The following is a 121,896-nucleotide window of genomic DNA, read 5'->3' as shown; positions in this document are numbered from 1 at the left end:
AGAGACAGACAGAAAGAAAGACAGCGGGAAGGAGACAGACAGAAAGAAAGGAAGAAAGAGACAGGGGCAGGGAGAGACACAGACAGACAGACATATTCTAGCACCTGTTAATGTAACGGGCTTAAACACAAGTTATATTTTCATTTATTTTATTTGCCAGTATTGCTTAAAGGAGTTAATTTAGACCTTGGCCTACTAGCCTCCTTCAGTGGGCATTGTCTTCCCAATGGTCTCTCCTAGTGCTTGTCCGTGACACCAGAACTCATAGACTTGACCAGCATGGATGTGAGAAAAGGTACACGGGAGTTAAAAAATTGTTAGTATCTGCCGGGATCCCTCATGTCCTGGCCTACCACTACACCATCAAATGGGGAAGAGGATACAGAGCAGGAAGGTGGGATGTGCAGTGAATGGCAGGGAGGGGGGACAGGGTGCAGAGCCTGGCAAGTAGGGAGATTGGGTTCAGAGACTGGCAGGGAGGGGGGCTGGCTGCATAGCCTGGTAGGGCAAGGAGGGAAGGGGACTGGGTTTAGAGCTTTGCAGGGCATGGAGGGAAGGGGGCTGGGTGCAGAACTAGGTGTTTTCCTCATTCGGGGGGGGGGGGGAAATGAGGGTCTCGACTTATATTCGGATTGACATATATTTGAGTATATGCAGTACTTATATATTCTCATTTCCCCAAACCACAGAAAGTTTTGCAGGTTTCACGTCCTGAAAAATCATCATTAATTCTCAGCACTGCCTTTCGTTCTGGCGACAGCTCCTCGCACCTTCACAAAAGTGATGGTTGTAGCAGTTCATCTGCACAAGATGGAACTGCAAGTGCATCCCTAGCTGGATGACTGGCTGATCAGGGCCCCCTCATCCGAAGGTTGACACACAGTGGATCAGGTGATCCGAGTCCTGGAAGGTCTAGGGTGGAATATGAATTACAGAAAGAGCCATTTGATGCCAACTCAATCCCTGGAGTACCTGGAAGTCTTGTTCGACATGGCTGCTGGCCATGTCTGTCTTCCTGAGGCACACAGTCCTTGGTTCAATGGCAGTCCCAATAGATGTGGTTCCCTGGGTGAGGGTCCACCTGCGTCCTCTCCAGCATGCAGTGCTCTCGAGCTGGTCTCCACAGATGGATGCTTTACAGAAGTTTCTACCTTGGACCTTGGAAGCTTGAGCCAGCATAGATAGGTGGCTCCACTCTCAGTCCCTATCTAAGGGTATGCCTTTTTGGATAGTTTCCTGATTGGTTGTAATGACAGATGCCAGTCTCCGTGGCTGGGATGCTCATTGCAACCGTCGATTGATTCAAGGGCATTGGTCGTTCTGTCAGAGGAATTGATCAATCAACAGGTTGGAGCTGCATGCCATTCAGCTAGCCCTGGTGAAATTGAAAAAATCTCTGGAAGTTCAAGCGGTCAGAGTCTTCTCCAACAATGCTACAGTGGTGGCACGTCAGTCACCAGGGTGGAACCAAGAGTGCACCTCTGTGTTATGTTTGGAGGCCACATGGTCTTCAACTGCAAGCACATGTTATGGGAGTGGATAATGTTCAAGCCAATTTCCTCAGCAGACAGATCCTGGATCCAGGTCAGTGGACTCTGTCAAAGACAGCTTTTAAAGCCATTGTTCAGCGCTGTGGTCAACCATGATTTTACCTCATGGCAACGGTGGAGAACAAGAAGATGGATAGGTTCTTCAGTCGGCAATATGAGCCTAGAAGCGAGGGTCTAAACGCTCTAGTCTAGATGTGGCTTCAGGGCCTACTCTTGTATGTCTTTCCTTCCTGGCCCATGATAGGCTGAGTTCTTCAATGGATTTCAAGTCATCAAGGAAAGGTTATTCTGGTGGCCATGTAGACCATGGTCTGCAGATCTGATGCTTCTTTGCTAGGTCATAGCCTCCAGATGCTTGTGCATCCAGATCTCCTTTCACAAGGTCCAGTCTGCATGGAGGATCCAGATCACTGTGCTCTTAAGGCATGGCTCTTGAGTGTGAAGCAATAAGAGTATAAAGGGTATTCAGAGGTGGTCTTTGCCACCCTTCTCAAGTCTAAGAAGTCGACTAGTCTCTGCCTATTCTAAAGCGTGGAAGGCTTTCCAGCATTGATGTTCTTAGGAGCTTGTGGAACCATTTTCGACTCCAATCTCTATGATGTTAGCTTTCATTCAAGCTGACCTTGACAAAGGACTTACAGTACTGTGGTTTTCCTTCAGATTCAAGTTGCAGGGCTGTCTTGTTTCAGGACCCGAGATTGCAGATCAACTCATCCAGACAATGCCAGATTTCTGAAGGGTGCTCTCCGCATCAGGCCACCAGTCAAGCCTCCGTTCCCTTCCTGGGATCTTAACGTGGTAATGCGGTGTCTTACCAAAGCTCTGTTCGAGCCACTTAAACAAGCGTCTCTATTGGATTTCACAATAAAGGCTGTTTTTCTGGTAGTTGTGACATTGGTGAGACAAGAATCAGAGCTCCAGGCCCTCTCGTATAGAGAGCCTTTCTTGAAAATCTTGGACACTGAGTTTTTCTACACACTGTTTGTTCCTTTCTGCCGAAGGTCGTTTTGGCATTCCATGTCAACTAGGAGGTCCGCTTACCTCCTTTCCAGTCCATCGATTCTAAGAAACAGGACTGGATTTTGAAGATGTATCTAGATGTCACCAACAAGTTTCGGCTCTCTGACCTTCTGTTTGTGCTGACTCATTTGGCTAAGCGAGGCACTCCAGCCTTCGAGGCCATGATTTCCAGATGGATCCAAATGGCCATTTTGTCAGCTTACCTTACCTGTGGGAAACAGTCTCCTGTGTCTGTCAAGGTGCATTCGACCAGAAGTGTAGCTTTGTTGTGGAACGAAGCTAGAGCAGTCTTCCCTAAGGAGATTTGTAGGGCGGTGACTTGGGCCACTCTGCAGATATTTGCCAAATATAGAGTGGATGTTGCAGCAAGGGAGGACACTGCCTTTGAGTCCTCAGTTTTACGGGCTGGCACAGTCAGCCCACCTTAGATTTCTGGGACTGCTTTTGTATGTCTCGCTTATCCAGAATGGCACATACAAGAGATTTTGTTCTTACCTCTCTTTACCAGTAGATAGTGTAGGAATGCCAGAAAGGAAACACACACACGCAGTCTTAAAGTCGAGAGGAGGCGCTGCCAGGGGCTAGCTCTGAGTCCCTTTTTATTATGCTTCTAAGCTAATGACGATACTACAACAAGGCAAAATAGTCAAAGATTCCAGAAAGGGGTCGCTGAGAGGGATTGTAATACCCTACCACTCTAAACAACAAAATATTTTGTAAATGTAAGGAGCACTCAGTGTGAACGAGCAGCCACGGGAGACAAGCTCCAATGCTTCACAAAACAGGCAGAGGTCACAAACCCCCACCCGCACACCATCACTGGGCCCCCGATGTGTGCAATAATTAAATAAAGTGAAAACACTCACAACTCAAACTGTAATCACACATAAATTAGGATGAAAACCTCTGAGCGGCCCCTAACAGAACCAATCCAGCCAGCTCCCCAGCAAAACTTAGAACCAATAATGAAAACCAAACTTAACTGAATGTGATAAACATCTGAAGCACAAAAATCAAACGCAACAGAACACCAGGTTCAACCAGCCTGGTTTCGGAGACAAGCCCTTCTTCAGGAACCCATACTGGAAGCTGTGAAGATCTGAGTCAGCTGGAAAGGGGCGGAGCAACCGGAGGAGAGCGCATGCCAGCTAAAAAGCAGACCGAAGCTAACGTCACACACGCATACACCAATCACACAAAGACACATCATACATACATAAACCACCCCCACTTTAGCAAAAACCAGAAGAAACCGCGAAAATTCAAGATTCAAACAAACACCAGGCTAAATAATGGTGTGCCATTCCACACCCTCATTTAGTCCCAAAGGGTGAACTGCCTCCAAATGGAAGATCCAGAATTGCTCCCTTAAATTCAAATGAGCCTGCTTGTCGCCCCTAAAATCACCAGGCAGCTGTTCAAGAACAAACCAATGTAAATCTGCAAACTGGTGACCAAGTTCAACACAATGGGGAACCAGCGGAGCAGAAAGAGTAGTAGTATGAATCCTGCTCTTGTGTTCGCGTAATCTGGTTCTGATCTTCCTATTGATGCGACCAATGTAGATGAGGGTACAGGAACATACGATGACATAAATGACATGAAGTGTGGTCCCTGAGCTGATAGGTCCGATGGGTGTGAGGATGTCCTCCGGTTGCTCCGCCCCTTTCCAGCTGACTCGGATCTTCACAGCTTCCAGTATGGTAAGAACATGGTCTCTTTTAAACCCTACCTTCTGTTTTCTGTCCAATAACCAGTTCCTAATCCACAACAAAACATTGCCTCCTATCCCATGACTCTAATTTTCTCAGAAGCCTCTCATGTAGGAACCGCTGCCTGTGGCCTCTGAAGAGAGCGAGTGCAGCTGAATATCAATGCAGGACAAGAAGCCAGAGGAAGGTACACTTTCCTGGGAGCCCCAGATGAACTACTTCCATCCCTGTGAGTCTGAAGGGGATCTCCATCAATCCTATTCCTATAGAGCTCTCGATTCCATACCACTTGCACCAAGGCTCCATCACCAACGTGAATAGGAATGGGAAGAGTGAGCAGCCTTGCCACATACCCCTCCCCAAGGGAAAGCTGGATGAGTATGCCCCATTAATTTTATACATGCTTCAAAGGAGCTATAAAGTTCAAGCAGGCAGTGACAGAATCCAGGTCCTATTCCCATTTTCTGGAGCACTTTAAGCATAAAAGGCCCTGTCAAAGGCTTTCTCTGTATAACTCTAAGCTCTTTCCTGCTGGGAACAAATTCCATTTGTTCAAAATGTACTAATGGGACAGAATTTTTGCCATAAAGTTAAGGTCCATATTTATTAGTGATATTAGTCAGTATGAACTAGTGCTGCCCGATTCAGGAAAATAATTTGGATTCGATTCGATTTTCCTGCCCAAGTGGGTGTTTTGTTTTGTTTTTCAAACATCCTGGTGGGTTTATTTTATAGCCTTTTCACCCCTTTTATAGCATCTTCACCCCTTTTGCCTTCTCCTAACCACACTGGCGCTGTGGTGTAAACAAAATAAACAAACAAGACTTTTCCTTTCTCTGTTAAATCCTAGCTCACGTTTGCGGTCTAACACCAGCTCTGGCAGGATACACATCTAAAATCTGACATATTGTAATCACGAAACAGAAAATCAAATTATTTTTTCTACCTTTTGGTGTCTGGTCATTATTCAAATATTGTTGGTCCCAGGCTCTGGTTGTCTTCTGATAACTTGCTTACCAGGGTCTCCTTCTTTCTTTCTCCATGCTAACCATCCATCTTCTATCTCAGTCCTCCCCTTCTGTTTCTCTTCCCTCCCCCGGAGGTCTGGCATCTTTTTTTTTTTTAATCTCCATCCACAGATCCACCTTTTCTCAACTACCCTTTCATCCAGTATCTCTCCCTCCTTCCTCACCACCCCAGGGTCCACCATATCTCCCTTTCTTTTCCCAACTACCCTCCTCTCCAGTATCTCTATCTCCCCCTCCACACCATCCCTGGGGTCCAACTTCTCTCCCTTTCTGTTCCATCCCTCCCTAAATCCCATTGTCTACAATCTCTCTCCCTCTCCTCTGTTTTTAGACCCATTATTTCTTCCTCCCCAAAGTCCGGCTTATGCATGTCTCTTTGAACCCCCTCTTCCTTCCCTCCGTATACTTCTACACCAGGGCCCCCCCCCTTGAAGTTCTGTCCTCCCCAAAGGCCTGCACCCCCCTTGAAGGCCTGCCTGTTCCCCTGAAAGCGTGTGCCACCATCCCTGAAGGCTTGTCCCCCCTTGAAGACCTGCATCCCCCCTGAAGGCCTGTACCACCACCCCTAAAGGCTTGTCCCCGCTGAAGGCTGGCACCTTACCCCTGAAGTCCTGCATGAAGGCCTGCCCCTCCCCCCCGAAGAACTGCGTAACCCCTTACCCCCCGAAGGCCTGCGTGTTCACCCTGACCTCCTGCACATCCATTTACTTAATTTCAGCAGCCTGCAGAGAGGATCACCGGTGCTAGCGATCTTTGAAACTAAATAGGTCTTCAGAGCTGTCTTCCCTCTGCCATGGTCCCGCCCCTCTGACATCAGAGGCAGGATCGCAGCAGAGGAGACTGCTCCGAATGCCTATGGCAGCTTGCAAAGATCGCTAGCACTGGCGATCTTCTCTGCAGGCTGCTATTAGGTAAATGGATGCGCGGGAGGCCAGGGGGAAGTTGGATACCAGCGGGAGGCCAGGGGAGAAGCTGGACACCAGCACTTCCTGACTGACCCTCGCCCTCTAAAGCAGGAGCGTCAGCAGCCAACCAGCAAGAGGCAGTGCTGCTGCTTGTGCTTTAGGGGGCAAGGAGGGAGGATCAGTCACCGAATTGGGAGCCCGATTTTTTTATTTTTATTTTTTTAAATCGATTTGAATCGATTCACCTGAAGTGAATCGGTGAATCGATTAGAATCGTGAATCTGGCAGCACTAGTACGAACCACAGCAGGCTTCATCCTTACCGGGTTTACATAATAAAGTAATCCCTGCTGTGTTCATTACCTTGGGAACAAACCCTTCATCCCTAAAGAAATTAAATACGCTTGGTCATAAGTAGAGCCAGCTGGACTGCAAATACTTTGGAACATAACAACATAAGAATTGCCAAACTGGGACAGACCGAAGGTCCATCAAGCCCACCTTCCTGTTTCCAACAATGACGAACCCTGATCATGAATACCTGGCAAGATCCCAAGCAGTAAAAACAGATTTTAGGCTGTATATCTAGGAATAAGCAGTGGAATTCCCAAGCATTATCCTCTCGCACTGAGGATGGCTCCAGGGGCTTCTCAGGAGGGAAGGCTTATGACCAAGTGCTGAGATACTTGATTATGTGTGAGAGGATGAGATCAATCCAGGCTGTACGTCTTCTCCAAAGGGAGAAGATTCACAGCCTGCAGAGTAAAGACACAAAGAATGTGATAGCTACTCAGTATCAGATTTATTTATCAAAAGATGGCAATGTAACAAGGGGCGCTCTCGAGCAGCACCAAAGATGGCGGCTTAGAGCTTTTACTCCACTCCATAACAGACATTTTTTCTTATAGGGGATGGAGCTTTGCCCACCATCTTATGGTTCCCGTGAAGGCACTCGCAATGTTATGGTTTGTTTGTACAGTTAATTGTTTTATTCATGAGCTCGACTTATTCTGTCCTGCAGATATTACATGATACTGGTTGATATTGGCGTAAATAACTTCAATTTACTACAGTATCTCAGTTTTTATTATCTCCAATGGCTAATACTATTGTTTCTTTAAATATTTAGGGGCAGATTCTATAAACGGCATCTCGATTGTAGGCGGCAGTAGGTGTCCTACACTGTCTAACCAGCCAATCAGAACGCACGTTTAAAAAAACCCCAAACAACCCAAAACAGGCACCTATACTGTAGGCGTTTGTCACGGTTAAGGGAGACGCATCGGGACAGTTAAGCTCGCCCAAGGCTGTGTGTGGCCGTGGATTCACCTGGAAGTGGCCTTGGGCGAGTTTAACCAGCTCTAGGTGTCTCCTTAGGGCTGCGACAGACGTCTTAAATGTAGGTCAGTAAAATGCTGGCCTATATTTCAAATAGATGTGGCCGCAGAGCTGATCGCGGCAAGGAAATTCCCCCCTACCACGATTAGCTGAGTGGCTGCAGCATGGAACCCCCCCCAATGCATCTTAAGTAGTCTGTGTGGTGGGCTAGTGAACCATAGAGAGGAGGACCCAGGCCCATAAGCCACTCTTAACTACTACATTCATGGTGGAAAATGTGAGCCCCCAAAACCCTAATCTACTGCCACATAGGTGCCACCTGCAACCATAAGGAAAATTGGGAATGTGGGTATAGTGAATTTTTTTTTTGGGGGGGTGTTGGGGGACTCACCATAACTTATAAGGGAGTTCTGGTGAGATGTTTATGTGGCACCCTTTTTGTGAAGTTCACAGCAGTGCCCTGTGAGGTGCCCCTCTGCTCTGTTGCCATGTCTGGGTGGCCAGTCCATCACAATGCTGGCCCTTCCCACGTCCAAAAGGTCTTGTTCTGGGCGTTTGGGACTTGGACAAATTATTGGTCGAGAATGTGGTATATAGACATAGTGGTGGTCTGGACGATCAAACGCCTGGATGAACAGATAGCTGATTTTCGGGGAAAATAAATTTTAGACATACTTTTCTAGAATGTACATTTTCCTGCTGCCGACTTTGGGTGACTAACACCCTACATCCAAATCGGACTGACGTATCTTTTGATTATGCCCTTCCACCTGTATTCTTGTGAGGTTTAGGTTGAATTTTCCTTCCAACTGAGCTACCCACATCCTGAGTTCTAGAAATTGCTATTGCCTCAAAATAAATACCTGTATATAATGTGTAAAGTGCTTTTATTCTAATCACAGAAGTTCCATCTACAGTACTCTCCCGATATTTGTGGGGGTTCCGTTTCAGGAACTCCCGCGAATCTTGAAAAACCGCGAATACGGTTTTTCGTGGGGGAGACTGGAGAGGGCAGCGGGAGAGAGCAGCTGAAGCACCGGCTTGTGAAGGAAATCACTCGCTGTATGCTCCGACCGCCTCTTCCTGTACTAAAGTTGGGCCTTACCAATCAGGAGCTGCGTGTCGCAGGGGAGCACTGTATTTTCCTTTTACTACTTGGATGTCTCACCGTCATCTCAAACTGAATATGGCTAAAACTGAATTTCTTATCTTTCTGCCTAAACTCACCTCCCCCCTCCCACCGATCTCTGTTTCTGTGGATAACACTATCCTCCTCTCTGTCTTGTCGGCTCGCAACCTTGGGGTGATCTTTGACTCTTTTCTTTCCTTCTCTGCTCAGATCCAACAAACCGCCAAATCCTGTTGCTTCCTCCTCTATAACATTACCAAAATCCATCCTCTTCTATCTGAACACACTACCAAAACTCTCATCACTTCGCGCTTAGACTACCGCTACGTACTTCTCTTAGGCCTCCTGCACGCCTGTCTCTCGCTTTTTCAATCCGTTCAAAATGCTGCTGCGCGACTGATATTCCATGAGAGCTGCTATTCCCACATTACCTCTCTCTTCAAGTCGCTTCATTGGCTCCCTGTCCATTTCTGAATACAGTGTAAACTCCTCTTGCTGACTTACAAATGCATTCGCTCTGAAGCCCCCCACTATCCCTCCTCGATTATCACCTCCTATGCTCCCCCCATGATCTCTGCTCATCGGGCAAGCCCCTCTTATCTTTACCCTTCTCTTCCACAACTCCAGACTCCGTCCCTTCTTTCTTGCGGCGCCGTATGCCCCGAACCGATCAATACGTCATGCTCCATCCCTGGCAGTGTTCAAATCCAAGTTAAAGGTCCACTTTTTTGAAACTTTTCAACTCTTAAGTCCCACTCACTGCTGTCAGATACCTATACCCACTATAATCTCCCCCAACCCTGAAATATCCTGTCTAAATTAGATTGTAAGCTCTTCTGAGCAGGGACTGTGTACACCTTACAGTGCTTTAGTAGTAGCTTGTGACTCTGGACAAGTCACTTAACCCTCCAGTGCCCACACTTTGAAATGCCAAGAAGGCAGTATATATAAGTCAAGATTCCCTTCTTCTGTATTATGTGTCCGCTTAAGGTCTCGACTGTGCAGGATCCCAAGTTGGCAGCTGCCGCAGTGTTTGTTGGGGGGAATCTCCTCCCTCAGTTTCCTCTTTGCAGGATTAGAAAGGTCTTGGGGAGAAGCCGAGAAGCCTGGTGACGTCATAAGGGGGGAAGGCGGAGCTTCACGCCGAAGGCTCTGCTTCTTGTAGTGCTGATTGGTCAGAATGGTCCCTGGGGCGGGAAGAGGAGTGGAAGGGTCCGCCCCCTAGCACACATAAGGGAGAAAGGACTATCTCGCTCAGCTCTGACCAAACTCCGCCCCCTTTGTGATGTCATCAGTATGTGGCCGGAAGTAAGCTGAGTCGTCCATCTTTTCTGCTCTTCTCTCTCCTCCAGTCCCTGATGTCCAAAGCCGAGAGGGAAATGGTTACAGGAGCTTCTGCTCAGGTAGAAGATCCCCCACCCCCACTTTTCCTTCTCTCTCTTTCCCTGGCAATGGGGCTCAGCCTCCTCTTAGCTGCAGGGGGAGGGGCAAGATTGGGGGAGGGGGAAATGACACAACCACACTCAAAGGGGGTCCATACAGGGACTTAGTTTGTTCCTGGGCCAATGGGGGATTAAGTGACTTGCTCAGGGTCACCAGGTCTACAATAATGCCTGATGGTGATACAGAAGGTGCTGAATGTGTTTCTGTTTTGTGTTTCAGATGCAGGTGGCGTTTCAGGACATCGCTATCTCTTTCTCCCAGGAGGAGTGGGAATATTTAGATGAAGGGCAGAAGGAGCTTTACAGGGAGGTGATGAAGGAGAATTATGAGACTCTGATCTCCCTAGGTAAGGACTGCTTTATCTGCATTTAAAATATTTAACTAATATGAGACATCTTTCTGTACTTCCTTTGCTCCATAAACTTCCAAGTATGATCAGGATCTCTCTGTGCTAATCTCTATCTTAAACTGACAGTGTGAGGGCCCATAAGACTATCTTGTGTGTCCTATAAGTTTTTTTCCCCTTTGAAATAAGAGACAGGTTATTCTCTGTTTCTTGAAGAAGAGCTAAAATGCAGGGTCAGAGTAGCCCAAATGGTCAGAACCTGGGTGGAGAAGATTATCTTGTACCTGGAATCGGTCTTTGAGACCAGAGAAAAGTAAGGTGCTGTGGTCATCGATCTCTGCTCAGCTTATAGCATTGTCTGACACTGTGAACTGCTCCAAAAGCTGCAGAATTGTCTCTGGGATCACCTTGTGATAAGAGTACACTTCGCCCTCCGTATTCGCTGTGAAAGGGGATTAACAGAACCGCAAATACAGAAAAACCATGAATAACTTTTTCAGATGTTATTCGCTGTTTTCTATTAAAAACCATCGTGTATATATTGAAACCGCGAATAACATAGTGGGAGACCTGGCCTGTTCTTGAAAGAGAGGCAAAACACGGTGAAAAAAGTGATGGGAATCAGAAATTTTCTCTGTAAATGCTTGGAATCAGCGATTTCTCTATGCAAGCTGAGGTAATTTGGGGGGAGGAGCCATCAAGCTAAAAACCGTGAATAATCGAAACCACGAATGCTGAAACCGTGAATATGGAGAGAGAAGTGTAATAGAAGAAATCCTCACCAACTTATATCGCAAATTGTGTGCTGCGGCATACTAGTGTCCCTCTTGAGATTTCAGATGTGCCACGGCACACTGGTGAGGAGGAGAGGCACCAGCACTGGCCAACTGCCTACAGGGCGTGTCTCTCGTGGCCAGAGGCACGACCTATAGGCAATTAGCTGGTGCCTGCACCTCTCCTTCTCTCCAGCCCTCTTCCCTAATGGCACCCCCCAGTGGCAGGCATCTCAGGGCCTTCATGCTTGCATGGACATCGACGTGATGACATCATGCATGTGCGTGACATCACGGCAACATTCACACACTTCGGATGTCTCGTGCCACATCTACTACATTTATTGTGCCATGGCTCAAGAAAGTTTGCAGGACACTGTATTAGAGGGCAGAATATTGGGTCAGGCCCTTAAGAAGTTGTCTCATGTTCCCTCACCAGGATCAGTGTTTGGTTTCCTCCTCTTTTCAACCTTTATCTTGCTCCTCTTCTACACATCTTGGAATGGAGCTTCTGTATTCTGATAAAATGGCTCCTGCATAACAGCAGCTCTTTGGAGAATTTACAATATTCTGTAGAGAGAAACGTTGAGACGATTATCTGGTCACCTGTGATAGGACTAAAATATAATATGGGCCTAGAGAGCAGCAGAATTAACAGCAGCATGGCATACTCTGAACAGCCAAAATGATGGAGTCATCCAGTTTTGAATATCAGAACATAAGACTAGCCTTACTGGGTCAGACCAATGGTCCATCAAGCCCAGTAGTCCGTTCTCGGTGGCCAATCCAGGTCACTAGTACCTGGCCAGAATCCCAAAGAGTAACAAAAGATTCCGGAATCCCAAAGAGTAACAAGATTCTAGAACCCCAAAGAGTATCAAGATTCCATGCAGAATCTCAAAGAATAGCAAGATTCCGGAATCCCAGAGAGTAACAGGATTCTAGAACCCCAAAGAGTAGCAACATTCCATGTTACCGATCCAGAGTAAGGAGTGGCTTCCCCATGTCTTTCTCAATAATAGACTATGGACTTTTCCTACAGGAACTTGTCCAAACCTTTCTTAAAACCACCTAGTCTGCGTATTCACAGCATCCAGTGTTTCCTCCTCTCCCAGAGAAATCCCATGTGTCTGTCTGATTTATTCTGTCTGTTTTCTTGTATACCATTAAGAACTTTGGATAGTGCGGTATAGAAATAATTAAATAAATTGAACCCTCCCCTGGAATTGGCTGGTGTTGAACCAGGTCTTCCTTCTGTGAGGAGTAGTGGATTTGGCCTAAAACTCCAAATATGACTCTTAATTAGCACTCTAAGTTCTCTGAGGAAAAGGACCACCTTGAGCACAGCCGAGGTTCAGGAGACTTTACAAAGGCATCTTCTGCTTTCACTGTAGGCAAACAGATAACTTGACTACAAAGCATATTTCATAGAAAGAGAATCAATTTCCACCACTGTCGCTCAGACTGGCATTGGCAAGAAGCAAACCAGATTCCTTTCTAACCCCAGAATCAAGAATAAATATAAGTGAATCACAGCTTTCTGCATTCTTTTGGAGATAGCTCTTATGGAGGTGAGTAGGCAGGAGCTGCTCATGTCTCAGTTAAGCTCTCTACCTGCTTATACATTTTTAACATTTGTAAAGCAAGTTTTTCACTGGCATCTAAAAATCACATACAAAGGGGCCATTTGAAGCTCTAATGGCATGTCACGCTGTTTCTGCTGTACACTGACTTGAGTGAATCTCTTCATAAAGGCAGTTAATTTGTCCCAATAAATAAATAAGTACAATCCATCATAGCTGATTTTTCTTTGAATAAAAGGGAAGTATAACTGAGTTTTCATGTTTATTCCTGGAAACAGGCTTTGTGAGGATAAGTCCTGATCTGTTATCGTGGATTAAACAAGACGGAGAGTCAAATATCCAGGACCCCCAGGAGTCAGGAGAGAGAGAAGTTAGACATTCATACACGGGTGAGTAACAAATACTCTACAGAATGATTTGGGCTATTTTAATAATAACTACTCTACAGTATAAGGAGGTCTTAGAGTACAGCAGAGTAAAACCAATCGGATCATGTAAGCCCGTATTACAAAAAACTACACTGACTGCCGATGGAAGCAAGGGTCATTTTCAAGTTTGCCTGCCTCTGCTTCAAACCATAACTGGTTCATCCCCACCTGTCGCACCATTTTTAATTTCCAGGCACCACTTGCACACGTAGTGCCTATCTGTTTGCTTTCCCATCCTTGAAGGGCTGTATCTACAAGAGATTCCTTGATAGATCATTATCATTCCAAGCAGGCAAATGGAATAAATGTTTAACCACCTTCATTTCAAATGCACCCTCCTACCAAACCTTCTGGAAATCAATTAAAACCTCTCTTTTTGATAAATTACTCTGACTCTTTGAAATGCTTCCGGATAAATCCTGACTACTCTTGGCATGCTAATGTAATTTGAAAGTCTTTTTTTGTAACATCGCTGTCTGTATACAGTCTCTTCCTCTGTAAACTGCTCTGAATTGCTTGTGGGATTGCGGTATACAAAAATAAAGTAGTTATTACAGATAATAATTATTACAGATAATAGTTATTACAGATAATAAAGTAATTATTACAGATAATTAATAATAAGTCCTCCCAAGTGGATAATAACATTTGATGGAGTCCAGCATTGGAAAAAGTTTACAAAGCTACAGAAGTTTGCAGAACTTTTGTGAGCTGCAGGCCTTGAATATCTATTTCTTCCCATTCTGTATCTTCACAGTTGAGCATCTGAGTCCTGTCTCCTGCTTAACAGAGAAAGCAGTTCCTAGGGAAGGTGAGTGGGGCTTGAGAGAAATTATATCCTGCTGAACAGGCAGAATACATGTTCCAGTGCAATAGGTGATTCTAGACCAGGGGTAGACAATTCCGGTCCTTGAGAGCCCTAGCCAGGTCAGGTTTTCAGGATATCCACAATGAATATGTATGAGATGGATTTGCATGCACTGCCTCCTTGAGATGCAAACCTATCTCATGCATATTTATCGTGGATATCCTGAAAACCTGACCTGGCTCCGTCTCTCAAGGACCGAAATTGCCTACCCCTGGTCTAGACCAGTGTTTCTCAACTCGGTCCTGGAGTGCCCCTTTGCCAGTCAGGTTTTCAGGATATCCATAATGAATATGCATGAAAGAAATTTGCATATAATGGAGGCAGTATATGCAAATCAAGTTTATGGATATCCTGAAACCCTGACTGGCAAAGGGGTACGCCAAGACCGAGTTGAGAAACACTGGCTGTGTGCCATATGCAGAAGGAATCCACTCCGGATTTTTTCTGTGACTCGACTCTACTTCACTGTGCTCTCTAGCTCCACCTCTAGTTTTTCCCTTCTGCACGCGTGCCTGCAGGAGTGCGCTTGTTTTGCTCTCTCCTTTTATTATTTAATTTGGTGGGGGGTTTTTCGTCCCTTTTTTGGGATTTCTACTGCTGCTAAGTTGGGAATCCCTAGTTATCCCAGGACAAGCAGGCAGATATTCCCACACATGGGTGACGTCACCGACGGAGCCCCGCAGCGGACAGCCTCGAAAGCAAACTTGCTTGAAGATCTCAATCTTTCGAGGACTGCACTGCACATGCGCGCGCTCCTTCCCGCCCGAACTAGGGGGCGCATCTCCTGAGAGGATCCTCAGTTCGTTATTTTCCGCGGAGACAAGAAGACGCATTTTTCTTCGGCTCTGCAGCGATATTGCCTTCTCTTCACCGCGGCTGTTTCTTTTTTTCAGAAAAGTTCGGTCGCTGTGCTCTTATTCTTTATTTCTCCTTTAAAAAAATATATATATATTTTCTTTTTTAGTTCGCTAGTCCGGCCGGTGAGCCTTGGGCCTAGGCCCAATTGCTCCTTCCATTCGACACAGACTTTATTTTTTCTATGTCCCGGCCTCTCACTGGGTTTAAACATTGTCGCCAGTGCAATCGTGTGATTTCGGTCACCGATCCTCACTGTCGCTGCTTACAGTGCTTGGGTTCGACCCATTCACCCGAAGATTGTCATCGTTGCTTCACTCTTACTCCACGAGCCTTTCGACGTCGGTGCGCCCAGTTCCACCAACTTTTTGGAGACATGGAGCAACCCTCGGATACGACCTCGAACTCGGCGGCTGCCCCGGTCTCGAAGGCTTCAAGTCTGACATCGACGACCTCCACGGTCTCGAAGGCCTCGACCTTGGCTCCGGCTGGAGCTTCGGTCTCGAAGGCCTCGACCTTGCCATTGACTTCGGTGCCCTCGAAGACAGTGACCTCGGTGAAGTCTTCAGTAGGGGGTAAGTCTCCTGGTTCTCTTTCAGGTGCCGTACCCAAGAAGCCACCAGAGTCCTCTTCACGCCCGTCTTCCAAGCGTACCTCCAAGATAAGGGAATACTCACCTTTGAGGTCGCCCTCTTCGGAGCGTACTGCTGCACCTACGAGATCAGAACCTTCTGTCTCGGTGCCGATGCTGGAGAACATGCTAAAATCTATTCTGACCACTCAGATTTCCTCATTATTGGCTCAATTGGTCCCGTCCTCGACCTTGCCTCGGGTGGATCAGCCTGTCACCCAACCAGAGCTTCCAGTGCCTCGAGGCCGATCCCAGACACGGAAGAGGATACCTTCCACTGATTCTTCACCGGAATCGCCTCCTCAGAAGCATCGGTCGAAGCATTCGAAGCATCTTGCTTCCAAGCTTCGACGGGAGTCCTCTACCTTGGATACAGAGACTTCTCTGCCTCATTCTTCGAAGTCGAAGCACGAATCTCGACACCACCGAGCATCGACCCGAAGTCCTTCTCGGTCGAAGACTCCACCGTCGAAGTCAACTCGTCGAGACACTTCTCCTCAGACTTTGACTCATTCGGTACCACGTACCCCTGATACTTCTCCATCCAGGAACCTCAAGAGAAAACATTCTCTCATTCCACCACATAGTACAGCTTCTTCTGTTACCCTGCGTCTTGAGTCCGAACCACTCTCACCATATTCTAGAGAGGCTTCTCCTTCCTACTCAGCACTTCCTAAATCTCGCAGTTTGTCTCCTGAGGAAGCATCTGATTCCAAATCCATTTCATTTGCAAAGTTTGTATTTGATATGGGACAAGCTCTCAAACTGGATCTCCATTCAGATTCTAAGTATACTCCTGAATATTTAGCAGATATGGAGCTTCCTCATCCACCTAAAGAGTCCCTAAGATTACCCATGACTCCTGTTCTCAAACAAACTTTCATTCGTAACATGGAGACTCCTTATTCCATCACTGCCATTTCATCTAAATTGGAATCCTGTTATCGAACGGTTCCCTGTAAGGGGTTTGAGAAATCACAACTTTCTCATCAATCCTTGGTAGTAGAATCATCTTTAAAGAAAGCTCATCCTTCCAAAATCTACGCTTCAGTTCCTCCAGGCAGAGAAGGTTGTACCATGGATAAGTTTGGTCGCCGTCTATACCAGAACTCCATGATGGCGAATAGAGTTCTTAATTACAACTACATTTTTACATCTTATTTCAACCATTTTCTAAAAATATTGCCATCTTTTTACCCGGATATTTCCACAACTCATCTTTCAGAATTCAAACTCATCTTCAAGACTCTTGCTCAGTTACGACTCTTCATGTTACAAGCCTCTTATGATGCATTTGAATTATCTTCTCGAGTCTCTGCCTTTGCTGTAGCCATGCGTCGTTTGGCATGGCTCCGCATTGTAGACATGGATCCCAATCTTCAGGATCGGTTAGCGAATCTACCTTGTCAGGGGAACGAATTATTCGATGACTCTATTGAAGCAGCTACTAAGCGTCTCTCAGAACATGAACGCTCTTTTGCTTCTCTCATTCAAACAAAACCAAAATCACCAACTAGAGGATTCAAACAGACTCCACGTCGTTATCCTCAGAAAACGACTCCTGCTTTTTCCAGGCTTCCACCTCGTCGTCCTCCACAGCAACAGCGTCAGCAAAAGTCTCAGACTCCCGCTGCCACCAAACCGGCTCAGTCTTTTTGACAATCTCAGCCTGAGCATTCAAATTTCTCTGTTTCCCAACTCTCCCCTTCCCATAGGGGGTCGTCTTTCCACTTTTTGTCACCAGTGGGAGCTCATCACATCAGATCTCTGGTTGCTTACCATCCTACGAGAGGGATACTCTCTTCGGTTCCTTCAGGTACCGCCAGATCGCCATCCAAGAGAGTGTCCTTCCAATCAGTGGCATCTTCCCCTTCTTCTTCAAGAAGCTCGGGCTCTTCTTCGTCTGCGAGCTGTAGAGGAGATTCCTCTTGCTCAACGGAACTTGGGATTCTACTCCTGCTATTTCCTAGTTCCCAAGAAGACGGGGGACTTGCGACCTATCCTGGATCTCAGAGCTCTCAACAAGTACCTAGTCAAAGAGAAATTTCGAATGCTCACTCTGCCGATTTTATATTCCTTAATGGATCAAGGGGATTGGATGTGTTCCCTCGATCTCAAAGAGGCGTATACTCATATCCCTATTCATCCAGCGTTTCGCAAATACCTCAGATTTCAAGTAGGAAACCTTCATCTGCAGTACCGGGTTCTCCCTTTCGGGTTGGCTTCTTCTCCCAGAATATTCACAAAATGTCTGGTGGTGGTAGCTGCAGCTCTTCGCAACCAGGGTCTCCAAGTATTTCCATACCTCGACGACTGGCTCATCAAAGCTCCCTCTTTTTCAGGGGTTATTGCAGCGACCCAACAGACTATTCTTTTTCTTCAAAGTCTGGGATTTCACATAAACTTTCCAAAATCTCAGTTGACTCCATCTCAGTCTCTCCAGTTCATAGGAGCAACTCTGGACACTATCAATATGAGAGCCTACCTTCCACAACCACGTCAGGCTGCACTTCTTCTGCTTTCTCATCAATTCTTCCACCTTCCATCTGCTCCGGCACGGAAAATGATGGTTCTGCTCGGTCACATGGCTTCTACAGTTCATGTGATTCCTTTTGCCAGACTTCACCTTCGTATTCCTCAATGGACATTGGCATCACAATGGCAGCAAATCGTGGATCCACCATCTCAACTGATTTCCATAACTCCTTCATTGCGGAAGTCTCTTCGTTGGTGGATGTTCTCTTTGAATCTTTCCAGAGGCTTGCTGTTCCACCATCTTCCTCATCAGAAAGTCCTCACAACCAACTCGTCAACGTACACTTGGGGGGCTCATGTGGACGGTCTCCATACTCAGGGTCTATGGACTTCAACAGACCGTCAATGTCATATCAATCTGTTGGAACTCAGAGCGATATTCTATGCTCTCAAAGCCTTTCAACATCTCCTTCACGACATGGTGATTCTTGTACGTACAGACAACCAAGTAGCCATGTATTATGTCAACAAACAGGGAGGGACAGGATCTCACTCCCTCTGTCAAGAAGCTGTGAAATTGTGGCATTGGGCAATCCTTCACAACATCTACCTCAGAGCTGTTTACATTCAGGGTCAACACAATTATTTGGCGGACAAATTGAGTCGACTTCTACAGCCTCATGAATGGACACTCAATTCTCCTACTCTTCGTCAAATATTTGCCCGTTGGGGAACTCCACAGATAGATCTGTTTGCGTCACCTCTCAACTTCAAACTGCCTCAGTTTTGCTCCCGCATTTACACTCCTCAACGTCTCGAAGCGGATGCGTTTCTACTGGACTGTAGGGATCAGTTCCTTTATGCCTTTCCTCCGTTTCCTCTGATTCTCAGGACTCTAGTCAAACTGAAGTCAGAACATGCCACCATGATTCTGATAGCTCCTCGGTGGCCCAGACAACCTTGGTTCTCCCTTCTACTTCAACTCAGCATCAGGGAGCCTCTCCTTCTACCAGTATTTCCTTCTCTACTCACGCAGAGTCACGGATCCTTGCTTCATCCCAATCTGCAGTCTCTACACTTAACAGCTTGGTACCTTTCTTCATAACAGACTTTCCTCAATTTTCTCAGTCTGTTCAAGATATCTTACTTGCTTCCAGAAAGCCATCAACTAGACAATGTTATGGCCAAAAATGGACTAGATTTTCTACTTGGTGTTCTACGTCAATTGCAACCGATATCTTCTTCCTTAGCATCCGTTCTGGACTACTTGCTTCACTTGTCACATTCTGGACTTCAAACTACATCTATTCGAGTCCATCTTAGTGCTATAGCTGCTTTTCATCAGCCTCTAGATGGAAAACCTCTTTCTGCACATCCTATGGTTTCTCGCTTCATGAAAGGACTTCTTAATCTCCATCCATCGCTTAAACCACCGCCAGTGGTTTGGGATCTCAATGTTGTTTTGGCTCAACTGATGAAACCTCCTTTTGAACCGCTTGACAAAGCTCACCTCAAATATCTCACTTGGAAAGTTGTGTCCCTGATCGCCCTCACATCTGCTCGACGAGTCAGTGAGTTACAAGCTTTGGTTGCAAATCCACCTTTCACAGTTTTTCATCATGACAAGGTGGTCCTCCGTACTCATCCTAAATTCTTACCTAAAGTTGTTTCAGAATTTCACATCAATCAGTCTATTGTTCTACCTGTATTTTTTCCAAAGCCTCATTCTCATCCTGGAGAAGCTGCTCTTCATACCTTGGACTGTAAACATGCCTTGGCTTTCTACCTCCAACGCACTCAACTTCATAGATCATCTCCTCAACTTTTCATCTCCTTTGATCCGAACAGGTTGGGACGTCCTATCTCGAAGCGCACCATCTCCAACTGGATGGCTGCTTGCATTTCTTTCTGCTATGCTCAGGCTGGTCTTCCTCTGCAAGGTCGAGTGATGGGCCACAAAGTTAGAGCTATGGCGGCATCTGTAGCTTTCCTCCAATCAGCTCCTATTGAGGAAATCTGCAAGGCTGCCACTTGGTCCTCGGTTCATACTTTCACCTCTCATTACTGTCTGGATACTTTATCCAGGAGGGATGGCCGCTTTGGCCAATCTGTTTTGCAAAATCTTTTTTCATAAATTGCCAACTTCCCTCCATCCCTTTTTACTTAGCTTGGAGGTCACCCATGTGTGGGAATATGCTGCCTGCTTGTCCTGGGATAAAGCACAGTTACTTACCATAACAGTTGTTATCCAGGGACAGCAGGCAGATATTCGCACAACCCTCCCACCTCCCCTGGTTGGCTTCTTGGCTAGGTATCTGAACTGAGGATCCTCTTAGGAGATGCGCCCCCTAGTTCGGGTGGGAAGGCACGCGCGCATGCGCGGTGCAGTCCTCGAAAGATCGAGATCTTCAAGCAAGTTTGCTTTCGAGGCTGTCCGCTGCGGGGCTCCGTCGGTGACGTCACCCATGTGTGGGAATATCTGCCTGCTGTCCCTGGATAACAACTGTTACGGTAAGTAACTGTGCTTTACAGGGACTCTGCTTTTCAGCTATTATCGTGTGGAGGGACCCAGGGTTCAGCATCATCTCCTCTGTTATTTAACCTATTCCTAAGCCTTCTGGCTCTTCTCACCCAAGAACACGGGATTTCAGCGTACTTCCCCAAAGAGATTCTATCTTATTGTTCCTTTCTGGCGTGTTCTCTCTGGTAGATTCAATTCCCTCTTTTATGTATAGGGCAATACCCCCACCTATTGTCCTCGTTCCGTGATGATTTTGCCCCAGTGGCTTTATGTATTGCAGACTCTAACTTTGCTCATTAAACATAAACATCTCTCTGTACATCGTTCCCTTACCGGGTTCCTCTGTGGGGGGTAAGTGTCCTTGTATTCCTTTACATGTGTTAATGTTTCCAAGAGACCAGGGGGGCCAGGCCTATTACCCGTAGGTAGATTTAACTAAGCTTGCCAGCTGGAGCACTCTTTCTGCGTCCAGCTTGGCTTACGTGGAAGAGGTTATGTATCTTTCTGCATATCCCATCCCGAGTGACAACATGCCTACCAATAATGGGAAATGGGGAGTCTCTCCCGGGACTTTGTCAGGAGACTTTTAGTTGGTGGGCCCAGAAGGGTCTCCTTTACCTTTTATCATGTGGTTCAAGAAGATGGCACCATAGAATCCTTTCAAACTCTCAAAAGAGACTTTTCAACTCTTGGAAACGGACTGGTACTCTTATTTTCAATTACATCACTTTGTCGCGTCCCTCCCTCGGGAGGGTTTGCGGATGGAACTGCATGAGATGCTCTCGGAGGCTTTATGTTTAACTGCACAGATTCCTATACCACTCCGCTTCCATTAACATTTATCTTTTGGAGGCTGCCGGGGGAGTTGGATTATACAACGTATGCAGCTAAATGGATTCGGGATTTACAAGTTACCGTTACAGCAGATCAGTTGAAAAAGAGTTTGAGACTGGGTACCACCTTGCTTACGTCTGCTGTGGAGCGGGAATGTTATTATAAATTTGCGCTGTGCACTCATTTTGCTCCTAACAGGGCATTTGATACCTGCCGATACCTGTCCAAAATGTTTGGCACCTCATGCTACGTTGGGACACATGTTCTGGACCTGTCCTTCAATATTGGCATTTTGGAGCCAGCTCATTCCGTGGATCGGACGCCTGTGGAATTGTACTTGGAAACTACAATCTACCTTCCTTCTTTAACATTTCCTATGACTCCAGTACGCTCAGGATGTACTGCCTTTGCACACAGGGCTTTATTTGTGGGTATTAAAGCCATCTTGCAATGCTGGTTGACACCTTTAGCTCCTACCTTTGCTCACTGGAGGATTTTGATGATTCAACTGGCTGGCATGGATCGTCAGGCTATTGGGCCTTTGGACTCCGGACAGGGCAATTTATATTTGTCCTTTTGTACTACTTTGACGCACATGGCACGTAGCCAGTTATTGAATTAAGAGTTCTTCTCCTGTTTGGTTGACAGCTGCTGTTCCAGGGTGGGTGGGTGGGTGGGATGGGATTGATGATTGTACTGATTTGTTGGTTTGTTTTATTGTTTGCTTTATGTTTAAATTCAATAAAAATGATTAAACATAAAAACGGACCCCTTTGTGCGCAGAATTTGAATTTTTTTACACAAAATTTTGAAATATTTTACGCAGAATTCTGCCAGGAGTAATCAGTAGTTCAGAGGTATTTTGGGGCATTATGGCCTATGTCAAGTCTTCATTATATGAGTTGGTTCATGGTCTTGTCTTGATTATTAAAGCTCCTTCTTTGTTGAGCTATCCAAATATAATATTAACTTCATCCAAGACATTGAAAATACAGCTATTAAGATTTTTGTAGTGACTGGGAGACTTTGCCATGCTTCTCCACTCCTGAAGGAAGCCAATTGGTTACTATATTTTTATCAAGCCAAATTTAAAATGTTGGCTCTGACACACAGAACCTTTTACTGAGGTTTCTTAGGTAACTTATTGATCCCATTGGACTTGCTTTTAAAACGAAAAGTTAATGTATTTTTAGATCTTAGGCAGCTCTAGAATTTTCTGTGAGAGAGGGAACATGCGATCAGAGGTGGCTCTAGTTGTGGGTGGGGGAGTTCCTATTTTGATGTCTTTGTGGGCTGTATTTGCTGCTGCTATACCTTTTTTTAAATTTAATATTCTTTTTATTGAAACCAATGAGAAGTACAAACATCCGTACAAGAACAATAATTTTGCAATAATGGACCATGCCCACCATGGTCCCAAGCAGTCAACCCCTGTATTACAACACCTCCTCTCGGTCCCCTACACCCTCCCTTCCCAACCCTCTGCCCTCCCTGTCCCGAAACAGAAAAAAAGTATAGTAACCCATAGACTAAACTCAGAAACCCTAAAACTCCTCCATCTATCCCCCCTTGAAACAATTTACACTTATGCTGATGACATCCTTGTCCTCCTCGAGACCGATTTGAACCTCACCAACCTGTCTAAGAACATATCCTCTTGAATAATGAATCTAAAATCCTGGGCCCACACTGTGCAAATGAAACTGAACGAGTCCAAAACAAGACTTCTTTGGCTTGGCCCAAAACTAGACCAACTACCCACCTCCATCCCACTACCCTCTGGCTCCACTATGCAGCTTGAGTTCTCGAGCAATGTTTTGAGCGTCATCATTGATTCCACATTGTCCTTCAACAACCACCTCCAATCCTTGGTAAAAAAAATGCTTTTTCAGCCTTCACATGCTGAGGAAAGTTAGATCCTGCTTCCATCAAAAACATTTTACCCTCCTTGTCCAATCCATCATCCTTTCCAGATTGGACTATTGCAACTCTATCTACTTAAGCCTAACTAAGAAAAACCTTCATAGACTTCAGCGGATTCAGAATGCCGCAGCCAAGCTCATCTTCGCTAAAAGTAAATTTGACCATGTCTCTCCGCTCCTGTCCAAGCTTCACTGGCTTTCGATAATCGCCAGGGTCCACTTTAAATGCGCCTGTTTAGCTTTCAAAATCCTACATGGTATCCTCCCTCCCTTTATCCCTCTTTCTTGGAATTCCTCAAACCCTAATACCACCAGATCCTCCCACAAATTAAAACTATCCTTCCCTTCGCTAAAAGGCATTTCCCACACAGGAAAGCTAGGGACCTCCCTCCCCTTCAAAATCACTGAGCTCTGGAACAACCTTACCTCCCCTCTTTGGAACTTGAGCTCTCTCCAAGTTTTCCGCAAATATCTGAAAACCTGGCTTTTCTCAAAAATGTAAGCCTCTCTCCAACTTTGGTATCCCAAGTCCTCAAAAAACTCTTCATATCTGGCATCCCAAATCCTCTAAATATTTTTCATACTTCGACCTCTAACCCTTTATTGTAGCTCCTTCCTTTTTCATCTCCTGTAAACCGTGCCGAGCTCTACGAACGTGGAGAAGATGCGGTATACAAACCTAAGGATTAGATTAGATTAGATTAGAAACAAGTTATTGAAGACCTGACTGCGACCTCTTGGAGCCAGAATATTCAGATAGGGAGTCAACACTTGAAGGAAAGCCTTTCGCCTTCTCTGGGACCCAGAAGCCGCTCTCCTCCTGTCTCAGCAAGGCATGGAGCTTGTTTCTCCAACGCCACACAAAAGGAGGCAGCTCAGACAACCAATGATTCAACATACATTTCTTCCCCACGATGTAACACTTGCTCAAAAACAATTTTTCCAGAGCTGGAGTATGTAAAAGAGAGAAATGGCAGAATAACATTAGGCTCAGAGATAGAAATGGCCGCATTTAAGGTTTTTCCCAAGAAGCAAGCTGCATCTCTCCAAAACCTTGAATAGTTGAACACGTCCACAGACTATGCACATAACAGTTCACTGCAGAATGAATTTATTTTAATATATATTTATTTATAATTTTTCACAATAATTTCAAGCATAATACACTTGTACAGAAAGGTAGATTGAGCAAAACATATTCAAATTAATACATCAAACTGAAAGGAAACTCAAACTATATGCTGAATCTGTCTAAAGTTCTCAACTAAAGATCCAAGATTATACATCGGAGTGATTTCAAGGAAAGCAAAAGCTATCAGAAATTAACAATTCTCTAGATTTACAGCTTAACTGTTGAGTGAGGGAAACTTTCAAATACAATGTCAGTCAGTATTAAACTTCTCTCTCAAGGCGTTTAAGGGATATGAAACTAGATAACTGTGAGGGTTCAAGGAAAACATTCTTTAAGGACTGATATCTAATCACACACTTGCAGGGAAATCTCAAATATAAAACACCACCCAACTCGGTCACTGCTGGTCTTAAAATCAAGAACTGGCCGCTCCTTTTTTGTGTCTCTCTCGAGACATCTGGAAACATCTGGATTTTATGTCCCCAGAATTCTTTAGATCTATTTTTGAAGAACATTTCTTAAAATCCATTCCTTATCTGATTGCAAGGCAACCATGAGCAAAAGTGTTGCTGGAGAAGCCATAGATGCATCGGATGTCTCCAATAAATTAGACACACCAATAAATGGCTATGGTATCTTAACTTTTATATCAGTCCAAATAATGAAGTAGTATACCAACAAGCAAGGAGGACTAGATATTCAAAACCTCTTAAAAAATTCTCCAATAACTGTATGTGGAAGCCTCAGTCCCACCACTCCACCGCTTTATCGTTTGCAAGTGCGGGGAGAATTACGTGGTAGCCTTCATCATTGGCTATTCCGCATTCATAAATATTTAAAGCATAAATAATTTTAAATATGTTTCAATATACGTTTAAAGTGCTATGTGTCATTCTCTTCTTATTTGCTTATTTATAATACTATGTACTTCTCTGCGTCCTCCAACCTGGGAGCCAGACCCGACATGTTTCGCGTTATTACGCTTTATCAAGGGTCTCCCTACATGTTAAAAAAGAAGGAAGCCGTTAAGTTATTATTCATATATTGCTCCCCCCCTATCTACACTTACTAAAATAGTCAACCAAAATAACAATAAGCAACCTTACCGAGGTAGTCGCTGTCATCCGACTCCAAATACAAAACTTATGCAAGCAAGATGGCGGCGGCACACATCCTCGGCGTTTAAATACTCATCTACTTCCTGTCATCAAAGGTTACCTCCCCCTGTTTCCCATTGGTGTAACCTTTCAACCTATCAATGAAGCCCATTCCAACTCATTGTTCAGCCCTCTTGGCGTCACCGTATCTAACATAAAGATGTGTCTCTGTTCCCTCTCATTGAGTCTCTTATGATCTTTCCCACCATCCCTCCCAACTACTCTTTCAATGACCTGCCACTTTATCTCTTCTATCCTATGATTCCGTGCTATCCAATGCTCTACCAAGGGGGCTTGGGCAATCCTATTCAAGATCCTCGATTTGTGTTCTGTTAGTCTAACCCTTACTAGCCTGCTTGTCCGTCCAATATAGACTAACCCGCAGGGACACATTATCATGTAAACCACATCTGTAGAATTACAATCTGTATCTTCTTTAGACTCCAAGGTAATATCCCTCCCTGGAAACTTTGGCACTTCCCACACTTCCTGTGTTGGCCCCTTATCACCTTCCTCCATTTCCCATATTTTTGAAAGTCACATCGTTGGCCTAAAGTAGTGCCTCTCGAGTAAGCTATCCTAGGAAAATCCTGTAAGGACCTATGGGTTTGCGCTATATACCAGTGCTGCTTCAGAATCCTAACTACTGTATTTACTACTTTAGAAAATGGAAGAACGCATGGGGGAGGCTCTGTGACCGAGGGTATCCGGAGAAAGCTCTAAGGCAGGCATATAAGAGGGCTAGATTTGCCCAACGGGAGCTTCTATTGCAGGAGAGAAATGATCCTCAGGGTGAAGATAAGGAATTTCTAACCTGCGTTCTTCCATTTTCTAAAGTAGTAAATACAGTAGTTAGGATTCTGAAGCAGCACTGGTATATAACGCAAACCCATAGGATAGCTTTCTCGAGAGGCACTACTTTAGGCCAACGATGTGACTTTCTAAAATATGGGAAATGGAGGAAGGCGATAAGGGGCCAACACAGGAAGTGTGGGAAGTGCCAAAGGTTCCAGGGAGGGATATTACCTTGGAGTCTAAAGAAGATACAGATTGTAATTCTACAGATGTGGTTTACATGATAATGTGTCCCTGCGGGTTAGTCTATATTGGATGGACAAGCAGGCTAGTAAGGGTTACAGGGGGAGGTAACCTTTGGTGACAGGAAGTAGATGAGTATTTAAACGCCGAGGATGTGTGCCGCCGCCATCTTGCTTGCATAAGTTTTGTATTTGGAGTCGGATGACAGCGACTACCTCGGTAAGGTTGCTTATTGTTATTTTGGTTGACTATTTTAGTAAGTCTAGATAGGGGGGAGCAATATATGAATAATAACTTAACGGCCTCCTTCTTTTTTAACATGTAGGGAGACCCTTGGTAAAGCGTAATAACGCGAAACATGTCGGTTCTGGCTCCCAGGTTGGCGGACGCAGAGATAAGTACATAGTATTATCCCAGGACAAGCAGGCAGCATATTCTTAACGCATGGGTGACGTCACTGACAGAGCCCCGGTACGGACCTTTTTAACTAGAAAGTTCTAGTTGGCCGCACCGCGCATGCGCGAGTGCCTTCCCGCCCGACGGAGGAGTGTGTGGTCCCCAGTTTCTTCGTTTCCGCGGAGCGAAGAAGACACATGTGCTTTCAACGGCTGTTGAAAACTCTCTTTTGCCTTCCCGCTCGCGCTTTTTTTGATCCTTTTTCGATTTTTCCCTTTCGGGTTTGTCTTTTCTACATTGTAAAAAAAAAAAAATTCTCAATTTTTTCCTCTGTTTTTTCAACCGGCCCCGGCGGGGCCTGTTGCCATCATACAAGCCTCCGGGTTTGATTTTGCGGAGGCCGTGTTTCCCTTCATGCCCCCCAACCGGGCTTCAAGAAGTGCCAGCGGTGTGCACGCCCGATCTCTCTAACTGACCCACACAATTGGTGCCTGCAGTGTTTGGGTCCAGAGCATCGGACTGACACCTGTACCCGCTGTGCTACTCTTAAGAAACGCACGCTTAAAAACCGACAAATCCAGCAGAGTCTTCTTTTCGGCACCGGTTCTGCAATGGATTCTGCCCCGATGTTGACGGCGCCGCAAATATCGGCACTGACTACCTCGACGACGCCTGGTCCTTCTTCGGGATCGATGGCACCAGGTAAGCCGGCTAAGAAGCCTTCCACTTCCCTTGAGCGCCCCCCTGCCACAGCGGCGACGCCGGTCCTTCCGACGTCACGCCGATCCCGTAAACGCTCCGCCCCGATCTCGGTGAGTGCCTCGTCATCGGCCTCCTCATCGCCGGGGCGTGGAGCGGCACCTATGGTACCGAAAAAGACAATAACGGTACCGGTGCCTCCACTGGAGGACCGCATCACGGCCATCCTCCAAGACAAGTTGCAGGAGCAGCTGCAGCAGCAACTCCAACAGCTTTTACCGACCCTGTTGGCACCGCTTCTTATGGTACCGGACCGGCCCGAGCCTCGCACCATCCCGCCGGTGTCCACCCCTTCGGTACTGCTTAACACCTCCATGCCAATTTTATCTGCTCAACCTGAGCTACAGCCTCGCACCGAGGAAGACCCTTCCCGGGACCGGGATCGACTCCGGACTTCCCGGGACCCTGAACGGCACCGTTCCTCCCGGGACACAGATCGGCACCGATCTTCCTCTCCCGGTACCGTATCCATGCGCTCTGGAAAATCTCTTTCTAAGACCCGCCACACGGAACCTGCCATCAGAGACCCCGACTTATGGGAACAATCTCCGCCCGGTACCGAGGAGGATGCCTCTTCCATGGATGAGGAACCCTCAATGGCAGATACCACCTCAAAGCCTGAACAATCCTCCTTTACGAAATTCCTTCGGGAGATGTCGGCGGCCCTTTCCATACCATTAGAGTCCGACTCGAAAAAGTCCCAAGCCTTTTTAGATGCTTTGGACTTTGAACAACCTCCCAAGGAATTTCTTAAATTACCCGTCCATGATATCTTACGGGAAACTTTTTATAAAAATTGGGAGAACCCCCTCACTATCCCGGGTGCCCCTCGGAAACTGGACAGTTTATACAGAGTAATCCCTATCCCGGGGTTTGATAAACCTCAATTACCCCATGAGAGTCTCCTCGTGGAGTCGACACTAAAGAAAACGCAAGGCTCCAGTGTTTATGCCTCCACCCCTCCTGGCAGAGAGGGTAAGACAATGGATAAATTTGGCAAACGCCTCTATCAAAATGCCATGCTGGCTAACAGGGCGAATAATTATACCTTCCACTTCTCTTTTTATATGAAGCACCTGGTCCAACAATTATCCGCCCTGCTAAAATTTGTTCCTGAGCGTAAGATCCCGCTTTTCCAGCAACAGATTTCCAGCCTCCTTCAACTGCGAAAATTCATGGTGCGCTCTATTTATGATTCGTTCGAACTCACATCTCGAGCATCTGCACTGGCTGTTGCCATGCGGCGTCTGGCCTGGCTGAGGGTGTCTGACCTTGACATTAACCACCAAGACCGCCTCGCTAATGCGCCCTGCCTTGGTGATGAACTTTTTGGAGAGTCTCTGGACTCCACAACCCAGAAACTCTCGGCCCATGAGACCAGATGGGACACGCTCATAAAACCTAAAAAGAAGACTCCACCTGCCCGACCTTACAGGCCACAGTCCTCTTACCAGCGCAGGTTCTCGGCCAGACCTCTCAATCCTCCTCAGCAGCAATCTCGCCGCCCTCGCCAGCAACAGCACACCCAGGCCCGTCCTCAATCTCACCAGCCTGCCAAACCTTTTCCACAGTCTAAACCTGCTCAGCCCTTTTGACTCCTTTCTCCAGGGCATAGCCAGTCTCCAACCTTCGGCGCCTCTTCCTCAACCTATCGGAGGCTGCCTCACCATTTTTCTCCATCGCTGGGAGGTCATCACATCAGACCAGTGGGTACTCAACATCATTCGCCATGGATACTCACTCAATTTCCAGACTCTTCCATCCAACAATCCTCCCGTAGAGTCTGCTTCTCACTCCTCCCAAACTCCACTCCTCCTAAGGGAGGTCCAATCCCTCTTCCTTCTCAATGCCATCGAAGAAGTTCCCCCAGACCAACGGGGTCAGGGATTCTACTCCCGCTACTTCCTGGTACCCAAGAAGACAGGAGACCTTTGTCCCATCCTCGATCTCAGGGACCTCAACAAGTGTTTGGTCAAGGAAAAGTTCAGAATGCTCTCCCTTGCCACGCTTTACCCTCTTCTATCTCAACACGACTGGCTATGTTCCCTAGACTTCAAGGAGGCCTACACACACATTCCAATCCATCAGACTTCATGTTGCTACCTCCGATTTCAGATACAGCATCGCCACTATCAGTACAAAGTGCTGCCCTTTGGCCTCACATCATCGCCCAGGGTGTTCACCAAGTGCCTTATTGTGGTAGCGGCCTTCCTCAGGTCTCACAACCTACAGGTGTTCCCCTACTTGGACGATTGGTTGGTGAAAGCAACTACATCTCCACTTGTGCTGCAAGCCACTCATCAAACCATCTCTTTCCTCCATCTCTTGGGGTTCGAGATCAATTACCCCAAGTCGCATCTGCTTCCCACGCAGCGACTTCAGTTCATCGGAGCAGTTCTCGACACCAATCTGATGAGGGCGTTCCTCCCCTCCGACCGGCACCGGACCCTGCTCCACCTCTGTCGTCAGGTGCTCCTTCATCAATTCATCCCTGCTCGACAGATGATGGTCCTCCTGGGCTACATGGCATCGACGGTCCATGTACTTCCCCTGGCACGACTCCACCTCAGGACTCCTCAGTGGACTCTGGCCAACCAATGGTCACAGACCACAGATCCTCTTTCGCATCCCATCTCTGTGACATCGTCTCTTCAGCTCTCTCTTCAATGGTGGTTGAACTCCTCCAATCTTTCCAGGGGTCTCCTTTTTCATCCACCCCCTCACTCCATGATCATTACCACGGATGCCTCCCCTTATGCATGGGGAGCTCACCTGGGAGATCTTCGCACCCAGGGACTCTGGACCCCTCAGGAGCGTCGACATCACATCAATTTCCTGGAACTCCGAGCCATGTTCAATGCTCTCAAGGCCTTCCAGCACCTTCTCTACCCTCAGGTTCTTCTCCTGTGCACAGACAATCAAGTCGCCATGTACTACATAAACAAGCAAGGCGGCACCGGATCTCGCCTCCTGTGTCAAGAGGCTCTCAGCATCTGGACCTGGGCCACGGCCCGCAGTCTCTTCCTCAAGGCTGTCTATATCCAGGGCGAACAGAACTCCCTGGCCGACACTCTTAGCCGCATCCTTCAACCTCACGAGTGGACTCTGCATCCCCCCACGCTCCACTCCATCTTTGCTCGCTGGGGCACTCCACAAGTGGACCTCTTTGCAGCTCCTCACAACCATCAGCTGCCCCAGTTCTGTTCCAGACTCTTCTCTCCTCATCGTCTGGCCCCGGATGCGTTCCTGCTCGACTGGACGGATCGGTTCCTCTATGCCTTTCCTCCTCTGCCTCTGATGTTACGGACGTTATTCAAGCTCCGCAAGGACAGGGCCACCATGATTCTCATCGCTCCGCGGTGGCCTCGTCAACACTGGTTTTCCCTCCTGCTGCAGCTCAGCTCCAGGGAGCCCATTCCTCTTCCTGTGTTTCCTACTCTACTTACACAGCAGCATCAGTCTCTACTACATCCCAATCTGTCTTCGCTCCACCTGACAGCTTGGTTTCTCTCGGGCTGACCTCTCCAGAGAATCTGTCTCAGCCTGTCCGTCGCATTTTGGATGCCTCCAGGAAACCGGCCACCCTCCAATGTTACCATCAGAAGTGGACCAGGTTCTCCTCTTGGTGTCTGCTGCATCATCACGATCCCACCTCATTGGCGGTGGAAACTGTACTGGACTATTTGCTCTCTCTGTCCGACGCTGGCCTCAAGTCTACCTCAATCAGAGTCCACCTCAGTGCCATCACTGCGTTCCATGAGCCTATCCTCGGAAAACCTCTCACGGCTCATCCACTGGTTTCCCGGTTCATGAGAAGCCTCTTCAATGTCAAACCACCTCTGAAGCCTCCTCCTGTTGTCTGGGACCTGAATGTGGTTTTATCAGCCCTCATGAAACCTCCATTTGAGCCTCTTGCCACAACTTCGCTCAAACTTCTAACATGGAAGGTGCTTTTCCTCATTGCCATCACCTCTGCCAGGAGGGTTAGTGAGCTGCATGCACTGGTCGCCGATCCACCGTTCACTGTTTTTCATCATGACAAGGTGGTTCTGCGTACCCATCCTAAATTCCTTCCAAAGGTGGTCTCGGCTTTTCACCTCAACCAGTCCATTGTGTTGCCTGTCTTTTTCCCTAAACCCCATTCTCATCCTGGGGAACAGGCATTGCACACGCTGGATTGTAAGCGTGCCCTTGCATACTACCTTGACCGTACCAGGGCTCACCGCTCGTCCCCTCAGCTCTTTCTGACCTTCGATCCTAACCGTCTAGGTCGTCCTGTCTCTAAACGGACGCTTTCCAACTGGCTTGCTGCCTGTATTGTGTTCTGTTATGCTCGGGCCGGTCTCTCACTGGAAGGTGCTGTCACGGCCCACAGGGTCAGAGCTATGGCTGCTTCTGTGGCTTTCCTCCGTTCCACGCCCATCGAGGAAATCTGCAAGGCTGCCACTTGGTCCTCAGTTCACACGTTCACTACTCACTACTGTCTGGATGCCTTCTCCAGACAGGATGGACACTTCGGCCAATCTGTGTTGCAAAATTTATTTTCCTAATGGCCAACCATCCCTCCTCCCTTTCTGTTAGCTTGGAGGTCACCCATGCGTTAAGAATATGCTGCCTGCTTGTCCTGGGATAAAGCACAGTTACTTACCGTAACAGGTGTTATCCAGGGACAGCAGGCAGATATTCTTACGTCCCACCCACCTCCCCGGGTTGGCTTCTTAGCTGGCTTACCTTAACTGGGGACCACGCACTCTTCCGTCGGGCGGGAAGGCACTCGCGCATGCGCGGTGCGGCCAACTAGAACTTTCTAGTTAAAAAGGTCCGTACCGGGGCTCCGTCAGTGACGTCACCCATGCGTTAAGAATATCTGCCTGCTGTCCCTGGATAACACCTGTTACGATAAGTAACTGTGCTTTATAAATAAGCAAATAAGAAGAGAATGACACATAGCACTTTAAACGTATATTGAAACATATTTAAAATTATTTATGCTTTAAATATTTATGAATGCGGAATAGCCAATGATGAAGGCTACCACGTAATTCTCCCCGCAGGTGCAAACGATAAAGCGGAGGAGTGGTGGGACTGAGGCTTCCAAATACAGTTATTGGAGAATTTTTTAAGAAGTTTTGAATATCTAGTCCTTGCTTGTTGGTATACTACTCCAATAAATTAGAGACATCTAGTGGGATCTCTCGTAGATTTTCATTCCCAGAGTTTTGCTGTTGGTCAATTCTCTGTGGTAAATAGTAAACTCTTACAAGGGGAGGCATGGATTGTTCTGGTATATCCAAAATTTCTCTAAAATACCTTTTAATCATCTCTGTTGGAGTGACTACGGGTATCTTAGGAAAGTTTAAAATGCGTAAATTGTTAGCTCTGCCCAAATTTTCCAAAGCTTCCACCTTTTTCCTCAAAAAAATGTTATCCGTTATCAGGGCTTCTTGAATTTTTTTCCCTGAGGTCACTTCTGTGGATAATTTTTGTAAGTCATTTTAAATTTCATAGTATCTTGTTTTAAATTTGAGAGTTCTTTTTCTTGTTCATTTAGTCTCTCTCCTTGTTTGTTGATTTGTGGAGCAATTGAATTCCCAGGTTTTACTACCAGGTCCCATAGTGCTTCCAGAGTAACTTCTGGAGGTTTAGTAACCATTGGAAAAAGTACAAGTGGTGAAGGGGAACTCTCAGCTCCCAGACATACCTATTGGCTGCCTCGGTCCGCCTCCACTGGAAGTCCTTCCTCAGGCATTCTCTCCGGAGGAAACAACTTCTCCAGTAGTCTCCAGCAAGCTCTCAGAAGCCTTGTCTGGCTCAAACACTGCCTCTCCAGACGTGTTGAGCACACACGGAAAGCTCGCTCTCTGAGGCTGCGGGGGCAGGATTCTGACATCGGGACTCAAGATAGAAACATAGAAAGATGACGGCAGATAAGGGCTACAGCCCATCAAGTCTGCCCATACCATTGACCCCCTTTTAAGTCTACTGGCCCCCTTAACTCTACTGACCTGCCTTAAGTCTATATCCTAGCGACCCTATTTATTGGTATGACTCCCGCAGAGATCCCACATAGGTATCCCATTTGTTCTTGAAGTCTGGGATACTGCGGGCCTCGATCACCTGTACTGGAAGCTTGTTCCAATGCTCTATCACTCGTTCCGTGAAGAAGTACTTCCTGACGTCTCCACGAAACTTTCCTCCCCTGAGTTTGAGCGGATGTCCTCTTGTGTTCGAGGGTCCTTTGAGAAGAAAGATATCATCTTCCACCTCGACCCGTCCCGTGATGTACTTAAATGTCTCAATCATGTCTCCCCTCTCCCTATGCTCCTCGAGAGTATAGAGCTGCAATTTGTTGCAGCCCAGGGATTTCCACCGTTGCATCACTCCTCGCTGGTGTCTCCTGCAAGCGGGTTTCCGGCTGTCCCGTTTCCCTCTGAAGTCACTGTAAAAGTTCATCGATAGTGCCGATTGAGGGACTAACAGAGCATTGGGAGGCGCTTCTTCCCCTCCACTTCGGCATAGTTGCAGGAAATATCACAGGTACAATTCACAGCATCTGTCTCAGCAATAAGGCGTGGCGTCCCATCTTGGATCTCCCCTGCAATGTCTCTGCAGAATGACATTTTATACAAAGCTGTCGACACTTCCCATGTAATAGGCTTGGTTTTGAAGGACATAAGCCAGCAACATAGTACGATAATGACACTCTTGCAATTCTGTCCTACTCTCCACAGCTGGTATATACCCTGTTTCTTTAATTATTATTTTTCTCTTTGGGTTTATTGCTAATTAGAAAACTAATTTCATAACCTAATTTAAAAAAAAAGAGAGAGTGAGGTGTGAAGACTTATTGCAGAATTTTCTTAACAGAAATTCCATGTAGTTGTGTGAGCCCAGAAAACTTTGTTTCTCGATCGTTAGTAGCGCTCCATAGTTTACTAATGCACGATTGCTGTCTTTTCTTTCTATCCAGCAGATACTGAGGCAATGCAGGAGACGAAGAGGGAGGAGAATCAAGAAAAATGGCTTCTAGAAATTGAACCCATCCCAAGACAATTGGGAAATGTCAGTGAGAATATTACTCTGAGGAATGAGAGTCGAAACGCAAGAAATTATCAACAGGAATCTGAGAAGAAGCAGAGAGACCCTGCAAGAGACTCCTTCGATGCAGTCACTGAGTGTGTGAATAGTGACAGGGAACTCACAAACATCCCTGAGGTCCAGAGACATCTGAGAGAAGAGAGACCCTTACAAAATAAAAACAGCAACCAAATGGCTTTTAAACTCCACCAGGGAGAGAGGAAAGGGAAGAAATCCATTCTACGTGACACCTGTGGAAAAAGCCTTGGTAAGATATATCATTTATTATTGCCCAAGAGAAATCACCCCAGGGTGAGACCCTTTTTGTGTTGTCAGTGTAGAAAATGTTTCAAACGAAAGGTGAACCTGAAATATAGCAGAGAACGCATGCTGAAGTGAAACCTTTTACATGTAGTGACTATATCAAAGCATTAATTCCTTAGTGTCGACAGCAGACAATTCCAGAGACTAGTGAGATAGCACACATCTACCAGCAGGTGGAGATAGAGAACTGACTCACAGGTGTATATCTTGGATGGAGTCCCTCTTGCCAGTCAGTATGCTATATCTTCAGCAGGTTGGATGGTTGCTGTTCCGATGGTTCCTGGATCTCTGACTCCTGTGTGCAATTCATTGAACTTTTTATATAAAGCTTTAAAACTTATACACTTGGCTTTAGCTTAGCTTCCCGAGGTTCAAAAAAGAATTAAGAAATAGCTAAAATTTTAAAGCTTTATATAAAAAGTTCAATGAATTGCACAAGATATAGAGTATAGAGCACAAGCATTTAAAAAAAAACTAAGGTCTGATGATGAATAAAAGCCAGAAAAGAGAAAAAGCCTTCAAATAATTTGGCTGGTGGTTGGCTGGAACTGAAGACCATAGAGGTAGTACAGTAACTCATTACAGAAAAAAAGATTGGTTTAAAAAAAAGATTGCTAAAAAATTAGGCACTTTGAAGTTCATTGAATGCCGTTGTGTATATTACATGGACAGCGTCATAAACAGCATTGGGCTATTTTAACATATCTATTTGGAAATAAGGCACACTGTTGTGAAAAAAAGGGGCCCTATTTCTGATGGTGCTTCAGTGGGTCACACGTGTGCAGTGTTTGCAAAGGGGATATACTATTACTGCCATCGCCGACAAACTGAACACATTTTTTGCGGCTGTATTTACCGAAGAGGATATATCTAACATACCAGAAACCAACAGGCTATACACAGGAAATGAAGATGGAAACTGACAGGGTCGGCGGTCAGTCTAGAAAAGGTATGCAGGCAGATTGATAGGCTTAAAAACGATAAATCCCCGGGACCGGACGGCATCCACCCGAGGGTAATCAAGAAACTGAAAGGGGTTATAGCTGAACTGTCGATCAAATTAGGAAGGATTCCGGAAGACTGGAAAGTAGCAAATGTTATGCTGATCTTCAAGAAAGGTTCGAGGGGAGATCTGGGAAACTACAGACCAGTGAGTCTGACCTCAGTACCGGGACAGATGGTAGAGGCACTGATAAAGGACTACACCATTGATCACCTTGACGGACACAAACTGATGAGGACCAGCCAGCATGGCTTCAGCAAAGGAAGATCTTGCTTGACAAACTTACTGCACTTCTTCGAGGGAGTAAACAGGCAGATAGACAAGGGTGACCCAGTCATTATATATCTAGATTTTCAGAAGGCGTTCGACAAGGTCCTGCATGAACGTCTACTTCGAAAAATTACGAACCATGGAATCGAGGGTGATATATTCACGTGGATTAAAAACTGATTGGCGGATAGGAAACAGAGAGTGGGGGTAAATGGACAATACTCGGACTGGAGAAGAGTCACGAGTGGAGTGCCGCAGGGTTCGGTGCTTGGACCTGTGCTCTTCAACCTACAACGAGACATAAACACACTTGAGGAATGAGCCGCGAAATGGCAAATGAGGTTCAACGTGGATAAGTGCAAGGTGATGCATGTCGGTAACAAAAATCCTATGCACAAATACAGGATGTCCGGTGTTGTATTCAGAGAGAGCCCCTAGGAAAGGGACTTGGGATGCTTGTAGACAAGTCAATGAAGCTGTCCGCACAATGCTCAGCAGCGGCGAAAAGGGCAAACAGAATGCTAGGAATGATCAAGAAGGGGATCACAAACGGATCTGAGAAGGTTATCATGCCGCTGTACCAGGCAGGTAACCTGGTGCGCTGCTATGCTGCGAGAGAACGGAAGAGGAGGCAGCAGCGTCAGCCGGCAGTTCTGGAAGGAAGTGGTGGGAACCAGGCAGCCAGCCAGCCAGCCTTGGGGCACGGTGGGGAGGAGGAAGTGGGCCAGGGCCTGCCTGGAGGGTGAGGAGGAAGAGATTGGGGCCTGCCTGCTGCCTGCCTGGAGGGTAGATAGGGAGGCGGGAGAGGCTGGGGCCTACCCGCCCTCCCTGACAAATTAAAAATAGGGAGGCAGGAGGGAGAGGCCTGGGCTTTCCTGCTGTCTTCCTGGGGTGGGTGCCTGGGAGGGGGGGGAGGTCTGCCTACCTACCTGCCTGCCCTGTCCCGTCCCTACCTGTCTGCCCTGTCCCTACCTGCCTGCCAGTCACTAGGCTTTCCCTGTCCTGGCCTTCCTCTAGACCACTAGAGGGGGAACAGGGTAAAGAGCCTGGCAAGGAGGGGGGACAGGGTACAGAACTTGGCATGAAGTGTGGGATTGGGTGCAGAGCCTGGCAGGGAGAATTTGGTTCAGAATGTTTTTTTTCTTGTTTTCCTCCTCTAAATTTAGGGTGAGTCTTATGGTCAGGTGCATCTAATGGAGCGAAAAATACGGTACTTTCATAAGTCTACAGCTAAGGGAGAACTACCCTTATGGGCGGAACGAGGTTTCCTTGTGAGCTTGGAATAAAGAGCAAAACGTTTACTTGAAAGATTTTGAGATAGATTGAGTTGTTTAGAAAAAGTCTTTTTTAGCTTTATTTAATTCCATCACATAAAAGTTATATTGCAGTGCCAGGGTCGTTCATATTTACAGATCTGTGATTTAAGCATCTGAAGGTCTTGATGATACCAAGGATTAGCTCACCCAAGAGGTGGAAACATATTTAAGGGGGTGCTATCCCATCCAGAAAATTAGTTAAGGAAGTGTTTCGAGTAGAAGCTTGGTCCTCTGATGAAAGAAGAGAAAATATTTTTCTGGGAAAGGGATCATCTATCATAGGCAAAATCGATAGGTAAATATCCACGAGAACCAGAAAGTGATCAGACCAGGGTATTGAGAAGGATAAGTGAAACTTTGATCATTTATGGGAGATCACTGAATCAAAGGTGTAACCTGCCTGATGAGTTGAAAAAGTCAGATAAGAATGTGAGGAAGTTTGAACTCTTAAGATGTGATGCTGGATCCACATGAATACTAAAGTCACCTACGTAGATTAATAAGAGATGGGAAACTAGTGATCGTATCTGCAATGGCTTGGTGAACCTTATCCCATTCAGATGCACAGAGAGGAGGGTAATAAACTAATTATAGGTGGCTGAGTGAGAAGAAAATTCCAGTAGTAAAGCTTTTGAATAAGGTACAGAGTTAACAGATAGCTCATTTGCCTGAGACTTGGGTGAAATTACAATTGCAAGTCCCCAAACCTGAGAGGCAGCATTGTATTAACAGACTCAGCACCTCCTCTCTCGGACGCAGTCAAGTCTCCGTGAGGCATAAGACATCTAAATGTTGGAGCTCTTAGTAGATCTTTAATAAGGTCCGCTTAGAAGTCATGGTCTGAGATTGGGTGTTGTAGAGGAGTACAAGGAAAACAACAGCAACACAGGGAATGTAAAGACAGCAGGCAAAATCCCAATCCCTCCTGAGAGTTCACCCCAAGGAGCAAAGCCTGATTCAGTTTTAGAATCACTCTTTGGCGAGTAGAGATGACATGTTTGGGTCACATGACTTGCACTCAGGGAAAGTCTGTTCAGCAGCATTCAGGACTGAAAAAGAGGAGCAGAGCAGCAATCACTAGTAAATGGTCCATCATACAAGCAGCAGTAGCAGCGCTGACCATCCCAGCACGATCCAGGCAGTGGTGGAGTCAGGTCAGACCCTGAAATTATGCGAATGTACAGTGGGGACATTCAATGCCAGTACAAACATAGCTAACTACACAAGTAAGACCACATAAATACCAGTCCTATGTCCAGTTAGCTATGTGGGAACTGCACTGAATACCAGCTGTAACCACACAGCTTCCAGCCATCACCCATGAACCAGATTTTTAATGCCGGTGGCCAGATATGTTATCAGCTTTATAGAAAATGCTCAGTGCCCCCAGCTGAATATTGACACATAACAATAACAATTCACCAATTGATACAAGAAGGAATAAAACTAATCTAATCTAATCCTTAGGTTTGTATACCGCATCATCTCCACGTTCGTAGAAACAGTAGGAGAAATAGGAAGGAACTACAACAGAGGGTTAGAGGTAGAAGTGTGAAGAAAATTTAGAGGACTTGGGATGCCAAGATATAAGAGTTTCCTTGATTCCTAAGTTGGAGGGAGACTTACTTTTTTTGAGAAAGCCAGGTTTTCAGATGTTTAAAACTAATTACTTATAAAATCTTTACATAACAATGCACAAAATAATTCAAATGGGAGAGAAACATTCTACCACTTTATATTATGATAAAACCTTTTTATCATCAAACAGGTTTAAAATGTCTTCAGAGAATCCATGAAAGTGAGAGACAATTTACATATGCAGAATGTGGCAAAGGTTTTAATCGGCAATTGGATTTAAAAATGCACAAGAGGATTCATACTGGAGAGAAACCATATACCTCTCCAGAATGTTGCAAAAGTTTTATTCACCAATCTGATTTAAAAATGCACAAGAGGATTTATACTGGAGAGAAACCATATACCTGTTCAGAATGTGGCAAAAGTTTTAATCAGCAATCAGATTTAAAAAAGCACAAGAGGATTCATACTGGAGAGAAACCATATACATGTTCAGAATGTGGTAAAAGCTTTAATCGCAATTCAACTTTAAAAATGCACAAGAGGATTCACACTGGAGAGAAATCATACACCTGTTCACAATGTGGCAAAAGTTTTAATCACCCATCAGATTTAAAAAAGCACAAGAGGATTCATACTGGAGAGAAACCATATACATGTTCAGAATGTGGTAAAAGCTTTAATCGCAATTCAACTTTAAAAATGCACAAGAGGATTCATACTGGAGAGAAATCATACACCTGTTCACAATGTGGCAAAAGTTTTAATCAGCCATCAGATTTAAAAAAGCACAAGAGGATTCATACTGGAGAGAAACCATATACTTGTTCAGAATGTGGTAAAAGTTTTAATCGTTATTCAACTTTAAAAATCCACGACAGGAGTCATACTGGAGAGAAACTATATATATGTCCAGATTGTGGCAAAAGTTTTACTTGCCCATCAAATTTAAAAGTGCACAAGAGGATTCATACTGGAGAGAAGCCATATACCTGTTCAGAATGTGGTAAAAGCTTTAATGTGCATTCAACTTTAAAAATGCACAAGAAGATTCATACTGGAGAGAAACCATATACCTGTCAAGAATGTGGTAAAAGTTTTACTCACCCACCAAATTTAAAAATGCACAAGAGGATTCATACTGAAGAGAAACCATATACCTGTCTAGAATGTGGCAAAAGTTTTAATTACCCATCAAATTTAAAAGTGCACAAAAGTATTCATACTGGAGAGAAACCATATTCCTGTCCAGAATGTGGCAAAAGTTTTATTCGCCAATCAGATTTTAAAAAGCATGAGAGGATTCATACTGGAGAGAAACCTTATACCTGTCCAGAATGTGGCAAAAGTTTTAATCAGCAATCAAATTTAAAAATACACAAGAGGATTCATAGTGGAGAGAAACCATATACCTGTCCAGAATGTGGTAAAAGCTTTAATCAGCATTCAACTTTAAAAAAGCACAAGAGGATTCATTCTGGAATAAAACCATATACTAACTAGAATGTGATAAAAGCCTAAATGGAAATCACATTTGAAAAGATACAAGAAGGTTCATACAGATGATACAGAAAAAAAAGTGTATATGAACATCTAGGAGTGGTGGAAGGAACAACTATTAAGCAGACATTCCTGAGAGAAAATATTGGTAAAAAAAATATTATAGAAATAATTTTATTGAGGATGACAACAGAATAACCAGTAAACCAAAGAAACGTATGCTGATAACAGTATGAAACACACTCAGTGAAAAAGCCTTCAAAGTCTGATGACCGACATCCCCATGCTGAACATGACGGACCCTGCAGCAGAGCCAACCCTTAATGTACTCCACAAAAAGAAGAGTCATATAAATCATTCCTATTCAACCTAATCAACCCCTATTCCCCCACCCCACCCACACTCCATCAGTGTACAGCTACCCTTCTCCCACCAATCCACCCCTGTGGCAATTTGTGCATTATTCTATAACAACAATGCTCCACCAACCTAATACCTATTTCTCCCATCATGTCTCCACAGCCTCTCAGGCTCAGGCTACTAACCTAGGGGTCCCAGGTCTCGAAGAACTGGATACGGCCCTTCCTGGAACCCTTTGCATCCAAAGCCTCCCTCCAGCGCCAGTAGGACGGGGACTCCATGGAGGTCCAAATCTTCAGGATACTGCTCCGGGCCAGTAAGCTCAGTTTGCTACACAAATGTCTCCTACCTCCCAGCAGACCTGATTATACCCTAGGGAGGTCCAGCACTAGTTTGGGCATACCAGCAATATTAAGTCCCAATGTATGTCCGATATAACCTATGATCTCCGCAAATATCCTTGCATGTGTGTACATCACCAAAACATATGCACCAAAGTTCCAGCAGCCTTCCCATATTTAATACACTCTTTGCTATCAATCCCCCCCATACACACACACTATAGAATAACTGCTGTTGGGTGCAGTATGCCCTTGAGAGCACCCTAAAATCACACTCCCGAAGGGACGCTGCTTTCGTTAGCTTGAGAATGTCCTTTATTTGTGCCTGCATATCCCAGGTGTCCTGCAATTGTAGTTCCCTCGCCCACACTTTGCAATAAAAGTCCCACTGTTTGGCAGGAGGCAGAGTTGCTATTTCCTTATATATATTAGAGATCGAATTCTGCTGTCCCAGTCCCACCCTGAAAAACTCCCAGAGGAGAGTCCCCCCCCCCACGTGTGCACTTAAAGGAATCGGATCTAATGATGCCCAGAAATGTTTTAGCTTGCAGTAGGCGAATGTGTTCCCCCCATTGCACTCCTGCTTTGCCTTACACGCTGTCTGGGTCAACTAAATCTCCCGCCTCAGTCAGACCACGTTCCAATTTAGTCATCCCCTCTCTCTCCCAGCGCTCAAACACCCTGTTCTTGTTCCCAGGAGGGAATAGCGAGTGTACTCTCAATGGTATTAAGTCAGTGACATTTGGATGCCCCACCATCTCCACGACACCTCAGCTGATTGCAACACTAGACGATCTTTAAATCTCTGGGGCATCTGTAAAAGGGAGAAATAACTGTCTGGGGCATAATATAGACAGGAGTGTACTGCTCTGTTTGTGCAAGCCAATTACATAAGCGTTTCAACAGACATGCATAATTATATTGCTGCATATTAGGCAGTCCCAACTCCCCATCAATTAAGACAGTCTCAATTTAGCTTTTTATACGCCCAACAAAATTGTGCCAACATTCAATTCAGTGTGGCCATATCTCTCTGAAGGAGCTTAAGGGGAAGTATCTGCGGCAGATATAACCATTTTGGCATTATGAACATCTGATCCAGATTCACACAGCCAATTGGCGAGAGCGCCCGCCAGTGCTCTAACATTTGTCCAGTCTCCCGCAGCGGCCGGATCACGTTCATTACATAAGGCCATCACATCTATAGTCATCTGTACTCCCAAGTATCTAAAGGAGGCCGATGCCCATCGTAAAGGGAAGTCCGCCCCTTCCCCATCTGTCTCTGCATTCCACATCTGAGGGAAGTACCTCTAATTTAGACAAGTTGAGTCATAACCCCAGCTATTCCCTGAATTCCTTCACCACTTCCAAAAGCGCAGGCAATGAGTGCTCTGCTCTGAAAGGTGTGCCAAGAGGTCATTCAAGTAGGCCGACAGCTTAAACTGTCGCTTCCCCACCGGTATACCCGCAATCTTCGGCATCAACTCCACATCTCTAATAAACGGGTCCGTTAGCGCAAACAAAAGAGGTGACGGGGGGGGGAGGGCACCCCTGCCTTGTTCCCCTAAGATCGAAAACGGCTGTAACTCCCGACCGTTGGTAATAACGTTTGCTCTTGGAGATGCATAGAGGGCTCACAGTCCCGATAGGAGCCTCCCACCGAACCCATTCTCCTCCAATGGGAATACGTGGTGCCATGGTTATAGTACCAAGAAAATTGACCCTGGTCCCTCCACAGAGAGTAATATTGAAGAAACAAAGAAATCGTGGACAGTCGATGTCCAAGATGAAGGCTTTATTCAAACAAATAATCCACATTTTTATGTGGATTATTTATTATGCTATTATGCTGTTTATTATGCTGTTTATTATGCTATTATGTTATGAAATCACCATAACATAATAGCATAGTAAACAGTGAAAAAAGTGCATTCAAACACGGCTACCACTCTGGAAACCCCCCCAGCCAACTCCCAAAGCTGAAAGGAATATTTGGAAAAAGAGTACTTAGCTCAATGAAAGTTGTAATCCAGGCGTCCAAGGTAAAACAACGAACGCCACAAGAAGCCAGGTTCAACCAGCCTGGTTTCGGGAGCAAGTCCCTTCCTCAGGAACCTGTAATTCAAAAAGTCAATCAAATAATCCAAGTCAGCTGGGCGGAGGGAGGAGCAATAGTTAGAGCAGGGATAGGGAACTCCAGTCCTCGAGAGCCGTATTCCAGTCGGGTTTTCAGGATTTCTCCAATGAATATGCATTGAAAGCAGTGCATGCAAATAGATCTCATGCATATTCATTGGGGAAATCCTGAAAACCCGACTGGAATATGGCTCTCAAGGACCGGAGCTCCTTACCCCTGAGTTAGAGCTACAGCCTCAGAATCCTGCACTGCTCCTTGTGACCCTGGGCAAGTCATTAATCCCCATTGCCCCAGCTACATTAGATAGAGTGGGAACCCACCAGGACAGTTAGAGGAAAAATGCTTGAGTACCTGAATAATTGTAATCCGCATAGAATTGTAGGATATGCAGAATAGAAATGATTTAAAAAATAAAATAAATGTCCCACCGAACCCGGTCAAAGGCTTTATCCCAGGACAAGCAGGCAGCCTATTCTCACATGTGGGTGACGTCATCCACGGAGCCCGGATGCGGACAGCCTCGCAAGCAGACTTGCTTGAAGACACTCAGAAGATTTGAATCTGTCGCACCGCGCATGAGTGAGTGCCATCCCACCTAGCACAGGGCGTGTCTCCTCAGTTCTCAGTTTTCCACGGAGCCAAGAAGTCCATCTTTGACACTCTGCACTGAACTTAGTTTGCTTTGTGCCTTCTCTCAACCGCGGCTCGTGTTTTATTTATTACACTGTCGTTGTGGTTTTTTTCGGTCATTGTTAAAAAAAAAAAAAAAGTTAAACTTTTTCGTCGAGTGACGGTGGCCCTGTTGCGTGCCCTCAGCCTGCGGGCTTTGACTTTGCGGTGGCTATTTTTTTCTTCTATGTCCCGGCTGGTCACGGGCTTTAAGAAGTGTAGCCAGTGCCAGCATGCGTTATCCCTCACTGACCCCCACCATTGGTGCCTTCAGTGTTTGGGCCCTGACCACTGCCCGGAGTCGTGCGTTCGCTGTGCTACCCTTCAACCTCGAGCCCTCAAACGTCGTCGAGTTCAAGTGGAGAAGATTTTCGGTATGGAAAGCCCTACTACAGCTTCGACCTCTGATTCAGTCAAACCTGCTATAGGGTGTCCTCCTGCCACCTCGACCTCGACTCTCATCAGAGCTTCCTCATTTGGAATGTCCTCGACCTCGAGTAAATCTGCCAAGTCTTCTCCTGAGCTTCCCTCAGGTCAGATACCTCAGCAGACAGTTCCAGCGGTGGTCATGAAGCTACCTAAGCAACATTCCTCCAAGTTGAAGCATTCTTCCTCTTCATCCTCAGAGCCTTTAGCCTCAGGAAGTGGTCCAGTTTCATACTCGGATCTACAATTGCACGCTACCATCCAGACCATTTTAGAGCGGGAATTTGTTCAGTTATTGACCAAATATAGTCCTGCCTCCGACTGCTTCCTGCAGTCCAGCCTGGGCGCTCAGCAGTCTCACAACAGGTCGAGTCCTTGCCTGTGCCTAGAGCTGAATCTACACACTCTATGCAAGGAGTCCAGTCTTTGCGAGTGTCCGGTCTGGAATCCTCACACTCCATACAAGGAGCTGAGCCTTTGGGAGTGCTTCGAGATACCTCAATCCAAACCACTGAGTTTATGGGACTTCGATCTACAGCTTCCAGCCCTATATCCTCACATAAGGCATTGCCCATTACGAGACCTGCTTCCAGGCAGCACTCTTATCACCGGTCGAGGCACTCATCGAGGCACAGGTCCTCTTCAAGAGAACAGCCTTCCTCATCCAGGCGTTCCAGCTCTTTGAGGCCTCCAGCTCCTCAATCCAGAACACCAATAGCAGAACCTGAGGGCTCCGTTTCTCCCAGTGCCTCATCCCAGCCTGCTTATTCGCTTGAGTATCAATACTCCAGAGAGGCCTCACCTTCATTTTCCTCTCGAGGCGCCTCAAGGTCATCGAGACCCTCTCGAGGCCATCCTCTTGCAGATCAACTGTCCTTTTCCTCCTTCCTCTGTTAAATGGCTGAGGACCTGAATCTTAAATTGGACTCTGGTTCTAAGTACTCTAAGGAATATTTAGAGGAAATTGGTTTGCCTTGGCCTCTGGCCGAATCTCTCAAACTTCCTCTTAACAGGCTTCTTTCTCAAACTTTCAAATGAAACCTGGAGACTCCTTATGCCATTCCTGCTGTTCCAGGCAAGTTGGAATCGAGGTATAGAACTGTACATTGCAAGGGCTTTGAGAACTCTCAACTATCTCATCAGTCCCTTCTTGTGGAATCTTCCTTAAAGAGGAGTCATCCTTCCAGGGTCTATGCTACCATACTTCCTGGCAGAGAGGGCAGGACCATGGACAAGTTTGGCCGTCGTCTCTATCAAAATTCGATGATGGCCTCCAGGGATTTGAATTATTATTTCATCTTTAGTACATATTTTAAGTATTTTATTGATATACTCCCTGGTTTTACTAAAGACCTTGCTCAGCACAGACGTTTGGTAGCAAGTCATTGCTACCTTAGCATAACTCAGGTTGCATCTTCTTCAGTCATCTTATGATGCCTTTGAACTTTCCTCAAGGGTCACTGCTTTCTCAGTAGTGACACGACACCTTGCCTGGATTCGCACCATTGATATGGATCCCAACATTCAGGATTGTCTGGCCAATATTCCTTGTGAAGGCAATGACCTTTTTGATGAATCTATAGAGGTCGCCACCAAGACGTTGTCTGAGCATGAGAAATCTTTTTGCTTCCATAGTCAGACTAAAGCCTAAGCCAGCTCCTTCCAAGCCTTCTCGACCTCTTCCATCCTATCAGAGGCGTTATCCTCCGAGGGCAGCTCCTTACACTTGAGCACCTCCCCAAAAACCCGCAACAACAGCAGAAGCAACAGAAACTTCAGCCTTCTGCTGCACCAAAGGCTTCTCAACCTTTTTAACTGTCTCAAACAGAGCATAACCTCCATTGTTCTGCCTCTGTCCTCTCCTCTTCCAATAGGAGGTCGTCTCCATCATTTTTACCATCGATGGGAGACCATTACATCCGACTTCTGGATGCTGTCACTAATCAGGGAAGGATACTCTCTTCATTTCACTCAGATTCCACCAGAGCTTCCTCCAAGAGCGTATCCTTCCAATCCATCCCAGACCGCCCTTCTTCTTCAGGAAGCTCAACCTCTGCTTCATCTCTATGCCATCAAGGAAGTTCCCTTGGAACAGCAGAGCAGGGGGTTTTACTCCCATTATTTCCTAGTTCCGAAGAAGATGGGCAGTCTGAGGCCCATACTGGATCTCAGGGCTCTCAACAAATTTTTAGTCAAAGGAAAATTTTGCATGTTGTCCCTGGCATCCCTTTATCCCCTTCTAGATCAGAACGATTGGTTGTGTTCTCTAGATCCCAAGGAGGCTTACACTCGTATCCCATTCATCCGGCCTCCCGTCAGTACCTCAGATTTCGGGTGGGGAATCTGCATTTTCAGTACAGAGTGCTACCCTTCGGCCTGGCATCATCTCCAAGAGTGTTCACCAAGTTGCATCAGCTCTGTAGAACCATGGTCTTTAGGTGTTCCCCTACATGGACGACTGGCTCATCAAAGATTCAACATCTCAGGAGGTTATTGTAGCAACCCAACGGACTATGTGGTACCTACAAAGCTTGGGATTCAAAATCAACTTTCCCAAATCCACCTTCAGCCCTCTCAGAACCTACAGTTCATCGGAGCTGTTCTGGACACTGTCCAACTCGGAGCATTCCTTCCTCAGCAGCGTCTGGATGCTCTCCTTCAGCTTTGCCGCAAAGTGTCTTCCTTTTCTTCACTCAGTGAGATACATATGGTACTACTCGGTCACATGGCCTCGACCATTCACGTGCCTCCTTTTGCCAGACTTCACCTCAGAATTCCTCATTGGACCATGGCACCTCAGTGGGCGCAGGCTTGCGACCCACTCTCAACACATTACAATCACTCCTAAATTGAGACAGTCTCTCCACTGGTGGATGCTCTCTTCCAATCTCTCCAGAGGTTTACTGTTTCATACACCCCCTCATCAGAAGGTTCTCACGACAGATTCCTCGACCTACGCTTGGGGGGCTTATCTCGACGGCCTTCGTACTCAAGGCCACTAGTCCAGCACGGATTGTCAGTGTCACATCAATCTGTTGGAACTCAGAGCGATCTTCAATGCTCTCAAAGCTTTTCAGCAAATTCTTCATGACCAGGTAGTTCTTATTCGGACAGACAATCAGATTGCCATGTACTATGTCAACAAGCAGGGAGGCACAGGATCTCTCCCTCTTTGTCATGAAGTGCCTTCCTGAAAGCTGTCTACATTCAAGGAGAGAAAAACTGTCTGGCGGACAAGTTGAGTCTTTTTCTGCAACCTCATGAATGGCACTCACTTCCTCGCCTCTTCATCACATTTTTTCTCAGTGGGGAACTCCTCAAATAGATCTCTTTGCGTCTCCCCACAACCACAAATTGCCTCAGTTGTGCTCCAGGATATACTCTCCTCATTGCCTCGAGGCAGATGCTTTCGTTCTGGAATGGACAAATCTGATCCTGTATGAGTTCCCTCCATTCCCTCTCATTCTCAAGACTCTTGTCAAGCTCAAGAACGATCATGCCACCATGATTCTAATAGCTCCTCGGTGGCCCAGTCAACCCTGGTTCTCCCTTCTACTTTAGCTCAGCATCAGGGAGCTGTACCTTCTACCAATTTTTCCATCTCTGCTTACACATAATCAAGAATCTCTTCTTCATCCCAATCTGCAGTCTCTACACCTGACAGCTTGGTACCTCTCAACATAACTCCTCTTCAGTTTTCTCAACCTGTTCGGGACATTTTACAGCTTTCCAGAAAGCCTGCCACTGGACAATGCTACCACCAAGAATGGACTAGATTTTCTACGTGGTGCATCTCTCATAACAAGGAGCCTTGGGAGACCTCCTTGTCTTCTGTCTTGGATTGTCTTTCATCTTGGATTATCTTCTGCATTTATTTACCTATGGCCTCAAGTCTACATCCATTCGAGTCAATCTTAATGCAATTGCTGCTTTCCATCAGCCTATCGAAGGGAAACCCCTTTCTGCTCATCCTGTGTTTTCCAGATTTATGAAAGGACTATTCAATGTCAAACCTCCTCTCAAACTGCCTCCAGTGGTTTGGGATTTCAATGTTGTTCTTGCTCAATTGATGAAGCCTCCTTTTGAACCAATGGATACGGCTCATCTGAAATATCTCACTTGAAAAGTGGTGTTTCTCATTGCCCTGACATCTGCTCGAAGAATCAGTGAACTGCAAGCTTTAGTTGCTGATCCACCTTTCATAGTTTTCCATCATGACAAGGTGGTCCTCCGAACTCATCCTAAATTCTTACCTAAAGTGGTTTCGGAATTTCATCTCAACCAATCCATTGTACTGCCAGTATTTTTTCCAAGGCCTCATTCTGATCTTGAAGAATCAGCTCTTCATACCCTGGACTGTAAGCGTGCTTTGGCCTTCTACTTAGAACGCACCAAATCACACAGATCTGCCCCACAACTTTTTGTCTCCTTCGATCCAAACAAGTTGGGACTCCCAATTCCTAAGCGAACCATCTCCAACTGGATAGCTGCTTGTATCTCTTTCTGCTATGCTCAGGCTGGACTGCATCTACAGAGTCGAGTCTTAGCCCACAAAGTCAGAGCCATGGCGGCTTCAGTGGCTTTCCTCAGATGCACTCCTATTGAGGAAATTTGCAAAGCTGCCACCTGGTCCTCGGTTCATACTTTCACCTCTCATTATTGTCTGAATGTTTTCTTCAGACAGGATGGCCATTTTGGCCAAGCAGTGTTACAAAATTTATTCTCCTGAATTGCCAACAATCCCACCATCCTATTCTGGTTAGCTTGGAGGTCACCCACATGAGAGAATAGGCTGCCGGCTTGTCCTGGGATAAAACACAGTTACTCACCGAAACAGGTGTTATCCAGGGACAGTAAGCAGCTATTCTCACAACCCACCCACCTCCCCTGGTTGGCTTCTCTACTAGCTATCTGAACTGAGGAGACGCGTCCTGTGCTGGGCGGCGGGAATGCCCTTGCGCTTGTGTGGTGTGGCAGACTCGAAACTTCTGAGTTTCTTCAAGCAAGTTTGCTTGCGAGGCTTCTGCATCCGGGCTTCGTGGATGACGTCACCCATATGTGAGAATATCTGCCTGCTGTCCCTGGATAACACCTGTTACGGTAAGTAACTGTGCTTTTTCAGCATCAAAGCTGACCAATACCAAGTTCAGTTGTTTATGTGCCCTCTGCTCCAAAGAAAGCAACAATTTATGCATATTTTTTGCTATGGAATGCACTTCTACAAAACCAACCTGCACTTCATGAAGCTGCCTCGGGAGCACCTTGGTCAGTTTGTTCACCAATATTTTGGCCAAGATCTTAACTTCTGCGTTCTGCATGAAAATAGGGCAGTAAGACTCTGGTCCTACGGGATCCCCGCTAAGTTTAAAGGTTTTAACTGGCATTTCCTGCACTCTTGGAGGGCTTTTGGGGACTCTTTAACTCCGAGAATTTGCAGTTAATCTGTTGAATGTTTGATGTACATGACCAGCTGTAAAGCTCGCACTCTTGAAGTGAATTTTGTGGGCTGTTGTATGGCAGGTGCGGGGAGCTGGGGGAATGTTCTGGGGATTTTATCTGTTACTATTGTTTCTTTTATTTTGGTAAAATGTGCTAATAAACATGATTTTGGTATTTTTTGGTATTTTTGACTTGTCATCTATAACTTTCAGTGTATGCTTAGACCAGGGGTCTCAAAGTCCCTCCTTGAGGGCCGGAATCCAGTCGGGTTTTCAGGATTTCCCCAATGAATATGCATTGAAAGCAGTGCTTGCAAATAGATCTCATGCATATTCATTAGGGAAATCCTGAAAACCCGACTGGATAGCGGCCCTCAAGGAGAGACTTTGAGACCCCTGGCTTAGACTATACATCTTAGATCTTAAGACAGGATGAACCTTATAGACAAGATATTAGATAGTGCTGGGGAGGAGCAGGCTGTCTTGGTACATGTAGATACTAATGACATAGGAAAATGTGGGAGGGAGGTTCTGGAAGCCAAATTTAGGCTCTTAGATAGAAAGCTGAAATCCAGATCCTCTAGGGTGGACTTTTCAGGAATTCTTCCCATTCTACGAGCAGGACCCAAGAGGTAGGCAGAGCTCCGAAGTCTCAATGTGAGGTTGAGGTGATTGTGCAGGGTTGAGGGATTTAGATTTGTTAGGAACTGGGCAACTTACTGGTCCTACCCTTTAATCCGTCCCGTCTTTCTTGCGGCACCATATGCCTGGAACAGGCTGCTTGAATCAATACATCATGCTCCATCCCTAGCAGTATTCAAATCCAAGCTAAAAGCCCACTTTTTGGAAACTGCTTTCAACTGTTAACTCCCACTCACTGCTGTCAGATACCTATACCCATTGTATCATTTCCTCTACCATAATCTCCCCAATCCTGGAATGTTCTGTCTAAATTAGATTGTAAGCTCTTCTGAGCAGGGACTGTCTATTGTATGTTAAAATGTACAGCGCTACGTACGCCTTTCAGCGCTATAGAAATAATAGTAGTAGTAGAATGGAAGTGGGGGACGGATGAGAGGGGGAACAAATGCTGAATTGGAAGTGGGGGACGGGTGACAGAGGGGGACAGACGCTGAATAGAAGTGGGGATGAGAGGGGGGTCAGACACTGAATGGAAGGGGGGTGATAGGGGAGCAGACGCTGGAAAAAAGTGGGGAGGAGAGAGAAAAAGGGCACATGCTGGATTGGGGAAGATGACAGAGTTAGGTATTGGAAGGGGTGAAGGAAAGAGGTGGCAAGCTGTAGGTAGACACAATGAAAGAGGGAAATTGAGGACTGACTGGTAAGAAATAATTTAGACAGAAGCAGAAAATAAATTGAGAAAGAAGATCAGGGACGAACAGGAGGAAGGGAGAGGAGAGAGAGAGAGAGATGCTAGAGTAGGGGGGGAAGGGGAGGAGACAGATACCAGATCTGAGGGGAAGAAAGGAGGAGAGAGAAATGCCAAAATAGGCTGGGAGGGAGAGATGGAAGGGAAGAAGACAGATGCCACACCAATGGCAAAGGAGTGGAGAGATGGAAGGGAGAGGCAGACAGTTCCTGGAAGAGGAATAGAAAGACAGCAGATGCCATATGGAAGAGGCAGAGTGAAGGCAGACAGTGGATGGAAGGAAGAGAATGATGCGAAGATGAGGAAAGCAGAAATCAGACAACAAAAGGTAGAAAACATTTTTTATTTGTTTTATTTATTTTTGCTTAAGGATAAAGTATTATTGTAGCTGTGTTGATAATCATTTATTAATAGAAAATGGAAATAAGGTGATCCTGTTTATTGGACTAATTTTAATATATTTTTTACTAATTCAGAGAGAACAACAAAAAGAGGCTCTGGAGATGTCACAACCAACTTATAGATACAAGTCTTATTTGAAGTGAAACAATTAAAATATTTAAAAACAAAACAAAGTCGCCTTCCTCAGGGGACAATATCAAGCTGAAAAATACATTAAAAGATACACACATACCATATTTTTCGCTCTATAAGATGCACTTTTTCCCCCCAAAAATTGGTTGGAATTAGGGTGCATCTTATAGAGGGAATACTACCCCCCACACCTTAATTCCTTCGGCGTTCAAGCACTATAGGGCAGGAGCTTTCAGCCTCCTGCTCTTTCCTCCGGCTGACACCCTCTATGTAGACACCGCTGTCTACAAGCTTACCCTCAGCGCTGCTCCACGCCGGCACGGAGGAAGAGTTGCTGAAGTACATCTCTTCAGCTCCCTGTTTTCGGCACCGGCGGGGGAAGGCAGCATAAAAAAGTTTTCAGCTTCAGCAGCGCTGTAAAAAAAGGAGGAGGACCTCTGATGGTGCAGAGGTTAAATACTGCCACTACCCTGCTTGAAACGCGAGGACTCCCATCGACATCGGGACTGGGAAAGAGCCGGTGAAGCAGCAACATCTCTCTTCAGGCCCTTCCTCCGGCTGACTCCCTCCTGCCCTTTCCTCCAGCTTACTCCCGCAGCGCAGGACAAGGGGGAGTCAGCTGGAGGAAAGGGCAGGAGGAAGTCAGCTGGAGGAAGGGCCCTGCTGCTTGGGAGTCAGCTGGAAGAAAGGGCAGGAGGCTGAAAGCTCCTACCCTACAGCCCTGGACCGTGGGAGGAATTGGGGTAAAGGGGGGGGGCTCCTGCCTGCCTGCCTGCCTGTCACCAGGCCACTAGGCCTGCCTGCTCCTAAGCCTGCCGCCTTGTTCCTGCCTGACCTGAGCCCTGTCCCAGCCTACCGCTAGACCACTAGAGGGGGAACATGGTACAGAGTCTGACAGGCAGAGAGATACAGGGTGTAGAGCCTGGCAAGGAGTGTGGAGTTGGGTACAGAGCCTGGCAGGGAGAATTTGGTTCAGAATGGGGTTTTTTCTTGTTTTCCTTCTCTAAATCTAGGATGCATCTTATGATCAGGTGCGTCTTATGGATCAAAAAATACAGTAAATGCATACAGCTTATGAACAATGAATACTTTTGCTTTTTTATGAAATATTTTTTTTTTTAAAAGAGTGTAAAGCGAAAGCAGATAGGCACAAATAAGTTGCAATCAATGTGGACTGCTCTTTCGAATAAAAATTTTGTCGACCAAATACAGTGAAAAATGTTAGACCAATAGATACACGAAGGATGTTATTAATATCCAAGAGGAATTTGCCTTGTGAATAAAAAGTTTTTACTAATAAGTAAATGCTTTAAATAATTGATTCGATAAAAGGTAAAAAAAGCTTAAATGTAAAGAATTTATCAGCGCATTCTCATAGTGCCTGATATCATCAATAGATTTTTGACATATAAAACTATATGCTAAGAAATGTTTTTATGATAAGTTTAAAAAATGTTTAAAATTACAGACCTAAAACATTAGAAAATTTGATTGATGGAATCATTTAACAATTAATCAATTAAGAATTTAGAATTTGAGTGATCATTCAAATAAGTTAATACTATGATTAATTAAATAAACACGGGGGAAACTTAGATGTCAACAAAGTGACATCACTTGTCTACTTGGCTCATATATTCAATGAATTGTATGAACGCTTCACATAGGGCTCCTTTTACAAAGGTGCGATAGGGCCTTAATGTGCGGAATAGCGCATGCTAGCTGCTACCGCCTCCTCTTGAGCAGGCGGTAGTTTTTCGGGTAAAACGTGCTAATCTGGTGCGTGCACTAAAAACGCTAGCGCACCTTTGTAAAAGGAGCCCATAGTGTGTTAAAAGATGGACCAAAATTAATGCATCAGAAAGTTAGGGGTCCTTTTATCAAGGCGCGGTAGGGGTTAACGCAAGGAATACCGCGCGTTAAACCGCCTGCCGCGCCAGTCGCTAACGCCTCCATTGACCAGGCGTTCGGGGTTTTTTTTTTGCTTGCCGCGGGGGTTAGTGCGTGATGAAATGTCCGAGGCGCTAACCCTGCTAGCCCTTACTCATGGAAGCATTTGGAAATGAATTGATAAAATCATTTAAAAATTGATCGATTAGGAGTTTTAAAATTGAGAATTTATTTTTTTTTTTTTATAATTCTTTATTCATTTTTTCATCTTTCAACAAGTGTACAATACACATATCAACAATTAACAAATCACTTGAAAATCTTATCAGCAATGTCATTATATAAATAATAATCCCTCCTCCCCCTTCCCTCCCTCCCTGATATTAATTTCCAAATAACTCTCCAATACCCTCCCACCCCCCTTCTACTATAAAATGGTGTATCATTCACAGAAAACATGGTATTTAATCTTGACAATACAATGCTAATGGCTCCCAAATTTTAATAAAATTTCTATAATTTCCTTTTTGTACCGCTATTAATCTTTCCATTTTATACAGATGACATAATGAGTTCCACCAAAAATTAAAACTAAGCCTACTGTGGTCTTTCCAATTATTAGTAATATGTTGAATGGCAACTCCTGTCATAATCAATGAAAGTTTATTGTTACATGATGATATCTGACTCTCTTTCCTCATAGACATGCCAAATATCACAGTATCGTAAGAGAACGCTTCATGATTTTCCAATAAACAATGTATTTGAACCCAGATTGATTTCCAAAAGGCCAAAATATAGGGACAATAAAACAAAAGATGATCCAAAGTCCCTACCTCAAGATTACAATGCCAACATCTATTAGACAAAGAACTATTCAACTTTTGCAATCTAACAGGGGTCCAAAAAGCTCTATGAAGAAGAAAAAACCATGTTTGTCTCATAGATGCCGACATCGTACATCTTATTCTCCAAGACCAAATTTGTGGCCATTGAGATGCAGAAATTTGCTGCTTAATCTCGATGCTCCATTTTAAAATTAAAAATTTGGCTAATCATTCAAACGAGGTGATGCTGTAGTTAATTGATTCAAAAAATAACTGAGGAACATTAAACTTCAGCAATCTGGCAACGCTTAGGGCTCCTTTTACTAAGGTGCGCTGGCGTTTTTAGCGTGCGCTAGCCGAAAAATTACTGCTTGCTTAAAAGGAGGCGGTAGCGGCTAACGTGCGTGACATTTTAGCGCACTTTTGTAAAAGGAGCCCTTATTTACTTAACTACTGTACTCAATATATTGTTAGAACGTAAACCTCTTTAAAAACTCTTTAAAAATAATAAAATTCATATCAAAGTTGAATATAATATCATTAGAAACATGATCAATTAAAAATTCAGCCAAATGGAAATGAAATGCACATGTAAGAAAACCACGCCAAAATGCACTTAACTCCTTTCCTCAGGTCAGGACAGAGATACTGTAACAACAGTATAGTTTACTGATCTGAAGAAAGAGGTTTTAACCTCTGAAAGCTAATTGAGAAATGCATGAGTTCAATAAAAGGGCGGTGAAACGAACAAGATCCATTTCTTGGTCCCAAAACTGTCCTGCACACACTCTGTCATCTGTTCAGACGTCTGGAGGCAATTCCCCTTAGAAAGAAAGGATACGCAGACAGTGTCCTAAAGGGATTGCCTATATTTTATTAGTACATCCAGCTTTTATATTTTTTTTTAACATGGGTCAGTGATATTAGCAGATGACGTAAGTACAAACCATATCTGGTGACAGGATACATAGGCTTCAAAGAAGTAATCAACATTAGAAAAGGGGGGGGGGGGGTGAGTGAACAGGATATGCGCTTCTTTTGTCTAAATCTAAAGGTGTTAAAGCTTCCTTTATCTGTCTCAACCGGTACATGGCAGTGGGGGGTTGAACCTTCATTGTCTCAGACAGCTAACTTCATTAACATGATTAAATGACCTCTTCCCAAACATCAAGTGTTTGATTACCTCCAGCATAGACAGAGACAGAAAACAAATGTGTCCTTTCAGGCGGGCACTACAGTTTCTTCCCTCCGTGCCCCATGCCTCCTACCCAAATGCAAAATAAAAATTGGTGGGCTTCCCAAAGCCCTGCTAGCTGAAGATTTCTTCCTTTAGGAAGGAAGGGAAGTTTGTTCAGAGATGTGTGGAGGTTGCATAGAAGAAATACAGTGCACTGGTATGGTAATCTTTGTGGTTTGTTTTGAATTTTAAATTAAAAGAAATCAAGTGGAAATAAATATGAAAACTGGTACATGGGGCAGGGCAGGGGGACCCATTGTACTTGTGTGCCTAGGGGCTGCTCAAAGAATTAATCCCCGGGGACAGAATGAGCTAACAGAAGAAAAAAATGTTTTCAGAGATTAGAGAAGCTGGCCAATTGGGCAACAGTATAATAATGGGTGATTTCAACTATCAAACTAAGGAGAGAGCATGTAAATCGCAAACTGAAACACACACATGCCCTATATTTAATCACAGCGTAACCCTTCTACACTGCAAGACCCCCCACAATAGTTAAACCCAGAACAACCACTGAATAATGTTTGAAAAGTGGAGAAAAACCCCTCCACTTTTCAAAATCAATGTGTCTATCAATATCTTCTTGTGATTTTTAAAGAATTCCATTAAAAAATATATAAGATGATAGACAAAAACTGCACCATGCAACCACAAAACAATACAGAAATCATTTGCGGTCATGCGAAACTTAAGGCAAATCCAAAAATTCTTCGACAGAAAACAATTCCAGCTCATGGTCCAATCCCTAGTCCTAGGACTTCTAGACTACTGCAACATCCTCTACCTCCCCTGCCCCGCAGTCATGATAAAACAACTACAAACAGTACAAAACACAGCCTTGAGACTGATCTATTCGCTGAAGAAATACGACCATATCGCCGCCGCTTACCTCGACTCACCCTGGCTCCCAATACAAGCAAGGGGTCCTTTTATCAAGCTGCGCTAGCGGGGTTAGCGTGTCGGACATTTAATCACGCGCTAACCCTCGCGGCAGGCTAAAAAACAAACCCCTCGTCAATGCCTGGCGTCCATGTTGGCCTGGGCATCTAACCTGGCCACGCCCCAGGGCTGGGGGCCTGGCCCCCTCCTCTCCCCAACAATCTGTTCCCCTTCACACTTGACACAAAACCAAAGTATTCCGCTCGTTAAACCACTACCGCGCTTTAATAAAAGGACCCTTAGTGTATTGTACTGAGAATTACATATGTATGATTTCTTCTTTAAATACCAATAAAAATTGTTGAAATGAAAAAAAAATAATTCAGTAAAGAATTATATGAAGGAAATCATAAGGCACATTAGCAGTCAGAGAGGAGACCTCCCGATTTCAAAATTGTTCCTTACACAAGCACGCCACAAATCAGCATGCAAATAAAACGTCCAGATTTTATACTACTCCGTCCAACTGCTACAAGCAAGTAAGAAACTGTCCGCTTAGCTGCACTTGAAGCTCAACTGGAGTCGCACACAGCGCCACTGCTTCAGTCGGTACTCCCAAGGCCGTGCAGGTTGGAACACCCAAACGGCGAGATCTTCGCTTCGCTGAGCTGCGTCAAGGGGTTCGCCTTACTAGAGCAAAATAATACACTTCGAGCAGACATTACAAAATTTACAATCCAATTCACCAGAAATCATGGTGCTAGGATCTCATAACACCGTCGTGGCAATTATACGCACAACATGCTCCTCCTCTCCAAACAATTTGACCAATGAGAGACAGTTCTCATTCAAAGAATACCGTCCAATCAATCCTGGCATTCGAACCAGAAGGGTGGACGGTTGCTAGCCGATAAATCATAAGAACATAAGAATTGCCGCTGCTGGGTCAGACCAGTGGTCCATTGCACCCAGCAGTCCGCTCCCGCGGCGGCCCCCAAGGCAAAAACCAGTGCCCTGAGACCAGCCCTACTTGTGTACGCTACAGTTCAGCAGGAATTTGGAGGGTGTTTTCCCCTATGACAGACTCCAGAAGAGCGTTCCAGTTTTCTACCACTCTGGGTGAAGAAGAACTTCCTTACATTTGTACAGAATCTATCCCCTATCTTGGAGAGGGTGAACAACCTGTCCTTATCTACTAAGTCTATCCCCTTCAGTACTTTGAATGTTTCGATCAGGTCCCCTCTCAATCTCCTCTGTTTGAGGGAGAAGAGGCCCAGTTTTTCTAATCTTTTACTGTACGGCAACTCCTCCAGCCCCTTACCTATCTTAGTCGCTCTTCTCTGGACCCTTTCGACTATTAATATGTCCTTCTTCATGTACGGCGACCAGTGCTGGACGTAGTACTCCAGGTGAGGGTGCGCCATAGACCGGTACAGCAGCATGATAACCTTCTCCGACCTGTTCGTGATCCCCTTCTTAATCATTCCTAGCATTCTGTTCTCCCTTTTCGCCGCCGCCACACATTGTGCAGACGGCTTCATCAATTTCTCGATCAGAAATCCCAAGTCCCTTTCCTGGGAGGTCTCTCCAAGTACCGCCCCGGACATCCTGTACTCTTATCGACATGAATTACTTTACATTTATCTCATCTGCCATGTCGATGCCCATTCCTCGAGCCTGATTATGTCACGTTGTAGATCTTTGCAATCCCCCTGCGTCTTCACTACTCTGAATAACTTCGTGTTGTCCGCAAATTTAATCACTTCGCTCGTCGTACCTATGTCCAGATTGTTTATAAAGATGTTGAAGAGTATGGGTCCAAGCACCGAGGCCTGCAGCATCCCACTGGTGATGCTCTTCCAGTCTGAGTATTGCCCATTCACCCCCACTCTCTGTTTCCTATGGTACAGCCAGTTTTTAATCTACGTGAGTATTTCTCCCTCAATTCCATGGCTCGCAATTTTCCGAAGTAGTCGTTCATGCGGAACCTTGTCAAACGCCTTCTGAAAGTCCAGATATACAATGTCAACCGGGTCACCCTTATCTATCTGCCTGTTTACTTCCTCGAAGAAGTATAGCAAGTTCGTCAAACAAGATCTGCCTTTACTGAAATCGTGCTGGCTGGTCCTCATCAGACCGTGTCCGTCAAGGTGATCAATGATGTGGTCCTTTATCAGCGCCTCTACCATCTTCCCAGTACTGAGGTTAGACTTACCGGTCTGTAGTTTCCTGGATCTCCCCTCGAACCTTTTTTGAAGATCGGCGTAACATTCGCCACCTTCCAGTCCTCCGGAATCTTTCCCGTTTTGATCGACAGATTGGCTATTAGTTGAAGTAGTTCAGCTATGGTCCCTTTCAGTTCCTTGATGACCCTCGGATGGATGCCATCTGGTCCCGGGGATTTATCGCTCTTAAGCCTATCAATCTGCCTGTATACCTCTTCTAAGCTGACCGTCAACCCTGTCAGTTTCCCGTTTTCACTTCTAGCTTATAACCTGATGGGTTCCGGTATGCTGTGTATATCCTGGTTTGGTTGACAGCTGCTGTTCCAGAGTGAGTGGGTGGGTGGGATGGAATTGCTGATTGTACTGATTTGTTGGTTTGTTTTATTGTTTGCTCTATGTTTAAATTCAATATAAATGATTACACATAAAAAAGGACCACTTTATGTGCAGAATTTGGATTTTTTTTCACAAAATTTTGAAATATTTAATGCAGAATTCTGCCAGGAGTAATCAGTAGTTCAGAGGTATTTTGGGGCATTATGGCCTATGTCAAGTCTTCATTATACGAGTTGGTTCATGGTCTTGTCTTGATTATTGAAGCTCCTTCTTTGTTGAGCTATCCAAATATACTATTAACTTCATCCAAGACATTGAAAATACAGCTATTAAGATTTTTGTAGGGGCTGCTGTAATTGCTATTTTTCCCTTTGGGTTTATTGCTAATTGGAAAATTAATTTCATAACCTAATTTTAAAAAAAAAGAGAGTGAGGTTTGAAGACTTATCGCAGAATTTTCTTAACATGAGAAATCCCATGTAGTTGTGTGAGCCCAGAAACTTTGTTTCTCGATCGTTAGTAGCGCTCCATAGTTACTAATGCATGATTACCGTCTTTTCTTTCAATCCAGCAGATACTGAGGAAATACAGGAGATGAAGAGGGAGGAGAATCGAGAAAAATGGCTTCTAGAAATTGAACCCATCCCAAGACAATCAGGAAATGTCAGTGAGAATATTTCCCAGAGGAATGAGAGTCGAAACGCAAGGAATTATCAACAGGAATCTGAGAAGAAGCAGAGAGACCCTGCAAGAGACTCCTTGGATGCAGTCACTGAGTGTGCAAAAAGTGACAGGGAACTCACAAACATCCCTGAGCTCCAGAGACATCCGAGAGAAGAGATATCCTTACAAAATAAAAACAGCAACCAAATGTCTTTTAAACTCCACCAGGGAGAGAGGAAAGGGAAGAAATCCATTCTACATGACACCTGTGGAAAAAGCCTTGGTAAGATATATCATTTATTATTGCCCAAGAGAATCCACCCTAGGGTGATACCCTTTTGTGTTATCAGTGTAGAAAAGGTTTCAAACGAAAGGTGAACCTGAAATACAGCAGAGAACGCATGCTGAAGTGAAACCTTTTAAATGTAGTGACTATATCAAAGCATTAATTCCTTAGCGTCGACAGCAGATGAATCCAGAGACTAGTGGGATAGCACACATCTATCAGCAGGTGGAGATAGAGAACTGACTTGCAGGTGTATATCTTGGATGGAATCCCTCTTGCCAGTCAGTATGCTCTATCTCCAGCAGGTTGGATGGTTGCTGTTCCGATGGTTCCTGAATCTCTGACTCCTGTGTGGAAAGGCAATTTTCCTGCTGCTTAGACTCCAGTTGAGTTCAGGGATGTCGGCAGATTACAGTTTCGACTTTGGGGGCAACACCTGGATCCTCCCAGGTCCCTTCCCCACCCTCACCGCTCGTGGAGAGAGTTTCCTGGTCCGGAGGGCTTCTTTCCAATAAGAACCCCCCCCCCAACCATTTGGCTTGGACCAGGTTTGCCAGCACAGCGTTGTGGCTTTGGTGCTGGAGTGGGCCTTTCAGGACAGGAGCACATGAGTACCGTTGTGTATTGTTTGCCGGGAGGGGGGGGAGGCATGGCAGCGGAGGCAGTGAAACGCTGCTCGCGGTGCAGGAAGTGCTGCTCTATTTTGGGACTTTTTCATCCGGCTGTGTGGGAGACGCGGCTGCAGTGGCTTTTTTGGCACTTGAGGGTGCGCCTCCTTCCCGCACCAAAGACGTGCTTGGGGAGAAGAAGGCAGGACAGCTATGGCCGCAGCTTTGGAGGTACGGCCGTACACCTCAGCCACGGCTTCAGGAAAAGTGCTGACTCAGGGAGCGTCAGCTCCGGAAGGGCTTGCGGCCTTAGGTAACCTCTCACCGGAGTTTGTGCTTCTGCTGCATAAAGTTTTTTCGCAACAAGGGGCGGGATGGGGGGGTGTTTCTCCGAGGGAAGCCTAGCCCAGGGGACGATGATACAGCCACAGTATGATCATAAAGGGGCCAAGAGGCGAGGGTGCCCGAGGCTGATGACTTTGCTTACCCGGAGGTCTCTTTTCCTATGTTCAGTTCCAGGATGCAGGACATGGATATAGAAGAGGCCGGAGGGGATACAAAAGGAAGACAATAATTTTAAAATTAATTTAACAGCTCAAGATCTTGCCAACTACTTCTGCAAAAAAATCAGTGATATACGTAAAAATTTTGATCATACCTTGCCAGAAGTTTCCACTGATAGCTCAAACAATTGTCATCTACCTCTTGCTAAATGTTCCACTTTTAACCTTCCATCTTTAGTGGATATTGAACGTCTTTTTCAAAGAGTCAACATAAAAGGCTCCCGCCTAGAGATTATTCCTCCATCAATCCTAAATAATTTTTTTTTCCTGTTTCGGCCCTTTTATACACTCTTTTATATTAAAAAGCCTTAACACAGGCTTTTTGCCATCATCATGGAATCCGCAATAATTTTTCCAATAATAAAAGATCGCAAAACAAGTCCTGAGGAAGCCTCTAATTACCGCCCCATCGCTAACATCCCATTCCTGGCGAAACTAACAGAAAGAGTAGTATTCGACCAATTGTCTGACTTTGTTGAATCAACCAATGTATTACATTCCAACCAGACAGGGTTTAGGAAAAATCATAACACAGAATATTCACTGATTGGTCTAACCACAAACATAATTTATCATTTAGATCATCATAATTCCGTTATCTTTTTTTCTTTGTATCTATCTGCAGCATTTGACACTATCGATCACACCCTACTTCTGGACAGGCTAAAATCTATAGATGTCTGTGACCAAATGTTAGTGGTTTACTTCTTTTTTGTCTGATCGATTATCTACGGTGCATTTCAACATTACAATAAAGATGTGCGCAGAATTGAATCGGTTCAGCGGACGGCCACCAGGATGATCTCGGGGCTCAAGGGTCTCTCGTACAAAGAGAGACTGAACAAATTGCAGCTCTACACTCTCGAGGAACGTAGGGAGAGGGGAGACATGATCGAAACATTTAAGTACCTCACGGGACATGTCGAAGTGGAAGATGATATTTTCTTTCTCAAGGGACCCTCGGCCACAAGAGGGCACCCGCTCAAACTCAGGGGCGGAAAATTTCATGGCGACACCAGAAAGTATTTCTTCACAAAGAGAGTGGTTGATCATTGGAACAAGCTTCCAGTGCAGGTAATCGAGGCAGACAGCGTGCCAGACTTTAAGAATAAATGGTATACCCATGTGGGATCACTACGAGAGTCAAGATAAGGAAATTGGGTCATTAGGGCATAGACAGGGGGTGGGTAAGCAGAGTGGGCAGACTTGATGGGCTGTAGCCCTTTTCTGCCGTCATCTTCTATGTTTCTATAATCAGAAAGTTCTATGACATCACAATGCAGGTGTAAAGAGCCTTAGCCTATAGGAAGAGGAGATGCAAATGTTAAGAGCCTTAGCCAATAGGGAGAGGAGGAGAGAGTGGCTGCTGCAGACACCAGAAAGTATTTCTTCACAGAGAGAGTGGTTGATCATTGGAACAAGCTTCCAGTGCAGGTGATCGAGGCAGACAGCGTGCCAGACTTTAAGAATAAATGGGATACCCATGTGGGATCCCTACGAGGGTCAAGATAAGGAAATTGGGTCACTAGGGCATAGACAGGGGGTGGGTAAGCAGAGTGGGCAGACTTGATGGGCTGTAGCCCTTTTCTGCCGTCATCTTCTATGTTTCTTTGATCTCAAAACCCTTTACTCTTAATTATGGCATTCCTCAAGGCTCCATTCTGTCTCCATTACTATTTAATATCTTTCTTTCACCCTTATTAAGTCTATGTCAATCTATAGGCTTTACTACTTACACATACGCTGACGATATTCAACTGTCCCATCCTTTAAATCCATAAAATACAGAAGAAATACATCAGATCAACAAAAACTAGAGAAAATGAAAAACTGGCTTACCTCAAACAGACTAGCTCTAAATATACAAAAAACAAAAGCTCTACTTTTTCCATGGAAACGGGATAAATCTGAGCATTCCCTTTACCATTACCAACATTCATCTTAGTATCATCTTTAAAAATACTTGGGGTTATTATCGATGACAAATTTTCTTATCGCGAATACATAAGTAACACTGTTAAATTCTGCTTTTATCGATTACGTATGATTCGTTCTATCTCCAAGTTCCTTGAACCAAAATCTTTAAATATTCTAATACACTCACTTGTCATTGCTAAGCTTATTAATAAATATTACCCAAAAAGAAAAGAAGCGTTTACAGATAATTCAAAACATTGCCATTAAACTCATTCACAATGGAAAAAAATATGATCACGTAACTCCTTTTTTGATTGATTCGCATTGGCTTCCCATTAATCATCGTATTACTTTTAAAATTTTACTTCTAGTATTTAAAACTGTCCACCAGCGAACCTCAATTTATAAATAGAATGCTCATTCCGTATAACACATCACGTTTTTTTTTTTGTTTTTATTTTGTTTTTATTGCCTATCAAGGTTATCTAAGCGGTTTTTACAATCAGGTACTCAAGCATTTTCCCTCTCTGTCCCGGAGGGCTCACAATCTATCTAATGTACCTGGGGCTATGGAGGATTAAGTGACTTGCCCAGGGTCACAAGGAGCAGCGCGGGGTTTGAACCACAACCTCAGGGTGCTGAGGCTGTAGATCCAACCACTGCGCCACACACTCCTCCGATCCAAAGCTCAAGGGCTTCTGGTGGTTCCTTCCTTAAAAGTTATTGGTACCAGACGACATGACATGGCCCCCCCAAATCTGGAATACTTTACCACAATATATAAGAGACGAAAAGGACCTCAGCCGATTTAAAAATAACCTAAAAACCTTTCTTTTTAAAGATGCTTTTAATCTTTAAACGGAATTTATACAGTGCAGCAGACATCTTTTAAAAAAATAATAATAATAATTTAAAAAAAAAGGTTTTTTTTACCCCTCCTTATGTTCTTTCCATTTATGGTTCTTTTTTCTTCTTTAAAGCATCAATTTTGTAACTTTATCCCTTTATTCCTCACGTATTCAATTTTGTCTGTATGTTTTGTCCGTCTAACCCATTATAACTAAATTTTTAAACAGTATGTTGAATTGTATGTTTATTTTATATTTTACTGTAAAGCTCTGGACTGCATATTTCCCTGACGGATACAGAGGTGTGTGTGTGGGGGGGGGGAGCGGTGCCCAATCCCCTTATGGCAGGCACTAGGTGGCCACCTAAGACCTTTCCTGTACATGGAATTAATTTCTGAGCAATGGACTGTGCCAGGTGGCAAGGGCTATGCGTTTGTTGTATCCAGTGGCTCTTGAGAAGCAGGATAGATTTAGGCTTCCAAAGGTGGACGCTTTAGTGTCAGTGGTAACTAGGAAAACTACTCTACCGGTCGAGGGAGGTATAACTCTGAAAGACCCTCAGGATAGGAGGATTGAGTTTTCTTTAAGGTCTTCATTTGATGTGGCAGCCCTGACTCTTCAGGCAGCTGTGTGCAGTTCTTATGCGGCACGGGCCTGTCTTCAGTGGATCCAGCTGTTTACTAATGGGGTGGTAGAGTCCGGTGGGGCTCTGCCCCCAGACTTTCTCGATGTGGAGTCAGGGCTGGCGAATCTGGCCGATGCCTTATATGATATGATTAGGGCTTCAGTCAAGCAGATGGCTCTACCAGTGGTATCTAGGCTGATTCATTGGGCAGCGGATGCCACCTCGAAGTTAAGCCTGGTACGACTTCCCTTTACGGGCAAGTTACTGTTCGGAGAGAACCTGGAGAAATTGGTGAAGGATTTTGGTGACTATGTCTCAGAGGTTGCCGGAGGATAGGTCTAGAGGGGCACCTCAATCTCATTCTTCTTGGTTACGTTTTCAGGATAGCAGGAGGTATAGCCCAGGGAAATCAGCATATAAGGCCTCCTATATGGCGGCATATAGTGCCAGGTCCAGGGTTGTGCAGATGCGACCTTCTCGCCCTGCCAAACCCTCAGCCTTAAGGGCAGATCTTCCCCAGTTCTCACGACCTACACAATGACGGGGTTTTGGCTTCTTCTGCCGAGTGAATGGGGGGACGGCTGACCTAATTTCTAACGGAATGGGCCAAGATTACGTAGGGCCAGGAAGTCCTCTATGTAGAGCACGAAGGTTATGATTGAGAATGTTTCTTTCCAGGTGCAGATTCTTTCTGGGCATCCCTGTGGGCAGGGGCCGGATGGGAGGTTGTGAGAGGTTCGCTTCGAGGTCAGCGAGTCTTGGGGTCAGGGTTTCTAGTTCCTTGCAGACAGAAAGGTCGCGGGGGAGGTGGTGGCAGAAAATACTGTGCTGGGTTTCAAACGCATGTTGGATGCACACCTTCTTGCAGAACATATTGAGGGATACAGGAAAACCGGGACTCCAAAAAGGAGCACCTAAATGGGCCTCTTCGTGTGCGGATCGCCGAACTAGATGGACCTTGGTCTGATCCGGTGAAGGCGTTTCTTATGTTCTTTGAGGGCCCACCAGTGGGTCAATTGGTTCCTCAGGAAGCGGGGACTCAAAGGAGTATGTTCTTTGGTTCCCTTGCGTCGAGATCCCTGGCTCCCCAGCAGGCTCGGGAAGTAAGGTAGGCCCCTCGGTCCTCGAAGGGCCCCATGGTGATTGTTGAGGAGGTTACCTCTCCGGCCAGTGAGGGGGCACATATTGCTTCAACTGGCTCGCTGCTCAAGCGCAGTGGGGTGTATATTTCAGGGTTGTCTGCGGCCCTCAGGTTAGACTCCTTGGAGGAGGTGGTCACAGGTCACTCCGCTTCGGTTGCGGGGGACACCTGTCTGCTTCACACAGGAGTAGGTTCAGGGGGATACTCCCTTCCGCTGTGGTCTTACAGCCTGGCTATTGAAAAGTCGAGGCTACAGCGTAGGGGATATTCCAAGCAAGTTATCTCTACTCTGTTGCAGGCAAAGAAGAAGTCTTCCTCTACGACTTATGCTAGGATCTGGCGGGTGTTTGAAGCTTGGTGCATTCAATTAGAGATTTTTCCCTTTCAGGCTTCCCTGTCTCAGATTCTTTCCTTCCTGGAAGAGGGGGTTGCAAAAAGGTTGGCCTACAATTCCATTTGGGTACAAGTAGTGGCTATTGCCTGTTACAGAGGGAAGGTGTCTAGTTTGTCCATAGGGTCTCACCCAGATGTGATATGTTTCCTTAAGGGGGTGAACAGCATTAGGCTGCCTTTCGGAGGCCGTGTCCGGATTGGAGTCTGAAGGTGGTCCTTGGAGGTTTGCAATGGGTGCCTTTTGAGCCTTTGGATAACGTGACATTCAAGGATGTTACCATTAAAGGCGATTTTTTTCTGATAGCCCTGGCTTCGGCCAGGCGGGAATATGAGTTGCAGGCATTGTCCTGCAGGGATCCATTCTTATGTTTCTTGGAGGTCGGAGTTTCGATTCAAACAGTTCCTTTCTTCCAAAAGTGGTGTCTCCTTTTCATACCAATCAGGTCCTCTTTCTACCATCCTTTAAGGAAGAGGATTGATTGGGGGTCGAAGTTTCCTGCCTTGCATTTGCTCGATGTAAGGAGAGTGCTCTTGTACTATCTTCAAGTTACTAATGATTTTCGGCGTTCGGATCACCTCTTTGTGCTCTTTTTGGGTCCTAGAAAGGGTGTGGCGGCTTCCAAGGCCTCAATGACTCGTTGGGTCCGAGAGGCTATCTCTTCCGCTTATTTGTTGGAGGGTAAACAGTTGCCGGAGGCTCTACATTCTCATTCGACAAGAGCAATGGATACATCTTGGGCAGAGTCCAGGTGGTTTTCCTTGGAAGAGATTTGTAGGGCGGCCACTTGGTCGTCTTCCAACACATTTTCTAGGCATTACTGCTTAGATATGGCGGAACGCTTGGAGGCGTCCTTGGGTGCTTCGGTGCTCGTGGAGGTGGCATGTTCACCCCACCCAAGTTAAGGTGGCTTTGCTACATCCCACTAGTCTCTGGATTCATCTGCTGTCGACACTAAGGAAGAAAAAATTATGTCCTACCTGTTAATTTTCTTTCCTTTAGACGCAGCAGATGAATCCAGAGGCCCACCCAGTCGGTATTTTTCCATGATTTTTTTTCTCTTGCAGGTGAGGTTTCATGGTTGGGGTCAGGATTTCTTTTGCTTATGGGAAAGAAGTTTGTTAAGCTACAACTTCATTATCCGGATGCTTGGACATTAAGCGATACTGACTGGCAAGAGGGACTCCACCTGCGAGTCAGTTCTCTGTCTCCACCTGCTGGTAGATGTGTGCTATCCCACTAGTCTCTGGATTCATCTGCTGCATCTGAAGGAAAGAAAATTAACAGGTAGGACATAATTTTTCCTTCCTAGGGATGGGCGACTAAATTTTTTTTCTTTTCTTTTCGTTCCTCTTCATTTTTGTTTCAAGGGCAAATATCACCAAGAGTGTGAATTATTTGGAAATAAACACCATCAATCCACAATGGCATTTAATGAATTTCAAAGTGCCTAATTTTTTAGCAATCTTTTTTTTAAACCAATCTTTTTTTCTATAATGAGTTACTGTACTACCTCTATGGTCTTCAGTTCCAGCCAACCACCAGTCAAATTATTTGAAGGCTTTTTTTCTTTTCTGGCTTTTATTCATCATCAGACCTTAGTTTTTTAAAGTGCTTGTGCTCTATACTCTATCTTGTGCAATTCATTGAACTTTTTATATAAAGCTTTAAAACTTTAGCTATTTCTTAATTCTTTTTTGAACCTCGAAAAGCTAAAGCGGGGAGGAGGAAGTGAGCCAGGGCCTGCCTGCTGCCTGCCTGGGGGGTAGATAGGGAGGAGGGAGAGGCTGGGGCCTGCCTGCCTACCTGCCCTCCCTGCCAAATTAAAAATAGGGAGGAAGGAGGGAGAGGCCGGGGCTTTCCTGCTGCATGCCTGGGGGGGGAGGTCTGCCTGCCTAACTACCTGCCCGCCCTGTCCCTACCTGCATGCCAGCCACTAGGCCTGCCCTGTCCCGGCCTACCACTAGAGGGGGAACAGGGTACAGAGCTTGGCAAGGAGTTTGGGGTTGGGTGCAGAGCCTGGCAGGGAGAATTTGGTTCAGAATGTTTTTTTTCTTGTTTTCCTCCTCTAAATTTAGGGTGCGTCTTATGGTCAGGTGCATCTAATGGAGCAAAAAATACAGTACTTTCATAAGTCTACATCTAAGGGAGAACTACCTTTATGGGTGGAACGAGGTTTCCTTGTGAGCTTGGAATAAAGAGCAAAAAGTTTACTTGAAAGATTTTGAGATAGATTGAGTTGTTTAGAAAAAGTCTTTTTTATGGTGCGGTATACAAACCTAAGGTTTAGTTTTAGTTTTAGCTTTATCAAATCACATCACATATTGCAGTGTTGTATTTGTGCCAGGGTCGTTCATATTTACAGATCTGTGATTTAATTATCCGAAGGTCTCGATGATACCAAGGATTAGCTCACCAAGAGATGGAAACATATTTAAAGGGATGCTATTCCATCCAGAAAATTAGTTAAGGAAGTGTTCCGAGTAGAAGCTTGGTCCTCTGATGAAAGAAGAGAAAAGATTTTTCTGGGAAAGGGATCATCTATCATAGGCAAAATCGAGAACCAGAAAGTGATCAGACCAGGGTATTGGGAAGGATAAGTGAAACTTTGATAATTTATGGGAGATCACTGAATCTAAGGTGTGAGTTGAAAAAGACATGAATTCGTTGTAAGCCTAAGTCAGATAAGAATGTGAGGAAGTTGGAGGTCTTAAGATGTGATGCTGGGTCCACATGAATATTAAAGTCACCTACGTAGATTAATAAGAGATGGGAATCTAGTGATCGTATCTGCAATGGCTTGGTGAACCTTATCCCATTCAGATGCACAGAGAGGAGGGCAATAAAATAATTATAGTTGCCTGAGTGAGAAGAAAATTCCAGTAGTAAAGCTTCTGAATAAGGTAAAGAGTTAACAAATAGCTCCTTTGCCTGAGACTTGGGTGAAATTACAATTGCCAAATCCCCAAACCTGAGAGGCAGCATTGTAATAATAGGCATAGCACCTCCTCTCTCAGACGCAGTAAAGTCTCTGTGAGGCATAAGACATCTAAATGTTGGAGCTCTTATTAGATCTTTAATAAGGTCCGCTTAGAAGTCATGGTCTGAGATTGGGTGTTGTAGAGGAGTACAAGGAAAACAACAGCAACACAGGGAATGTAAAGACAGGAGGCAAAGTCCCAATCCCTCCTGAGAGTTCACCCCAAGGAGCAAAACCTGATTCAGTTTTAGAATCACTCTTTGGCGAGTAGAGATGACATGTTTGGGTCACATGACTTGCACTCGGGGAAAGTTCGCTCAGAAGCATTCAGGACTGAAAAAGAGGAGCAGAGCAGCAATCACTAGTAAATGGTCCATCATACAAGCAGCAGTAGCAGCGCTGACCATCCCAGCACGATCCAGGCAGTGGTAGAGTCAGGTCAGACCCTGAAATTATGCGAATGTACAGTGGGGACATTCAATGCCAGTAGCCACATAGCTAACTAGACAAGTAAGAATGCTTAAATACCAGTCCTGTGTCCAGTTAGCTATGTGGGAACTGCACTGAATACCAGCTGTAACCACACAGCTTCCAGCCATCACCGATGAACCAGATTTTTAATGCCGGTAGCCAGATATGTTATCAGCTTTATAGAAAATGCTCAGTGCCCCAGCTGAATATTGACCCATAACAATTCACCAATTGATACAAGAAGGAATAAAGCTAAATGGGAGAGAAACATTCTACATCTTTATATTATGATAAAACCTTTTTATCAAACAGGTTTAAAATGTCTTCAGAGAATCCATGAAAGTGAGAGACAATTTACATATGCAAAATGTGGCAAAAGTTTTAATCAGCAATCAGATTTAAAAATACACAAGAGGATTCATACTGGAGAGAAACCATATACCTGTCCAGAATGTGGTAAAAGCTTTAATCAGCATTCAACTTTAACAAGGCACAAGAGGATTCATACTGGAGAGAAACCATATCCCTGTTTAGAATGTGGCAAAAGTTTTATTCAGCAATCAATTTTAAAAGTACACAAGAGGGTTCATACTGGAGAGAGACCATATAACTGTTCAGAATGTGGCAAAAGTTTTATTCAGCAATCAATTTTAAAAGTACACAAGAGGGTTCATACTGGAGAGAGACCATATAACTGTTCAGAATGTGGCAAAAGTTTTATTCAACCATCAGATTTAAAAGTGCACAAGAGGATTCATACAGGAGAGAAACCATATACCTGTCCAGAATGTGGCAAAGGTTTTACTCGTCAATCAGATTTAAAAAAGCACAAGAGGATTCATACTGGAGAGAAACCATATACCTGTCCTGAATGTGGCAAAAGTTTTAATCAGCAAACAGATTTAAAAAACCACAAGAGGATTCATACTGGAGAGAAACCATATACCTGTTCACAATGTGGTAAAAGCTTTAATCAGCATTCAACTTTAACAAAGCACAAGAGGATTCATACTGGAGAGAAACCATATAACTGTTCAGAATGTGGCAAAAGTTTTATTCACCCATCAGATTTAAAAGTGCACGAGAGGATTCATACTGGAGAAAAACCATATACCTGTTCAGAATGTGGCAAAAGTTTTAATAAGCAATCAGATTTAAAAAAGCACAAGAGGATTCATACTGGAGAGAAACCATATCCCTGTTCAGAATGTGGCAAAAGTTTTATTCACTCATCAGGTTTAAAAATGCACGAGAGGATTCATACTGGAGAAAAACCATATACCTGTTCAGAATGTGGCAAAAGTTTTATTCACCCATCAGATTTAAAAGTGCACGAGAGGATTCATACTGGAGAAAAACCATATACCTGTTCAGAATGTGGCAAAAGTTTTATTCACCCATCAGATTTAAAAGTGCACGAGAGGATTCATACTGGAGAAAAACCATATACCTGTTCAGAATGTGGCAAAAGTTTTAATCATCAAACAGATTTAAAAAACCACAAGAGGATTCATACTGGAGAGAAACCATATACCTGTTCACAATGTGGTAAAAGCTTTAATCGGCATTCAACTTTAACAAAGCACAAGAGGATTCATACTGGAGAGAAACCATATAACTGTTCAGAATGTGGCAAAAGTTTTATTCACTCATCAGGTTTAAAAATGCACGAGAGGATTCATACTGGAGAAAAACCATATACCTGTTCAGAATGTGGCAAAAGTTTTATTCAACCATCAGATTTAAAAGTGCACAAGAGGATTCATACAGGAGAGAAACCATATACCTGTCCAGAATGTGGCAAAGGTTTTACTCGTCAATCAGATTTAAAAAAGCACAAGAGGATTCATACTGGAGAGAAACCATATACCTGTCCTGAATGTGGCAAAAGTTTTATTCACTCATCAGGTTTAAAAATGCACGAGAGGATTCATACTGGAGAAAAACCATATACCTGTTCAGAATGTGGCAAAAGTTTTAATCATCATTCAAGTTTAACAAAGCACAGGAGGATTCATACTGGAGAGAAATCATATACCTGTCCAGAATGTGGTAAAAGCTTTAATCAGCATTCAACTTTAAAAAAGCACAAGAGGATTCATTCTGGAGTAAAACCATATACTAACTAGAATGTGGTAGAAGCCTAAATGGAAATCACATTTGAAGAGATACAAGAAGGTTCATACAGGTGATACAGAAAAAAAGTGTATATGAACATTTAGGAGTGGTTTAAGGAACAACTATTAAGCAGACATTCCTGAGAGAAAATATTGGTAAAAAATATTATAGAAAGTTTTGAGGATGACAACAAAACAACCAGTAAACCAAAGAAACATATGCTGATAACAGTACGAAACACACTCAGTGAAAAAGCCATCAATGTTGATCTTCCAATTTCAAATGTAAGTTGTAACACACTTCCACCCATCCCAGCCCCCTCCCGATGCTAATTCCACCGGACATCCCCATGCTGAACATGACAGACCCTGCAGCAGAGCCAACCCCTAATGTACTCCACAAAAAGAAGAGTCAGAAATGATTCCTACTCAACCTAATCAACCCCTATCCCCCCACCCCATCCATCCCCCCATCAGTGTACAGCTACCCATCTCCCACCAATCCACCCCTGTGGCAATTTGTGCATTACTATATAACAACAATGCTCCATCAACCCAATACCTGTTTCTCCCATCATGTCTCCACGACCTGTGAGCCCAGTTCATTTTACAACAGACTACGGACTCTCAGGCTCAGGCTACTAACCTAGGGATCCCAGGTCTCGAGGAACTGGATATGGCCCTTCCTTGAACCCTTTGAATCCAAAACTTCCCATCCGACCAACTGATGAACATCCGCCCTCCTGCGCCAGTACGATGGGGGGCTCCATGGAGGTCCAACTCTTCAGGATACCCCTCTTTGCCAGTAAGCTCAGTTTGCTATACAAATGTCTCCTACCTCCCGGCAAACCTCGATATACCCCAGGGAGGTCTAGTACTGGTTGTTTCGCATTCCCGCAATATTAAGCCCCATTGTATGTCTGATATAATCTCCACGAATATCCTTGTATGTGTGTACACCACCAAAACATATGTGCCAAAGTTCCAGCAGCCTTCCCATATTTAATACACACTTTGCTATCAATCCCCCCCACACACACACACTATAGAATAACTGCTGTTGGGTGCAGTATGCCCGAGAGAGCACCCTAAAGTCACACTCCCGAAGGGACGCTGCTTTCGTTAGCTTGAGAATGTCCTTTATTTGTGCCTGCATATTCCAGGTGTCCTTCAATTGCAGTTCCTTTGCCCACCGTTTTTTAATAAAAGTTCCACTGTTTGGCAGGGCTATTTCCTTATATATATTAGAGCTCGAATTCTGCTCTCCCAGTCCCACCCTGAAAAACTCCCAGAGGCGAGCCCCCCACGTGTGCACTTAAGGGAATCGGATCTAATGTTGCCCAGAAATGTTTTAGCTTGGAATAGGCAAATGTGTTCCCCCCATTGCACTCCTGCTTTGCCTTACACGCTGTCTGGGTCAACTAAATCTCCCTCCTCAGTCAGAACACGTTCCAATTTAGTCATCCCCTCTCTCTCCCAGCGCTCAAACACCCTGTTCTTGTTCCCAGGAGGGAATAGCGAGTGTACTCTCAATGGTATTAAGTCGGTGACATTCGGATGCCCCTCCATCTTCCTAATCAACCATCTCCACAACGCCACAGCTGATTGCAACACTAGACTATCTTTAAATCTCTGGGGCATCTGTAAAAGGGATAAATAACTGTCTGGGGCATAATATAGACACAGGAGTGTACTGCTCTGTTTGTGCAAGCCAATTACATAAGTGTTTCAACAGACATGCATAATTATAATGCTGCATATTAGGCAGTCCCAACTCCCCATCAATTAAGACAGTCTCAATTTAGCTTTTTATACGCCCAACAAAATTGTGCCAACATTCTATTCAGCATGGCCACATCTCTCTTCAGGAGCTTAAGGGGAAGTAACTGCAGCAGATATAACCATTTTGGCATTATGAACATCCGATCCAGGTTCACACGGCCAATTGGCAAGAGCGCCCGCCAGTGCTCTAACATTTGTCCAGTCTCCCGCAGCAGCCGGATCATATTCATTATATAAGGCCATCGCATCTTTAGTCATCTGTACTCCCAAGTATCTAAAGGAGGCCGATGCCCATCGTAAAGGGAAGTCCGCCCCCTCCCCATCTCTCTCTGCATTCCATATCCGAGGGAAGTACCAAGTTGAGTCGTAACCCCACATAATCCCTGAATTCCTTCATCACTTCCAAAAGCACAGGCAGCAAGCGCTCTGGCTCTGAAAGGTGTGCCAAGAGGTCATTTGCATAGGCCGACAGCTTAAACTGTCACTTCCCCACCGGTATACCCGCAATCATCAGCATCAACTCCACATCTCTAATAAACAGATCTGTTAGCACAAACAAAAGAGGTGATGGGGGGGCACCCCTGCCTTGTAACTCCCGACCATTGGCAATAACGTTTGCTCTTGGAGATGCATAGAGGGCTCGCAGTCCCTATAGGAATCTCCCACCAAACCCATTCTCCTCCAACGGGAATATGTGGTGCCATGGTTAGAGTACCAAGAAAATTGACCCCGGTCCCTCCACAGAGAGTAATATTGAAGAAACAAAGAAATCGTGGAGAGTCGATGTCTAAGATGAAGGCTTTATTCAAACAAATAATCCACCAGATGCCCCCCAGCCTCCCCTGAACCACTCCCCAAATCACCCTGTACCTTTACAGTAAGATGACAGAAGGAGAGATGCCCAGTCCCTCCTGCTTGCAGGCCCGCCACTCCAAAATGGCAGGCCTTCCCAGGCCCCAATTAACTCAGATGCCTTAGGCCCCCTCCTAAGGCTCAGATTGGCTCAGGCACTTAAAGCCCCTCCCAGGGAGCATCTGGGCCTTAGGCACCCTGCCCGGTACATCCTGGGATATAGAGGGAGGAGCATTCCTAAGGCCCCTTCCCTGGTCGTTTAAATGCCAGAGTTGGAGAATGTATAAACACATGGAAAACCACGCAGTAAGCTGTTTTCAACATCGGGTCAGCAAATTTGGTCGTTGCTAAATCAGTCAAACTGATTTAGCGACCATTGGTACGTGATTGGAACATTTAGTGTAACTAGCCCTCGGTTTTCAACTTAAAAGATATAGGTCTATTATGGAAATATTCGTAAGGTTATCATCTAAATCTTCAACCATGTTCCTTGTAATGTCACTGTAGGCCTATCATATATAGCCACACCAGTTCCAATGCTATATCAGTACGCATTCAAACTTTTTTTTATTGAGGGATTTGATAGAATATCATTTAATAGGGGCTGCATTTATAGTAGAAATGTAGCTCCCAGAAAGAGATTCTCCACTGTTAGCAGACTTATGTATGCCATTTTGGATATAGCATTATACATGATCCTAGAACAGGGGTGTCAGTCCCTCCTTGAAGGCCGCAATCCAGTCGGGTTTTCAGAATTTCCCCAATGAATATGCATGAGATCTATTAGCATACAATGAAAGCAGTGCATGCAAATAGATCTCATGCATATTCATTGGGGAAATCCTGAAAACCCGACTGGATTGCGGCGCTCGAGGAGGGACTTTGACATCCCTGTCCTAGAGGGAAGAAAAGGGAGAGAGGTTTAGCAATTGTATTAGGGCTGCACATTGATTTATCACAATTAAAAATTTTAATTGCATAAAACTTCCCCCCTTACATTTCCTTCTATACTTGTACAGTGGAAGTAAATTCTCAGAACCAATATGTTTTAATTGCTAAAATGAAAATAAATCATTTCTCTTACTGGTCATTTTAGGTTGAAACAATTTTTATTGATGAGAATAACAAATAATACAATTGAAAGGTGGCTATGCACAGACCACAGAATATAGGATCATCAAGAGTTTTGTCAAACAAATTGGCTATAAAAAACACCAATCCCCAATCCCAACAGCAAGAAGAAAACAAACACCCTGCCTGCAAGGGCCCGGGACTCTTATGAGCCCTGAGTGGCAACCCCCCAATCCCTAACATACAGCAAAAGGAAAAGAAAACCACAGATTGATGGATGACTGGGAGTGAGAACAACAATAAAGTCCCACCATCCAGGCAGCCACTGAAAACAAGAGCCAAGCCATCAAGTTCAGTACAGAAGTACTAGCACAAACATGGAACGAAAAAGCTCAATGCCAACATATGCATTCCCCAAACCCCTACGACCCTCCCCCCACCCAAAGCCCCACCCTCTCCCAAAGCTGAGCTACTGGTGAGTTTAAAGACGGAATCTAATCATTTGGTTCCGTCTTTAAAATCACCAGGCAACAAAGGTAAGAAAAATGATTTATTTTCAGTTTAGTAATTAAAACATTTTGGTTCTGAAGATTTATTTCTGCTCTTTATATTTGCTGCTGTATGAGTATAGAAGGAAACTATGAGGGGCCGCATTATGCAATTAAAAATTGTAATCACGATTGTGCAGCCCTAAATTTTATATATAAATTTTTATCTCTTTGATTTACTTAGATTCTGTGGTAAAAGGAAGCTTAGAAATTTTATTCTGTAAACTTAATGATTATTCAGACTTTGGTTTTCTTGGGATAGTGTTAATATATAGGGCTCCAGGGAGTTGGATAGAGATTCAACAGTGTTTATTCGATTATATTACATCAATATTGTACAGTATTCAAGATTACTTATTTTGGATGATCTAAATTTATATCTTGCAAAAACTGATGATCACTATGTATCCACAGAAAGCCTTTTTAGACTCTCTTCATCTGTCTTGCATCTATTACTATAACTCATATTAAGGGTCATTTGTTAGATTCAATTGCTTTTTCTGGTGCAATTGATGGCAATATTTTTGAAAATTATGGTCTCTTGTGACATGGTCAGACCATCAATTAGCAAATTTTGACTTTAATTTATATATGGAAAACCAGCAATTTCAATCATCTCAGATTTCATTTCGATCAATTTTGGAAGCAGGTTAATCTACCCTCTGTTTCAGCAGTATCTGATCTGGAAGAATCCATAAACCAATGGAACAATACTATAAATAGAGCACTAGATAAAATTGTCCCTTTAAAAAAGAAGAGATCTAATAAGTCTAAAAATATCCCCTTGGTTTTCACCACATTTTAGCATTTTAAGGGAAGATTAGGTTCTTACCTCAATAATCTTCTTTCTAGTAGAAAGGCATATGAGTCTTGAACAAGTGGGTTATTCATCTCTAGATGCGAATTGTATAGTTTCAAGTTTATTAAAATTTTGATAAAATGCAAATCAAGACTTCTAAGCATTTTACAATTTGTATTAAAAAGAGGGAGACAATAAATAAACACCCACTAAAAGAGGAGACTGAGAGGGGTGATGATCAAAACATTCAAGATACTGAAGGGGATAGACTTAGTAGATAAAGACAGGTTGTTCACCCTCTCCAAGGTTGGGAGAACGAGAGGGCACTCTAAAGTTGAAAGGGGATAGATTCCGTACAAACGTAAGGAAGTTCTTCACCCAGAGAGTGGTGGAAAACTGGAATGCTCTTCTGGAGGCTGTTATAGGGGAAAACACCCTCCAGGGATTTAAGACAAAGTTGGACGGGTTCCTGTTGAATCAGAATGTAAGCAGGTAGTAACATAGTAACATAGTAGATGACGGCAGATAAAGACCCGAATGGTCCATCCAGTCTGCCCAACCTGATTCAATTTAAATTTTTAAATTTTTTCTTCTTAGCTATTTCTGGGCAAGAATCCAAAGCTCTACCCGGTACTGTGCTTGGGTTCCTACTGCCGAAATCTCTGTTAAAACCTACTCCAGCCCATCTACACCCTCCTAGCTATTGAAGGCCCTCCCCAGCCCATCCTCCACCAAATGGCCATATACAGACACAGACCGTGCAAGTCTGCCCAGTACTGTCCTTAATTCAATTTTTAATATTATTTTCTGATTCTAGATCCTCTGTGTTCGTCCCACGCTTCTTTGAACTCAGTCACAGTTTTACTCTCCACCACCTCTCTCGGGAGCTCATTCCAGGCATCTACCACCCTCTCTGTAAAGTAGAATTTCCTAACCTTGCCTTTGAATCTACCACCCCTCAACCTCAAATTATGTCCTCTGGTTTTACCATTTTCCTTTCTCTGGAAAAGATTATGTTCTACGTTAATACCCTTCAAGTATTTGAACGTCTGAATCATATCTCCCCTGTCTCTCCTTTCCTCTAGGGTATACGTATTCAGGGCTTCCAGTCTCTCCTCATACATCTTCTGGCGCAAGCCTCCTATCATTTTCGTCTCCTCTGGACCGCTTCAAGTCTTTTTACGTTCTTCGCCAGATACGGTCTCCAAAACTGAACACAATACTCCAAGTGGGGCCTTACCAATGACCTGTACAGGGGCATCAACACCTTCTTCCTTCTACTGGCTACGCCTCTCTTTATTCAGCCCAGCATCCTTCTGGCAGCAGCCACTTCCTTGTCACACTGTTTTTTTTGCCTTTAGATCTTCGAACACTATCACCCCAAGGTCCCTCTCCCTGTCCGTGCATATCAGCTTCTCTCCTCCTAGCATATACGGTTCCTTCCTATTATTAATCCCCAAATGCATTACTCTGCATTTCTTTGCATTGAATTTTAGTTACCAGGCATTAGACCATTCCTCTAACTTTTGCAGATCCTTTTTCATATTTTCCACTCCCTCTTCGGTTTCTACTCTGTTACAAATCTTGCCATCATCTGCAAAAAGGCACACTTTTCCTTCTAACCCTTCAGCAATATCACTCACAAACATATTGAACAGGATTGGCCCCAGCACCGAACCTTGAGGGACTCCACTACTCACCTTTCCTTCCTCCGAGCGACTTCCATTAACCACCACCCTCTGGCGTCTGTCCGACAGCCAGTTTCTAACCCAGTTCACCACTTTGGGTCCTAACTTCAGCCCTTCAAGTTTGTTCAACAGCCTCCTTTGAGGAACTGTATCAAAGGCTTTGCTAAAATCTCAGGGCACTGGTCTTTAACCTGGGGGCCGCCGCGGAAGCAGACTGCTGGGCGTGATGGACCACTGGAGAAACTGGAGGGAGATAGGTTCAGAACAAATGCAAGGAAGTTTTTTTTCACCCAAAGGGTCGTGGACACTTGGAATGCGCTACCGGAGGAAGTGATCAGGCAGAGTACGGTACAAGGATTCAAACAGGGATTGGACGGATTCCTGAGGGATAGGGGGATCGTGGGATACTGAGAGAGGTGCTGAGATGTAACACAGGTATAGAAAGCTAACCAGGTAATAAGTATAGAAATCCAACCAGGTCGTGCATGTGCAAGACCGGAGGGTTAGGACTTCGATGGGAAGATAAGACTCAATGGGAAACCAAGGTGGCAAGGGGGCCCCTTCTGGTGACTCAGACAGGCCGTGACCTGTTCGGGCCGCCGCGGGAGCGGACTGCTGGGCGGGATGGACCTATGGTCTGACCCGGCGGAGGCACTGCTTATGTTCTTATGTTCTTATGTATGACCCAGCAGCAGCAAATTCTTATGTTCTTAAACAATTCTTGACAAACATAAAACATCATCTACATTTTTTTTCTCTTGACTCCATCTCCTACATCAGTTCGTACCAGAGCAGTTGACAATCCTTATAAGAGGAGAAAAAAGAAGTCGAGATATGAGGAAACTCTCTGACTGAGCCAATTCTGTTCTGCTCTGCAACGATTAAAATGTAAAAAAATCAATGCCAATAGGAACATAATATAAAACAAGGTAGAAATGAACAAGCCACCTACCTGAGTGCAACGAGCACTAATACTTATGTAGTTCTTAAAGACTCTCATTTGCCTCTTTGCAACAGAGAGTAAAGTCATCACTCTTCAGACCTGTCTAACCGAAGATGCCACACATACAGAAATACATACATATCTGAGACAGGCTAAATGGATCTGACAGGGCAGGCCTTCAAGACTCAATGCCTTTCTACTAGAAAAAGATTACACTCCTCCCTCAATAGCCGGCCCATGAATATTGAAAATTTGCAAATAACTTTTGGGCCGACCCTGACCCTGACCCCGCCCCCCTCCCCCCTTGCCCTCCGGCATCCCGGACCTTATCTGGTGGTCTAGCAGTCTTTCGGGGCAGGAGCTATCTTCTTTTGCTCCTGCCCCCAACAGATCACTCATTCAAAATGGCTGCTGTGAGTTCCCACTAGACCACCAGGTAAGGTCTGGGGAGGTCCAGGAGGCAGGAGGGAGGTGGGGGTGATTCCAGTTTTAGGAAATTGCGAATCTTAAAACCATGAATTGAGAGGGAAGTGCATTAAGGGAAGAACCTAATCTTCTCTTTTAGTGCAAAAGGCATATGAGTCTTGAACCAGTAAAAACTGAGGAACTACAGAACAGCCCACTGAGGTAGGTGGCTGAGCCTAGAGAAAAAAATGTAGATGATGCCTTCTACCTAACTTGTGACTAGAAGTGAATAAATAACCCATTGGTTTCAACACTTATACCTTTTGCACTAGAAAAAGAGATTGCAGAAAAGTGGAGAAAAAATGGAGAAAACTGGATTAAGATATTATGGAAACAGATAAATAAATGTGAGCTAACTAAGGCAAAGAAAAATGTATATTCTAATTTGATTGGAATAACTATTGTTGAAAGTATGAAGGGAATTGAGTGGCATAGCAAATACAGTTAAACAACCTGAGCATCCTAATACGAATTTTTTAAGGGATTCACCAATACAAGGGTTGGGTAATAGGCCGATTCAATAACTTTTTACGGAAAACTCAGAATCAGAGGTATATGTGACTAAATGTTGTTCCTCTTTTGAACAATTGACTTTTGAGGAAACTTCATTGCTGGTAAATAATTTTTCTAAATCTTTTTTCTGCGTTTGATGGCTGTCCAAATTATTTGTTGAACAATCCGCCTAAAAATATTGTTTATCCCAGGACAAGCAGGCAGCATATTCTCACATGTGGGTGACGTCATCCACGGAGCCCCAATGCGGACAGCTTTTCAAGCAAACTTGAAGAAGTTTCAAGCTTGCTGTGCTGCACCACGCATGTGCAGGTCTTCCCGCTCCACTAGAGGGCGCATCCCCACCTCGTGGTCCTCAGTTCTAAAGTTTCCGCGGAGCCAGAAGCCCTGTTCTTGTGTTTTCTCCATGTGAAGTGCCTTCTAGCACCGCAGCTTTGTTATTTTTATCGGAGTCGCTGTACGCTTGCTTTCTTTATTGTTCTTGTCAAAAAAAAAAAAAAATAGTTCGCATTCGGCGTTCGGGGGCTCCCGGATTGCCGTGGCCTCGGTCGGTCGCGGCCTGGTTTCCATTTTCATGTCCCGGCCCTTGTCAGGGTTCAAAAAGTGCACCAATTGTGATCGGCTGTTGTCGATCACCGACCCCCATCGGTGGTGCCTCTTGTGTTTGGGTGCTGACCACCCCATGGATTTGTGCCCCTGGTGCGCGACTTTTCAGCCTCGGGCCCTCCGCCGATGTCGTGCGCGCATGGCGGAGCTGTTCGTAGTTGAGTCCTTGGCGGGCCCGGCCTCGACGTCGGCCTCGGCTTCGGCCCCGGCCTTGACGGCCCCGCCTCGACTGTCTTCGACCTCGAAGCCCTCATCCTCGGGCTCGAAGCCTTCACAGGGTAAGTCCCCGCTTCCCTCAGGCGCCATTCCGGCGAAGAAGCCATCCTCGGGGTCCTCGGCGGGGCCTGGTGGGTCGACCCCGGCCCGGTCTTCCAAGTCCTCTACTCCTAGGGAATACTCATTCCCGAGGTCGCCCTCTGTAGAGTGTACGGCTGCTACCGACATGCCGTCCATGATGGCGGTCCCGGTTTTTCAGGACATGCTCCGGGCTCTTATTTCATCGGAGCCTTGGCCCATTTACAGCCGGCCTTGGCCCCGGCCCAGTCTGAGCGTGGCGTCCGTGTGCCTCGGGACAAGGTGCGCCGGACTCGATGGATTTCGTCGTCGGAGTCTTCCTCCAGGGCCTTGGGGGGTTCTTCGCCTGCGGGCCACCCCCGCTCGAAGCGCCGTTTGAAGCGGCCGAAATGTTATAGGTGTTCCCCTCCGAGGCGGGGACGCTCCCCTCTGGCCCGGGATGTCGAGGCACTTCAGGTCTCTGATCTTTCCCTCTCGAACCTGAGGTTGCTTCGTTCGCCCCCTCGGAAGGGTTCGCTCCGGGGGTCCCGGGATTCCTCTCCGAGGCGTTGGAAGGTCTCGGTGCCCCGGACCCCGAGGTCCTCCCCGAGGAGCTCCTCGGGACCTCGGAGGTCCCCGGCGCGTTCACTCGGCGCTGCCTCGTGGGGGTCGGACCCGGGTGCAGGCCGAGAGCCCTGATATTCTCGTGAGGCCTCGCCGTCTTTTTCGGCAGCGCGGGGCTCTCGCTCGCCTACCCCAGATGATGACCGGTCCGGCCTGCGTCCATCCTCGTTTTTGAGGTTCTTTCAGGATATGGGACGGGCCTTGGATTTGGACCTTTTGGTGGGGTCCCAGTATTCCAAGGAGTTCCTGGCGGAGCAGGATCTGCCTTCCCCGCCCAGGGAATCTCCCCACCTTCCTTTGAATCCGGTCCTACGTCAGGCTTTTTTGCGGAACCTCGAATCCCCTTATGCCGTGACGGCTGTTCCTTCAAAAATGGAATCGAAAAACCGCATGGTGCCCTGTAAGGGGTTTGAGCGGGCGCAGTTATCCCACCAGTCATTGATGGTGGAGTCCTCGCTTAAAAAGTCTCAACCTTCACGGGTTTCCGTCCGGTCCCACCGGGCCGCGAGGGCCGCATTCTTGATAAGTTTGGACGGAGACTCTATCAGAACTCCATGATGGCTAATCGGGTTCTGAATTACGCATTTACCTTTACATCGTATCTCCGCCATCTGGTGAAGTCCTTGCTGACCTTCCACGGGGTCCTGCCTGCTTCTCACCGGGACGAATTTGGGAGACTGGTCAAGTCCCTTTCCCAGCTCCGCCTGTTCCTGTTTCATACTACCTATGATGCCTTTGAACTCACCTCCAGGGTGTCTGCGTTCACTGTTGCGATGTGCCGGCTGGCGTGACTTCGGATCGTGGATATGGATCCTAACCTGCAAGAGCGCCTGGCCAATTTGCCCTGTGTGGGCTTGGAGCTCTTTGATGAGTCTCTCGAGGCGGCCACAAAGAGCCTCTCGGAGCATGAACGGTCTTTCGCTTCTCTGGTACGTCCTAAGGCAAAACCGTCGGCTCCTAAGACCTACCGAGCTCCACCTAGGCGCTACCCTCAAAAGACCACGCCGGCTTTCTCTAGGCCACCCCCTCGGAGGCCTCCTCAGCAGTCTCGGGCGCAGCAGCAGAAGCCTCAGGTGCAGGGGGCGTCTAAGCCTGCCCTGTCTTTTTGACGCCCTGAGCGGTTGGGGGTGGGCCCCCTCCGCACTGTCATCGACCCCACTTCCCATCAGGGGTCGTCTCCGCGCCTTTTATCATGCTTGAACCCTTCTCACCTCGGACGCTTGGGTCCTTCGGGTTGTATCAACTTCCGGGAAGTTCCTCCAGAAAGTCCGCCCGGCGCGTGTCCTTCCAACAGGTCGCAGCTCCCTTTTCTCCTGTCGGAGGCCAGAGCATTGTTGCGCCTCCGGGCGGTGGAACGTGTCCCTCCCGGGCAGCGGGGCAGGGGGTTCTACTCCCGCTACTTTTTGGTCCCGAAAAAGACCGGGGACTTGCGCCCCATTTTAGACCTCCAGCGGCTCAACAAGTACCTTGTCCGGGAGAAGTTCCCTATGCTCTCCCTCCCGGTTCTGTACCCGCTTCTAGACGAAGGGGACTGGATGTGCTCCCTCGACCTGAAGGAGGCTTATACCCATGTTCCGGTGCATCCCGCCTTTCGCAAATTCCTGCATTTTCAGGTGGGGGAGTTGCACCTTCAATACCGGGTCCTCCCCTTCGGATTAGCTTCGTCCCCTCGAGTCTTCAAGAAGTGCTTGGTGGTGGTTGCAGCAGCCCTGCGGTCCCGGGGGCCTTCAGGTTTTTCCCTACCTGGACGATTGGCTGATCAAGGCCTCGTCCAGGGAGGGGGTTATCTTAGCGACCCAACAGACTATCATCTTTCTTCAGCGTCTGGGGTTCGAAGTGAATTTTCCAAAATCCCAGTTGTGCCCCTCTCAATCTCTTCAGTTCATCGGGGCCGTGCTGGACACGGTTCGCCTCCGTTCGTTCCTTCCTCCTCCTCGACTGGAGACTCTGGTCCGGCTGAGTCGGCAGGTTTCGCTCCTGCCCTCGGTCTCGGCGAAATGCCTGATGATTCTGCTGGGTCATATGGCTTCTACAGTTCATGTCACGCCGTTTGCTTGCTTACATCTGTGGATCCCTCAGTGGACGTTGGCCTCGCAGTGGCGTCAGGATCGGGACCCGATCTCCAGTCCCGTGACGGTGACTCCCTCTTTGAGACGCTCGCTCAGTTGGTGGACCAACTCTTCCAATCTTTCCAGGGGTTTGCTCTTTCTCGTCCCTCCGCACCACAAGGTCCTAACCACGGACTCTTCGGAGTACGCTTGGGGGGCTCATCTGGACGGGCTGCGCACTCAGGGTCTGTGGTTGGCGGAGGACCGTCGCTGTCACATCAACATTTTGGAGCTCCGAGCCATTTATCTGGCCGCTCTGACCTTCCGCCACCTGCTTCACGATCGGGTAGTTCTGGTCCGGACGGACAACCAGGTGGCGATGTATTATGTAAACAAACAAGGGGGTACGTGATCCTGGTCCCTGTGTCAGGAGGCCCTTCGTCTCTGGGAGTGGGCGATTTCCCAAAACATCTTCCTTCGAGCAGTTTACATTCAAGGGGAGCAGCATTGTCTAGCAGACAAGCTCAGCCGCCTTCTGCAGCCGCACGAGTGGTCGCTGAACTCCCGGGTCTTGCACCAGGTGTTCGACCGGTGGGGTACGCCTCAGATAGATCTGTTCACCTCCCCTGTCAATCACAAACTGCCTCTCTTTTGTTCCCGGATGTACTCCCCGGATTGTCTCGAGGCCGACGCCTTTCTCCTCGATTGGAAGGGAAGTTCCTTTACGCGTTTCTGCCTTTTCCTCTGATTTTGCGGATGCTTGTACATCTCAAGTCTGTGCGGGCCACTCTGATTCTGATTGCTCCTCGCTGGCCTCGCCAGCCGTGGTTCTCCCTGCTTCTTCAACTCAGCGTCAGGGAGCCTCTTGCTTCTGCCTGTTTTTCCCTCTGCTGTCTCAGAGTCGGGGTTCTCTTTTGCATCCCAATCTTCAGTCCTTACATCTGACAGCTTGGTTCCTTTCCCCCTGACTTCTATTCCTTTATCTCAGTCAGTCCGGGAGGTCTTGGAAGCTTCTCGTAAAGTCTCGACTAGACTCTGCTACTCTCAGAAGTGGACCAGATTCTCGTCCTGGTGTTCCTCTCATCATCTGGATCCTGTGTCGGTTCCGGTGTCTTCGGTTCTGGAGTATTTACTTCATTTGTCTCATTCTGGTCTGAAGACAATTTCTATTCGGGTGTATCTTAATGCGATTGCTGCTTTCCATCGGCACCTTGAGGGAAAGTCCCTGTCCCTTCATCCTTTGGTTTCTCGTTTCATGAGGGGTCTCTTGAATGTCCATCCTCCTCTCAAGCCTCCCCCTGTGGTTTGGGATTTGAATGTGGTTCTGGCTCAACTTATGAAACCTCCTTTTGAGCCTATGGATAAATCTCATCTCAAGTTCCTCACTTGGAAGGTGATCTTTCTGCCTGCGTTCACTTCCGCTCGTCGGATTAGTGAGCTGCAGGCTTTGGTAGTGGATCCACCCTTTACTGTATTTCATCATGACAAGGTGGTTCTCCGCACTCATCCTAAATTTTTGCCTAAGGTTGTGTCTGATTTCCACCTCAATCAGTCCATTGTTCTTCCGGTGTTTTTTCCGAAGCCCCACTCTCATCCTGGCGAGGTGGCGCTTCATACGCTTGACTGTAAGAGAGCGTTGGCTTTTTATCTTCAACGCACTCAGTCTCATCAGCCGGTACCTCAATTGTTTTTGTCCTTCGATCCTAATCGGTTGGGACGTCCTGTTTCCAAACGCACCTTGTCCAATTGGTTGGCCGCTTGTATTTCTTTTTGCTACGCTCAGGCTGGTCTCGCGCTGCATGGTCGGGTCACGGGGCACAAGGTCCGAGCTATGGCAGCCTCTGTTGCTTTCCTCCGGTCTACACCTGTTGAGGACATCTGCAAGGCTGCTACTTGGTCTTCGGTTCATACTTTCACCTCCCACTACTGTCTGGATACTCTGTCCAGGAGCGACAGCCGGTTTGGCCAGTCAGTGTTGCATAATCTGTTTTCTTAAATTGCCATCCTCCCACCTGCTCTTTTTTTTTGGTTGGCTTGGAGGTCACCCACATGTGAGAATATGCTGCCTGCTTGTCCTGGGATAAAGCACAGTTACTTACCGTAACAGGTGTTATCCAGGGACAGCAGGCAGATATTCTCACAACCCGCCCTCCTCCCCGGGGATGGCTTCTTTGCTGGCTATGTGAACTGAGGACCACGAGGTGGGGATGCGCCCTTTAGTGGAGCGGGAAGGCATGCAAATGCGTGGTGCAGCACAGCAAGCTTGAAACTTCTTCAAGTTTGCTTGAAAAGCTGTCCGCGTCGGGGCTCCGTGGATGACGTCACCCACATGTGAGAATATCTGCCTGCTGTCACTGGATAACACCACCTGTTACGGTAAGTAACTGTGCTTTCTTGGATTATGACCAGGGGTGTATTAAGGGGGGGTGGCGGCAGCGGGGGGAGTGGACCACCCCAGGCACCGCTTTGCCTTTCCCCCCACGACATGCCTGTCAAAATGGGAAAGTTGAAACAATGGGCTTTAACATTTAAGCTAAAGTTAAATGCAATCAAAACTAAGATTCTATGGTTTTCCAATCAATTGGAATCTATACCTAATGTTATACCACTCAGTTGGAATGATGTTCTAAAGGTAGGAAGAACCTGTAAGGTATTGGGGATTATCTTAGGGCTAGATTCACTAAGCAAACCGATAATGTTTGATTGGTTTGCGACCCCTTTGTGACCCGATTTCCCTCCGACCCAATTCACTAACCTCTGTCCTGAACATCCTCCGATCTACGCATGCAAATGAGGGGGAACGGCATTCCAATGTAGGCAGGAAGCGATCCACTAAAAAAAAAAAAGAGGGACGCCAGTTGCTCAGGTCCTTTCCAACTGCCCTGCCTTCTGCCGCCCTGCTCTCTGCCCCGATCTCCTTCTTTCAGCCCCCAACTTTCCAGCTCTGTCTGTCCCGATCGCTGCCCTGCTTCTGCTCTAACTCTCCTGCTTTCTCTCCCCGACTTACCAGCACTCTTCCCCGATCGCCTTCCCCGCAGTGCGAACCCGTGATTTTAACCCGCGAGTTTAAAGCGGGTTAAAACCACGGGCTTGCGAAAAAGTTTTTTAAAAAATTTAGCTCTGCCGGGCACGTAGGTCCATTTACAGATGGTCTGCGCATGCGTTGGGATCGCTATAGAGCGATCCGGGCAGGCGGTTGGGGGCGTGATTCCAATTGCCCTCATTTGCATGAGGGCGATTCGTGAATCAGCCCCCCGGACACGTATCGGATCCCTCATAGATCGGATCCGATTTGTGCCCTTAGTGCAGTGGTAGGGAACTCCGGTCCTCGAGAGCCGTATTCCAGTCGGGTTTTCAGGATTGAAAGCAGTGCATGCAAATAGATCTCATGCATATTCATTGGGGAAATCCTGAAAACCCGACTGGAATACGGCTCTCGAGGACCGGAATTCCCTACCCCTGCCTTAGTGAATCTAGCCCTATGACTCGGTGTCTTTTGAGGCTCAGGTTGATAATCTGTTTAAAAAAGTTTTCTTTAACCTGAAACAGTTACTTATTTACCTACCAAGAAAGCAGGTAAAGAGTTGGGGGTGGGGAAAAGAGAGGAGAAACACAGATTGACTTCAATAATATATCTGCTGTTCTAGAACAATCTATAGTGGATGCTTCTGAGAGAGCAACCTTATTAGTATCATTTGTTTTTGAACAAGATATGAATATGGTCTTAAGACTTCACTTTAAAAAAACTCTCGTATCCCCTTTGGAGGGCAAAGAATTTGGGTCTATCCAGATGTCGCAAAGACCACACAAGAACTGAGAAGAATGTTTCTGACTTGAAGACAAGAGACCATTAATATAGGAGCGACTTTTTGCTGGCGCCTATCCATGTAAATGCCCGATTCAATAAGTGGGATCTAAATATGTTTTTTATTCCCCTGCACAACTGAAGGACTTCCTTGATTTAAAGAAAATCATCCGAGAGTGATGTTGGGCTATGAATGGTGTCACATTAGGCCTTTTCCATTTTGCATTGGACTTCTATTAATCTCCTTGTTTTTTTACCTTTTGATCACTCCCCACTAATTGTGGTCTAAGGAAGGGTAAACTTTTATACTTCTTTGACAAAATTAACTTTATTTTTTCTTATATATTGTTTGTTTTTGTGTTTCCTGTAACAAATGTTTTGTCTTGTGAATTATCTTTGAAATGTTAATAAAGAAAAAAAACACCTGAGACAGTTACGACCTATTAGATCTTATTTTCATGATCATTTTCGGCATTTTGTTCAGTTTGATTTTGTCCCAATTAGATTACAGTAGCATTTTGCATTCAGGTATTAGTGTCAAACTAAGGAATAGGATACCATCATTGTAGAAATACGGCTGCTCAAATGATCTTTAGAGAGGGTAAGTTCACTCAAGTGTCACCTTTGTTCTGAGAGCTTCCTTGGTCATAATTTCAAGCTCAAATAGATTCCGTACAAACGTAAAGAAGTTCTTCTTCACCCAATAGTGGTGGAAAACTGGAACGCTCTCCCAGAGGCTGTCATAGGGGAAAACACCCTCCAGGGATTCAAGACAAAGTTGGACAAGTTCCTGCTGAACCAGGTAAGGCTAGTCTCAGTTAGGGCGCTGGTCCTTGACCAAAAGGGCCACTGCGTGAGTGGACTGCTAGGCATGACCCAGGAGTGGCATTCCTTATGCTCTTAAAAAATTTTTTTTAGATTGACCTCACCACAGGTTTTTTAACTAATATCATTACCAACTAATCAAACATCTCACAGACTAAAAATATGTCTTGTAAACTCTTTTTCGTATCAGTCTGTACAAATTTGGAATTCTTCTCAGGGATTGAAAAATCAAACTTGTATGTTCTTTCAGAAAGGTCTGAAGACATATTTATTTGAGAAATTTGTGAGTTAGAAATTGGATGATTCTAGGTTTGTAATGAATTTTATTCTGTAATTATACAAGTGTAAACATTACTTTTTATTGTAAACCACTCTGAACCTATTTGTAGGGATAAAGCGGTTTATAAATACTAATTTAGATTAGGTTAGATATAACTAGGTCTGTACACCAATTAAAATGTTTAATTGCATGATTAATTGCGATTAAAATTTTTAATCACGTAAAGCACCACCTCAAATTTCCTCTCGTATAGTGCATATAGGTGGTAAATGACTTCACGATAATTATCCCATTTACTACTTCTATCTCAGAAGTCACCCCCCAAAGCAACAGAAGAACTAAATCGGATGGAGCAATGGATGACTGAATTCAAACTGAAGCTAAACTCAGAGAAAACAACATTTTTTATTGCATCACCACACCCACTTGATACTAAAGCATCAATAACCTTAGTTATCCCATTCAACCCACTATGAATAGTATTGGGAGTAACACTGGACCAGAGTCTGACCATGAAAGACCAGGTAGACTCCTTGATTAGAAAGATCTTTCTCACCCTCTGGAAGCTTCGGTCCCTCAGAGCTTACTTCGATGTCTCATCATTTAGAATTCTGGTACAGTCCCTTATACTGAGTCAACTTGATTATTGTAACATCGCCTACTTGGCATTCTCCCAGAAGAATATGGGGCGATTGCAACTGGTAGAAAATGCAGCGTTTAGACTACTTTGTGGACTGAAGAAATTTGATCACGTAACACCTTCCTATTGACTTCTACACTGGCTAACGATGGAAGCACGTGTGAAGTTCAAGTTTGGTTGTTTTTGCTTCAAGGTACTTTACGGCTTAGCCCCTAAATATATAACAGACCTTTTCTCTTTCACAACCAACAGTCATAGGAGAAGTTCACATCCGAACTTTGTTTCTCCACTGGTTAGAGGTTGTAAATTTAAATCATCACCAACATCATTTCTCACATCAAGCAGCATTATGGGATAAAGATCTAGAACAACTGCTCGTGCCTACTACTTATAGGGAATTCAGGAAACGCCTAAAAACACATGTGTTCCTGAAGTACTTAGGTGACTGACCTATACAATCTTAGTCCTCAACAAATGATCTTTAGAACTGTTATTCACTAACTCTGAACTATGTTTATTCCACTCAATCTGTACAGTACAGTACTCCCCCAATATTCGAGGGGGGGGGTCTATTCCAGGAATCCACGTGAATCTTGAAAAACCGCAAATATGTTTTTTAGCGGGGGAGACAGGAGATGGCAGCTGGAGAGGCAGGAGAGAGCAGCCAGAGCGCTGGCGGGTAAAGAAAATCACTCGCGGTATGCTCCGACCGCCTCTTCCTGCCCTAAAGTTGGGCCTCACCAATCAGGAGCTGCTTTGACTGTGGAGGCCCTACTTTAGTGCAGTAAGAAGCGGTCGGAGAATACGATGAGTGATTTCAGTTCTTTGTTTTCCGTGGAGCGGAGAAGCCATCTTTTGGTTATCTCTTTACACACCTTTCAGCGTGTATAGTAATGTAATGTAATGTAATTTATTTCTTATATACCGCTACATCCGTTAGGTTCTAAGCGGTTTACAGAAAATATACATTAAGATTAGAAATAAGAAAGGTACTTGAAAAATTCCCTTACTGTCCCGAAGGCTCACAATATAGTATAGTATGCGTTTTTAACATATATATATTATATGCATTTATTTTCTGTGTGTATTCAGTGCATATGTTTTATGTCTTTCTAATATCTACTATAATAAAACGCTAAGTGTGCATGCGCACTCCTATCTGCGTGTTCCGTGCTCCGTATGTCCGTGGCAGGCAGGAGTGTGCATGCACGCTTACAACAGCCCCACACTCACGGACCCCAAGGTAATATTGTGCGCTCTGGCCGACTCACACTCTACCCCTGAACTGGAAGGGGAGGGAAATACCACTGCTGCTTCACATACCTGAGTTCCCTTAATTCACAGGTCTTCCTTGAATGGTTACGAGCGGCGGTGCCTCCTCTCACAAGCTCCCTGCGCTGCTTTCAGCTCCTGCTACACGGGGCTCACGCTGTTCAGTCTAGGAACCAGCTGGGCCGAGCCAGCCTAGAGTAGCGGCGGGAGATACAAACTGCAGAAAAAGGAGGCGGGACTGGCGGCCTCACTCACGACACGCATAGATGGTGCGGGGACCCAGTGACAGGAGGCCAGCATCAGCGACCCGACTACTGCTGGATCAGAGACCAGACCTTCCCGACCCAAAGCCCTACGCCCGCTGCTCACACATACCTCTAAACTCCCATGCAGCCGACCTTGGAATCGCGCACGGGAGCCCCACCCCGATCGGCTCCTCCAGGCCGATGATGCACACGGGGCTTAGACAACCGGCTGAAGCACCGGATCCGACGCTGCAAAAACGGGGAATACCCCGCTGCGACAGTAGCCCTGCATGCCGCTCCGAGGACCAACAAGCCAACAAAGAGGAAAGCCCCGAACACCACCTATGGCACCCGACGTTCAGAACCGGCCCCGCGTACTGCACAGGGAAGTGGAGGGGGAGGGAATACTGCTGCAGCACAGGGAAGGGGGGAGAGGGGTAGGGGGTCAGGGAGCGAACTTGCTTTGCTTGGGGGGAGGGGTGTGCTGGGGGGGCAGGGGAGTTTGCTTTGGGGGAGACAGATTTTAAGCAGTTTAAATGTTTTGGTAGTGAAATTAAATAAAGAATTGAGGTGGCCAAGAGGTGCTCTGACTTTATTTTGGGCTGTATAATATGTGAAATGCTAAAAAAAATAAAACAACAACATTAGTCACCCATAAAAGAGTTTTAAAAAAATGCAAATCACTAATAATAAAACCCTTAGCATGCATGCGCACTCCTACCTGCTTTTCACTTGGACCTTCTTATATTAATTATATTAATTTATGATAAAGTGCCAATGCTTAATAATAAATAAATCATCATAACTTCATAGTAGTCTTATTAAATTGCCACTTAACTTAGAACAGTTCTGTCTTAATCCCCACCGACGCATTTCAAACTTCTTCCTCAGGGTCGGGGATGGAGATTACTGCAAAAACAATGATCTTCATTAGGTCTCCCTGACAATCTAAGAAGCACAAAATAAAACTCACTAGGATATAACTAAATCCATAACGTTCACGCTAGGACTAAAACATGGCCGCGGCGTTCTAGGTGGAGCTAAAGAAAGGAATACCCCGTGACGTGTACCGACTCCCACCAATCGCAGACAAACAGAACAAAACACCACACGCATACAAGGAACAGATCATAAGTATGGAATCATACCGCCAAAGTCATCCAATCACTTGTTAAATTGAGCCCATGAGGAATCATGGTATTCAGTTCAAACATCCATCGAAGTTCTTTAAGGTTTAAATGAGGAGATAACCCACTTGTCCAGAAAGACAGACCTATTTACTGGAAAAGATATTATCAAGGTAAGAACAGGGTCTCTTTTAAACCCTTTCTGTCCAATAACCAGTTCCTAATCCACAACAAAACATTGCCTCCTATCCCATGACTCTAATTTTCTCAGAAGCCTCTCATGCCTCTCATGTGGCCTCTGAAGAGAGCGAGTGCGGCTGGATATCAATGCAGGTCAAGAAGCCAGAGAAAGGTACACTTTCCTGGGAGCCCCAGAAGAACTACTTCCATCCCTGTGAGTCTGAAGGGGATCCCCAAAGGATTCCCATCAATCCTGTTCCTATAGAGCTCTCGATTCCATACCACTTGCACCAAGGCTCCATCACCAACGTGAATAGGAATGGGAAGAGTGAGCAGCCTTGCCACATACCCCTCCCCAAGGGAAAGCTGGATGAGTATGCCCCATTAATTTTTATACATTTTTATACATGCTTCAAAGGAGCTATAAAGTTCAACCAGGCAGTGACAGAATCCAGGTCCTATTCCCATTTTCTGGAGCACTTTAAACATAAAAGGCCAATGGACCCTGTCGAAGGCTTTCTTTCTGTTAACTCTAAGCTCTTTCCTGCTAACCCATACTAAATTTAACACTCGTTTGTCTGATGGGAACAAATTCCATTTGTTCAAAATGTACTAATGGGACAGAATTTTTGCCTTAAAGTTAAGGTCCATATTTATTAGTGATATTAGTCAGTACGAACTAGTGCTGCCCGATTCAGGAAAATAATTTTGATTTGATTCAATTCAGCCTATTGAATCGATTTTTCGATTCGATTTTCCTGCCCAAGTGGGTGGTTTTATTTTGTGGGGTTTTTTCCAGACATCCTGGTGGGTTTATTTTATAGCCTCTTCACCCCTTTTATAGCCTCTTCACCCCCTTTGCCTTCTCCTAACCACACTGTGCTGTGGTGTAAACAAAATAAACAAGACTTTTCCTGTCTCTGTTAAATCCTAGCTCACGTTTGCGGTCTAACCCCAGCTCTGGCAGGATACACATCTAAAATCTGACATATTGTAATCACAAAATAGAAAATCAAATTATTTTTTCACCTTTTGTTGTCTGGTCATTATTCAAATTTTTTTGGTCCCAGGCTCTGATTGTCTTCTGATAACTTGCTTACCAGGGTCTCCTTCTTTCTTCTTTCTCTGTGCTAACCATCCATCTTCTATCTCTGTCCTCCCCTTCTGTTTCTCTTCCCTCCCCCGGAGGTCTGGCATCTTTTCTTTTTTTCATCTCCATCCACAGATCCACCTTTTCTCAACTACCCTTTCATCCAGCATTTCTCCCTCCTTCCCCACCACCCCAGGGTCCACCATATCTCCCTTTCTTTTCCCAACTACCCTCCTATCCAGTATCTCTATCCCCTCCTCCACACCATCCCTTTTGTCCAACTTCTCTCCCATCCCTCCATAAATCCCATTGTCCACCATCTCTCTCCCTCTCCTCTGTTTTTAGACCCATTATTTCTTCTGTAAATGTAAATCGCTTAGTAGTTACGATAGGCGATTAATCAAATAATGAATAAAACTTGAAAACTTGAAACTTGAAACTTCCCCCCAAAAGTCCTGCTTATGCACGTCTCTTTGAACTCCCTCTTCTTTCCCTCCATATACTTCTAAACCAGGGCTGCCCTCCCCTGAAGTTCTGTCCCCCCCCCAAGGCCTGCACCCCCCCTGAAGGCCTTTCCCCACCTTGAAGGCCTGCATCCCCCCTGAAGGCCTGCCTGTTTCACTGAAGGCCTGTACCACCACCCCTGAAGGCCTGCACCCCACCCCTGAAGTCCTTGTCTGAAGGTCTGTCCCTCCCCCCTGAAGAACTGCGCAACCCCCTACCCCCGGAAGGCCTGTGTGTTCCCCCTGACCTCCTGCACATCAATTTACTTAATTTCAGCAGCCTGCAGAGAGGATCACCGGTGCTAGCGATCTTTGCAAGCTGCCATAGGTCTTCGGAGCTGTCTTCCCTCTGCCATGGTCCAGCCCCACCTGTGACATCAGAGGCAGGATCGCAGCCGAGGAAACTGCTCTGAAGGCCTATGGCAGCTTGCAAAGATCATTAGCACTGGCGATCTTCTCTGCAGGCTGCTATTAGGTAAATGGATGCGCGGGAGGCCAGGGGGGAAGCCGGACACCAGCACTTCCTGACTGACCCTCCCCCCTCGCCCTCTAAAGCAGGAGCGTCAGCAGCCAACCAGCAAGAGGCAGCGCTGCCGCTCCTGTTTAGGGAGTGAGGGCGGGGGGTCAGTCACCCAATCGGGAGGCCGATTTTTTTGTTTGTTTGTTTTTAAATCGATTTGAATCGATTCACTCAAAGTGAATCTGTGAATCGATTCGAATCATGAATCTTGCAGCACTAGTACGAACCACAGCAGGCTTCATCCTTACCAGGTTTACATAATATAGTAATCCCTGCTGTGTTCATTACCTTGGGTACAAACCCTTCATCCCTAAAGAAATTAAATACGCTTGGTCATAAGCAGAGCCAGCTGGACTGCAAATACTTTGGAACATAAGAATTGCCAAACTGGGACAGACCTAAGGTCCATCAAGCCCACTTTCCTGTTTCCAACAATGACCAACCCTGATTATGAATACCTGGCAAGATCCCAAGCAGTAAAAACAGATTTTAGGCTGTATATCTAGGAATAAGCAGTGGAATTCCTCAAGCATCATCCTCTTGCACTGAGGATGTCTCCAGGATTGTTTCTTTAAATATTTAGGGGCAGATTCTATAAACGTCATCCCGATTGCAGGCGGCAGTAGGTGTCCTACACTGTCTAACCAGCCAATCAGAACACATGTTTAAAAAACCCCCAAACAACCCAAAACAGTCATCTATACTGTAGGTGTTTGACACAGTTAAGGGAGACACATCGGGACACTTAAGCTCGCCCAAGGCTGTGTGTGGCCGTGGATTCACCTGGAAGTGGCCTTGGTCGAGCTTAAGCAGCTCTAGGTGTCTCCTTAGGGCTGTGACAGACGTCTTAAATGTAGGTCAGTAAAATGCTGGCCTATATTTCAAATAGATGCGGCCGCTGAGCTGATCGCGGCAAGGAAATCCCCCTGCCACGATTAGCTGAGTGGCTGCAGCATGGAATTCCCCCCCCCCCAATGCATCTTAAGTAGCCTGTGTGGTGGGCTAGTGAACCATAGAGAGGAGGACCCAGGCCCATAAGCCACTCTTAACTACTACATTCATGGTGGAAAATGTGAGCCCCAAAAACCCTAATCTACTGCCACATAGGTGCCACCTGCAACCATAAAGAATATTGGGAATGTAGACGTGGGTATAGTGAATTTTTTTTGGGGGGTGTTGGGTGACTCACCATAACTTATAAGGGAGTTCTGGTGAGATGTTTATGTGGCACCCTTTTTGTGAAGTTCACAGCAGTGCCCTGTGAGGTGCCCCTCTGCTCTGTTGCCATGTCTGGGTGGCCAGTCCATCACAATGTTGGCCCTTCCCACGTCCAAAAGGTCTTGTTCTGGGCATTTGGGACTTGGACAAATTATTGGTCGAGAATGTGGTATATAGACATAGTAGTGGTCTGGACGATCAAACGCCTGGATGAACAGATAGTTGATTTTCGGGGGGAAAAAACTTTAGACATACTTTTCTAGAATGTACATTTTCCTGCTGCCGACTTTGGGTGACTAACACCCTACATCCAAATCAGACTGACGTATCTTTTGATTATGCCCTTCCACCTGTATACTTGTGAGGTTTAGGTTGAATTTTCTTTCAACTGAGCTACCCACATCCTGAGTTCTAGAAATTGTTATTGCCTCAAAATAAATACCTGTATATAATGTGTAAAATGCTTTTATTGTAATCACAGAAGTTCCATCTACAGTACTCCCAATATTTGTGGGGGTTCCGTTTTCGGAACCCCCGCGAATCTTGAAAAACCGCGAATACGGTTTTTCGTGAGGGAGACTGGAGAGGGCAGCGGGAGAAGCAGGGGAGAGCAGCTGAAGCACTGGCTTGTGAAGGAAATCACTCGCTGTATGCTCTGACCGCCTCTTCCTGTACTAAAGTTGGGCTTTACCAATCAGGAGCTGCTTGTCGCAGGGGAGTACTGTACTTTCCTTTTGCTACTTGGATGTCTTGCCATCATCTCAAACTGAATATGGCTAAAACTGAATTCCTTATCTTCCTGCCTAAACACACCTCCCCCTCCCGCCTATCTCTGTTTCTGTGGATAACGCTATCCTCCTCCCTGTCTTGTCGGCTTGCAACCTTGGGGTGATCTTTGACTCCTCTCTTTCCTTCTCTGCTCAGATCCAACAAATCCTGTCGCTTCCTCCTCTATAACATTACCAAAATCCATCCTCTTCTATCTGAATACACTACCAAAACCCTTGTCCACGCTCTCATCACTTCGCGCTTAGACTACCGCTATGTACTTCTCTTAGGCATCCTGCACGCCTGTCTCTCGCTTTTTCAATCCGTTCAAAATGCTGCTGCGCGACTGATATTCCGTGAGAGCTCCTATTCTCACATTACCCCTCTCCTCAAGTCGCTTCATTGGCTCCCTGTCCATTTCCGAATACAGAGTAAACTCCTCTTGCTGACTTACAAGTGCATTCGCTCTAAAGCCCCCACTATCCCTCCTCGCTTATCACCCCCTATGCTCCCCCCATGATCTCTGCTCATCGGGCAAGCCCCTCTTATTTGTACCCATCTCTTCTACAACTCCAGACTGTCCCTTCTTTCTTGCGGCGCCGTATGCCTGGAACAGATCAATACGTCATGCTCCATCCCTGGCAGTGTTCAAATCCACGTTAAAGGCCCACTTTTTTGAAACTGCTTTCAGCTCTTAAGTCCCACTCACTGCTGTCAGATACCTATACCCATTGTAATCTCCCCAACCCTGAAATGTCCTGTCTAAATTAGATTGTAAGCTCTTCTGAGCAGGGACTGTGTACACCTTACAGCGCTTTAGTAGTAGCTTGTGATTCTGGACATGTCACTTAACCCTCCAAATGTAAATGTAGACCCTCCAAATGTAACCCTCCAAATGTAAATTTGTAGAACTTTTGAAATGCCAAGAAGGCAGTATATATAAGTCCACATTCCCTTCTTCTGTATTATGTGTCCGCTTAAGGTCTCGACTGTGCAGGATCCCAAGTTGGCAGCTGCCGCAGTGTTTGTTGGGGGGAATCTCCTCCCTCAGTTTCCTCTTTGCAGGATTAGAAAGGACTTGGGGAGAAGCCGAGAAGGCGGAGCTTCATGCCGAAGGCTCTGCCCCTTGTAGTGCTGATTGGTCAGAATGGTCCCTGGGGCGGGAATAGGAGTGGAAGGGTCCGCCCCCTAGCACACATAAGGGAGAAAGGAGGACTATCTCGCTCAGCTCTGACCAAACTCCGCCCCCCTTTGTGATGTCATCAGTATGTGGCCGGAAGTAAGCTGAGTCGTCCATCTTTTCTGCTCCTCATCCAGCCCCAAATGTCCAAAGCCAAGAGGGAAATGGCTGCGGGAGCTTCTGCTCAGGTAAAAGATCCCCCACCCCCACTTTTCCTTCTCTCTCTTTCCCTGGCAGTGGGGCTCAGCTTTCTCTCAGCTGCAGGGGAAGGGGCAAGATTGGGGGAGGGGGAAATGGGTCCATACAGGGACTTAGTTTGTTCCTGGGCCAATGGAGGATTAAGTGACTTGCCCAGGGTCACCAGGTCTACAATAATGCCTGATGGTGATACAGAAGGTGCTGAATGTGTTTCTGGTTTGTGTTTCAGATGCAGGTGGCGTTTGAGGACATCGCTATCTCTTTCTCCCAGGAGGAGTGGGAATATTTAGATGAAGGGCAGAAGGAGCTTTACAGGGAGGTGATGAAGGAGAATTATGAGACTCTGATCTCCCTAGGTAAGGACTGCTTTATCTGCATCTCAAATATTCAACTAATATGAGACATCTTTCTGTACTTCCTTTGCTCCAGAAACTTCCAAGTACGATCAGGATCTCTTTGTGCTAATCTCTATCTTAAACTGACACCATGAGGGCCCATAAGACTATCTTGTGTGTCCTATAAGTTTTTTTCCCCTTTGAAATATGAGACAGGTTATTCTTTGTTTCTTGAAGAAGAGCTAAAATGCTGGGTCAGAGTAGCCCAAATGGTCAGAACCTAGGTGAAGAAGATTATCTTGTACCTGGAAGCGGTCTTTGAGACCAGAGAAAAGTAAGGTGCTGTGGTCATCGATCCCTGCTCAGCTTATAGCATTGTCTGACACTGAACTGCTCCAAAAGCTGCAGAATTGTCTCTGGGATCACCTTGTGATAAGAGTACACTTCGCCCTCCGTATTCGCTGTGATAGGGGATTAACAGAACCGCAAATACAGAAAAACCATTAATAACTTTTTCATATGTGTATATATTGAAACCGCGAATAACATAGTGGGAGACCTGGCCTATTCTTGAAAGAGAGGCAAAACACGGTGAAAAAAGTGATGGGAATCAAAAATTTTCTCTGTAAACACTTGGAATCAGCGATTTCTCTATGCAAGCTGAGGTAATTTTGGGGGAGGAGCCAGCAAGCTAAAAACCGTGAATAATCGAAACCACGAATGCTGAAACCGCGAATATGGAGAGAGAAGTGTAATAGAAGAAATCCTCACCAACTTATTTCGCAAACTGTGTGCTGCGGCATACTAGTGTCCCTCTTGAGATTTCAGATGTGCCACGGCACACTGGTGAGGAGGAGAGGCACCAGCACTGGCCAACTGCCTACAGGGCGTGTCTCTCGTGGCCAGAGGCACGACCTATAGGCAATTAGCTGGTGCCTGCACCTCTCCTTCTCTCCGGCCCTCTTCCCTAATGGCACCCCCCAGTGGCAGGCATCTCAGGGCCTTCATGCTTGCGTGGACATCGACGTGATGACATCACGCATGTGCGTGACATCACGGCGACATTCACACACTTCGGATGTCTTGTGCCACATCTACTACATTTAGTGTGCCGTGGCTCGAGAAAGTTTGCAGGACACTGTATTAGAGGGCAGAATATTGGGTCAGGCCCTTAAGAAGTTGTCTCATGTTCCCTCACCAGGATCAGTGTTTGGTTTCCTCCTCTTTTCAACCTTTATCTTGCTCCTCTTCTACACATCTTGGAACGGAGCTTCTGTATTCTGATAAATTGGCTCCTGCATAACAGCAGCTCTTTGGAGATTTACAATATTCTGTAGAGAGAAACGTTGAGGCGATTATCTGGTCACCTGTGATAGGACTAAAATATAATATGGGCCTAGAGAGCAGCAGAATTAACAGCATGGCATACTCTGAACAGCCAAAATGATGGATTCATCCAGTTTTGAATATCAGACACCTAAGAACATAAGACTAGCCTTACTGGGTCAGACCAATGGTCCATCAAGCCCAGTAGCCCGTTCTCGGTGGCCAATCCAGGTTACTAGTACCTGGCCAAAACCCAAAGAGTAGCAATATTCCAGAATCCCAAAGAGTAACAAAAGATTCCGGAATCCCAAAGAGTAGCAACATTCCATGCAGAATCTTAAAGAATAGCAAGATTCCGGAATCTCAGAGAGAAGCAAAATTCTAGAACCCCAAAGAGTAGCAAAATTCCATTCAGAATCTCAAAAATAGCAAGATTCCCTAATCTCAGAGAGTAACAAGATTCTAGAACCCCAAAGAGTAGCAACATTCCATGTTACCGATCCAGAGTAAGGAGTGGCATCCCCCATGTCTTTCTCAATAATAGACTATGGACTTTTCCTCCAGGAACTTGTCCAAACCTTTCTTAAAACCACCTAGTCTGCGTATTCACAGCATCCAGTGTTTCCTCCTCTCCCAGAGAAATCCCATGTGTCTGTCTGATTTATTCTGTCTGTTTTCTTGTATACCATCAAGAACTTTGGATAGTGCGGTATAGAAATAAATAAATAAATCGAACCCTGCCCTGGAAAAGTAGTGGATTTGGCCTAAAACTCCGAATATGACTCTTAATTAGCACTCCAAGCTCTCTGAGGAAAAGGACCACCTTGAGCACAGCTGAGGTTCAGGAGATTTAACGAAGGCATCTTCTGCTTTCACTGTAGGCAAACAGATAACTTGACTACAAAGCATATTTCATAGAAAGAGAATCAATTTCCACCACTGTCACTCAGATTGGCATTGGCATAAAGCAAAATAGATTCCTATCTAACCCCAGAATCAAGAATAAATATAAGAGAATCACAGCTTTCCACATTCTTTTGTAGATAGCTCTTATGGAGGTGAGTAGGCAAGAGCTGCTCATGTCTCAGTTAAGCACTCCACCTGCTTATACATTTTAAACATTTGTAGAGCAAGTTTTTCACTGGCATCTAAAAATCACATACAAAGGGGCCATTTGAAGCTCTAATGGCATGTCACGCTGTTTCTGCTGTACACTGACTTGGGTGAATCTCTTCCTAAAGGCAGTTAATTCGTCCCAATAAATAAATAAATACAATCCATCATAGGGAAGTATAACTGAGTTTTCATGTTTATTCCTGGAAACAGGCTTTGTGAGGATAAGTCCTGATCTGTTATCGTGGATTAAACAAGACGGTGAGCCAAATATCCAGGACCCCCAGGAATCAGGAGAGAGAGAAGTTAGACATTCATACACGGGTGAGTAACAAATACTCTACAGAATGATTTGGGCTATTTTAATAACTACTCTACAGTATAAGGAGGTTTTAGAGTACAGCAGAGTAAAACAAATCGGATCATGTAAGCCCGTATTACAAAAAACTACACTGGCTGCCGATGGAAGCAAGTGTCATTTTCAAGTTTGCCTGCCTCTGCTTCAAAATCATAACTGGTTCATCCCCACCTGTCGCACCATTTTGAATTTCCAGGCACCACTTGCACACGTAGGGCCTATCTGTTTGCTTTCCCATCCTTGAAACGCTGTATCTACAAGAGATTCCTTGATAGATCATTATCATTCCAAGCAGGCAAATGGAATAAATGTCTAACCACCTTCATTTCAAATGCACCCTCCTACCAAACCTTCAGGAAATCAATTAAAACCTCTCTCTTTGATAAATTTTTCTGACTCTTTGAAATGCTTCCGGATAAATCCTGACTACTCTTGGCATGCTAATGTAATTTGAAAATCTTTTTTTGTAACATCGCTGTCTGTATACAGTCTCTTCCTCTGTAAACTGCTCTGAATTGCTTGTGGGATTGCAGTATACAAAAATAAAGTAGTTATTATATACTGCTCTCCGTACAGATAATTAATAATAAGTCCTCCCAAGTGGATAATATCATTTGATGGAGTCCAGCATTGGAAAAAGTTTACAAAGCTACAGAAATTTGTAGAACTTTTGTGAGCTGCAGACCTTGAATCTCTAATTCTTCCCATTCTGTATCTTCACAGTTGATCATCTCAGTCCTGTCTCCTGCTTAACAGAGAAAGCAGCTCCCAGGGAAGGTGAGTGGGGCTTGTGAGAAATTATATCCTGCTGAATAGGCAGAATACATGTTCCAGTGCAATAGGTGATTCTAGACCAGGGGTAGACAATTCCGGTCCTCGAGAGCCCTAGCCAGGTCAGGTTTTCAGGATATGCACACGTTCCTGCAGGAGTGCACTTGTTTTGCTCTCTCTTTTTATTATTTAATTTGGTGGGGGTTTTTTTGTCCCTTTTTTGGGATTTCTACTGCTGCTAAGTTGGGAATCCCTAGTTATCCCAGGACAAGCAGGCAGATATTCCCACACATGGGTGATGTCACCGACGGAGCCCCGCAGCGGACAACCTCGAAAGCAAACTTGCTTGAAGATCTCGATCTTTCGAGGACTGCACCGCGCATGCGCGCGTACCTTCCCGCCCGAACTAGGGGGCACATCTCCTGAGAGGATCCTCAGTTCGTTATTTTCTGCGGAGAGAAGAAGACACGTTTTTCTTCGGCTCTGCAGCGATATTGCCTTCTCTTCACCGCGGCTGTTTCTTTTTTTCAGAAAAGTTTGGTCGCTGTGCTCTTATTCTTTATTTCTCCTTTAAAAAAATATATATATATTTTCTTTTTTAGTTCGCTAGTCCAGCCGGTGAGCCTTGGGCCTAGGCCCAATTGCTCCTTCCGTTTGACACGGACTTTATTTTTTCTATGTCCCGGCCTCTCACTGGGTTTAAACATTGTCGCCAGTGCAATCGTGTGATTTCGGTCACCGATCCTCACTGTCACTGCCTACAGTGCTTGGGTTCGACCCATTCACCCGAAGATTGTCATCGTTGCTTCACTCTTACTCCACGAGCCTTTCGACGTCGGTGCGCCCAGTTCCACCAACTTTTTGGAGACATGGAGCAACCCTCGGATACGACCTCGACCTCGGCGGCTTCCCCGGTCTCGAAGGCTTCGACTCCGACATCGACGACCTCCACGGTATCGAAGGCCTCGACCTTGGCTCCGGCTGGAGCTTCGGTCTCGAAGGCCTCGACCTTGGCTCCGGCTGGAGCTTCGGTCTCGAAGGCCTCGACCTTGCCATTGACTTCGGTGCCCTCGAAGACGGTGACCTCGGTGAAGTCTTCAGTAGGGGGTAAGTCTCCTGGTTCTCTTTCAGGTGCCGTACCCAAGAAGCCACCAGAGTCCTCATCACGCCCATCTTCCAAGCATACCTCCAAGAGAAGGGAATACTCACCTTCGAGGTCGCCCTCTTCGGAGCGTACTGCTGCACCTACGAGATCAGAACCTTCTGTCTCGTTGCCGATGCTGGAGGACATGCTAAAATCTATTCTGACCACTCAGATTTCCTCATTAGTGGCTCAATTGGTCCCGTCCTCGACCTTGCCTTGGGTGGATCAGCCTGTCACCCAACCAGAGCTTCCAGTGCCTCGAGGCCGATCCCAGACACCGAAGAGGATACCTTCCACTGATTCTTCACCGGAATCGCCTCCTCAGAAGCATCGGTCGAAGCATTTGAAGCATCTTGCTTCCAAGCTTCGACGGGAGTCCTCTACCTTGGATACAGAGACTTCTTTGCCTCGTTCTTCGAAATCGAAGCACGAATCTCGACACCACCGAGCATCGACCCGAAGTCCTTCTCGGTCGAAGACTCCACCGTCAAAGCCAACTCGTTGAGACACTTCTCAGACTTCGACTCATTCGGTACCACGTACCCCTGATACTTCTCCATCCAGGAGCCTCAAGAGAAAACATTCTCTCACTCCACCACATAGTACAGCTTCTTCTGTTACCCTGCGTCTTAAGTCCGAACCACTCTCACCATATTCTAGAGAGGCTTCTCCTTCCTACTCAGCACTTCCTAAATCTCGCAGTTTGTCTCCTGAGGAAGCATCTGATTCCAAATCCATTTCATTTGCAAAGTTTGTATTTGATATGGGACAAGCTCTCAAACTGGATCTCCATTCAGATTCTAAGTATACTCCTGAATATTTAGCAGATATGGAGCTTCCTCATCCGCCTAAAGAGTCCCTAAGATTACCCATGACTCCTTTTCTCAAACAAACTTTCATTCGTAACATGGAGACTCCTTATTCCATCACTGCCATTCCATCTAAATTGGAATCCCGTTTTCGAACAGTTCCCTGTAAGGGGTTTGAGAAATCACAACTTTCTCATCAATCCTTGGTAGTAGAATCATCTTTAAAGAAAGCTCATCCTTCCAAAATCTACGCTTCAGTTCCTCCAGGCAGAGAAGGTCGTACCATGGATAAGTTTGGTCGCCGTCTATACCAGAACTCCATGATGGCGAATAGAGTTCTTAATTACAACTACATTTTTACATCTTATTTCAACCATTTTCTAAAAATATTGCTATCTTTTTACCCGGATATTTCCACAACTCATCTTTCAGAATTCAAACTCGTCCTCAAGACTCTTGCTCAGTTACGACTCTTCATGTTACAAGCCTCTTATGATGCATTTGAATTATCTTCTCGAGTCTTTGCCTTTGCTGTAGCCATGCGTCGTTTGGCATTGCTCCGCATTGTAGACATGGATCCCAATCTTCAGGATCGGTTAGCAAATCTACCTTGTCAGGGGAACAAATTATTCGATGATTCTATTGAAGCAGCTACTAAGCATCTCTCAGAACATGAACGCTCTTTTGCTTCTCTCATTCGAACAAAACCAAAATCTACACCAACTAGAGGATTCAAACAGACTCCACGTCGTTATCCTCAGAAAACGACTCCTGCTTTTTCCAGGCCTCCACCTTGTCGTCCTCCACAGCAACAGCATCAGCAAAAGTCTCAGACTCCCGCTGCCACCAAACCGGCTCAGTCTTTTTGACAATCTCAGCCTGAGCATTCAAATTTCTCTGTTTCTCAACTCTCCCCTTCCCATAGGGGGGTCGTCTTTCCACTTTTTGTCACCAGTGGGAGCTCATCATATCAGATCTCTGGGTGCTTACCATCCTACGAGAGGGATACTCTCTTCGGTTCCTTCAGGTACCTCCAGATCGCCATCCAAGAGAGTGTCCTTCCAATCAGTGGCATCTTCCCCTTCTTCTTCAAGAAGCTCGGGCTCTTCTTCGTCTGCGAGCTGTAGAGGAGATTCCTCTTGCTCAACGGAACTTGGGATTCTACTCCCACTATTTCCTAGTTCCCAAGAAGACGGGGGACTTGCGACCTATCCTGGATCTCAGAGCTCTCAACAAGTACCTAGTCAAAGAGAAATTTCGAATGCTCACTCTGCCGATTTTATATTCCTTAATGGATCAAGGGGATTGGATGTGTTCCCTCGATCTCAAAGAGGCGTATACTCATATCCCTATTCATCCAGCGTTTCGCAAATACCTCAGATTTCAAGTAGGAAACCTTCATCTGCTGTACAGGGTTCTCCCTTTCGGGTTGGCTTCTTCTCCCAGAGTATTCACAAAATGTCTGGTGGTGGTAGCTGCAGCTCTTCGCAACCAGGGTCTCCAAGTATTTCCATACCTCGACGACTGGCTCATCAAAGCTCCCTCTTTTTCAGGGGTTATTGCAGCGACCCAACAGACTATTCTTTTTCTTCAAAGTCTGGGATTTCACATAAACTTTCCAAAATCTCAGTTGACTCCATCTCAGCCTCTACAGTTCATAGGAGCAACTCTGGACATTATCAATATGAGAGCCTACCTTCCACAACCACGTCAGGCTGTACTTCTTCAGCTTTCTCATCAATTCTTCCATCTTCCATCCGTTCCGGCACGGAAAATGATGGTTCTGCTTGGTCACATGGCTTCTACAGTTCATGTGATTCCTTTTGCCAGACTTCACCTTCGTATTCCTCAATGGACACTGGCATCACAATGGCAGTAAACCGTGGATCCACCATCTCAACTGATTTCCATAACTCCTTCATTGCGAAAGTCTCTCCGTTGGTGGATGCTCTCTTTGAATCTTTCCAGAGGCTTGCTGTTCCACCATCTTCCTCATCAGAAAGTCCTCACAACCGACTCGTCAACGTATGCTTGGGGGGCTCATGTGGACGGTCTCCGTACTCAGGGTCTATGGACTTCAACAGACCGTCAATGTCATATCAATCTGTTGGACTCTGCCCCATTCAAACCCCGGTACATGGCATTTAAAAACAACTGTCTTGCGGCGCACGCCAAAGGAGCACACCTAAGGAGCAGATCCTGCTCCTTATTGCGCTCCTTTGTGCGCGACCCAATAATTATATACCGAACCACATATTTATATTAGGTAAGTTAATTTTAAAAGTATATTTACTCTTCTTTTTAATATTTAATATATTCTCAATTTTCTTTTTAATCACATCAAGTAGTTCTTTTCCGTGTTCTCTCTCCGTTCTCTCCAAAATGGATAAGTTAGCTTACGAAATTCCCGTTAAATTTGGTCATAGACCTCCTAAACCCTATTCACCAATGTTCTCTAATAATACTTCATTGCCCTCCCAGGATTCAAATTTAATAACAATTGAAACTATAAGCCATGTAAAATCAGATCAAATAAAAATAGGGTTAATAAATGTACGCTCGTTAAAAAACAAACATCATTTGGTGAAAGACCTTATTACACAATCATCTTATAAAATACTATGTTTGGTAGAAACTTGGCTCACTGAGGGGGAGGAAGCTTATCTTTCTTACGCTTGCCCCCCAGGTTTTTCCTTTATCTTTAATCATCGCCTTCAAAAACGGGGAGGAGGTTTAGCAGTTATTTTTCAAGACTCATTAGTGATAAGGTCAGACTCTTCCCCTATGAACACCCCAATTGAATTCCTTCAATTTTCCTTAAGGACTAAACCTAAATTAGATATCCTCCTAATTTATCTTCCACCACCACTCAATAATAATAATTTTTTTTATTTACAATCACTGCTCTTTGATTTCGGTTCATCTACCGCTAATCCCCTGGTGTTAGGAGATTTTAATATACACTTTGAGGATTTAAATAATAACTATACTAAAGACATTCTCTCCCATCTTAGACTATTAGATTTATCTCCACTTTTTTTAGTTCCTACACACATAGCTGGCCATACGATCGATATGATCTTAACGTCTATATCATCACCAAACAAATTTCATTTTCAATTTCAGTCTTCGCAGCCAGTACCTTGGTCAGATCATTTCTTAATATCAATAACCTTCACAGCTGTACCATCTAAACCAAACAAAATTTCTCAAATTAGACAATTTAAAGATTTTAGGAAATTATCAATCGAATCAATTTCATCAAGCTTTTGCCTTGATTTTGGAGATTTAGAAACAACCTCTTTAGAAGACCTTTTACAAAAATGGCAGAATGCTACTCAGCTACTAATTGATAAATTAGCACCAACCCAAATAAAATATATCTCATCACGAAAGAAAATAAATCCATGGTTTAATTCAGAACTAGATTTAATTAAAAAACAACTTCGTTCATTGGAACGAAAATGGAGGAAAGATAAAAATCATTCAAATTCTTTAAAATTCAAAGACCATGCAATATATTACAAAGAAAAAATAATTCAAGCAAAATCAAAATATTACTCTAAGCAAATTATTCAGACAAAGAATACTACCATACTATATAATATTTTAAAATCAATCAATCAACAATCCAAAACCTTTTCTCACGACATTAAACCTCTTCCAACTGCACAAGAATTAGCAGATTGTTTTGTTGATAAAATTAAAAAAATCAGAAATAACTTTACACTAAAACAACAATCTATAACTACATCAGATCAAGAATTTAATTCATCACATACTTCAAAATGTTCTCACTTTAACCTTCCCAGTCTTAAAGATTTAGAAATGATCATTAAAACCATTAATCATAAAGGAGCATTTACTGAATCAATTTCCCCTACTATCCTCAAGAAATACTTTTCTATATTTGGTCCCTACATACATATTTTAATTAAAATTAGTTTACAACAAAGTAAAGTACCACTAGCTTGGAAAAAATCTACTATACGCCCAGTTCTTAAAGATCAAAAAATAGGTCCCGACATAAAAACTAATTACAGGCCAATTGCTAATATTCCGTACTTAGCTAAAATAACTGAAAAAATCGTTTTTAACCAAATATCTGAATATATAGAAAAAACCAATGTACTACATCCAAATCAAACCGGATTTAGACAAAATCACTCTACAGAACATTCTTTAATTGGTATGACAACGTCTATATTATATCATTTAGATCACCATACATCCGTAATTTTGATTTCTCTTGATCTTTCGTCTGCCTTTGACACTATTGATCATAGGCTTTTAATAAATAGACTTCAATCAATCGGTTTAACTGATCAAGTTCTGCTTTGGTTCCAGTCTTACTTCGATAACCGTTCATCGAATGTCTCGTTCAATGATTACGGAATCCCACAAGGATCAATACTTTCCCCTGTTTTATTCAATATTTTCCTTGCCCCTCTGATGACATTATGTCAATCCATTGGATTTATAGTATTTGCCTACGCAGACGATATACAACTATTACATCCAATTAATACCAATAATCCTCAAGAAATAGCAGCAATAAACAATAAACTGGATCAAATTCATTATTGGCTAGAAGCCAATAAATTAGCTTTAAATATTCAGAAAACTAATGTTATGCTCTTCCCGTGGAAAGATTGTGAAACACTTCTCTTCCCTATTTCCATCAAAGGCATTTCCTTGCAGATGACCAAAAATATTAGGATTCTAGGAGTAATATTTGATAATAAATTATCATTCCACGACCATAAGAACATAAGAACATAAGCAATGCCTCCACTGAGTCAGACCCGAGGTCCATCGTGCCCAGCAGTCCGCTCACGCGGCGGCCCAACAGGTCCAGGACCTATGCAGTAGCCCCCTATCTATACCCCTCTATCCCTTTCTTCAGCAGGAAATTGTCCAATCCTTTCTTGAACTCCAGTACCGTACTCTGTCCTATTACGTCCTCTGGAAGCGCATTCCAGGTGTCCACCACCCGCTGAGTAAAGAAAAACTTCCTAGCATTTGTTTTGAATCTATCCCCTTCCAATTTTTCCGAATGCCCTCTTGTTCTTATATGTTTTGAAAATTTGAAGAATCTATCTCTCTCTACTTTCTCTATGCCCTTCATGATCTTGTAGGTCTCTATCATGTCTCCTCTGAGTCTCCGCTTTTCCAGGGAGAAGAGCTCCAGCCTCTCCAATCTTTCAGTGTACGAAAGGTTTTCCATGCCCTTAATCATTCGTGTTGCTCTCCTCTGGACCCTCTCAAGTATTGCCATATCCTTCTTAAGGTACGGTGACCAATACTGAACACAGTACTCCAGGTGCGGGCGCACCATTGCCCGATACAACGGCAGGATGACTTCTTTTGTTCTGGTCGTAATACCATTTTTAATAATACCCAACATTCTGTTTGCCCTCTTTGCGGTGAGTAGTGGCTCGTGGCTGGTTATGGGACGGAATGGATGTCGGACCATGATAGTGCAGTATGTTTTGTGAAGTTTTTCTACAAAAGAGCACCAGTTTTTCGTATGATTCTGGGTAATTCTAGTTAGACAAACATCTGTGTTAGTTAAGGACCACGCCCAAATAGAAACATACAAAAAACAGGTGAATAAAACATTTAAATATAATGTAGCTAAGGCCAGAAGAAAAACCACACTAAAGATTAATATAAGGGAAAGAATGGTGTTTTCTTGTGTACTTTGCTGTTGAGCTAAATCATGGTGGAAATCATGATTACATGATTACATGGAGTCCAGTTTAGGTTCTTTGTGTGTACTATATCTGTCCTGTCTTCGGCCACCATCTTGTGCCAGTGAATAGTTTCTGTTCTTTGTCCTCTCTGGTTCTTTGTTCAGCTTCCCGCCTTTAGCCTCGTGGTTCTAATTGATAACAGATGTGCTTAGGCCAGTTAGGAAGAGCATATTAGACTCCATGTTCCAAACTGAGATATAACGTGTCTCAAACTGAATTGGATGTAGTTTTGAATGAAAATTATGATTTAATGAATGAATGAAAGCTTGGCCAAGCAAAGAGTGAATGATTGGATTGAAGTGTAGGACTGTGTTGCTTTGAAAAACATATTTTATATGTTTTAAACCTGAAGAAACACTAGGGAAAATCCTGGGGCAGCATCTGGAAGTGATTAGAGTCAGTCTCAAGAATAGGGAGAAGGGGGGCATTGGAAGCCCACGCTTCAAGGAGAGGAGAGGGGGATTTACCCCCCCTTCCTCCAGAGTAAGGTTTCTGTGTAAGGCTATGCAATTTGAACCTGTCAGCTTAAGAAGAGTTTTTTCCTTTAGGGCTGAGAATTTCTCAGCACCATGTTAATAATTATAGATTCTCTTGAATGTTATAATGTTAATTCAGAAATCAAAAGTAATTTTCTGAAAACTTTGTATAACTTTTAAACATGGAGGAATGTCTCTTTGTCTAAACTTTAAGACCACCCATAGAAATGTTATTGGTCGTCAAACTTGATGATGTCACTGAACTAAAAGTTATATAATAGAATGTAATGAGATAGTAAGACGAGACCATTGTGAGAAGGCCAGCCTTTGGCCACGATGATGATCTCCCATGAGCGCAACGTAAGCAATTTATGCTGTTCTTTTGATCTAATAATGGAAAAATAGAAACAATAATTCAATAAATCCTGGTTATAATTTTTAAAACCTTGCGCTGGTGTCATTTTGCATGTATAATTATTTCAAACCTGAAGTTTTCACAAAGGCGTCAATGACCCTTGCTCAGCGGCTGCTGCGCATTGCGCCGTTGACTTCATTGTTGTATCCACCAGTACACCCAAATCTTTTTCAAGGTTACTTCCCTCTAATACTAATCCCCCCATTTGGTAGCTGAACATCGGGTTCTTTCTCCCTATATGCATGACTTTGCATTTCCCTACATTGAATTTCATCTGCCATTTATTCGCCCACTCCTCCAGTTTGTTTAGGTCCCTTTGTAGGTCCTCACACTCTTCCGTAGTTCTAACCCTTCTACAGAGTTTAGTGTCATCCGCAAATTTTATAACTTCACATTTCGTCCCCGTTTCCAGGTCATTAATAAATACATTGAACAGCAGCGGTCCAAGTACAGACCCCTGCGGAACTCCGCTTGTGACTTTCCTCCAGCCCGAGTAGTGGCCCTTCACTCCAACCCTCTGTCTCCTGCCTGCCAACCAGTGTTTGACCCATCTGTGTACGTCCCCTTCCACCCCGTGGTTCCACAGCTTCCTAAGTAGCCGCTCATGGGGTACCTTGTCAAAGGCCTTTTGGAAGTCAAGATAAATGATGTCTACAGGTTCCCCTTTGTCCAACTGGCTGTTTACCCCCTCAAAGAAGTGCAGTAAGTTTGTTTGGCACGATCTTCCCTTGCAGAAGCCATGTTGGCTCGCTTTCATCAGCCCATTTTTTTCGATGTGCTCACAGATGCTGTCCTTTATCAGTGCTTCTACCATCTTGCCTGGAACCGATGTCAAACTTACCGGCCTATAGTTTCCCGGATCTCCTCTTGACCCCTTTTTAAAGATAGGTATAACATTTGCTATCTTCCAGTCCTCCGGAATCTCTCCAGTTTTCAAGGATAGGTTGCAAACTCGTTGGAGTATTCCCGCTATCTCATTTCTTAGTTCTTTTAGTACCCTAGGGTGGATTCCGTCCGGGCCTGGTGATTTGTCGCTTTTCAGTCTATCTATCTGTTGGAGGACATCCTCATGGCTCACCTCTATTACTGACAGTTTTTCTTGTTGATCACCATGGAAGATCACGTCGGGTTCCGGTACACTGGATGTGTCCTTGCTTGTGAAGACTGACGAGAAGAATTTGTTTAACCTGTCGGCTACCTCTTTTTGCTCCTTTATCACACCCTTTTTGTCTCCATCATCCAACGGTCCTACTTCCTCCCTCGCCGGTTTCTTCCCCTTAACATATCTGAAGAATGATTTGAAGTTTTTTGCCTCTCTGGCCAGCCTCTCTTCGTATTCTCTTTTCGCTCTCCTAACCACTTGATGACATTCTCTTTGGCGTTTCCTGTGTTCATTCCAGTTTTCCCCAGTTTGGTCCTTTTTCCATTTCCGGAATGATTTTTTCTTGTCTCCTATCGCTTTCTTCACCTCATTGTTTAACAATGCGGGGTCTTTTGTTCGGTTTTTTTTGCACCCTTTTCTAAATCTGGGGATGTACATATGCTGTGCTTCTTGCACTGTGCCCTTGAATAGAGACCAGGCTTGCTCTACAGTTTCTGTTTTCCTTGAGCTGTTTCTAAGTTTTTTTCTTACCATTGCTTTCATAGCATCATAGTTCCCTTTCTTGAAGTTGAACGTTGTCACTGTGGTTCTCTTCCCTTTTGCTGTACCTACTCCTAATTTGTATTGGATCATGTTGTGATCGCTGTTTCCTAGTGGTCCTACTACTTCCACTTCTTTTGCAGGTCCCCCTATTCCGTTGAGGATTAGGTCAAGAGTGGCATATCCTCTTGTTGGTTCCTTGACAAGCTGATCCATAAAGCAGTCCCTCACAGTCTCTAAGAATTCTGTTTCCCTCGCACAGTTTGAGTTTCCAATATTCCAGTTTATCCCGGGGTAGTTAAAATCTCCCATTACTGTCACATTCTTGTTGTTGCCTTCCCGCCTCAATTCTGCTGCCAGATCTTTGTCGTTTGCTTCCGTTTGTCCAGGTGGACGATAGTATAGACCCAATCTTATGTCAAGGCCACTTTTTCCTGGTAATTTGACCCATAATGACTCCAGTCCTTCCGCCTTTGGTTCTATATCCACTCCGGACGAGGGAATGGTGTCTTTTATGTATAGTGCTATTCCTCCACCCTTCTTGTGGGTCCTGTCTCTTCTATAGAGTTTGTACCCTGGCAGCACTACGTCCCATTGGTTATCCTCGTTCCACCATGTTTCCGTGATTCCAATGATGTCTAGGTTTTCTTTTTTGGCTATGGCTTCTAATTCTCCCATTTTGGACTTTAGGCTCCGTGCATTAGCGTACAAGCAATTTAAGTCCTGGTCTTTTCTTTTCTCTGCTGGTTTTACATGTGTTTTGCTCCTCTTACCATCCCCTATTTGGGCTGCCAGTCCCTCATTTCTGTTCCTTTCTTCCTCATTTTTTGGTGTATCTTTTGTGTTCCTTTCTTTCTCATTTTTTGGTGTATCTTTCTCGTCTGCAACCTGATTTCCTGATCTCTCCTGTTCCTCTAATTTTATCTGTTTGCCCTCTTTGTTGGTCAACAGCTTTTGTTGTTCGTCTCTTGCCTGTTCCCAGCATTTTTCCCGCTCAGTATCTTCTTTGGATACTCTTGTCCGAACCGTCGACGTCAGGTCGACTATCTTCCCCTTCTTCTCAGTTTAAAGCCTGCTCAATTCCTCTCTTGACGTTGTTTGCTAGCAGTCTCGTTCCTGCCTTGCTCAGGTGTAGTCCGTCCCTCCTGAAGAGCTTGTTCTTCCCCCAAAAAGTTGTCCAGTTCCTTACAAAAAGGAATCCTTCTTCTTCGCACCATCTCCTCAACCATGCGTTTATTGCTTGTAGCTCGGTCTGCCTCTTCACGTCTGCCCTCGGTACTGGCAGAATCTCTGAGAATGCTATCTTCTGTGTCCTCAGCTTCAGTTTCCTTCCTAGGATCTTGAACTGTTCAATTAGCGTAGTCCTGCTGTAATTTCTCCTGTTGACATCATTTGTTCCCACGTGGATTACCACTGCCGTCTCTTCTGTTTCTGCGCCGTCCAGGATCCTCTCGATTCTGTCGGTGATGTCCTTAGTTCTTGCTCCTGGGAGACAGGTCACTAGCCGATCTTCTCTCCCTCCTGCTACGTGACTGTCCACTTCTCTCAAGATTGAGTCTCCCATGACGACTGCAGATTTCCCCTTCTTCAGCTTCCTCACTGGTCTCAAGTCTGTATCCTCGGTGTGGTTCAGTCCTTCTCTTCCAGGGTACACGCCAGTCTTCGCCCTCTCTGCTTGCACGAATCTTCCATGTGATCCTTCATCCTCGGCGTCCGTTGGCCCCTGTCTTCCATCTGTTGGCCCATGTCCTCCATCTTGTGTAGCCGGAGCTTCCTCGCTCCAGCGCTGCTGATGATCCTGCTCTTCTACCTGCCGGTAGGCCTCCTCGATGAATCTTTCGAGCTCCCTTACTTGCTCCTCGATGTGGCTTTCTCCTGCGGGGTCTTCAGTTGTCTTGAAAGGTGCTTCTGAGATGTGGAGTCCCTCCAGCTCTTGAACCTTGCACCGCAGTCGACCAACTTCCTTCTTCAGGCTTTCCAGTTCCTGACACCGACTGCATATGTATGCCTGCCTTCCAGAGGGAAGGCAGTCATACATATGACACTCTGTGCAGTACACTGGGAAGCTCCTCCGGGTTCCTGCAGCTTCCATTTCTCTTTCTTCTTCTGCCGCTTTTTGTCTTGGTGGGTCTGTTATCCTCCCTTGGGCCTTTTTCTTGTCCCCGGAGCCTGCTGCTTCTTTATCCTTTATTGTCTTGTGTGTGTGTTATTGTGTGTTTTCTTCTTGTACGTGCGCTCTCCCTACATGCGTGCTCACTTCTTCCTTACCTGGTGTTCTGGAGTCCTTGGCTGTCTTTGCTCGACCCTTCACAAGGCCCTTTTGCCGCTCGCCTTCGCCGCGCGCCGAACGCCGTTGGCTCCCTTCCTGTTAAGGGGGATTTGGGGCGATGACGCTGATGACGTGGAGGGGGTGGGCGGACCTTCCTCTCGCCGCTACCCGCTCCTCTCTGCCGCCGCTGACCCTGTTAAAGAAAAAGAAAAAACACTCTTCCGGCTTCTCTCACCGGCTGCTCTCTCCTGCCTCCGCTGCTTCCTCTACTCTCCACGCGGCTATGCAGTGGTCCCTCGCGCCCTGGCTCCCTTCCTGTGAAGGGGGAGTTGGGGCGATGACGCTGATGACGTGGAGGGGGTGGGCGGAGCTTCCTCTCGCCGCTACCCGCTCCTCTCTGCCGCCGCTGACCCTGTTAAAGAAAAAGAAAAAACACTCTTCCGGCTTCTCTCACCGGCTGCTCTCTCCTGCCTCCGCTGCTTCCTCTACTCTCCACGCGGCTGTGCAGTGGTCCCTCGCGCCCTGGCTCCCTTCCTGTGAAGTGGGAGTTGGGGCGATGACGCTGATGACGTGTATGCCAAGTGGTTAAATCAACTTTTTACAGACTCCGACAAATTCGATCTGTATCAAAATTTTTATGCGCACAATCATTGAACATCCTAATTCATTCCCTTGTAATCTCTAAAATTGATTACTGTAATGCCTTATTTACAGGTTTGCCACAAAAAGAGCTTAGACGTTTACAAATAATTCAGAATGCCTCCATTAAAATCATTTACAAAGCCAAAAAATTTGATCATGTTTCACCTTTACTTAAGGAGGCACACTGGCTCCCAGTAGCACATCGCATTATATATAAACAATGCTTGCTTACTTTTAAAGCTTTAGAATTTAAAACTCCTGCCTTTATTTTTAGTCTTAATACTTTATACCACTTCCAGATCTCTTAGATCACAAGATCAACATCTATTGGCTATCCCCTCATTAAAAGTTATTAACACAAGGCGTAATACAATCTTTTCGATAACAGCTCCTCAGTCTTGGAATGATCTCCCACTATATTTAAGACAAGAAAAAAACTTAGACAAATTTAAGACCAAACTTAAAAGTTTTCTATTTACAGACGCTTTTAGTGATTAAATTCTTCTCCACTGCCAATTTAATATTCTTTCATCAATTGTCATTGTCTCCCTTCCTAATGTTCTTCCCTTGAATTATTGAATTTAACAATGAATGTAACCACTAAATAACTTCCCTCTTGTTTTACTATTATTTGTAGAAATTTACTTAATCTAAATGTATTGATATCTGTATAAGTAAGCTTACCTTTTTCACCCAAATTATTGTATGTCTGAATGATATGTTACCTATATTTTTGAACTATGTGTACATCGCCTAGAATTTTGAATAGGCGATAAATCAAACTATTTAATAAACTTGGAAACTTGGATATTCTATGCTCTCAAAGCCTTTCAACATCTCCTTCACGACATGGTGATTCTTGTACGTACAGACAACCAAGTAGCCATGTATTATGTCAACAAACAGGGAGGGACAGGATCTCACTCCCTCTGTCAAGAAGCTCTGAAATTGTGGCATTGGGCAATCCTTCACAACATCTACCTCAGAGCTGTTTACATTCAGGGTCAACACAATTATTTGGCGGACAAATTGAGTCATCTTCTACAGCCTCACGAATGGACACTCGATTCTCCTACGTCAAATATTTGCCCGTTGGGGAACTCCACAGATAGATCTGTTTGCATCACCTCTCAACTTCAAACTGCCTCAGTTTTGCTCCCGCATTTACATTCCTCAACGTCTCGAAGCGGATGCATTTCTACTGGACTGGAGGGATCAGTTCCTTTATGCCTTTCCTCCGTTTCCTCTGATTCTCAGGACTCTAGTCAAACTGAAGTCAGAACATGCCACCATGATTCTGATAGCCCAGACAACCTTGGTTCTCCCTTCTACTTCAACTCAGCGTCAGGGAGCCTCTCCTTCTATCAGTATTTCCTTCTCTACTCACGCAGAGTCACGGATCCTTGCTTCATCCCAATCTGCAGTCTCTACACTTAACAGCTTGGTACCTTTCTGCATAACAGACTTTCCTCAATTTTCTCAGTCTGTTCAAGATATCTTACTTGCTTCCAGAAAGCCATCAACTAGACAATGTTATGGCCAAAAATGGACTAGATTTTCTACTTGGTGTTCTACACGTCAATTGCAACCGATATCTTCTTCCTTAGCATCCGTTCTGGACTACTTGCTTCACTTGTCACATTCTGGACTTTAAACTACATCTATTCGAGTCCATCTTAGTGCTATAGCTGCTTTTCATCAGCCTCTAGATGGAAAACCTCTTTCTGCACATCCTATGGTTTCTCGCTTCATGAAAGGACTTCTTAATCTCTTTCCACCGCTTAAACCACCGCCAGTGGTTTGGGATCTCAATGTTGTTTTGGCTCAACTGATGAAACCTCCTTTTGAACCGCTTGACAAAGCTCACCTCAAGTATCTCACTTGGAAAGTTGTGTTCCTGATCGCCCTCACATCTGCTCAACGAGTCAGTGAGTTACAAGCTTTGGTTGCAGATCCACCTTTCACAGTTTTTCATCATGACAAGGTGGTCCTCCGTACTCATCCTAAATTCTTACCTAAAGTTGTTTCAGAATTTCACATCAATCAGTCTATTGTTCTACCTGTATTTTTTCCAAAGCCTCATTCTCATCCTGGAGAAGCGGCTCTTCATACCTTGGACTGTAAACGTGCCTTGGCTTTCTACCTCCAATGCACTCAACTTCATAGAACATCTCCTCAACTTTTCATCTCCTTTGATTCGAACAGGTTGGGCAATCCTATCTCGAAGCACACCATCTCCAACTGGATGGCTGCTTGCAATTCTTTCTGCTATGCTCAGGCTGGTCTTCCTCTGCAAGGTCGAGTGACGGGCCACAAAGTTAGAGCTATGGCGGCATCTGTAGCTTTCCTCCGATCAACTCCTATTGAGGAAATCTGCAAGGCTGCCACTTGGTCCTCGGTTCATACTTTCACCTCTCATTAGAGTAGAGGTAGATTATAGGGATGGGATTAGAGGTAAGTTATAAAATTAATCAGGGATCACTGTTCAGGCACTAGGCCTGATGGGCTGCCGCGAGAGCGGACCGCTGAGCAAGATGGACCTCTGGTCTGACTCAGCGGGGGCAACTTCTTATGTTATTATTACTGTCTGGATACTTTATCCAGGAGGGATGGCCGCTTTGGCCAATCTGTTTTGCAAAATCTTTTTTCGTAAATTGCCAACTTCCCTCCATCCCTTTTTACTTAGCTTGGAGGTCACTCATGTGTGGGAATATGCTGCCTGCTTGTCCTGGGATAAAGCACAGTTACTTACCGTAACAGTTGTTATCCAGGGACAGCAGGCAGATATTCCCACAACCCTCCCACCTCCCCTGGTTGGCTTCTTGGCTAGGTATCTGAACTGAGGATCCTCTCAGGAGATGCGCCCCCTAGTTCGGGCAGGAAGGCACGCGCGCATGCGCGGTGCAGTCCTCGAAAGATCGAGATCTTCAAGCAAGTTTGCTTTCGAGGCTGTCCGCTGCGGGGCTCCATCGGTGACGTCACCCATGTGTGGGAATATCTGCCTGCTGTCCCTGGATAACAACTGTTACGGTAAGTAACTGTGCTTTACAGGGACTCTGCTTTTCAGCTATTATTGTGTGGAGGGATCCAGGGTTCAGCGTCATCTCCTTTGTTATTTAACCTATTCCTAAGCCCTCTGGCTCTTCTCACCCAAGAACACGGGATTTCAGCTTACTTCCCCAAAGAGATTCTACCTTATTGTTCCTTTCTGGCGTGTTCTCTCTGGTAGATTCAATTCCCTCTTTTATATATAGGGCAATATCCCCACCTATTGTCCTCGTTCCGTGATGATTTTGCCCCAGTGGCTTTATGTATTGCAGACTCTAACTTTGCTCATTAAACATAAACATCTCTCTGTACATCGTTCCCTTACCAGGTTCCTCTGCGGGGGATAAGTGTCCTCGTATTCCTTTACATGTGTTAATGTTTCCAAGAGACCAGGGGGGCCAGGCCTATTACCTGGGTAGATTTAACTTAGCTTGCCAGCTGGAGCACTCTTTCTGCGTCCAGCTTGGCTTATGTGGAAGAGGTTATGTATCTTTCTGCATATCCCATCCCGAATGACAACATGCCTACCAATAATGGGAAATGGGGAGTCTCTCCCGGGACTTTGTCAGGAGACTTTTAGTTGGTGTGCCCAGAAGGGTCTCCTTTACCTTTTATCATGTGGTTCAAGAAGATAGCAACATATAATTCTTTCAAACTCTCAAAAGAGTCTTTTCAACTCTTGGATACGGACTGGTACTCTTATTGTCAATTACATCACTTTGTCGCGTCCCTCCCTCGGGAGGGTTTGCGGATGGAACTGCATGAGATGCTCTCGGAGGCTTTATGTTTAACTGCACAGATTCCTATACCACTCCGCTTCCATTAACATTTATCTTTTGGAGGCTGCCGGGGGAGTTGGATTATACAACGTATGCAGCTAAATGGATTCGGGATTTACAAGTTACCGTTACAGCAGATCAGTTGAAAAAGAGTTTGAGACTGGGTACCACCTTGCTTACGTCTGCTGTGGAGCGGGAATGTTATTATAAATTTGCGCTGTGCGCTCATTTTGCTCCTAACAGGGCATTTGATACCTGCCGATACCTGTCCGAAATGTTTGGCGCCTCATGCTACGTTGGGACACATGTTCTGGACCTGTCCTTCAATATTGGCATTTTGGAGCCAGCTCATTCGGTCCACTCAGGCTGTACTGCCTTTGCTCACAGGGTATTAAAGCCATCTTGCAATGCTGGTTGACACCTTTAGCTCCTACCTTTGCTCACTGGATGATTTTGATGATTCAACTGACTGGCATGGATCGTCAGGCTATTAGGCCTTTGGACTCCGGACAGGGCAATTTATATTTGCCCTTTTGTACTACTTTGACGCACATGGCGCGTAGCCAATTGTTGAATTAAGAGTTCTTCTCCTGGTTTGGTTGACAGCTGCTGTTCCAGGGTGGGTGGGTGGGATGGGATTGATGATTGTACTGATTTGTTGGTTTGTTTTATTGTTTGCTTTATGTTTAAATTCAATAAAAATGATTAAACATAAAAACGCAGAATTTGAATTTTTTTACACAAAATTTTGAAATATTTTACGCAGAATTCTGCCAGGAATAATCAGTAGTTCAGAGGTATTTTGGGGCATTATGGCCTATGTCAAGTCTTCATTATACAAGTTGGTTCATGGTCTTGTCTTGATTATTGAAGCTCCTTCTTTGTTGAGCTATCCAAATATACTATTAACTTCATCCAAGACATTGAAAATGCAGCTATTAAAATTTTTGTAGGGACTGGGAGACTTTGCCATACTTCTCCACTCCTGAAGGAAGCCAGTTGGTTACTATATTTTTATCAAGCCAAATTTAAGATGTTGATTCTGACACACAGAACCTTTTACTGAGGTTTCTTAGGTAACTTATTGATCCCATTGGACTTGCTTTTAAAACGAAAAGTTAATGTATTTTTAGATCTTAGGCAGCTCTAGAATTTTCCGTGAGAGAGGGAACATGCGATCAGAGGTGGCTGTAGTTGTGGGTGGGGGAGTTCCTATTTTGATGTCTTTGTGGGCTGTATTTGCTGCTGCTATACCTTTTTTTTTAAATTTAATATTCTTTTTATTGAAACCAATTTGAAGTACAAACATCCGTACAAGAACAATAATTTTGCAATAATGGACCATGCCCACCATGGTCCCAAGCAGTCAACCCCTGTATTACAACACCTCCTCTCGGTCCCCCACACCTCCCTTCCCAACCCTCTGCCCTCCCTATCCCGAAACAGAAAAAAAATATAGTAACCCATAGACAAAACTCAGAAACCCTAAAACTCCTCCATCTATCCCCCCTTGAAACAATTTACACTTATGCTGATGACATCCTTGTCCTCCTCGAGACCGATTCGAACCTCACCAACCTGTCTAAGAACATATCCTCTTGAATAATGAACCTAAAATCCTGGGCCCACACTGTGCAAATGAAACTGAACGAGTCCAAAACAAGACTTCTTTGGCTCGGCCCAAAACTAGACCAACTATCCACCTCCATCCCACTACCCTCTGGCTCCACTATGCAGCTTGAGTTCTCGAGCAATGTTTTGAGCGTCATCATTGATTCCACATTGTCCTTCAACGACCACCTCCAATCCTTGGTAAAAAAAATGCTTTTTCAGCCTTCACATGCTAAGGAAAGTTAGATCCTGCTTCCATCAAAAACATTTTACCCTCCTTGTCCAATCCATCATCCTTTCCAGATTGGACTATTGCAACTCTATCTACTTAAGCCTAACTAAGAAAAACCTTCATAGACTTCAGCGGATTCAGAATGCCGCAGCCAAGCTCATCTTCACTAAAAGTAAATTTGACCATGTCTCTCCGCTCCTGTCCAAGCTTCATTGGCTTTCGATAATCGCCAGGGTCCACTTTAAATGCGCCTGTTTAGCTTTCAAAATCCTACATGGTATCCTCCCTCCCTTTATCCCTCTTTCTTGGAATTCCTCAAACCCTAATACCACCAGACCCTCCCACAAATTAAAACTATCCTTCCCCTCGCTAAAAAGCATTTCCCATACAGGAAAGCTTCAAAACCCTCCCCTTCAAAATCACTGAGCTCTGGAACAACCTTACCTCCCCTCTTTGGAACTTGAGCTCTCTCCAAGTTTTCCGCAAATATCTGAAAACCTGGCTTTTCTCAAAAATGTAAGCCTCTCTCCAACTTTGGTATCCCAAGTCCTCAAAAAACTCTTCATATCTGGCATCCCAAATCCTCTAAATATTTTTCATACTTCGACCTCTAACCCTTTATTGTAGCTCCTTCCTTTTTCATCTCCTGTAAACCGTGCCGAGCTCTACGAACGTGGAGAAGATGCGGTATACAAACCTAAGGATTAGATTAGATTAGATTAGAAACAAGTTATTGAAGACCTGACTGCGACCTCTTGGAGCCAGAATATTCAGATAGGGAGTCAACACTTGAAGGAAAGCCTTTCGCCTTCTCTGGGAGCCAGAAGCCGCTCTCCTCCTGTCTCAGCAAGGCATGGAGCTTGTTTCTCCAACGCCACACAAAAGGAGGCAGCTCAGA

At 45.2% G+C, this 121,896-nt stretch overlaps 1 protein-coding gene across 1 annotated transcript; it reads left to right on the top strand.

Moving 5' to 3' along the window:
* The first annotated feature begins 9,943 nt into the window (after positions 1 to 9,943).
* LOC117354478 (zinc finger protein 271-like) lies at positions 9,944 to 75,600 on the top strand. Its single transcript, XM_033932108.1, has 7 exons — positions 9,944 to 10,084; positions 10,344 to 10,470; positions 13,105 to 13,215; positions 14,012 to 14,065; positions 34,816 to 35,187; positions 60,171 to 60,545; positions 70,405 to 75,600. The coding sequence occupies exons 1-7, from the start codon at positions 10,040 to 10,042 to the stop codon at positions 72,219 to 72,221; spliced, it is 2,901 nt and encodes a 966-aa protein (XP_033787999.1). The 5' UTR covers positions 9,944 to 10,039; the 3' UTR covers positions 72,222 to 75,600.
* Positions 75,601 to 121,896: the final 46,296 nt, after the last annotated feature.

The sequence above is a fragment of the Geotrypetes seraphini genome, chromosome 2, assembly GCF_902459505.1.
Source record: "Geotrypetes seraphini chromosome 2, aGeoSer1.1, whole genome shotgun sequence".
NCBI lineage: Eukaryota > Metazoa > Chordata > Amphibia > Gymnophiona > Dermophiidae > Geotrypetes > Geotrypetes seraphini.
The sequence above is the reverse complement of the archived record's forward strand: the minus strand, read 5'-3'. Positions and strand labels throughout refer to the sequence as shown.

Bases quoted from the DNA above. Each gene is read 5' to 3' on its own strand.
- LOC117354478 (XM_033932108.1), top strand. From the start codon at position 10,040: ATGTCCAAAGCCGAGAGGGAAATGGTTACAGGAGCTTCTGCTCAG. The intron at 14,066-34,815 runs GTGAGTGGGGCT...TCTATCCAGCAG, and splicing joins GAAAGCAGTTCCTAGGGAAG to ATACTGAGGCAATGCAGGAG. The intron at 60,546-70,404 runs GTAAGATATATC...TTTATCAAACAG, and splicing joins CACCTGTGGAAAAAGCCTTG to GTTTAAAATGTCTTCAGAGA.